Source organism: Procambarus clarkii, chromosome 78 (genome assembly GCF_040958095.1).
Source record: "Procambarus clarkii isolate CNS0578487 chromosome 78, FALCON_Pclarkii_2.0, whole genome shotgun sequence".
NCBI classification, from domain to species: domain Eukaryota; kingdom Metazoa; phylum Arthropoda; class Malacostraca; order Decapoda; family Cambaridae; genus Procambarus; species Procambarus clarkii.
The window spans coordinates 21,779,860-21,924,038 of record NC_091227.1 but is presented as its reverse complement, the minus strand read 5'-3'; the positions used below and the strand labels follow the sequence as shown (position 1 = coordinate 21,924,038).

Here is a 144,179-nt window from a genome sequence, read left to right as displayed (position 1 = left end):
CTGAGGGCAGTAATATTCCGGGAACATCAACTAAATTTCGGAGACTTGAGGCAAAGTGAAATTCACACCAGTTACTCCATCTATCATCATTCTATTATGCAGGAAGTACCGCACATCTATGGGTCATCTATAGACGTGCGGTACATAGACACCACTGCTAGGCTTAGGCTCGGCTACAAGTACCTCTGGGAATCTGTAACATCTGCTGATGTAGATTTGACTAAATGTAAACTCTGTCAGCAGAACTATTCACATACTTTACGTCATTATATAATGGAATGTGAAAAAATCGCGGAATTTAGAGATAACACCATCAATAGTGTCCAAGAAATGTGTAAGTACTTCATTCATAATCATGTGCTGCCCGAAATCTTATCGAAGTATCCAAAATTTGCTTACTGTAGGTAAAGCATGCACATGACTGTAAAGCTGCCGCCCAGTTGGGTGGGTGTGCAGTAAGAATAGTAACTGTGATTCATCACAGATGTAAACAAGTGCCTTGTATAGTGACTGTTGTGAGCCTCTTGTTGAATCACTTGTGACACAAAAGATTATTGATGTGTGTATTTGTGTGGGTGATTAAATATGTATGTGTATGTATATATGTATACGTATGTATATGTACATGTATGCATGAGTATGTGTACATGTATATATAACATTAATAATTGTGTAAAGATCGTCAAAAGATTGTTATTTGCTTAGCTAAACGAACTAGCCTGGCGTTCCGCGAGCGCTTTGTCATGGGTTCGTATCCTGGCCGGGGAGGATTTACTGGGCGCAAATCCTTAACTGCAGCCTGTGTTTAACTCTACAGTAAAATGTGTACTTGGTTGAAAAAACGATTCTTCGCGGCGTGGATCGTATTCCAGTGACCTGCCCGAAACGCTACGCGTACTAGTGGCTCTACAAGAATGTAACAACTCTTGTCTATATCTCAAAAAAAAAAAAAAAATAGAGGGTTCAGTTTCTGAACCGATTGTGTGCCTCTGTAATCCTTTACACCGCCGCACGGGATGGGTATGGGGTGCATAATAAAGAAAATTGAAATTGAGAACCTAAATACCGAACCTACTATACGCCTAATTAAACATAGAATATAAAATGAATTTATACACGATAAAAACTATTTTTAATACACAGTACATGGAAGTCGATAATAAATGCCTCTTGGGATGAGGGGGAGACGACCGCCGCGTTAACGAGCCTAGCCTGACGATGGAGTGGTTTAACACTGGGGAAGTGCATTCTACATAATATCCTACCTATATAATATTGGCAAATCATGATCCTCAAAATCTTCCACAATACCCTAGAGAGGACTGACTATCTGACTTGACTGACTTGACATTAGTGGAATACAAACATTTGAATACTATAGAACCCGGATGAAAAAAAAAAATACGGAAACAATGATTCTCGGAGACATTACAAAAACTCAGTATTATAATAGCGAACAAATGTATAATGCATTAAGCATTGTAGGTGGAGGTAGACTATATATTCATGCGTACCTCCCAACTGCTCAGATATTTGCAAACAACAAAAAATGTCAGCCTTACCTATACGGGAACGACGATGCTCACGCCGCCGCTGCTTCCTGTCGACTGGCGGGGTCGTGGTCGATGACCCGTAGCGACCAACCGACCCAGAGACCCTCTGCCTAAAATTATTTGAACACCATATTGAAATTCCTAGCGTATAGCACCAGGAATGTGTAAATTAATATTTATATGCATTATAGGCCTTTCCAAATATAATTTATAGATCTGAATATCATATATTGTCTAACAAGCGAATTATTTAAGTTAATATTGTAATTATGTCAGATACAATTAAGTCTCATCGCACACAAAAAGATTCGTCAGCGGATTTTTTTTATTATTGTTTTATTTATATATAAAAATAGTTCTTAAAGTCTTGTAAAGCCGCTAGCATACATAGCGTTTCGGGTAGGTCCTTAATCCTAAATTTTCCCCGGAATACGACCCGCCAAATCGTTTAACAACCTATTCTCTGCTGGGTGAACAGTTAAGGATTGGCGCCCGGTCAATTCTTCCCGGCCAGGTCAAAGCGCTGGGGAAGAGCCTGGCGCGTGCTTTACCACTGCGCCACAGAGATTGCTCCGTGCCGTAGTGGAATTTTGAATTTTGAAACCTGAGTAACCTAGCTCAACCCAACCTAACGTAACTCAAATCAAACCAGTCTAATCCAACCGAGCCCAATGCAGCCTAACCTTAATAACATAACCTAATACAGCCTAGCATAACAATACAGGAGGGTGGAGGCCTGGTCAAGGACCGGGCCGCGGGGACACTAAGCCCCGAAATCATCTCTCATCTCAAGATAACCAGTTGTGTAACCAGAGCCCGACCAGTTGTGTACCTACAGGCCTAGCAAACAAACACCTGCAGACGAGGAATAACGTGGCTGAAATATTCGACCATTCTCAAGTCGAGTGTGAGAATGCACAATTGACTTGAGAATGGTCCAGGACGGACTGAAACATCGTCATCAATTCACTTTCTAGTGTGTGGTCTGGTAAACAAACACCTCGTCTAACCAGACAAACACCCCCCCCCCCCCCTAACTCTACCAAGCACACTGAGAGCCCTACCAAAGTAGGGAGGGTCCACAGACGAGAACGTGGTTGTAAGTATAGGTCCACAGACATGGGCCCCAGTGCCCATCATCTGGGTTGGAGGGCAACAGTGCATTGCTTTGCTCAGAGAGTATAAGGCTGCTAACACAGCCCTGCCTTCAATAAGCAAACTTTTCAGGATTATTTAATTAACTAAGATTTACTTGAATTTACCAGAAGGTCACTATCTCTCAGTGAGGATAAGAAGCCGGCGGCTTGTCAAATGTCTCCCTATTTGCCCTGGTGATTTTATCGAGCAATGTTTTGGCATTTACGGCTTCGGCGGGTATGCGTTTCCACAATTATATCATTCTATAGGTGAAAACAAATGTTTTCCATCCTTCAGTGTGGCTTGTTGAGTTCGAAACCGTTGCTCCTTGTTCGTCTGGGTCAATATCTTCCAAGTTGTTCAGTAATTGAAAAGTTTTGCTGAGAGCAGTCCTGTCATGTCTGCTGGTCTCTGTGGCCCTCAACCGTTCCTGGTATGAAAGTCGACTTAGTTCGGAAAATATTTTAGTCGCCCGGTGTTGAACTTTCTCCAAAGCAGATATGTCTTTCTGAAGATGAGGTGTAACGTACGATTATGTTACGTTGTTGGGTAGATTAGATACACAGTGTTTGGTGAGTTTCATATTTATTTAGTAGTCTTGATTACAGTAGTCGGTTGGTGGCATTATCGTAGACGTTCAGACGGAGCTTAGAGCAGAGCAGAGAGCTGAGTGAGGCCGCAGTCGCAGAGCTCTATGCGGGAGAGCGAGCGATAATAATCCAAGTGGAAGCACACCAGAGATTTATACAGTTGTATAAATGGGCCCTGCTTGCCTCGGAAAGCGGGGGAATTTCTGGAAGGGAGAAAAACATGCGCAAGTGGGCGCTGCGCGCTAAGTATGTGAGGCATACTTAAACGAGGGTAAGTGGGGTCGCGTCCTCCATTTTGCTGCAGCTTCGGTCCGCTATGTACCATTCTTCTGCTCTTAGTATTTACTGTATTAACTCCCCTAGGTTATAGCACTATGTCTTATACTTATTACATATGGCTATTAAAATTAAGCATACCTTTTATTAATTGTTACTGCAGGTTATTCATCTCTATAAATTTAACTACTTTACCTGTATTTACTGTAACTACTCACCTATGTTACAGCGTTCCGTCATATACTTTTACTTATAGCTATTAAGCATACTTTTATTATGTTACTGCAGATAATTATTCATCTTTATACTTTAATAAATAAGTCCCCCCATACTAGGCATGCGTTTTTCTCCCCGAACAGAAACTACATTTTCCTTCGTCAAAATTTCGTTTGACTATTCCTAGGATTGGGTTTGCTTTTATAACTGCAGCTTCAGATGCTTTTTCGTCATCGGTTTTCACTTGGTCTCATTTTTCAATTCCCTATGGACATTGTTGTTTTGATTTTACTCCTTATATAAGCATAGTGGGCCTTGGGGTCATTCCTTATGTTTAGAGCAAGTTTTCCTTTTTTGTGGGGAGGCTGATCTGATTTCCTAGATAGCTGCATTCGACACCCTTTTTTGTATGCCTGTCAATTTAATTGTTGATAGACTGATATTTCCAGCAATTGAACTGTAGTTTCCAGGGCACTCTACTCCCAATTAAGAGGAAATGGTAAATATACTTGTCTCCACATAGGGAAAAAATATACATTGGACAATCAGATAATTTTTGTCTCCTCTCTTTTCACCTCAGGGAAGAGGAGGAGCTTCATAAACCAACCTTAACTGACCCTGCAGATCATTGAAGCCTCCTTACACATCAAAATATATTTGTACACCACAATACTGATGCTGACATTGATTTACATTTAGGCTTTCATTTAAAACTAACATGCAGTCAAAATTGGCCGAGATGTTAAATTGTTGATTTTTGACTGGTGTACTGGGGCAACCTATGATGAGTAAAACCAAAATAATGTTTTGGGGTTATAATCGACCACTGAACAGCCTTTCTAGTTTCAAGTGACATAAGTTTCAACATTATAAAAGTACATTGTATCATTTCTCTTAACCATCAATGGAAGAATCAAGATTTAAAATTGTGTGAAAGTACTGTGGCAGTATAAAATACCCACTCTTCATTCATTCCCAGTAACTTACTATAGAGGCAGCCACTCCATCTATATTCTCTCTTACAGCTTTTACCAATTTCCTTCCAACTCAGTTTTGACCATATCCAACATACATTGTTTAACGAAATATTAAAGCAATCACTGCCATAAATGTAGTATTGTGGTACTTAGGTTGAAGACAGGACAATGGTGCTCTCAACCTATTTTCCATGTACCTTTTATACATTTCCCTCATTCAACATGGAAAAACATTTCACAATACTCTAACACTTCTGTATGTGTATTTACAAAATTATCTGGTTGAAATCAAGGAATGTTAGGCCACTTGTAACCCACTGCCTTTTCCATCGTAAGAGAATTGGATGCCATTAACATTTTTACAATGGCAAATATAAAATGCTTTAGTAAACAACTCTTCTGCATTTAATCCTCCTCATTGTGATTTATTTCATCCTATACTTTGCATTACCAGTCCTGCATTAAAGGTACCAATTTATACTACGTAGCACTATTTTTAGCAGCAAGTACCATCTACAAAAGTTTGACTATTATAAGGATGCATATACTAGGGGTTCCAGTTAACAAAAATGCCATTTTTTGCTGTATACAATTTTCTATTTAATTTAATAATCTGTTAATTGAAAAATACCTTAATTTTTTATGTTGACATTTTGGTTATTATAGTGCCATATTTTCCCTACATGATTCAATCATTTTACATCCACATACCTTATTATTGCACAGTACACTAAATTAATGAATGGTACCAAACTGGCCACGATTCAAACCAGTTTGTCCTCTTATATCAGTGTCCTAACAACTAAAACATGGATCTCAATGTTATGCCAAAGATATGGTAATGTAACTGCAATATTACTCTCCCTGATAGTATAAATATAGTAGCTGTATATTTTCCAAATACTTTTATTAATTTAGATGATTGTGCTGTGTACTTTATCTATATAAAAAAATGCCCTTTTGGTTAGAAGACATCCTTAACTCTATGTGTGCATCCTGCTTTTAGGTTGATTTTATGTTGTGAATAAAAAAATCTAAATATTCTTTTTCCTTTCTATTCTGTAAAGCATTCATTTCTATTATAAGTACACTATTTGTAATAGATTCTCCTTATCACAAATCTACTTGACCCAATTTAAAATTTAGCATAACATCTATCATAGGGATCAGTAAATGGATGGTGCTGCACCTGACATTGTGCCAATATTTTTACTAATTCCCAGGAAGGAAAATAAGGATTTCTTAATTTTTCATCGAAATGGCAAACAACTGCAACAGATTTTGAGTGTCAAACAACATCCACAGAAAATCTTAGTTATTAATATTACAAGGCATGTTAACTCTGCCACAGGTGAATAGAGCACTGTCGATTTCTTCACGGTGACAGCAGTTTAAGGGTAAAGTATTTCTAGCAAGTTATTATTTGAAAGAGGTCAAACATTCCCTCTCACATCAATCCATCACTACCCATGGACTGTTCTCACATCCAAATTTTCTTGCCATTTGTTTAATTATGACTACTCAGCCTTCCTCTATCCCTCCTTTCAAATGCATTTTCTCACTATTATCTATTTGCTCATTACAGTATGACTAAAAATTCTTTATACAGCTTTTCCAATCTTCGTACTGTATTTCCCTCTCACGAAGATAGAAGGCATTTAACCGATTATAGCAGTGCAATACACCTTTGGAAAAGGTCAAATATAAAATGACACCAGCATAAAACTAAGTTTTTTAAGTATTCATTCATGAATTTCAGTCAAAGCAATTCTAGGGCAAATATTTATTGGACCTTTGTTTACATAACATTTTATTCTACATAGGACACTGAATATGCAAACACTTAGTACATTATAAAATGCATTACAAATAATTCTCTTCCCCCCCCCCCCCATTATGCTGAGGTCCACAATCGAAACCTGATTGCCCCCAAAGTTGTCTTCAGTCATCATGACTAATAATAATAAATACAAAAAATTACTTATTAATTTCCAACATAGAAGTCACCAAACCTGAAGATAACTTTGGGGGCACTGATGTATAGTGAGTTTGAGACTTAAGAATTGAATATGATAAATTGCCTGAAACAAATTTGAGAATATACACACACTAGTGCATTTCCATGAGCAAATAAAAATGTTCATTAGTATGAGACATGTTTTTTCATGCCAAGCAATCAAGTGGAAAAAACCTTCTTCATTAATGTTCCCTACTGTAGGCAACCTCAGTAGTTTTTTTCTATTTCCACAATCTTGCAGCTTACAATGATTGTTATGTTGACAGTTGTCATCTGTAACAACTAACTGAACATCTTCAGAGGTAGCATCAGATGGTTTACTTAGAACTAGCATCACGGTTGACCTTCCGTTGCCTAGGTGACTGACGTGGAGTTTTCTCTGGAAGACACAAAAAGTAAATTTAGAATAGGTAGTTGGATCATACAGGAACAATCAAGAAATATCACTGAGATGAGATACCAACAGTATTGCAACCAAGTACATGCTGAAATAAAGAGCATTAGCAATGTGATGGCAGTGATGCTTACTTATTAACATCCATGGAGAGTGAAATCAAATGCTTTAGGTCACAATCTCATAGCTACACAAGGAAATCACAATGTGATATATCTGAGAAAATCACTGGAGCAGGACAGGGGGTCAAACCAGCGCCCTGAGTAACCCCAGACACGTGCCTTAACCCAGTGACCTTTTACAATGACTTTGCAGCTCGCTTCACCAGCCAGCTCATCTATCATTGAACATGTCCAAAATAGAATGCTCTTCTTAACTCTGCACTTAACAGCTATATTTTAATTCTTTAACTAACATAGTTCCTAAACCACTACACATGTCAGAGATATTTCAACTACGATAACAGTTTCACAATCATACCACACTATGATACAACATATGTTAGCTCTACCATTACTTCATGTAGACTTTTGCATGCATCTATTCCAATTCTCTTAACTGCAGCTTTCATTGCAGCAACCACTGCTTACCTGACTGACACTGCTCTCAACTACAATCGTAAAAATACCTCTTAGAAATAATATATCCCCCATTATTTCAACTGATTACCCACTTACATTCACATTCAACATTTCCTTATCTATCTACCACCATAACTTTAAATTTGTCCACATTATCCATTATCCTCTCATCTCAATAAAATTTGCAACTAGTCTACACAACTCTCTTTATTGCTATTAAATGAACTATCATTTACATACATCAAATTTGACTATGCCCATAACTCTTATTAGGCTTATACAAGTTTACACCCCACTAGCATTCTTACTTCGACCTCCCTCAAGACCCACATCATGTATATATACAGTATTCAATAACCAGAGTGATATCACACAACCCAGATGTATACCTACATTAATATCAAATCATTTATTCGTTACATGATTCACTTTTGCATAAACACTTGACAAAAATCTTTCATATTTAACTGCACTGTTAATGCCATTCATACTTATCACTTTCTGAAGTTCATCTTTAATTTTATTTTCATATTCTTTTTCAAGAAGACCGTTATGCATACAGTATATCCTTTAAATCCCATTCAAGGTCCAAGTGTTAAAATGGTTCCAATTATCTAATCAGGACGTTACATGCCCAATAACACTTCCATACACCCCCCACATATAAGCACTGACGTGTTAAAGCCAGAACTTCATGGCATTCTACAGATCCTGCATGAACATTTACGAATTATAATCCTTGTTAAAACATAAGATATTCTTACAGGTAATACCAAATTATCAATATGCACAATATATTAAAGGCTAGGATACTACAATGTTTAAAAACTCACTGATTTCATTAAGGACTTCCTTGGGAAGCCAATCATAGTCCACATCGTCACGTTTGCTGGTGCCCACCTCCACGACAGCTTTCTTGCCTCCCTTCTTGCGGCCGAATGAGGAGAGAAAGTGATGCCCTGCTACAAGCAGCAGCACGCTGAAAGCTAGCATGAACAGGTAGAGGAAAAATGTTTCTCCATCCATTCCCTCATCAAGCTCGACTATGCTGACTGTTTGATTGAAGACTGCCTCCAGGAATGCATTTCCATCCTAAAGATGGGGAGATCAAATGTTTGTTAAATGTTAATAACCAGGTTGTTTGAATCAGCCAATCAAAAGGTCCCCTATATCTCAGGATAAGAAAAAGCACAATAATTCAAGGGTTGAGTGGTGGTGGTGGTAGTGCTTACCTATCAATAACTATCAAATTACTGTAGCTGTTTATGCCCAGTCTCCTGGCCTTTAATGCCAGGTGTGGTAATTAAAAGTATAATATGAAATGATGCCATAGAAATTCTATTGCCTATAACAAGAAACCCCAAATTGTACCAAACTGAACTCATTCTTAACATTCTCTTACTTTTTCCTTAGTCACATCCTGATCAATGAGATACCAATGTAGCCTCCATCCCTCAGCCTACTTTCTCTGCCAGTATATACAGTATTTCATACATGTAAAACCCAGACAATAATTGTTTAAATCACATGACGATGACTGCTTTCCCCTAGTAACATTCATGACAATAAAAATTCACCTAGCACGCAAACCACAGGATTTGTTCATGGATCAAGGTAAACTCCATTACATCCACATAAACCAATTATATCCTCATCTGCATCATACATGGAAAACTCGGACAATAATTGTTTAAATCGTTACTTCTATGATAACCACCGTGGCTCAGGTGATCAACAAATGACAAGTCACTGTCACTACATGATGAATGTTAATCATCTTTGCCTCAGGTCAAATCCAGGACCCCTGGTCACTTGATCAAATGCTCCTACTGAATCCTTAAAAAAAAAAAAACTGTTTATGCACATTTTTATCCTTGTGTGATCTGCATTCAACAATATTTAAGCACTTTTCAGCATTATGTGGTTTGTATATTCCACCCAAATCACAAAGAAATATTGCACATCCTAGTCCTCAACCCTTCCAGTTTGGTAATTTATGTCCAATATAAGTTGACAAAGCTGAGCATTACTGTAATAGACTTTCAATTACTCTATGAACAAAAAATAGCAAGAGCCTTTGAATACACTATACACCAGGCAACCAATTGACAGGAGGAGGTACAAAGAGAAGGAAGGCAGAGAGGAAGACGAGAGGCAAAGGGGAGGCAGAAAGGAAGACGAGATGCAAAGAGAAGGATGACAGAATGGAAGAGGTGGTGTGAAGGTAAAATGAAAGGTGGAGGTGGAAAGAATGGAAGAGGAGCATGCACAAGAAAAATTAAAAGTAGTTATTGTTGGGCTACACTTTCATTTCTATAAACAAGCACATTTTGCTTTCCTTTGCACAATAATTTAACTCGGTACAAAAAATTTAATACATTGAATAATACAGCACTAAGGGAGGAGGGGCAAACCCTCAAGATAACCCTACAAAGTTGCCTGATAAAGAAATAAAATTTAAGAACATTACTTACAGCATCATGATATGCAAGGTTGACAGTTAGTCCAAGAGGGCGTGCAGCAAATGCTTCAGCAGGATAGAATGAATACATAACTGTGGCCTCCTGCCGTGGCTTCACAGCACGGTTGTAAGGAATAGCAGTGAAATTCTGAATGTAGAAGTTAAAATCCATAGGATAGCGGAATGATGCATCAATGGCATCCAATATGAAGTCCTTGTCACCATTGTTTGTAAAGCCCACAAGGAATTCTACCAACTTTCCAGCAGGTAGTTCTGCAATTAGATAACCAACATACAGTAAATTGCACAAAAAAGGGGGAAGCTATTTGTTGAAAAATACATAATCAATGCCACTAAAAGGTGAAAAATGTAAAAGTATGAAATATATGAAGCAAACTTGCTTTAACAGAGGTAGCTGATGAATGGATAACAAAATTACATCCTAATTACAACAATGTAGCAAAGGATTTGTTTGGACCTAACTACAGTTTGTAGAACTGAGCTTCAGTCCCCAAGTACTGCTTTTCCAATTGTCAACCATCAAATACAAGCACTTCCAACTCCTTTGCTATTATCATACACATTTCTATAAATATAGATGTACATAACCTCTATTTCCCATTCTAATCCACTTCACTTGTTCATTGCAGTTAAACTGAAAAAAGGGTTTCCATCATCCATATTAATCATCTGTGTCTATATTCTCTGTATGTTACCCTCATTACATTTATTCTCAATATAAACATCCTCCCTCTGTTTAATCAATACCCTATGCTTGCTACATCTTTAAAATCCAACATCTCTGATTGTGACTCCTGTTTCCTGTATGTTGGTACTCCCATAAGCTATTTAATATATTTTGCAGTTACTGTATCCTATCTTGTCTCTCAATCTTACATAGTAACATTTTGTGAGGAACCATTTCAAATGCTTTCTGATAGTCTAGGAAAATTAAATCTTTCCAGCCTTCTTTATCCTGCTATATTATAATAACTGCCAGGCAAAACTTTTCCCTATTTGATATCCATGTTCTCTTCCAGGTTTTAGCCAATCCAGATACTCTCTCATTCCTTAATTATTTTCTACATGTTAATGATCAGCTAAGAATGTAGTCAAGGTAATGAACCGTGATACTTTTATGTAAAGTGACTAACCTGTCCCCGAGCCAACAGGCTTAGTGAAAAGAATAATAGTGTCTGCATCTGGTGACCCCTTGGCTGTTGCTTCCTCCTCCTCCTCTTCCTCTTCGCCGCCTCCTTCAGTTGTATCAACCTCTGCACCAGTGCCATCGTCAACATTTACTTCGTCGTCATCTGCGAGGTCCTCCTCTTCTCCCTCTACTTCATCTTCCTGAGCCCATGCTGACATTTGACCTAGAATAATATCAAACATTATATTCAAGAACAATAAATATTAGTATTTGTCAATCTTGGCCAATCCAGGAAGTCCTCTCTGCCAAGTACCTTACATTACAAACATACAATACTAATGCTCTCCCTTCACTCACTCTCTTATACAAACAATAGACCCTAACTTAATGAGGGCTCAAGCATAACTGTGTGAGGGTGGGATATAAGTTTTTTTATCATTACCTCTACTAAATCATTGATTCACAATGTGATGACCAAATACTAGTCTGACAGATTCCTTACAATTACACAGTACAGTACTTGCATTTGAACTGATTGGAACTTGCAGCATTTGACTTTTATTCAACTATGACCGCCTTTACCTGAATTTACTCAATGGGACACCATTGCTATTTTTATTTTTTGGGGGCAGGGATATTCCTGTGCAGGCCCTAAGCATGTGGCTGTTGCTCCTTAAATGTACAGTATTATATTTGACCCTTTGAAAAAATAGTCTGGATTAATATATTCCAATTTGTTCAGTCCAGTATTTCGAAGTATATATATTAGTTCTGTAGCTCTTAATCGTTCCTGGAATGAGAGTCGACAGTTTTGCAATAATTTTTTTTAGTGTTAAACTTTCTCCAACGTAGATGCATCTTTTGAAAGTGAGGTTGCAATACAGATAAAGCTGTCCAGATGGGGCACACCAGAAACTTATACAGTCTTTTTACCATCATCTTTTTCTTAAATTAAATAGTTTTAAATTTCAGGATCATGTTGATCACATTGCAAGACATATATAATGTTCACATCCTACTATACCATAAAACATTAACGCGATCTGCAAATTTCTTTGTGCGTTTTAATATTCTTGTATGTCATTGATGAATAACATATAGGGTTGGCGTCAAGATGAAACCTTGAGTTACTCCACTTGCTACGTTTTTCTAGTAATATTCATTTACATTTAGAACCCTTTGCTGTCTTTTAAATATTCTAGTACTGTATTTTACCTGTTATTCCGGCACTTGTAATATCCTTGGCAGTTTTCCATGTAGTATCTTATCAACAGCTTTAGAGCTACTGGGAGTCTTGTGTTGGAATTGTTGGTTATCGTCTCCAAATATGTGAGATTAGTAAATCAAGATTTTATGTTGTAAAAATCCATGTGTTGATTTAATAAGATTTTCCAAAATGTTTGTTTATCCAGTTTTAGTGTCTTTAGTGGTCCCCCCAAGACCGAGTGGAACCTTTTATGACAGCTTTCTTATTAAGAAGTTACATGAAGTTCCTACAGTTGTCTCAAGGATGCACAGGCCGGCCGATCTTGAAACCGAAATGCACTAAGGAAATAAAGTTAGTAATCCGTCACCTGCCAATTAATCCACAGAAACCAAACTCGCTTTACCTTCATTGGTTATGGAGATGATCACAGGAAGCACCAGCAATAACAGAAATAATAGTTTCTTCATCCCGGCGAACATGATGAGCGAGCGTGAGAGTAGTAAGAGAGCGGCCGCGAGTGTCACTTTCCACCTCCCGTGAGCCGTGTGTTGTGACGCTCGCCTCACTCTTCCCACCACTGCCACCCACACATTATTCTCGGATTTGTTTTACCCTTAGGAACTATCTATCATTAATAAAACCTTAACTGTTTTCATTTTAATAGTATATGAAATAGAAATCAATTATGTGTGAGGACAAAAACTCAAGCAAATTCAGAGTACAATATAAAGTAAAAGTTGTCATTGACTATTGGCCCTCTGTGACGTGCCGGCACTTGGAACAAAGAAACGTGGAATGAACCGACCGTGGAACCACGGCTGCCAACCGATCACCTTCTTATGTCTAAGAAAACCATGATAATTGCAAGTTAGGGAAATCAATTTCTCCATCAGCTAATAACTAACAATATATTTCCATATGTGAAGTAAATAAATTTAATTGTTAGCTTAAATAAAGTATATTATTAGTATTCATATTATTATTAGATTGGTAAATCTGGATCTGTGTTGACGTTTCACATCCCCTCAGCACACATGGCTGTCTTCTGGGAACGGACTGAAGTGTGTAGTCAGGTGTAGCATCAGGTACATTACAGCTCAAGGTCCGTGTTGTAAAGCACGCTGCTACGCTACTCTACGGTTACATTCATCTCGCATCTAGACATTAGGTGAACATATATAGTTAGCTTTTGACAAAACTATAGTCTTTCTTGGAGATTACATATATATATAGGGTATCGTCAATTAATTAATGCTTTAATTGTAGAAGTATAGTCGCAGATGCATATGGTAAAATACAAGTTGTATTCCAACACAGTTGAAAGTGAAAATAATACATTTGGTCATTAAATATACATTAACTTAACCGTTAAAACATACCCAAAAACTTATAATCGGGACTCTCGGGCAGGAGATAAACGATTTGGTACATGAGATAATCCTTTCCCTTAAAACCAAGTCTGGTGCCCTTGAGGAGATACCAACTTTAATTTACAAAAAAGCCTCCAGATCTTTAGCCCCTGCTATTGCTTTGCTCTTCAACAAGTCACTTGAACTCCAAACCTTTCCAGATATTCTAAAAAAAGCGAGAGTAACGCCTGTCCACAAATGTGGTGACCCCACAGATGTTAACAACTACAGACCTATATCAATCCTGCCAAACTTGTCAAAAATTTTTGAAAAACTTATATACAAGCAGCTTTACTCATATCTAGCCAAACTCAATATACTTAGCCCTTGCCAATATGGCTTCAGACCCAAAAAAAGCACTAACGATGCACTTATTAGTATGCTTAACTCGATTCATACAGCTCTTGATAAAAAGGAGCTCCCTGTTGGGTTATTTGTGGACCTGCGTAAAGCTTTTGATACTGTCAACCACCAAAACCTTCTTCTTAAACTACATCATTATGGAGTCAGAGGACACTCCCTACAATACCTCGAGTCCTACCTTACTGACAGGCTCCAATATGTTTCTGTGAATAATACAATTTCTCCCACCCTACCCATCAACATTGGTGTTCCTCAGGGCAGCATACTTGGCCCTCTCCTCTTTCTCATCTACATTAATGACCTTCCAAATGCCTCCCAACACCTCAAACCAATTCTATTTGCTGACGACACAACCTTCATTTACTCCAGTCCTGACCCTCTTGCTCTAAATGCCACAGTAAATACTGAGCTAAATAAAGTCCATCTTTGGCTAACTGCCAACAAACTCACCCTTAACATTGACAAAACCTTCTATATTCTGTTTGGCAATAAATCCTCTAGTCTTATAAATCTCAAAATAAACAATACCCAAATTTGTAACAAATTAGATGGCAAATTCCTTGGCATTCTCATTGACCACAAGCTGAATTTCCAGGGACACATTCTAAATATATCAAAAAAAGTTTCAAAAACTGTGGGCATTCTTTCTAAGATCAGATATTATGTACCACGCCCTGCTCTGGTGACTCTCTATTACTCCCTTATCTATCCTTATCTCAACTATGGTATTTGTGCTTGGGGTTCTACTACCCAAAATCACTTACGTCCTCTAATTACCCAACACAAAGCCGCTATTAGAACAATATCCAACTCTGGCCCCAGACATCACTCGGTACCCCTACTCAAATCTCTTAATATGTTAGATATTAAGTCACTGCACATTCTCTCATGTGTATTATACATATATAAAACGCTAAACTATAATGCCAATCCTGATCTTAAAAGCTTCATAGAAGGTTGTAACAGAACCCATGAGCACCACACCAGAAATAAATACAGTTTTGATATTCCTAGAGTACGTCTTAATCAAACTAGAAATGCTCTGCAAATCAAGGGGCCCAGAATGTGGAATGACCTTCCCAACCATGTTAAAGACTGTACCTCTCTCAACCAGTTTAAGATAAAAACTAAACACTACCTAATAAATTCCCTGTAATCTACCTCACTCCTCTATTGTCAACCCATGTCTGTTATTTTCTTTTTTTTTTCTTTTTTTTAATCAACACTGTTTGTCAACCTATTGTATTTGTGCTGCTTTTTCAGTCATGTTCCCCCTTTTTTTTTATCTTTATTTGTATTTGTTCTCAACATCTTTTATTCTTTATGCTCAATTAGTATTAAGTTCTAGATATTAATGTTTTTTCTTGCCCGAAACGCATTGCGTAATAGTGGCTTTAGGCATTGTATGTACTAGCTCTATCTATATATCAATCCATTAATGTAACATCACTTGTATGTATATACCTTACCTGAATAAACATCTGAATCTGAAACATCTAATCAAACTAGAAATGCTCTACAAATCAAGGGGCCCAGAATGTGGAATGACCTTCCCAACCATGTTAAAGACTGTACCTCTCTCAACCAGTTTAAGTTAAAAGCGAAGCTATACCTAATAAATTCCCTGTAACCTACCTTACCCTTCTATTGTCAACCAATGTCTGTTTTTTTCTTTAAAGAGCGCTGTTTGTCGACATAATTGTATTTGTGCTGCTTTTTCATCTATGTTTTCATTTCTTGTTTTCATTCTACTCATTATGCTCAATTAGTATTAAGCTTGTCATTTAAGTTTATCATGCCCGAAACGCTTTGCGTAATAGTGGCTTTAGGCATTGTATGTACTAGCTATACCTATAAGTTAAACAATCCTTGTAAATATTTATTGTATGTATGTACCTTACCTAAATAAAATTGTATTGTTGTTGTATTGTATGTCCATTCCCTAATGCGTCTGTTCACCTAGTTGTTCAATACAAGAAAATTTAAGAATACAATAATTGTGCTACTTTCTAATTACATTATTTGTGTGGATAGGCAGGCAGGAGGGTTTCTCAATGGACAAAATACTGAAATTCTTGCGAGGCAGGATCAAGTACAACTTCCGGGTTTAAGGCGCATGTTCTGGATGATACATTGGTTTATTTAGAATTATATAAACTATATGGGGGCCTCGTAGCCTGGTGGATAGCGCGCAGGACTCGTAATTCTGTGGCGCGGGTTTGATTCCCGCACGAGGCAGAAACAAATGGGCAAAGTGTCTTTCACCCTGAATGCCCCTGTTACCTAGCAGTAAATAGGTACCTAGGTGTTAGTCAGCTGTCACGGGCTGCTTCCTGGGGGTGGAGGCCTGGTCGAGGACCGGGCCGCGGGGACACTAAAGCCCCGAAATCATCTCAAGATAACCTCAAGATATGTAATGTAGCATTTTCCTTGTAAATTTATATATATACCCTTTATATTGTATATTATTTAATAAAGATAAAAAAAAACATTAAGTATTGTGGGATTGCATCCTGGTGTAGCCTAGTTTGTTACACTGGGAAGGGTCAGAAGTTCGACCTAACTTGTGGAGGCAAGGGCTAGACATAAGCTTTTCACCCTCAGGGTTATAAACCCATGGAATCCCCTACCTGCCGAAGAAATAGGATACTATAGAGGGAGCAGAAGCACTATATATCGGCATCATGTCCAACCTACGCCTTATTCAAAAATAAAACCAAAAAGTACCTAATTTTATCCTCATAGTTTCCCACCTCGCACTGTATCTTGTGCTACCCACTCCCCCAATATATGTGCCTAAGCCATTCAACTTCACCATTGTAATAACTGCTATTTAGCCAAATATCCCCAGTTTGCTGACTGTAGGTAGTAACTAAGTGATTGTAACCTATCCACCACTGCCCACTGGATGGGGGGCGGTGTGCAGGACAAACATATCAATTGTGTCACTAGCTCTTCACATATGTCAGTTGCTTAATTTAGAAACTGTACCTGTGGTCGATCTCGAACCCATTGATGATGTGACGACTTATACTGAATTTTGTAACTAGCTCATCAAGATTGTAACTTGCTTAGCTAAATGAATTGTGGGGTTCAGTCCCTGAGCCCATTATGTGCCTCTGTAACCCTTTCCCATTACCGCCCACAAGATGGGTATGGGGTGCATAATAAATGAACTAAACTAAACTAACTGCAATCATCTTATATCATTGTTGTTATATTGAATGCATATTTTACTATATTATACCTAGAAATAATCTTCAAATTATGTTACAATGTACTTGTTGATAATCCTCAAATTTTACTATAATGTACCTCCTAATCTTCGTCAAATTTTCTTACAATGTAAGAAAATTTTAACATTTCTCAATTTTGCAAGAAATTACCTACTTAAAATTATCTGTTAGATTAAGTACCTGCCCGAAACACTATGCGTGTTAGTGGCTTCACAAGAATGTAAAAACATCAATGCTATGTACTATTATAAACCCAATGCACCTTCTTGTATATATATGTATATATATTATATGTATGTAATTTATTCTCAAGAAGATACAATGGGTTGGGGAGATTGCATGAGATTGGTATATGTACATTCTTGCAAAGCCACTAATACGCACGCATAGCGTTTCGGGCATAATATATCAGGTAAGATGAAAAGGTGCAGTTTTATATTAACGAATCACAACAATATAAATTTTCAGAGGTGATAACATTGATAAGAATAACTACAATATAGTGTGAGTTTGAAGCACAAGGTAGGAAACTATGAGGCTGAAATGAATTACTTTTTGGTTTTACTTTTGAATAGAGCATAGATTGGATATCTTTTTAATTCATCAGGGAGTGAGTTCCAAGGACTGGGTCCTTTTATTTGCATGGATTATTTGCACAAATGTTTGACTGGGGATATCAAAGATATATTTATTTCTGGTGTGGTGCTCATGGGTTCTATTACACCTTATCATTGTGTTCATTGCTGTCTTCTTTTATGTGCTAGCCATATGCTGTATTGTGACTACCAATTTTTGTCAACTACCATTCAAGCTGTCATTGCAATCAATCTTATATTGTTTCTGCTGTATTGTGCCTACCAATTTTTGTCAACTACCATTCAAGCTGTCATTGCAATCAATCTTAGCTACCTATGTGCTTTAATATACTGTACCTACAATTTTCTCTCATCTTGTTTTTTTCATTTCATGTAACTGTTATCAATTTTTTGTCTATAAATTTTGCAAGTATTTACCTCCTCAAAATTTTCTTAGATTAAGGACCTGCCCGAAACGCTGCGCGTGCTAGTGGCTTTACAAGACTATAATTACCATATTTGTATCCTCACATTCCTTATGTACATTCTTGTATATGCATAAATAAATATAATAAATAAATAAATCAAGGAAAAGCTTCAGATCAAGATTAGCATTTAGGAACAGTACGTACAATGTACCTTTTCATCTTACCTGAAATTGTTAGATTAAGGACCTCCCCGAAACGCCATGTGTGTTAGTGGCTTTGCAAGAATGTAAACATACCAATCATATATAATGTCACAAACCCATTCTTCTTGTTAATATTATTATTATTATATAAGTTACAGCAGTAGGGTATCGTTTTCTGTGTATTTAGCATAGAGAAAATTAAACAGTTCTAAAAAATGAAGCATAAACTAAAGTATTTTAGCCAAATTTAGTTCACTTCAATGTTTATTTAAAAGAATGTGTATACGAAGAAGATAAGAGTAATGTACAATTGTAGGGACAGGAGTTACACATACTTAGAATCTTGTGCTTCTTAGAATAAGTACCTGCCCGAAACACTGCGCATACTAGTGGCTTTACAAAAACGTAATTACTATGCTATGTATCCTCACAATCCCAATGTACCTTCTTGTATATAAATAAATACATAAATAAATAAATAAATAAATAAATACTATTTATTTAAAGCCAATATTACGCAAAGCATTTCGCGTAACTACAGTCCCCGTGGCGCAGTGGTAGGCAGTCCCCATGGCTGTTGGTAAGATTTTTGTCCCTCGCATCGCGAGCGATTTGGCGTGGGTTCGTATCCTAACCGGTAAGGATTAACTACGGGCAAATCCTTAACTGTACGCCTCCGTTCACCCAGCAGTGAATGGGTACCTGGTTGTTAAACGATTTAGTGGGTCATATTCCAGGGAAAATTAGGATTAAGGACCTGCCCGTAATATTGTGCGTGCTAGTGACTTTACAAGAATGTAAGAATTGTATGTTTAAATAAAACAAATTGAAATGAAAATGAGCATTTACTTTGTATTTACGAGGCCACCACCTAAAAAATTATATTTTGTCCCCCTCTCTGCTCTTCTCCACACTATACTACTCACTAATATTTCTAGCACAGATATATTTATAGTTCAAGCACAAATGACAGAGTGGATTGTAGTGGAAAAAGTTCAGAGGAATGCCACGAGGCTAGTCCCAGAACTAAGAGGCATGAGTTACGAGGAAAGGATGCGTGAACTGCACCTCACGTCGCTGGAAGACAGAAGAGCACGGAAAGACATGATCACCAAATACAAAATCCTCAGGGGAATTGACACAGGTGGAAGCTGAGTACTTACTCAAATGAGCCACAGATACGTTAGAAAGAACTTTTTCAGTGTCAGAGTTAAAGTTAAAGCAGAATTCCATAAGCAGGACTGGTGGGTTGAACTAAGATGATTTACTAAGTGGATGGCACCTATATATAATCCCTTCCAGAGATTGGCTGTTGTGTAAATGTCAACAAAGAGTTTCTACTAATGATATGCCACCATTTTATTTATTATGCACCCCATACCCATCTTGTGGGCGGAGCTTGGAACCTCTTACCCGAGCACAACAACCTGCCTTATGGGTTGCTGTTTGGCTATTGATAGTGTGTTGGAAAAGCAACAGATGGCGTTAGTTGTATTTTGTAGGGTAATTTGTTATAAGTGTAATTTGATGTCAAAAGCTGTATCTTATGGCTACTGTTGACCAGCCAGTTGATAGTGCTCTTTTCTGCCGACAGATGGCATCAGCTGTATTATTATTATTTTAATAATATTACTACATTAATAATAATGTATTATTATTACTTTAAACACTGATCTATAAGTCTGGTAGCTTATAATAAGGTTTTATACCATGCTGGTATTAGGTAACTAGAAATCTGCAATTACTTTTTTTTATCTACTGTTGAGGATATGTAAGACAAACGTAAGGTTTTGAGGCTAAGTAACGAAGATAGTTACAAGATACGAGCCAGATGGTGTTGAGATTGCGAAAGGGATTATGATAAGAACTTAAACCAAAAAAATAAATGCATAAATGTTCGTAAATATGAGACTGGGATTTATTTATCGAAAAGTTAGCAATAAAATACGTTTTCTAGTTCTTTATTTTTAAAATTAAGACCAGGGATTCTGTCCAACGAAGCTAGTTTTAGTTTAGTTCATTTATTATGCACCCCATACCCATCCTGTGGGCGGTAGTGGAAAGGGTTACAGAGGCACATAATGGGCTCAGGGACTGAACCCCACAATTCATTTAGCTAAGCAAGTTACAATCTTGATGAGCTAGTTACAAAATTCAATATAAGTCATCACATCAACAATGGGTTCGAGATCGACCTCAAGTACAGGTTCTAAATTAAGCAACTGACATATGTGGAGAGCTAGTGTCAAAATTTATATGTTTGTCCTGCACACCGCCCCCCATCCAGTGGGCAGCGGTGGATAGGTTACAATCACTTAGTTACTACCTACAGTTAGCAAACTGGGGATATTTGGCTAAAATTTCTGGTAGCAGATCATTTTGAATGAAATATTGACACATCGCCGGAACATTGGTTATAGAATTGTCTCTAAATTCACGTATCTTTTCGCACTCCATCACATAGTGACGGAGGGTGAGCAACGAAGCTGCAAGCTAAAACACCGTTATCATATAATCTTCATCTGTAGCTTAACCCTAAATACTCGTTTATTACAAAAATTTATTGTTAGAGTTCATTAGGAATAAACTTTGTTGAAGGCAGAGCTTCCGGCAAATACTTTCCTGTGATTGGCTGTTGCGGAGAATGCCAACGCTTATATGAATAAAATGCAAAATAAGAAATACGTCCTTTTAATCAATAACCTTGGTGTTGTTGTACAAAAGAACAACAATTTCTGTTTTATACAAGACAGCAATTTCAATCTAACTGAATAATGTAGACCAATAAGAGGGCGGAGGCATTGTATCGCCGATATTATTTGTGTGAGGCAACACCCACTGATGACGTCACAAGTTAGGTAGCCAGCCCATGTTTCTGTAACACTCGTTACATCTTGCAGTATTTAATTATCACTATATTAATACTTTTAAATACTTAACATTTCACTTTTTAGGTAGATTCAAGTTGAAACAGAATATCATAAGCAAGAATGGTGTGCTGAATTAAAATGATTTATTAAGTGCATGGAGCCTTTAGCTGATCCCTTCCTGTGATTGGCTGTTGTGTGAATGTCAACATTATGCACCCTATACCATCTGTGGGCGGAGCTTGGAACCTCCTACCCGAGCACAACAACCTGCCTTATGGGTTGCTGTTTGGCTATTTATAGTGCGTTGGAAAAAAAAGAGATGGCGCTAGTTGTATTTTGTAGGGTAATTTGTTATAAGTGTAATTTGATGTCAACAGATGGCGTAAGCTGTATCTTATGGCTACTATTGACCAGCCAGTTGATAGTGTTCTCTTTTGCCGACAGATGGCATCAGCTGTATTATTATTACTTCCAAATTCCTTTTAAACACTGATCTACAAAAATCCCTTGGCTTATGATAAGGTTTTATACCATTTATAATAAGTATTAGATAACTGGAGTTCCGCAATTACTTTTATTTATCAACTGTTCAGGATATCATCATGTAACGTCTGGTTAGGACGTACTGCTCTCGATTGATGAAGAATAAGCCACCCAAGAGGTGGCACGGGCATGAATAGCCCGTAAATACTGCTCTCGTAATATTATTCAGGGGGAACTATCAAGTGAAAGCGCCAAGCCATTACGATTATATAGCACTCGGAAGGGATCAGGATACGCACGGGCGTCGCACCTCCACAGATCTCCAGTATCAGCTCTTGATACTGGTAATGGCTCAAAAGGGCTACTACTTACGGGCTATTCATGCCCGTGCCACTTTTTGGGTGGCTTAATCTTCATCAATCAATCAATCAATCAATCAATCAGGATACGGATCGTGACCGGACCGCGGTTGTGTGCGGTCGCCAGTGTTGGCGGTCTTGGCGTCCGCTGCTTGGTGGGAGGTGGAGTATTGCCCCACAATCTTAGTTTTTGCATGTGGCTGCTACAGCTGGATATTGTGAATTTGTTCTCGATTGTTGACAGTGCCTTTGAGTGTCGAGGAAATGGCTGAGGCGGTATCTCTAAGCGATAGTGAGGAGGGCAGACAAGATAATAACAGGCCGTTTGAAGTAGTAATGAGCAGAAATAAACGGCGAAATATTCACAGACAGAGAGACAGTGAGAGTGAAGATGATGTAACGTACGTTTATGTTACGTTGTTGGGTTGATTAGATACACAGTGTTTAGTGAGTTTCATATTTATTTAGTAGTCCTGGATACAGCAGTGTCGTAGATGTTTGAGACGAAGCCTGGAGCAGAGCAGAGAGCTGAGTGAGGCCAGAGTCGCAGAGCTCTATGTGGGAGAGCGTTGTAGCTGGATGAGGTCGTAGACACACACAACACCACAATCCACTACCGGCCATAGTAATGGGTGGTGGTACGTGTTCCTGAGAGAGCACTGCACCATAGGGTGGGCAAAGACAAACTCTTCAGCACGGGTGGAACACGAACAAGGGGACACAGGTGGAAACTTAGTACCCAAATGAGCCAGACACATTAGAAAGAATTTCTTCAGTGTCAGAGTAGTTAGTAAATGGAATGCATTAAACAGTGATGTAGTGGAGGCTGACTCCATACACAGTTTCAAATGTAGATATGATAGAGCCCAGTAGGCTCAGGAATCTGTAGACCAGTTGCCTGACAGTCGAGAGGCGGGACCAAAGAGCCAAAGCTCAATTGGACTCCTAAATCTAACTGCGCCAAGGCAAACGCAGCTAGATGAGTACACACACATACAAGGAGCAGGTTGTAGAGGCCACACACACACACACACACACACATGACTTAAAGGAGTAAGTTATAGAGGTAAACTCCATTCATAACTTTAAAAGCAGGTATGTTAGGCAGATGGTCAGGAGTTATTAATAAAACAACCAACGGCTAGAAAAGCGGGGTTCAACAGCTAGAACTCGATCCTGCGGGCACAAATAGGTGAATACAAATAGATCAGTACACACACAGAGAGGCGATATTTTGTCATCCTCGGTGTGTTCATTGTAACAAGTCATTGTAGTGCCTGTCGTCCTCACAATGAGAGTAGATCAGCATTTGTAAATCCTCGGAGTCGCCAACGCATGTCTGTTATGAATAAACATGTCCTTGGGGCGGAGGGAAGACTATGATCTAGTTCTTAGAATTATTTTGCTTGTGTTATAAGATTATCTCAGTGCAGCTTTCCTTGTATTTACAGCTGCAAGGAGTGGTTGAAAGAGAAAATGTGTAGAGTGTAGCTGACGGCACTGAGTGAGGAAGCCTGAGCTACTAGCCCCATCCGGGCACTCTCTTCACTCTCACTCTCACTGGGGATGTTGCACACCCTTATGGCTCCTCACTCTAGCTTCTTAAATAATAGTTATTACACCAACTGAACAGACGACTTTAACTTTTCTTTATGAATTTAAAGGATCTGGAATTGAATATGTTGTCATTCAAGTTCAAGTATGTTTACTGAGATAAGCAATACATACATCTCAAAGGGATAGAGTAGCTTAGGTTATTTCTACCCCCCACCCCCTCTACTTCAAGTCCTTCAAGGGGCGCACAAATTCAGTGAATACAAATACAAGATGTTCTAAGGTGTGGGCGTGCGGCATACTACATAATTTACACTCCTTATCTTTTTCACAGACATCAACACCGTATTGCCAGATATATTTGTATCCTAATCTTAATCTCATGTAAATTGAATCCTTCCAAGTAGACTTTCCTTTACCATAAATGAAGGACGAATTTGTATTTATTATTGAATAATTCTTAAGTGTGTTACTACTGTCCACCATTGCCATTCTCTTTACCATTTCTTCTCCCTCTTGGATCATCTTGATTCTTGTTTCAAAGTTAACTGACATACAACATCAACAAGAGTTTTTCAGTGGCTCTCTTCGCTATGTCATCAACTACCTCATTCAACAGTATTCCCACTTGTGAAGGGATCCACATGAATCTTACTTTCTACCCAGTTTTTTCTAATTTCTTAACATTCTACACTCTATCACAATATTCTGATATACTGGGCGTCTGCTATTTAAAGACTCTAACGCTCCTCTGCTGTCAATAAAGAAGCAAGAATTTTTACCACATTTGACTACTTCCTGTAATCCTGCTAATACTCCTTGGAGTTCAGCCTGCGTTGAAGAGACATTGTCAGTTAAGCGGCGTCCAATAACAGTATCTACAGTGCCGATGTCAGTGTACTCCCTGATCAAAACTCCACATCCTGCCTTCCCATCCCTAGCTACTGACCCATCACAATATACATGTAGAGTGTTTTCTGTAGGCAGTTTTCTAATTATACAATCATATGTTGCCCTCAGCTCTCCTATTTCATACATACTCTTTTCTTTTGCAAGGGAGTAATTATTACATCTACGTTACAATCCTCCCATGGTGGTGTGAATTTTCTCTTGGGCACAACAATACACTCTGTAATAACATCATACTTTATAACATTAGTACATAAGTTATTCATATATACAGTACTCTCTTCTTCAACATACACTGTTCACTACTTCCCACCTTTTGAACCGAGAGGATTAATTCATTAGCTCCCCTACCTCTCATTAATCTAATGGCAGAGGCTACATTTATCTCTACAATTCTATCCCCAATACTCTGCAGATTCAACTCCATCCTCATTATCTCAATCATAGCATTTCTTGGGCATCCTAAGATAATTCTCATGGCTTCATTTTGTACCTTCTCCAACTTGCCCATCCTACCTTTACCAAAACAAGAAATGACAGGTGCACCATAATCAATAAGAGATCTTACAGTACTCAAGTATAACATTCGTAGCACAGGGACTCCCACTCCCTTTCCACAGCATGCCAAGGCCTTCAGAGGTTGTAATCTCTTCCGACATTGACCCAACAGTCTGCTCATCTCAGCTTCCAAACTCTCATGGGTATATCCAACATATATGCCTAAATATTTATATATATTAACTCTCTCTATATTTTTACCGTTTATTTTCAATATAATGGGCCCCCGACTTCTACATTCAAACTTAGTTTTGTTTTCATTAACCACCAGTCCCATATGGTGACACAGGTTTCCGAAATTGTCCAACACCTTTGAAATATCCTTGCCCTGAAACAAAATATCATCGGCATATATGATCGGAGTTACCCCATTTGAGTATCTCTCAGATGCTATCTTATTCATTAGTACATTAAACAGGGTGGGACTCAACACTCCTCCCTGAGGTGTACCGAGTTCAAAAGACCTTACACCTGACATACAACCTTGATACCACACCTGAGCCTTCCTTTCGTAAAGATAATCCCCTATCCAGCGCAATAATCTCCCTTTAACACCAAGACCAGCTAATTCATATAAAATAACCTCTTTGTTGGCTTTATCAAAAGCTCCTTGTAAATCAATAAAAATTCTATAATAATCATTTTCATTAGCTAGACATTTAATAATACAATCAGAGGTACTTTTTCCTTTGAGGAACCCAAACAAATTACTAGACAGCTGATCACCTATTATATATAAAAGTCTATTTAAAATGATCCTCTCCATCATTTTACAAAAACACAAGGTTAAAGACACAGGTCTGTACTCTTCATTGGCTTTAGGGATAGGGATGATCATAGCTTTTTTCCATTTACTGGGAATACTGCCCTCTTTATAACTAATATTAAAGAGGTCTAAAAGTGGGCTTTTCGTCATAATGGCAAGTTCATTAAGTATTTCATAAGTTACTCCATCCTCCCCAGGGGCGGTAGATTTCCCAACTTTAATCGCCGTTATTAGTTCTTCTCTGGTAATACCTGTGCAAGTGACATCACCACTGTTACCTGCTGTAAGAATAAAATCCTTTCTTAGATCTTTCCAAGAATCTAATGACTCGTTACAGCAGGTAATGAACTAAGTTTGGCAGCTTCCGCCCATAGTGTTTACACTTAGTGGGGTTCACCTCATTCTACTATTCACCTAACATTAATCGTAGGTAGCGTCGAAGGACAGGATGAGGTGATTGTTGCCTGACTCCAGCTTTAGGTGTCTGCCAGGTCTGCCATTTTCCCTCATGATCAGTGGAGGACCATTGAACAGCTGCATGCTCGAAGTCAAATGCATCCGGATTTTGATTACTGGTGTTAGCTCCCGAATGAACACAGCCTCGTGTGTTGAGGTTGTATCTAGTCCTCTGTTTATATCTTTGTATTTTGCTTGTCTTCCTGCCTCTCTCATTTTGCTTTGACCTACCTGGTCTCTCTCTGTGTCTGTCTCTGTGTGTCTGTCTTTGTATCTGACTGTCTTTCTCATTCTGTCTTTTTGCTGACTATCTCTGTCTCTCTTTCTCTCTCTCTTACTAATAAAAATAATATAATAGTCTTTCATTGGTGTGTGGATGGTCCACTGGCGGGTAGAGCGTAGTGGTGTGAATTATTAATATATAATAGATACCTGTTTGTTTTGAGATAGAGGCAGAGGCTTAAGAAAGTCTGTGAGAGGATCATCTGTTTTATGCTACTGTGAGCAAAATATGATGATTAGAAAATTTCCAACCTTGAAGTGACATATATTTGCATTTCTGGGCAATAAAAATAATTCCAGAACTAAGTCAACTCTCATACCAGGTCAAGTTGAGGGCCACAGAGCCCTCAACACTGAAAACCAGACATGATTAGGCTGATCTCAAAGAAGCGTTCAAAATACTGAACAATTTAGAGGATGTTGATCCATATAACTTCTTCAAAAGGTCAAATGTAACGTAGACAAAGAGTAACGGTTTCAAGCCCAACAAGGATTGAAAACAGAGGCCTTTTCACCCACAGGGTAATAAACCCTTGGTACCGGCTACCTGCCGAAGCCGAAAATGCCAAAACTCTGCTAAACTTTAAAATCCAGGTTGAACAAATTCAAGACAAATGGTGGACCTTTGACAAGTCGCTTGCTTCCTGCCCTCATCGAGGCCACTAGAGTGCTAGTGGCCCTCAGGTAAATTCAGGCAAATTAATGCGTGTTTAATAAATCTATGGATTGGGTCCGCCATCGTTCATTTTTTGTGCAAGGGTGAAGGGGAAGATCCATTATTGATTCCAGTCACCTGGACTTAATTTGATCCATTATTGAGTGTTTTACCATCTCTTAGTAGGACCAATAGTACCAACCCCGTCCTATGTTCGTTCCTCAGACCATTTACCCACCAAAGTTGGGTGAGGGTACCTACCCCCAGGCATTTGGCCTACATTTATATTGTAGCTGCGACAATACTGGGGGTAGCCAATATTCACATTTTAGACAAAATTTATAATTGTAATCAGAAATACTTCATATTTAGAGTGCTGTCTAGACAGCGAAAATTTGTCTGGGAAGACCGTCAGAGGTGACTGAGAGACGGGACATGTGCAATATGTGATTGCTTCTCCAGCCTGTCGAATTCTTTGCATTCCTGTTTCTCATCTTCTCATCTTCATTCTGGTTAATCGATGACCTTCCAGGTGATCTGAATATTTTATCGAAACTGTATTAAGTACTAGTAAGGCCTATGTATTTAACTTAATTATGTATAATTATACATAAATATATATATATTTGCTGAAGTCAACGCCCTACTCTTATTAAGAGTTTGCATAATTATATCATCTCGAATATTTGTCTTACAATTTGTGCCTTATGCCCTATTGTGATAAAGAAGAGTGATGCGATTACAGTTTGCCCTCATATAATACGAGGATAAATGTGTAACGCATCAGATATTACTCTTCCGGTCCTCTGATAGCCTTTACACACACCCAGCTGATTGTGTATAGGTTTTAGCCATTGGTGGAGCACCGCCAGCTAGACCAATCACTGAGCTCTCTTGTATGACTTTTGACGCCCAGTGCGTTTCATAAGGCGAACTGTGATTGGTGTGAGGGACAAGATTTAACCAATGACGGGCGCGGTTCCTCATCCTGTTATGGTTGAGGTAAGATGCTGTGATGGTGTTCTGTACGGAATGATCAGGGTTACTTCCTCTATTACTGGTATGTAAAATCCACTTGCCGTGGTGATTGTCCCTGTCCTAACCCTTTGAAGTGCTGCTCTGTCTACCTGACGGGCTCCTCCGCCCGCCAGGACGGTATTTGTTGTCCAGGAACCACAAAGATTAAAGCACCGGAGCATGTTTATATTGTTCATTGTTCATAATTGACCAATATATTTCATTGTTGTGACATGTGGTTGCTGTAGGACATGGAGTAGGTGTGTGGTGGGTGTGTTGCATGAAGTATATGTAGAAGGGTGGGGCTGAAGGGTGAGGGGGGCGCCAGGAGGGTGAGAGAGAGGGAGTGTTGCATGTGCGCTCACTGCACCCTTGTGGACCGTGGCTACACATTACTCGTAAGATATTTGGTCGAGGGACTCTTTCATGGGGCGGGGAGTGAACAGGTGAAGTAGAGGCACACCCTGCTTGATACGGCACACACTGGTGTATGTCAGGGTACGTCAGTATAGGTGCTAGGGTGTATTGATCTGTACATACACAGCAGACAACAGGAAACTGTACCACAAGTGTGCTTGAAGTGGGTGTTTCACACCTCTTTATTTTGTAAACACGCCAAAACCTCGTGCTCTCTTATGACCAACATTCTACTACAGGTTTGGCCGATTTTATTAATTTAAAACATATTATCCTCATTATTCATTGTGTTGTCAAAATGTTTTTACAAACTTTGCTTCAGGACCTTGGTGGTGTTGCTGGGTAAGGAGTCATCAAACTCATAAGCTTCAAGTGGTAAAGCTATTTTGAGTAACGAGTATTTCTTCAAGTCGAACCTAATTAAATGACCATTCCTTTGACATTCGGGAACTAATATGTACATTGCTTCTTAATAAATAAAACAAAATTAACTGATTGGTATAAGGAAGGGGGTGAAGATTGTAGAATAAGAATAAGCTACTTATGATAACAAAGTATAAGATGCCTGCCTTGACGCCCAAACCTGTCTATTTTTTTATTTTCTTGGACAGTTTAGCAACAGGACACATTGTATATCCTTGGGCCACACCTGAAGGACTTGCAGCTTGTTTGTTCATGGACCCTCTTTTTGACTTTGGGTGTAAACCCCCCTTTTTTAGACTCCTGAGTCCTTCTGGCCCACTTGTTGCTGTGGCCTTGCGGCTTTAGTTTCTTTACCTTGCGGCATATTTCATGTGTAGCCTTCCGGCTATTTTCCCCGTGCTGTGCCTTGCGGTGTTTGTGGGGAAATTCAAGTATACCTCGGATATATGCAGCATTTGACCAGTCCCCATTCCACCAACAATAGTTTACTAACACCCAGGTTCCCAATCACTGCTAGGTAGGTGAACATGGGCAATGGGTGTAAGGAGACTTGCCCATACGTCTCGCCCTGCCTTGAATATACTTGTGTTTAATCCCCCGGGTCAGATAATTACAGTTTGGCAAGTTTCCGTTCACCTGATGCATCTGTTCACCTAGCAGAAAACTAGGAACTGGGAGTTGGGGAATTGTCGTCGGTTGCATCCTAGGAAAGGTTGTAGTTAGCCTATAGAGCCCTCGATAAGACTAAGTACAGGCTTCCTGTCCTCGACAACAGGGGACAATGAATTTATTTATTTATTTATTTATTTATTTATTTATGCATATACAAGAATGTACATAAGGAATGTGAGGATACAAATATGGTAATTACAGTCTTGTAAAGCCACTAGCACGCGCTGCGTTTCGGGCAGGTCCTTAATCTAAGAAAATTTTAAGGAGGTAAATACTTGCAAAGTTTATAGACAAAAAAATGAAAACAGATTACATGGAATGAAAAAAAAAGATGAGAGAAAATTATAGGTACAGTATATTAAAGCACATAGGTAGCTATGATTGATTGCAATGACAGCTTAAAATGGTAGTTGACAACAAATTGGTAGGCACAATACAGCAGAAACAATATATGATTGATTGCAATGACAGCTTGAATGGTAGTTGACAAAAATTGGTATTTTATTGAATTGAATTATTTTGGATTCCCTTGTTTGGAGAAATTGATGGTAAAGAGATCGGCTAAGTTAATTGGTTTCTAGCAATTTATTGCTGTAGACAAAAAATAAATACTATATTGTCATAAGTAATGATAAACCTACGTAATTTGCTCTGGCTGAATAATGTGTTTGGTTTTTAAAGTTTTTTGTCCCATTAAAATAGCACCCGACATTGTTCTTGCAAGCCCAAGAGAATATTAACCAGGTGTAATACTTGGCTAATTATGCATTACTGAAATGGTAATCCTAAGGCTAAATACTTTGACCCATGCTGTGTTATTTAGATACAGAATTTTGTTTTGTTTTAAGGTAGAGAAATATCACTGGCTAGTTAACCATTTACACTTCACTAAACCTAATAAATATGTACCTAACTGATAGTTTGTGAGCCCAGAAAATGTAATTTTGTGTATGGTATGGTAGCCCTATCGAGTTTTTACAGTACGAGATGTTCTTTTAGGAATCGTCTGATTGTATGGAAATGAAGAGGGTAAAGTGTAGGCAATACAGTTACAAGACGAGAACTATGCTCGTGGTGTCCCCTCTTCCCGGTACTCGTCCTGTGACTCGTTGAAACTACTGACGATTTTGGCTTACACTACCATTCCATTTGTTACACTTGTCTGCCACTCTGCAAAAGAGAACTATATTTATTTATTCATTTATATATTTAAAAATTTTCACTATCATATCCTTACCTTGAATTTATGACCTCTTTTTTTTTGAAGTGGCAGGCTTCAAAATTCCTTGTCACTTATGTTGATCCCAGTTACTACTTTGTATGTAAAGATCATATTGCCTCTTCTTTTTTCTTCTAACTTCTTGCTTTCTCATATTTAACACTCCTAGCCTCTCCTTGTAGTTCTTCCTTTTCAGTTCTGGAAGCCACTTAGTAGCATGTCTTTGCATTTTTTGCAGTTTATTGATGTGCTTCTTAGAATAAACGGTGGTATAGTCTTGTGCTGTACCATGAACGTAGCAGCTGGGTAGTGCCATTACTGTATAAAAAACATAGCATCCCCCGTATAAATTTTAAATGCTTACTTGTAGTCCTTCTGTTTTCATTCGTGTCTCTTTAGTGTTGTGAAATTCTGAACTATAATATATACAGTACTGTAGTATATAATTAATATTTTATAAAGTTATAATTTAAGAGAGGGTCATTCCATGCTCTCTATTTTTATATTTGGTTAATTAGTAGAAATTTGAAAAACTAAAATCCTAAAGTTTTGAAGTTGGGATCATGGGGTGTCAATGTTATAATTTTGTAAAGTTGTGATTTTTATTTATAAAAAAAACGGCTATAACTATTAAGGGTAATAATGGTTTCGTTCACATTTGAATTTTTATGAATAACCCATTACACAAACCCATGTTCCATGCTTTTAAGTTACTCTGAATATGAATAGCTCTTGGTTAACAGAATACAAAGTACCGTACAGTACTTAGAACTTTTATAATAATTAATTTTATAGGGGGCATCAGGAATAGTAAACGTGCCCAACCATTTGTCCCATATGAGATTCAAACTCGGGAATTCCTGACAGTCTAGGATGACGCCAACTGTGTGGCATGTGAAAACTACATAAGTTACATGGTACTGTAGTACAAATTAAGAACTTTCAACTGTATGTAACCTTGAATGCAAAAAAATTACTGTGCAGTATCTTTAAAAATAATTTAAATAATTTATACAGTATTTGGCCAATTGATAGTAACTTTCCTAGGGCGAGTCTATAGTTTAATTATCAGTCCCCCCCCCCCCCCCTCCTTTTCATTCTTGTCCATTCCACAAATATCTCCCCTCACCCTATCCAACTTAACTCCTACACATACCTGCTCTCCTTTCCAGCTTTGCCACCCTCTCAATACTCTCCCTCAGTCCTTTTCCATCTTGGCCCACACATTCCTCTTTACCCCCACACTTTAGCATCCACAAACTATACCGCTAACTACATCTCTACTTCAACCCTACCCATCCATCATTCTCGCTGTCAAATATAATATGACTAATCTTGCCCTTTCTTAAAACTCGACTATATGCCACCCCAAAAAATACCAAACATATCTTTGTATACCTGCCACCTTACCATTTTCAGATACCCAGACACCCACCTGCATCCCCGACCTACAACCATACCACAAAAGACCATCACCCATCCCCAACATTACTGCTATCCCACACCACCACCCCGCACCTTCTAGATAAAGTAGTCATAGAAGTATGTAGTCGTTCTTTTTTCTCTTCCCCTCTCCTACTGCCCTTCATCCCTTTCTCGAAACTATAAAATGTTCTTGCATTATTGTATAGCCCATGCATTCAGGACTTGACTACAGTATGTGCTGTATTTGTGGCTGGAAAGTGGAGAGAGCATTAAATAGTAATAATTTGAATTGTAGTACATGGGTGTTTTACTTAGTAAAGAATGATACTTTGTCTCTGAAATGTAGCTCTGTTTTTCCCCCATAGTCATTTTAAATTTTATTTGTATAGGATTTTTTTATACATTTTTTTAAAGAAATGTAAACTGTACAAGGCTACTTATACAACACTGCAATTTATTACAGTAAAATAGACTATAAGCAGAAATACACACTTCCTAAAGTGAAGAGGCAAACATTGCTTTAAGTGATGTAAATAACATAGTGAGGTATGCAGGCACATCTAGAGAACTTTAATTTGTATTGTGCAGTTTATCTCGGAAGTTATCATTTTGTCATTTACCTACTTGGGGAAAATTGACTGCTATTGTTGGTTACTTCTTTACTAGGCAACAATATTTCAACATGGGCCTTTAAATACAATACAGTAATTGTGTAACCATTCTGACCAGTAATCACATGTCATTTGTCTTTAAACAAAAAATCCACTTTTTGAATTTGCTGTGAGACAAGTTTCCATTTTGTAACACTTGTGTCACTACAGTTATCACTGAACAAGTCTCTTATGAGAAGCCTTTTATAAGAGCAAAGACACAGTTTCAATTTAATGCTAATGGTCACGACGACATCAGCTCGGGAGTAAACAATGGCGGACTGGAAGACTGGCCCTCGCACAGTACTGGAGAACATTGCTGCAGCACCAGGAAATAACCAACTGTTCCAGATTTCAGGTAATTTTGTGGCTTTAAAATCATTCTGGATTTTTGAGTTACTGGGTTTTGGAAGTCCCGATTTTCTGTGCTCAACTGTAGTGTCAGTTGTATGAAGGTTACTGTCCTTATCCTTCAATATGAAGGTTACTGTCCTTATCCTTAAATCAGTACAGTAATAGTATTGAGTTTGATACTATACAGTAGCTCACTTTGGTGAAATATATTGGCCCACAGTAGAGACAAGAGTTGCACTAGAAGTTTCAAAACTTAACCCAAGGCATAAAGTAAAAATACCACACTTGCTCATAAAACTTTTACATGCATCAAATGTTCTAACATCTAGATGTTACATGGTTTTCATACTCCAGCTCTTTATAAAAGTTAATTGGGAAAAGGGATAAGAGACTTGTTTGGATTCTTAAGGAATAATTGCAAAGTAACTACCTGAATATATATATTTTTTAATGTGGTTAAATTTGCAATTTGATCTAAAAGATCTTTACACTTAAAACCATCAAGATTACAATATTATTTATATTTTATGTTTACAAATTATCTTGTGGCAATGCATATTCCTGTTAATGGAAGATCAGTGGAAGTGTGTGCTCATCTTGGGTAAAGTTTTCAGGTTTTCAACCTCCTGAGTACATTGCACTGTAGTATAAATGTTAATGAATAAACACACTTTAGCACAATGTTTGACATTTGTTTAACTTCGGCTCTACTTATAAGTACATCGCAGTATTATATAAAAATGTACAGTACATGAAAGCTGTGGATATTCAAAATACTGTACCATCAGTCTTGGAGCAGACAGATATACAGTACCCTGCTCTATTCATAAAATTACTGTGTTTAATTTGGGGTGTCAGATGTATGCTTCTGTTAGAGAGGTGCTATTATGAATTCTAGGTTCTGTCCAGAACTAGAGTACAGCATATATTTTGATACTAGAGCACTTAAATTCTTGCCAACAAATGGCTTGTATGCTAGAAGTGGCAAACTTCCTAAAGCTACTGTTACAGAAGAAAATCCCTCTCTTGAACTATAAATTAAGATGTGAGGCTACTTAGATCCTCAACGTACGAATCTTTGATTGCACCTAGGGAATTGGGATCCTTAAAAATATTCTTTAATATGTTTGTGGTTTTTTGGAGAAAGAGCCAAGTGGCAGATTCACTCGGTGCACAGTTGCAATATGACTAGTTCAATTATCATATTTATATATTAAAGATAGAACTTTAGAGGATATCCATACAAGAAAAGTTGTGCTCGCCTTTGAAACTACTTTTTGGATGATGCTGAATGTTCTACTGACATTCAAATGTGTACTTATCGAACAAAATCCCTTGAGCATTGGATGGATTGAGTCATTAGGATCGTCTTGCAAAATAATCTACATGCATCCCCCATTTGACATAAAGCTTATTTTTCTGTAAATGGGAGTGCTAAATGACTAGTTTTTTTCATAACAACATAGTTCCAGTGGAAGTATATTCTTGGAAAACTGTGTTAGGGGTTTACTGGGTTACTTTAACATTGATACATAACAACATTGACAAGCATTTTATAAACTGTTCTGTATTATCTGCATATTGAGCATTTGTACTTGATAGCATTGTTAGAGATGAAGTTAGGTACTGCTAGGAAGAGCCAGGTTGTGACAAATCCTCCTTGAAGAGGGCATAACAAATTGTCTTGCCCAGAGCAGCTCTTTATAGCAGGAGATAGTCGACATCAATTCTCTTCACTACAAGTCTTCCACTAAAATCTGCATCTTTTTCATTGAAAAGCTGCAGTGTAGCAATTATGTTATTGATGCCCTATATTTTAACTCCTGTGATGAGGTTTCTTTCTGGTACATATTCATGAGCAGTTATCAGTTGAATACTGTACTGCTGTTCCTGACCTGCTAATTTATTTACTTTTTATTTTTGCTGGTGAGACTGAAGTAGTTAATGCACATAGTGTCAATCTCTCTTATTCCTGTCTGGTTGGCAAGCTGAACAATGTCATTGGCAACTGCCACTATTGAATTCATGAAGTGTTGACATGCCCTGGGGTATAGTTTCTTTCAGGTACTGTTTGTAACACAGGTTGTTGCTTTCTCCCAAGTTGCATTGACATTTTTAATATCCTCTGTTATGTCATAGGACCTCGTATGATTCTATCTGTCTCTCTGGCTGTGTCTGTCTGTCAGTTTAGTTTTTAAGTGATATTCCTTTGTATACCTTGAACCTCTGGTTGGTCCACTGGAATCCATTTCAGTACTATGTAGTGTTAATTAGGCAGTGGATTAGCATTTTACTAATTTGTTGGTTTCAGTGATGATGTGTCCAATTTATTTTTCAACAGAAATATAAATAAGTCCTATAGGATTTGAACCAAGGCCACCAGGGTAACAGTCAAGTACTAGACCTACATTTGACCATCGATAGCTTAAGTGTTGGAAAGTTGAGACCTATATGTATCAAATATCCTACTACACTAGTGGAGAATAGGCACTATTATTCCAAGAGTTCCTTGAACATGCTAAGATCACACTGAGTATTAATTAAAAGTTGTGTAAAACTTGAATGGTCCCCAGTCATCAGTTTTTTAGCAAACCTTCAAATGAGTCCTTCAGGGTCGAAACTTGGTGTGATCCTTACATGTTCGAGGAATTGATGAAGTAACGATGCCCATTCTCCATGAATGTATTGGTGTTGGATGCATATAGGTCTCATGACTTTCAAACACTTGTGATGCTATTGTTTGTTGAGTTAGTAGTCTGTAGTGCTGGGCTGCTCCTATTGTGGCCCATGTTCAAATATTTGAGGGATCATTTGGAGTTTTTAAAACACTTATGCCTGGAGACCATTCAGACTTTACATATCCAATCTATTGTGTAACTTCTACATTGTTAAATCTCAGCACTAGGGGTATTGTCAAGTAATGACAAAGCACTGGGCTACTGGTCATTATCTTCATAACTGCACTGTTGGAGAGACTGGGGATGAGCCACTACAGAAATGTGCATCTTGTTGCCAGGCTTTTTTGTTATGCTTCAAGACAGCCAAATAATTACTATCAGTGCTGGATAATCATGGGATCTGAGCATTCCTGCCCAATAAAAGGCAGTCCATGGTAGCATGGACTGCCTTTTGTTGGGCAAAAGTATGCATGATGCATAATTCTCTTCTTGGGAGATTAAAAGAGTAATAAAATGTGCTTTCAATAAAGGCTGTTTGTATCTACATAAAAGGCAAGTAGGGTTAGGGTTTGATGAATGCTTTGAGTGAGTCGTAGAACTTAAATGAACCTTGGTGATCAGTACTTGCTTCTTTATCACTCGCTTTTATACTGTGCAAGTACAGTAATGTGACGTTAAACCTGTTGAACAAGCAGTGCTTGTCACCTGGGGTTTCTTATTGGGCTTTCACTTTTGCAGAGCGTTTAAAATGCTTTTCTCTTGTCCATGATGATGAATTGGCTCAAGCCAATTTTGATATACGGTTCACCCATGTTTCCTCCACTCTCCCCATCTTCAACAAATTATTCCTTGAATATGTCAGACCTCTTGCAATTGGTACAGTTGTGGACTTTACTATTGTTTTTCATCTAAATTATATTCTGTAAAATTGTGATGGTTGTGTCAAGGTTGGCCTCAGGTCGAGCTTTGTGAGTAGAAGAAACTCAAAACTCCATCAAGCAGGTATCAAGTGGATGTTGGGCATAGAACATGATCACACATCATGAATTATTACACCTACTCCTCCCCCCTTTTTTTTTCTTGATCAGCTTCAGCGTGGCAAATGCTACTGTTAGACGATCAAGTAAAAATAATGGCAAGCACTTTTTATGTCCAGTTTGTGTTACCAGATTTTAGCACAGATCATTGGATAATTTAAAGTCTACTGCATTTAGATTATTAATATTATGTACATAAGCACTTTAATTTTTATTATTATTAAGATTTATGAAGAGAATAGGAAAAATGCCAAGTATTCTCCTTGTCATAGTGTTGGTCATGCTCACAAAAGTCGTGCTCTGAAACTAATTTTACCATGACGTGTAATATTCATGTGCTCTACCTGTGTACCATACCGTAATTGGCTGTCGGGTTCCCTGCACAGTTCAGTACTTAGTCATGTTAACCTTTTTGGTAACATGTTGGTCCATTGGTGGATCATACTCATATTACATTACAGACTACAAAAATGACAATCCTTAATATTGTATATTAAGAGGATTGTAGGATGTTGAATGGAGACCTTAACTAACTTTTAGAGCAGACAAATGGCTGCATGTAAGAAAGATAGTAGACCTGCAGGTAAACTACATCATTAGGGGAAGGCAATTACAGGAAGCAATGCAAGAGAAAGATGTGGGAGTAGATATTATCCCAACACTAACACCAGAAGCTCATGTTAACAAGGTAACCTCAGCATTGGTGGAAGGTGAACATGCAAATGAGTCAGAGATGTAAGGAAGTTCTCGTTCCCTGTATGGATGGTTGGTAAGTGGAATGCATTGCAGGAAGTCCATCTACAACTTTTAAGAAAAAAGATAAAATTGTAATGTGAGGTAATTTGTGTGTTGGGTATAATTGGCTAGGTGGCTAGTCTAGTGTGCTAGATAATGCGCTACATTTCACTCCCCCTGTAATCACCAATAGGTAAGCACACAAACAGCTAAATTACAAGGCCGTTGTGTACCTTCATGTTTTTTCAATTCGTTGGTCATGCTGTCTCATTGACTTTTGAAGTGGATAGTCATTTATGTTTCTTTGTTGCAATTTTTTTACCAGATGTTATGTATGTACTGTATTTAAAAATACGGAGTCTCGGGATAGTATCGTATTGTATAACAACAATTTGGCATGTAATCTTTATTATTAAAAAATGTGTAAACAAATGTTTATTCAGGGGTATAATTTACATTGAATAATATTTTTTCCTCCTAAGCAGAAATGGCCGCAACAGGTGACTCGACGACAAGTGCAACGACTCCTCGCCAGCTGCAACATATTAATAACTTAACACCTATGCATATGGTAGAACTGGATCAGAAACCACCAAAAATGCAAACAGATTTAGCCCCTTCAAGAATAAAAGACGTACACACGAGTGATCTCCCACAAGAAATCAAAGAAGAAGTTGTCAAGGTGAGACACTTTAGGGCATCTTCCTGTAAATAGTGACATGTCAACTTTATTTTATTTTCATTTTAGATAACCTCCACACTTTTCTAAATGATTAAATTGTAGATTTAATTAACTTTTTGTGAGGGTCTTCTTATGTTGTGATGGTTCTAGAGATTATCATTAACCAGTTTTAACTTTTAACTAAACCTCCCAATGATGGCCCGAGTGGTTCAGCTGTTAAAAAATATAGACCTCTGGCAGCATAAATACTCTCAATGGCTTCATTGTAATCCAGTAGTTAGGATAAGGTATCCAGTCACTCCCTGGTGTCCTGTCACATGGGAATAAATAAATATAAATAAATTAAATTAAATAATATAATTAATTAAATATAAATAAAATAAATTAAATTTCATTTAATTTATTTAATTTAATTTATTTAATTTAAATAAAATAAATTTTTATTAAATTTATTTTATTTAATTTTTTATTATTTTATTTAATTTTTTATTATTTTAATTTTTTATTTAATTTATTTAATTAATTTTATTTAATTAATTTTATTTAATTAATTTTATTTAATAAATTTTATTTAATCAATTTTATTTAATTAATTTTATTTAATCAATTTTATTTAATTAAATTTTATTTAATTAAATTTTATTTTATTTTATTTAATTTTATTTAATAATTTTATTTAATTAAATTTTATTTTATTTATTTAATTTTATTTAATTAAATTTTATTTAATTAAATTTTATTTAATTAAATTTTATTTAATTAAATTAATAAAATAAAATAAATTTATAAATAAATACTCCCAGAGACGGTTCGTAACCCGAAAATTTGTAAACCGAAGCAAATTTTCCCATAAGAAATAATGTATGTTGAATTAATCTGTTGCATACTCCCAAAAATATTAACTTCAAAGTAAATTTTATATCTAATTCAGCCAAATCTCTAATGCCTAATGCTAAAGTATGTACACGTTATTGCATACCTTTATTGACAACTCTCGTTGGCATATGGAAGACGGTGAGGGGGGGGGAGGAGAGGTGTTAGTGTTTTGGAAAGGGAGTCCCCTTCCATTATAACATTGGGCAGTGATGACTTCTCTGGGGTACTCTCTCCTACATTTTGCAGGAGTACCACTTGGATCTGGTTGTGGCTCACCACTTCCTTCTGTTACTAAGAATCTGTCTAGACACTTATTTTTCCCTACATTTAACACTTGTCTATAGTGAGACATCACATTGTCATTTAAAAGGTCAATGCATTATCCTGCTACAGCTATATTTGGGTGAGTTTTTTCAACAACTTTGCTTTTTTTTTTCAACAAAGATAAATAACTCTACATATGTCCAGTGGGGATGCATGTTGCGTTCAAAATTAAAATAGTGGTGCCTCCATTTATGAACGCCCAATTACGAACTTTTCGGGTTACGAGCCCGATTTGTTCAGAAAATTTGAATTGGGATATGAGTTTGATACGCGTACAGCCAACCTAGCGCATGATGGCACAGCGATAGCGCCTCAGTTTACCAGTGCCTCGTGCTCAGGGACTATCCCGCCTGAATTCTTCCCAAGGATTTGGTTTCTTTTCGGATTTTTGACCATTTGACCATAAGTTATTGTATATCTCGCCATGGGTCCCAAGAAAGCCAGTGGTCAGATTCAAGGCAAGAAATCACATGTGAGAGTGACCATAGAGGCCAAAATAAAAGATCATTCGTAAGCATGAAAATGGTACTAGTGTTGTTGAACTAGCTAGGCAGTACTGTACAACAAATCTGTGAAAGACATGCACTGTACTTGCCAAAAAAAGGACATTTTGAGTGCTAAAGTGACAAAGTGGTGTAAGATGTGGGAAGAAATGCAAACTTTTATTGGAACGACTCGCCCAGAGAAAGCTGTAGTAGGCTGTTGCATTAATCTTTTCAATGACAATGTGATGCCTCGCTACAGACAAGCGTTGCAAAGAAGGGAAAAACGATCTTCAATGGAACGTCTCCTTGTGAGAAAATAAAACAGTGAGCCACAACCAGGACCTAGTGGTATGCAGGCAAAACGTGCCAGAGATGTGCACTCCAGAGAAATCTTCACTGCCTGATGTTATAATGGAAGGGAACTCCCCTTCCAAACGGTAACACCTCTCTCCTCCCCTCCTCACCATCTTCTATATGCCAACAGGAGTCATCAGCTAGGGTAAGTAATAACTTTACATTTGTAGTGAAGATTTGGGGTGAATTAGGCATAAAATTTACTTTGAAGTGAAGTTTGAATTTCCCACTATTTCTTATGGGAGATATTCGCTTCAGGTTTACAAATTTTCGGGTTACGAATCCGTCTCCAGAAACGGATTAAATTTTTAAACCTGAGGTACCCCTGTATTTGTTATAATTCCATTTATTCTTCTTAGAGCTTCTGGTGTTAGTGTTGGGATAATATCTACTTCCCACTCCCATTGCTTCCTGTAATTGCATTCCGCTAATGATGTAGTTTACCTGCAGGTCTACTATCTTCCTTACACTGAATTCCAGCAGCCATTTGCCTGCTCATTTAAAGTTAGTCAAGGTCTCCATTTGGCATCCTACAGTCCTTTTAATATACAATATTAAGGATTGTCATTTTTGTACAGTCTGTGATGTAATACTCATCTTGAGTATGATTCAGCAATGGGACCAACATATTGATCAAAAAGGTTAACATAAGTACTGAAATGTGCAGGGAACAAATATATGGAACGAACAAGGGTGTGGAATGGAGGAGGATTATACGGAAACGTGTGCATGTTACTAAATTCAAAGCTAATGATCAGTGGGTGCTGAACCCAATGGTTGCTGAACCCATTGGGTTCATCCATGGCAAAAACAGTTAGGGGAGAACCTCCCATTATTCTCTCCACACTACCCCTACTGGCAGGCACCCTTCACATCTCCCCACCCCCCAACTAACAGGCACCCCTTCAACCCTCTCTCCCCCCCCCTCCCCCCAACTAACAGGCACCCCTTCAACCCTCTCTCCCCCCCCCTCCCCCCAACTAACAGGCACCCCTTCAACCCTCTCTCCCCCCCCCCCCTCCCTCCCTCCCTCCTCACTACCACCACCACTTCTCTCCTCTTTTCTTGACCGTATAACATGTATGTTCAGAGGGGAAGTAGTGGCTTTTAAGGATATTCATAATATTATTTTTTTTTAGTTTTGTGAGATATGCCTGTCATAGGGACTAGAGATACTGTCATAAACTGGTTGCTCTTGTAATACAGTACTTGATGTACTGTGTTTTTTTTTTCTGGCAAAGAGTGATTTTTAAGAATATTTTTTATAATAATTGCTAAAGGGGAAGTTGACAATGAGGATAATGGGTTTCATTTAATCTTGACAGGTTGAGGAAGACATTTCAGATGAAGTTACAGATGTTGATCCTGTTATAGACATTATGATTAATAATGTTGTAAGTTCCTTCTCCGTTAGTTGCCACCTTGATCTAAGGAATATTGCCAGAACAGGAAATAATGTGGAATTTCGACGGGAAAATGGAGTAAGTAATAAAATTGCTAAAAGTTTGACTTTTGTGTATGTCATTTTTCAATTACTTTTATTGTAAAGTTTGTGTACCACTATAGTGACAGCATTGTCTGGTCAATAATTAATCATGTATACTTTGAAATGTTACAATACTTCACAATGACTAGAAGAGACCTATTTTAGTTATTTTCTACAAGTGTCTTAGGCAAAAAACTGACAGCAAAAATCTCTAACTATTCAGATGGTCACAATGAAAATTCGGAGGCCGCCCACCACTGCATCTATATGGTCATCAGGGAAGATTACGTGTACAGGTAAGGCCAGAAGCTACTGGGAAAATTTGTTTACTTCATTTGTATAATTGCTAGATTTCCATGTTGTAGGTAGGTACAGTGCTGTTCAGTTTACTTTCGTAGCCTCGTCTTTCTATTTAACAGTACTTCAGTAATGCTGAATTTTCATGGCAAACCTAATATGAAACTATCAGGCTGAAGAGTACATAGTGGAGTCCTTCAGTTCTATGTCTTGGGACTAATGCTCTTTCTAATTAATGTTTACTGCTTGAGAGGGGTATATTGTACGTGTTAATTTTTGCAAATTCAAGGCTAATGAGGACTGTAGTTCTGCAGGGAGACTGTGACTAACTTCAAAAATGGTCACATGAATGGCCATTGAGGGAATTAAGGAAATTGAATCCAAAACAGTGCAAGGTAATGAAGATGACAAAGGAAGATAGGAGACGGGTGGGGAAACTACAAGGAAATGATAAAAAATTATCTCTGAGGATTTAAATCGAACATCGACACCAGAACCTCTTGTGAACAATATTGTCATTAGCATATTGGAAGTTGACAAGCAAAATGGCATTTACAAATATAAACTAAGAGGCTTTAAAGTTCACATAGTGGTTAAAATTTCTATACAAGATCATTATTGGAGTATGCTGCATTGGCTTGGAATGGTCATCTTATGAAGCACATAAGAAAAATTAGAATACAAATTTACAGTCTCCGTGGTGTAGTGGTAAGACACTCGCCTGGCGTTCCGCGAGCGCTATGTCATGGGTTCGTATCCTGGCCGGGGAGGATTTACTGGGCGCAATTCCTTAACTGTAGCCTCTGTTTAACGCAACAGTAAAATGTGTACTTGGATGAAAAAACGATTCTTCGCGGCAGGGGATCGTATTCCAGGGACCTGCCCGAAACGCTACGCGTACTAGTGGCTGTACATGAATGTAACAACTCTTGTATATATCTCAAAAAAAAAAAATACAGAGGTTAGCAACTAGTACCAGAATTTTTTAGGGGTAAAGTTTAAGGACTGGTTAAGGTAGCTCAGTCCATTTCTTCAGGTGCTGCTTACTCGGTGTCCAAACCCGGTGCGTTTCCTGCAGCTCCGCCTCTTTCAGCAGATCTGGCCGGTGAGGTACCTTGCTGGTTTACTCAACTTTCCGCGCTTCGTGTCTGGAGTTTTGACATGGGTGTATCACCATCTATATGGCGACCCAGTGGCTTCTCTAATGGTGTCCCACGTGTGGTCTTTTTCTCGGCAACAGTATGAAGTCTCTTGGTGGTCTTTTCGCCCTTCCCTTTCTCTGTATAGGTTGTTCTCGGTCTCGAATCACGTTGTTGACTTTTCTTTCTTGGCTCTTTCAGGACAAACATCTTATGACGAATGCTGTCGCCTCGTATCGTGCTGCACTGGCGGTGCAGCTCCAGCTTGCATTCGGGGTAGATGTCACTTCACATCCATTTTGCAAGCTTTCTCATGCCTTTTCTCACCTCCAGCTTGCTCAGTGCCGCCTGAACCGTCCTGGTCTTTGGACCGGGTGCTCTCCTTTCTCTTTTCTCTTTGGTTTGTGGTGGCCCATTGGTCCAAGACTGTTTCCAGAAAGCTTCTTATTGGCTTTGGCTTCTGGGGGGTCGGGTTGGGGAGCTTCATGCTCTCTTCAGGCGCAGAGACTTGTTCTTTTGGTTCGGGGTGGACGTTTTGTTTGTTTGCAGCCGTCTCCTCCTTTTCTGGTGAACGAAACGGCGGGCTTCCGGAGGGGTCCGTAGGTTATTGGTGCTTGGTTGGTCAGGTGCATCATGTTTTGTGTCCGGTTGCAGCTTTACGCCGTTACCTACGTGTCTCGGCCTCTGTGTCCAGGAACACACTTTGGGTTGACCCTGTTTCTCTTGTTCCCTGTTCCAGGGCTCGTGTTTCTCGGGTCATCCACAGGGTTATTAACACTTTGTGCAGCCTAGCGTGCGCGTCCCAGCCCATCCCAAGGTCAGCCTGGCGTTTCCTATAAGCGCACACCCACGCTAAAATGTGTATACTCTTTCCAGTGTGTTGACCTTAATTTTCGTGCTACGTCCATTTTTGTTTCAAATTGTTAGTAATAGATTTCTCTAAAGGGATATAAGGTTAAAAAACCCTGGCGTGTCCCCCACAGCAGACCAGAAAATCGGCCAGGCGTTACCCGTGAGTGCGTAACTGCACTAAAATGTACGTGCTCTTTACAGTTTTATGACCTCACTTTCCATGCTACATCGTTCATTTTGGTGTCAAATTGTTCGCTATAGATTTCTCTAAAAGGATATATGCATATAATGTAAAAGAAAAAGCAGTCGCACTAGCTGCAGCAAACCAGAAAATCCACCAGGCGTTACCCATGAGCACTCGCCCATCCAAACACCCGCACTAAAATGTATATACCGTTTACAGTTTTTTTTACCTCGATTTTCACGTTACATCAGTCATTTTTGTATCAAATGGTTCGCAATCTAAAGGTGCGCATTTTAAAACTAGTTGCATAATAATCGAACAATACCCCCCCAGGAAGCAGCCTATAGCAGCTGTCTACCTCCCAGGTACCTATTTACTGCTAGGTGAATAGGGCATCAGGATGAAAGAAACTGCCCATATGTTTCTGCCTCCACCGGGGATCGAACCCAGAACCTCAGGACTACGAATCCCGAGCGATGTCCACTCGGCTGTCAGGCCCCTGTACAGGCGTCTTTATGGATGCAGTTTCTGTCCCCGCCTGCCAAAAGTGTTATGTCTAGCCAGCCCGCTGTCTACCCTCGCCCACGATGTTCGTAAGTTCGCAGCTTTGGCTGCTGTGTTTGACAATATGTCTTAGGCGGACATTCGGGCACGTGGGTTTTGAAGATCGAACAGGGTCCTGGCTGCCAGATATCGTGTTAATGTGCCAGGCCCTCACCGGTCTTCTGCTGCCTTGGGTCAGCAGTTGCAGCCAATTGTCTTGTCTTCATTACGAGTGGTGCGGTGTAGCTGCCTCCTGGGTAAGTACCTCTTTTTCTGCTCGTTGGGTGGTTGGCTCCAGGGAGCCGATGGGGCTCCCTCACAGAAAACCAGCGTTGAATGTAATGAAACGCCACGTTTTATGGGTATAGACCTGGAGGCTCCCTGGCACCCTTCTTTTCCCTGGTCGGCGGGTTTTGTTTCCAAATTGACGGTCTGGCTAAGTGGGCTGGTGCCCTCTTTCCCTCCGGGAGGGGGGTGGTGTTCGGCATAAACAAGCTGTGCATGGCGTGATAACCTGTTGCTTGTTAGCTTGTTTTTTCTTTGGGGGAGTTTCTAGCCTCTGTTCGGTCTCGGGTTGCAATTTTCTACCAGGAGGGGTCTGTTCTTCAAGCGAAAATTTTCTTTTCTTAGTATGAAATACTTCCATACGTGTTTCACAGGCCTTTGCTCCCTGTGCCTCTGAGGGGGACCATGTTCTAGCTAGTGGTCCTCAGTAGGTGTGACAGCTCCATATAACTGAAGCCCCGTACTAATATTAGCTAATATCAGTCCAATAGCTCCAGGGAGCCTCTGGGGCTCTATCCAGAAAAAGGTGTTTCAATACATTCAACAGTGGTTTTTAGGTCCAGATAGACAGTCAACTTAACCATCTCTTTCCTGTGGAATCTCTGTGGCTCTAAGTTGATTTCTTATCAGGGTCTTCCTGTTCAAAAACCATACTGTCTGTCCGTTATTATGCCATTACTCTCCAGATGTTCTATCCATTTGGTTTTAACTACTAGCTTTTTTTTTTTTTTTTGTGTGTGTGCGCGCGTGTGTGTGTGTGTGTGTGTGTTTTTTGACTGCCAAAGTATGTACCAAGTTTGACTACCAGTTGAAATTAAAGTCCCCCGTGTGTGTATGTACACATTTGTGTATTCACACACATCATTTTTTTATAATTATATAAATAAATTGTTCCTTAATTATCTCATTTCCTCTTCAGGCTCCACTTCAGAAATCCAGGCTAAAACAGCAGCGAGGCGTGTTGCACGAGCTATCCAAAAATTAGGATACAATGCCAAGTTCAAAAATTTTAGAATTGTTAATGTATTAGGGACTTGCACCATGCCATTTGCTGTGAAGATTACTCCGTTTTCTCAAAAATTCAGAAATAGAGCCAGGTAAGTGTAACTGATATTTTAAATTTCCACTATGTTTATCTAAAGTGTTACTGTTGTATTAAAAATATCCAAACGTGTCAGCATTTCCGTTTTTTCTTGGCATTGAACTTTTGACCCAAATGGTAAAAAAATTATTTTTATAAACTGATAAATATGTTGGAAAAGTTTACTTGGAGCAGAGATGTAGAGCCTGCTACCTTTTCCTTCTTTTCTGACAGAGATGGAAGTGGTTAGCTTCCAGAGAGAGGTTCATTGGTGTTTGCAGCTTGGTTTATCCAGTTCGGGATTGTACCTTCTGTTTTGGTTACAATGGTCAATCACTGTCGGCAAGCCACCCATTCTGCTTCGGTGGATGTACTGTTTGTCATTTCGGTTTCATTGGTCCCATGTTCCATGGTGTATTCCTGGTCATCTGCTACGTCCTTATCACTAGCCAATTGGGGTCTTCTCTTGGGGCCTTCATTGTTCGTCATTTCATAGCTTTGACCAGTCTTGACTTTAATATATGGGCTGCCATTCAGACTTGGATCTTGGAGACTTAACTGGGTCTTCCCAACATGGTTTCTAGTCAATATTATTACTGTTCCCAGTCAGGTTTGTGTTCTTCACCCAAGCCATGTTTCCTGGCTCGGTGTTTTTTCTAAGACTGGCAAGTCCCGTGCTTTCCTTATTTTCTGTTAGTTATCATCAGGGAACCACCAAGAGGATCCTCCAGAAAACCAATATAGAATGTAATGAATTTGGCCCCCTTTCTGGGTGAACCCCTATTGGCTTCTTGACCTCTTCCCCCCCCCCCCCCTTCCTTTACCATTTACATCAGTTCAGGAATTGTCAACTCCAGGTTGACCAGCCACTTGCCAGGTGTCTGCCCACTTGGGAGTGCTGTACATGTGTACTATGGGGTATTTAATACCCTGGTTTGAATAAACCATTTTGTTTTGAGATATTCTTTTGCAGAGACTCATAGCTGTTTTAGTGCATCGTTTTCATGAACAGTGCAGTTCTTTATTGTCTTGCCTGTGCAGGCGATGAGTCACAATAACGTGGCTGAAGTATATTGACCAGACCACACACAAAAGTCTTGCCTGTTTTCTGGGCGCTTTCCTGTGTAGGGTGATTATAACAATTTCCTGCTCTGTGCCTTTGTGAAGCCATATTCTGGCTCTAGGTCCCTGGACTAAAACTAACAAACTAATGTGACTGTACGGAAAGCTGTCTTGGCGAGTTAACTTCAGGGAGTCACCAGAGCTAGGTTAGAAAAGGGCATTTCATTACATTCAATGCTGGTCTTCTGTATTATAAAGAATCATATGCATAAACACTGAGGTAGTTTCAAAGAATATTATGTTATGCTTTTCAACAGTTATGAACCAGAGCTGCATCCTGGCGTCACGTATAAGATTGATCACCCAAAGGCAACGCTGAAAATATTTTCAACTGGAAGTATTACTGTGACAGGTTAGTTTTCTCATTCCTGCTTAGTTTCTTGTTTTGTTAAATTAAATTTCATCTTGATTATGGAAATGATATTCTGTTGACTACAGGACTTGCATATTTTTAATTTGCTTGTGATCATTGCAAAGACCAGAGGAATCACAATCAAAGCTGAATGGATGTACAGTATAAGTTTAATAAGCTGGATATGTATAAAGTGCTGAAATGTCACCCTAATAGATTAAAAAACATTTAAGATTTAGAAAATAGGCAATTACTGGTTTAGAAAGTTGGCTTTAGTTCAAGGGAATGAATTGCCAAGTAACTATAGGAAGCATCTGTTGGACAAACATGAGTGGAGGTAGTTGGGTGTAAATAGGAAATGCCTCTTATAAGCCTTCTGCAGAACCCTATATTCTTAGGTTTTGTCCACTCTTGATGGCTTACAATGCGTTAGGTGCAAATGTGTATGAACACACTATTTTGTAGCACTGTAACCTCGCCACATATACTTCCTGATATTTATGTGAAACTTGCTTTCTAAATTTAATATTTTATTGGCATAATTGTTAGTTTTTGAAAGTTATTAGGTATAATGTGAAGGACAGAGGTTTTGTTATTTAAGGGAAAAATTTAATAGCACCAATTCATGTAGTGCATATTAAAGTTATATTAAGATGTACAAAATGGTTTAGGGAGTTCAATCAAGAGCTTTCCTCACTTTTTTCAAAATATTGTATGTTCAGAATTTGGCCTTATTGCTGTGATTTTACAAAGAAATGCCCATATCATACATTGTAAAAAATACATTTGACTTCACAAAAATATAAATCTAAATTTCAAGGATGTATAACTGTTTTATTTTGATCAGTTGGTGAATCTTTATTCTTCTTTTTTCAGCTCCCAGTGTAAACAATGTACAGAGTGCCATAGAGCACATATATCCCTTAGTAAATGAATTTGGAAAGGCACGCACTGAAGAAGAAATGGCCGAATACTGGCACCTCAAGGCTAGACGGCAGTTATTACATGACGATGGGCACGATTCGGATTCTGATATTCCAGCCGACCTTTGGAACTAAGATCTGTAGTTTTGTATGATAGGTGTTGAATACTGTTAATCACCAAATAAGAAAACTCATCTGCAATCATCAAGCATATCACAGCAGTATATATGGTGTTAATTGAGTTTTGTATATCACATCATTCATATTTTTACATTCACTCAGCCTTCTGTAACATAATATTAGGTTGGTGCCAACCAAGGTTACTTTAGCTAGTCATAAGGCCAAACAAAAATATTTTTGTGTTTCCGGTAAAGAGCAAAAAATGAGGAGGCTAGCACATGAAAATTTTAGAAGTTTGGCTGCAAAGACATTTTATTGTAAAATTATTCACCTGTTGCTTTTTATTTTGTTCATTGTTATAAAATTAAAATGAATAACAAGTTTGATGAGTAGATGATTAATGGATTTTTGTATCTATTTGTTATATTTAATTGACTATCTTTCTCAAGAGCTGTTATCTGCAGTGTGAAAATTTTCTTTAAAAGAAGGAAATTTAGAGCTGTTTGCAACTGAACTAAAGAACTGAAAAAAGGCATTAATAATTTAACCTATATTTTAAAAGGAGTTAACATTATCAGTAAAGCACATTTAAAGCAGTTGACAAGTGCATGCTGCTGTAAAAGCAGTCACAGTTTGAATTATGAAAATAATCCCAGTATGTACTATAGTGTGGTTACTGGAGTAAAGTAGGGTAAGGCAGTGGGTGTTCGTGCTCCACTACTTCTGTCTTCCTTGTACCAGCTTTCTTATTATTACTTTTTTTTTTCTGTTAATATTTCCTTGTCAACTGCTTTATTTGTAATCTAACCAGCATGCAAAATAGGTTTGAGCTTTGCCATTGGGTCCTGCAGCACTCATCACCTTGCCCAAAAGACGTAAACATTGTGTTGGTAACCACACTGTCAAGTTTGACATCTAGGCAGGTTAACTTGCTTGTCAAACTTTAATAGGCCCCAGACATTTCATTTGATGTAAATAGTTTGCTCTCATGCCTTACCCACTGTAGTGGTGTCCAACTATTGAGAAGGGTATGCAAATTCAAATCATAACAAATTTAATACAAACACAATGCATGAGACATTAGGATTAAGGATTAAAATTCCTTGCATCAAAGCACCCTAATTTCAGTCTTCTCTCGGTTCCTTCATCATAGTTCCTCCCACATGATAAAATGAACTTGGCTGTATTTGTTTTTACTCCTGAAATTATTTCACAACTATCTAGCTTAGTAATATCCTGTATCAGGATGTTACTATGCACCAAAGAGTAGGAGTTTTATACAGTTGACGTGGGAAACATTTACACCCATTAACTAAATTCACACAAGTTGAACATTCCAAATGAATGGTTAACCCCCCAGAGAATCTCGAGTATATTCTCTTCATACATTAAGAATAAACTGTAAAACTGCATTTGTGTAAATGACTAACTCCTTACGATGAGGGTTTGCACCCAACATAATAAACTCGTGACAATACAGCAGTTTCATAGTGTATAATTTGTAAATCTCGTGCAGATTTCTATAAATGTAGTCTGAATGCATTATAGACTTGTACTAATGGACTACATAACTACTTCATTAGTGACAAATTAAACCTACCACTTTCCCTTCCAGCTAGCCTTTATTAGCACATGTCTTGCAGATTGACTAATACTTGTCTGCAAAAGCTCCTCAAATATAGTTTAAAGAGAAGGCCATGTTCAGTAAGTGACACTGAGAAAGTAAAAACATATAACCGAGATGAGTACGCATTTTGTGTACAGTATATATTATACTACGGTTTATATATTATGTAATATATATATATATATAATAATATAATATGTTGCATATCTTGTATTATTATATAAACTGTACATGCTGTGTATACATATGGAATATAGGCAAATTACATGGCAAATGCAGATACACAATGAGTATGACCCAAGTTTGTATAAAGAACATTATTTTATTTCGGTTCTCTTTGTCATAAACAGAATCTAAAATTCGCAACAAGGCAGAAATAGACGTATAATACAGTCATGATAAAAAGGAACATTGTACAATTAATTCCAAATCGGTATAAAAAGATATAAAATGAATCCTGTATCAATCTGCAGCTGGAAAATTTTATATTAATCAGACCTACAAACACATTCTAATTGGCCTAATATCAGGATGTAAATAAATGAATCGGTGTTTAGTCTTATCTGGACCCAGTAGCTTCTACATGGAACTATTAGGATTAAGGTCATCTGATTTTGGTTTAAATTCATAAGCACTCATTTGATCGAAGGAGGATGTGAGTTTTATCTTATTTCATGGCTATCAAAATTCTTAACACCTCAAAAAAAAAAAATGATCTGTTTCAGTATTGCTAATTTGTTAGTTTCTTGCTTAGACAAGCCCCAAATCATCACTTTAATCATGGAATCGCAATTCATCCAGCACACCTGTGTGAAATTTCAAAATATAGATTTGCATTATAAAATATGACTGACTAATAATGAAGATGTCACTGCCTCATTGTATAATTTTCACAACTTGTCACAAACAAAAAAAAGACAACTTTTAAGTCTTGGTTTGTGATCCAAAGGTGCTGTTGCCTCGTAAGTGTAACTAATGCAAGGCGAAATACTTTGATAGCATGTACATAGCTAGAGCTAACATTGAGAGATTAAGGGTTCAAAGGAACAGCAATTGACCTAGGTCTTGACTGAAAAATGTAAACTTAACAAGAATGCTTTAACCAAATTATTTGGAATATGGCACTAAATAAATGGTTTGTTTGTATATTGTAATGCACTCAAGTTGAAACAATACAATTTTATTTTTAATGCCGCCTTCATTCACTTTCTCACCTGTGAGTCCATAATCCCAGAGCGAATTCAAATCCTGGCAAAATACTCTTTAGTTATTGAGTGAACCTGCAATAAATATTGTATAGGCTTTGATAAATCTATAACATGTTGCCATCTATATAACACCATTGCTGTTTATACATGATGCCATCACAAGTGGTCTTTTCTGTGTGACCAGGCATGAAGTTTGGATTTGTCACTTGCGATCATGTGTAATTATAATGAGTACTGTACTGTATACGTGACTTGCAAAACTAGGCTGTAACTACTTTGTTACAAAACACAAATGTGCACAAATGATTTAGTATTTTAGAACATTATTTTCTTCTTCATGACTTGACTTCTGAATGAGGAGTGTTTTTTCTATTGTTTAGTTGTTTTTGGAATTGTGGCTACTTCATGATACGTCTGCAGTCTACTGCTTGGGGTAGCATTTTCTAATTTTCTTTAAATTGTTTTAGTTCAACAGTGTTACTGTCGGCACATAACATTAAGTAATCTCTTGAAGGCTATATTTTGTCAATTAATGCTATTATACTGTTCTCTTTGTTACTTGTCCATGTCAGTGTATCTATGCCACAGTTTTTTCTCATAGGGTCATGTGCTCTATAAAAAAAATTACTGTGGACTGTCTTGGTGACTAAATTATTGAATTACTACCTGATGGCTAGCTGGTAGGTTCTTTCTACATAAACTTCAGTGGGCCAGTTTTATGGCTTGCCACTTATGGATTTCGGCCCATAATTGCCTTTTTTAGTACATTCTTTTTTCCTATTTCTACAGTATTATTTATAAAAAAAAGTCCTGTATGAAATATACTTTGTGATTCTTTAGCTTTTATCTCGATCACATCTGTTGGATTATCATGTTTCTCATCACCATTATGTGCCTTTTACTCCATGGAGTATCTTAGTCACTCTTTCTTAAACAACTTGTATTAATTCTGCTGACATAATACTCAAATTGATTGTAAATTTTTAAGAGGCTTTCTCATCCATGACTAGGTTCAGTAACCTGGACCTGCCTCTGTGCACCCTGCTGCAGCCACTAGCTCTATCCCTGTCAGAGTGCCTGTATATCTCATACCCTTCAAGACCTTATTGAACATGCCTTCCACTCATCATTATCAACTTATTGTTGAATGAAGGCTGTTATTATTGTGGTATATCACTTGTAAAGATACTTGGTACAACTGCAGCTTAATGATCTATTGAGATCTAGTAGCTGTGACTTTTGTTTTGATGTGCTTTGGATCCCCTTTGTTGCATGATTTAATAGTTGCTTGCTTAGTGGCTAGTTATCTTGAAGGTTTGTCTTATTGCCAGACTTCTCTTAAGTCTTGTTGTAAAGTTTACTGCTTGCTTTTGAAATTTAAATTATTTCCGATTTTTCATCATGACAACGGAAGCATAATTGCAGTATGCAATCTTGTCACGCCTCTTCTGTAATTCACTGGCACTTCCACCTAAAGAATTTTTTTAGAACATTTAATCAGTCCATAAATCATAGCACTACAAATTCCTGGTAATTTCAAATTTTATATTACATATTTCTCGCTTCCTACCTTCTATTAGAATTAACAGTTTTTACTGAATATTATTTACTGGTAAATATTATATTGGCTGCAAACTGTGCTACAGATAGCTGTTGAGTTTCTTGCTCCTTTAATATCTTTTTCTACTTCTGCACTTTCTATCCTCTCAGATCTCTATCCAAGGCCTTGTCTCCCTCCTCCCATCTCTCCTCTGTGTTCTTCACGTCTGAACTCGCTTGCTCCTCTCTCGTCTCTATTTCCTTCCTTCAATTTCTTATTCCCTTCTTCAGTCTGTCACCCTTGACTATTTTAGTTTGCATTCTTTAGTAAATGGATATATTTTGTTCCCATTCCTTAAAATTTGGCCATGTAACACAGCTAAACTTTGTGGAGATTATGGCTGAACTCTCAAATTGCAGCCTTTCACTTGTACACCTCACCTCAATAGCTGGACAAACTATGGCTTGTGGTAGTGATACTGATATACAGTGTGTCCAAACTGGCACTGCAGTTACCATTCAAAACAACTGGCATTGACTAATAATAATAATCAGTACTGATTAATAATTTGTGAACATAAGACTGTGGCAGGTAGTGCTTGAGTATGAGCATTATTAAAGTAATCATCAGTTGGAAACTGGAAGGACAACGTAATTATTTAAAGTTAGGTCTTGAAGGTACATGTGAGACTGTTATGACCATCATGGCATAGCTTCTGGTTCTTTGATGTGTGGAAGCGAATAAAATGTTACGTGTGAGGAAGACAAAAGCAGCATTAGCACTAGATTGTTTTTATTGTAATTGAATAATGAATGAGTTGTACAAGACTAAGAGTAAAGTAGTTTTTGGAATGATGACTACTGTTGTGTGACACTGAAAGGATGGAAGTGACAGTTGTCAGGCAAAAAAGCTACTCGAGTTTGTAGCATTTATTAAAAGTTAGGTGTATTTACATGACTTGACATTTGATGCTACTGAAAAATGTGTCTTAGTGTTGGTATGTGAATGTATGATAACTGCAAAATATTGAGTGTAAATACTATAAGAAATAACCATGTGTGAGAGGACAAATTACGTTTAATTTCTTTACTTTGTTTTTTGCTGGGGCTTAAAACTTTATGAAGATTACCGGAAACACATTTGTATGGGAAAATGGCCTGAAGTGAAAGTTAAGCAGTCACTAAGGTGCACTGTTCCAAATACGAACAAAATCTTACTTCTTAGAATTGAACTTAATAATAACTTGGCCACAAAATTTGTTTAACTTTTATTCCGGGATGGCATTGTACTTTGTACATCATTTACATAATGCATGAAGATATTTGTCTGTTGTGCACCATTCATGAAACATTAAGACTGCATGAGAGTTCATGTTTAATACCTTGGTTTCCTACAGCAATATTTCAGACCCAAATTCACTAGTCTCCACAGAGGTGGCCCATGCTTGAACCTTTAAATCTATTATATTCATCCAGTCTCCTTTGTGTATTTTTTTCTGTGTATATAAATATGTATGTATGAATGTTATTTTCTTAGGTCTTGCACAATCTTTAGTTTTACTCTGTAAAAAGAGATGTGGGGCAGAACTAGTGACCACAAGGCTTGACAAGTGGCATTATTAAGGAGAAATATTTAAGCATGGGTTTTAAGTAAGCCATTGTGAATGTGTGGTGTAGCTAGAGGGGGGGAGCATCATGGGAACATTATACATTTCATCCTCATATTTTTTTACCTATGATGATTTGAAAGGATTTATTGTTAACATTTATTTCTGAAGTAAGACCTATGTTACTACAAAAGCAGCTTTATTTATTAAGGTTTTGAGTCACCAAAGCATCTTTTTGAATTGTTCACTTGATTTTCTCAGAATCATGTTTAGGTTTAGCTGAAACATTTGATATAGTAGTGATGGGTCGTGGTATTGACATTTGAACAGATATGGCAGTGGTGGTGAATGATCCGTCATACGGAACTTTTAATGCATCACCACATATATTGATATTTACTTATTATCTGTGTAGTCTCTGCCATAGTTTCCCATCACAATTACTGTGGTAATATTTAATATTTGAATATTTCTTAGTTGTATGAATTTCAATTTTGGCTTAAGCAAAGATTATTTAACCATATGTACTATTTAGACACTATACTAAATTTTGCAATGACAGACCTTGTTTATGTCGCCAAATTGTTTTCCTCTCTGCAAGGAAGCATTTTCGAAGTTAATGTTATGTCACTTCTGAATCTAAACCCTCTAGAAAAAGAGCAATACAAAAATGGCCTTCAATATGCTTGTTTCCCTTGGTGACCTTATTTGTATCTCGCATTATGAATTTGCCGTGCAATACGTACTGGTAACTGTGTTCTTGTGGGTTGCTACTCATTTCATAGCAAAGTTATCTAATGTCAAAGAAAAGAAAGTAAGTTACCTTAATCAGTTGTGCCATTAGTATGGCAGTATCATTGCCCAAAGTTTTCCATGTACGATTCTGTATCGCATCTAAAATTTCAGAAGATATAATAGACAGACATATCTGAAAAGTGAAGGAGTTTGCAGTAGATATATATATATATATAATGCTTGATCTGTTCATGCTCCAATGTGTGTTCATGTATTTCTTTTGTATTCTTCGATTTATTGTACTGTATCCATTCTGTTAAAAAAACACAGAGTGCAGATTAGGGACCTTAACATATTCCAACATTTTGGCTGGTTTAGGAACAACACATAGTAGGTCGTGTATAGTACCAACCAGTTGGTCAAAGACGTATCAATGAATGGGCTTATTAACCAGTGGTTGAACAAATAATTAAGCTAATATAAAGTAAGTTATTTGCATTGAGCACCGAGTTGAAAGATCCTTCATTCATAAAATTAAAAATAGATTTGCTATTCATGATAATTTAAACAGGGAAATACATAATAAGATAGTGCTACAGATTGGTTCATTAGCTGACAATGTCCCATGCATGTTAACAGCAGCTGGTGAGAGTATTATTTGGACTAGTTCAATCACTGCCAGTGATGCAGTACTTCTGACATGTATGAATATCTATTCATTTCCTATTTCCATTCGTCTGGAAATAGAGTACAGTTTCTTGGAGAGCTACGTGCTTCTTTGACGGGATAAAATGAATTACAGTACACCAACTATTTCACATTTAGAAATTACCCCTAGTTATTTGTAAATCTGACCCTGGCTTCCTATCTTTGATCATGAACCCTAAACCGTTCCCCGATACTCCTCTAGAGCTTGCTTTCCATTGCATGTTTAACTCATGGGCACGTATTGGAGCACTGCCTTGCTCCTTACTGTCCGAATTGCATTGTACCTCTTACAGTTCAGCATGTCCTTGTTGAATATCCTGACTTCCAGGACGTGCGAGAGTCTTGCTTCCCAACTGTCCATCAGTCATGTGTCCCTCGATAGAATCCTTGGTAAATCATATACCTATGATAATGCTCATCTTGTGCGTATTTGTATCCTTAGTACAGTAATATTTATCACCTTTGATGGTACTACATAGTCTCCCCTGCTTAGTGCCTTCTTTTGATAATTACTGTATTTGCTTTTCATTGCCACATCTGTGGTGGTATCCTCATATAATTCACCGTGACAATAAATATTAAAAATATTTCTCTGGCTCTAGCAAAAAATCAGATTCTGTGAGAACCTTATTGTCACGGATATCCAGGTAGATAGGATACAATTCATTTTTTTATGGAAGCTCCTATACACACAAGAAGGTACTGTATTTCAAATTTGATTATTCAGAGAAAGCAGTGATTATTTACAATTTGAAATTGTAAAATATAAAGAAATGGTGCTAGCAATAAGCTCAAGCATCGAGTTGCGATATCAGCGTACCAAGATGCATGTTTTACAAGTGCTGTCAGAAAAACAAGCAAATAGGCAAATTACTGCACGAAGCTCAACATGTTAATAATCCACTTATCTCTTTAGAGACAGATTACTAGACTATCAAAAATATTCCTTTTGAATGAATACAAATGTCTTTCAACCTCAGAATAGTACTGTAGTTCTATTTGTACTTGAATTATGTTAGAATAAGAATCAAACTCTAGCAGTAAAATACTTGTTGGAAATTTGGTCATAGTGTTTCAGCAATGCTTTGTCCATAAATATTTGACTTTATTTGCAGCAGATCTGACCCCTTGAAAAATTTAATGTGAAGATCAACCGTTTGAGCCAGATACAGGAAGCCTGCTAGGTTTTACTGAAATGCCCCAACCCAATTACAAAATTAACCTGCAGCAGATGCCAAATACCTTGGTATCTATTTACTCTGCGAACAAAGGCATTGGATGAGAGAAAATGTTGCAAAATGATTGTTTTCTTCTGATGGAATATATTCAGGGGCACCTCAGTAGTAACCTGAACTGACCACTGTGCCACAAAGTGCCTTTATGCCACTTGTAAAGGAAATAGCTCAGCATATTATACTTAAAATTTTGCCATTTATTATGCACCCTGTACCCATCATGTGGGTAGAGTAGCGGAAAATGTTACACACACACACTGGGCTTAGACAACCTCCAAATTCATTTAGCTGTGCAAGTTACAATCTTGACAAGCTAGTTACACACTTTAATATATACAATATATCTGTAGTCTTTTATAATATAATATATATTATATATATATATATATATATATATATATATATATATATATATATATATATATATATATATATATATATATATATATATATATATATATATATATAATTATGTGTGTGTAGTAATAGTTAAATGTGCTAATTCAAGTTCGTTTATTGAGACAAGAAAAAATACATCTCAAAGGGATAGAGTAGCTTAGGTTATTTCTACCCCCCACCCCCTCTACTTCAAGTCCTTCAAGGGGCGCACAAATTCAGTGAATACAAATACAAGATGTTCTAAGGTGTGGGCGTGCGGCATACTACATAATTTACACTCCTTATCTTTTTCACAGACATCAACACCGTATTGCCAGATATATTTGTATCCTAATCTTAATCTCATGTAAATTGAATCCTTCCAAGTAGACTTTCCTCTACCATAGGTGAAGGACGAGTTTGTATTTATTATTGGATAATTCTTAAGTGTGTTACTACTGTCCACCATTGCCATTCTCTTTACCATTTCGTCACCCCCTTGGATCATCTCGATTCTTGTTTTTATTTGTTTCAAAGTTATCTGACATATAACATCAACAAGAGTTTTTTCCGTGGCTTTCTTCGCTGTCTCATCAACTACCTCATTCAACAGTATTCCCACATGTGAAGGGATCCACATGAATCTTACTTTATACCCAGTTTTTTTTATAATTTCTTAACATTCTCTCTACACTCTATCACAATATTCTGGTATACTGGGCGTCTGCTATTTTAAGACTAACGCCCCTTTACTATCAATAAAGAAGCAAGCATTTTTACCACATTTGACTACTTCCTGTAATCCTGCTAATACACCTTGGAGTTCAGCCTGTGTTGAAGAGACATGTCAGTTAAGCGACGTCCAATAACAGTATCTACAGTACCGATGTATACAGGCAATAGTATACGATGTATACTATTATAAGTTCTTTGAACATTGAAAATAGAACTATCCATGGTTTAACATTTAATTGTCTATTAAAAAAAAACGTTCTTTATTAAGTAATTATTATTACTTTAATCTTATTCCCTAGTTAACATACGCCCATAGATACCAATAGGCTCAGGAATCTGTACACCAGTTGAGAGGCGGGACCCAAGAGCCGACGCACAACTAGGTGAGTACACAACTCCCTCGGCTTCCTCCTCGTTTTCTCTGCCTTAGAACCATGTTCTTTATGTAGTCCCATTTGTTACACAGTTCTTGCAACAATGAACTTGTGATCTAAATCAGTGCTTACACCAATTGTCAATACAAGGTGAGTAACAATAAACCAAAAGACCTAAGTTGCTGCCCGCCAAACACGTTCGAACAAGGTTTAACACCTAAAAAGCTGTGACAACCAATATAGCAAGATGTAACAACGTTCTAATACGTCATAAAATGTTGTAACAAGATGTAACAACTTTATTACACGATGTAACAAGCAGAAACTAGGGGCAGTTACGTTATATGTGTCTGTGTGTGTCTATGTGCAGGTTACGGGAGACATCTCCCGTCACGCAGGGTGCAGTCGCACCTCCACAGATCTCCAGTATCATCTATTGATACTGGTAATGGCTCAAAAGGACCACCACTTACGGGCTATTCATGCCCGTGCCACCTCTTCGGTGGCTTAATCTTCATCAATCAATCTTGTGCAGGTTGGTGGGCGTCCCCCTGCAGACGTGGTGAAGCCGTCCTCTGGGAGGGGTGCAGGATACACCACGGATCCCACCCACAGTGTTACCGTCCTTAACTGAAATTATCGGTCAATACTGAAACAAACAAAAAATATAATGCTCAATAAGCCTCCATTAGCACACTCTGGGTACAGCACAAGAATATCTTGCAATATTCCTGAGTGTATGAAGTAACTACAGAGCTCAAAGTACCTCATACCATTTGGCCTGAGATCAAATCAAATAAAAAATCAAATATTTATTTAGGTAAGGTACATACATACAAGAGGTTTTACAAAGAGTGATGGATTTATAGATAGGGCTAGTACATACAATGCCTAAAGCCACTATTACGCCTGTAGATATACATATATGTGGCTACAAAGATATAGCTATATACATATGCCTGTATATATACATATATGTGACTACAAAGATATAGCTATATACATATGCCTGTAGATATACATATATGTGGCTACAAAGATATAGCTATATACATATGCCTGTAGATATACATATATGTGGCTACAAAGATATAGCTATATACATATGCCTGTAGATATACATATATATGGCTACAAAGATATAGCTATATACATATGCCTGTATATGTACATATATGTGGCTACAAAGAGTGTAGCAGATGTGTGTGGCGCCTGGCGAGCGTCACCGGGGTTTGAACTTCCCGCCACATGTTCTCGCCATTTAAAATCATCACAACAATACACACGAAACTCCGGGAGACACGTGGGTATTTTCGCAGCAAAGTGGACGCTCCCCAGGTCTTGCCCTACTGCTGTTCTCAAGTATATTGAACCGGCGAATCGGCTGTAAGTATGGGAGTGGTTAGTGAGGTAGTTGGGATAGTATGAGGGACGGTAAGGTGGTGTGTACTGTGAGCTATGGGGAGGTACTAGCCCTCATCCTCCTTAGCACTGCCCGGGGGCTCTGGAGGCTGGGATCTGACCTCCTAGCCCTCATCCCCAGCACTGCTCGGGATTCTGGAGGCTGGGATCTGACCTTCTAGCCCTCATCCCCAGCATTGCCCGGGGTTCTGGAGGCTGGGATCTGACCTCCTAGCCCCCATCCCCAGCATTGCCCGAGGTTCTGGAGGCTGGGATCTGACCTCCTAGCCCTCATCCCCAGCGCTGCCCGGGGCTCTGGAGGCTGGGACCTGACCTCCTAGCCCTCATCCCCAGCAATGCCCGGGGCTCTGGAGGCTGGGACCTGACCTCCTAGCCCTCATCCCCAGCACTGCCCGGGGCTCTGGAGGCTGGGATCTGACCTTCTAGCCCTCATCCCCAGCACTGCCCGGGGCTCTGGAGGCTGGGATCTGACCGTCTAGCCCTCATCCCCAGCACTGCCTGGGGCTCTGGAGGCTGGGACCTGACCTCCTAGCCCCCATCCCCAGCACTGCCTGGGGCTCCGAAGGCTGGGATCTGACCTCCTGGCCTACACCTATCCCCCTTAATCCATTGCTTTCTTTTATAATTACTCACTCTAAGCTGTTGTGGGCAGAATAGGTTCCATAGATTTAGGCCTTCCCCATCAGTGTAGGCTAGACCAGCATTTTTTTAAACATTTTTTTTTTACTGCAAGCCACAGCAAGAACTGCATTTTGTGTATGTTATTGTATTTATTTATATATTTATTTATCATGTGAACTCGCATGATAAATGTGAGTTCACATGATTAATGCATATATATGGATAAAATCTTGAACAGGTTCCATCCATAAATATGCATTTATCATGTGTTAATAGTAAATAAAGGAACATAATTCACAGAAGTATAATTACATATTTATATTTTTAGGAAGAATATATACAAAATAAAAAAGCATTTTTGCATGAAATTCTTGCAAAACAAGACACCATAAACAATGTTTTTTAAAAGTTGTTATTTAATGAGAATGATGTACTTGTTAAATGATAAATTTGTGAATCTAGGTTTTGGGCCGTACTGCTTAGTTTAGCGAGGTTTTATGTCAACAAATAACTACAATACAAAATTTACAGAGGTGATTACACTGGTAAGGATATATTGTATGTCCACTCATGGATGTCAACCAACAAACTCTCACTAAACATAAAAGAGACCTACTATATTTTATTTGGTAGTAAATCTTCAAATTCAAATTCTGATAGACAATGTTAACATTATCAATAAATATGAAGGAAAGTTTCTTGGCCTTTACATAGACTAGAGACTGAATTTCAGCACCCACATACATCACAGCCAAAAAAGTATAAAAATTGGTCAGTATACTCTCTAAAATCAGATATTCAGATATTATGTTTCCTACTCTGCTCTCCTCTCATTATACTATGCTCTAATCTATGCCTATCTTACATACTGTATCTGTGCATGGGGTTCAACCACTGCAAATTACTTCAAGCCTATCATCACTCGGCAAAAATCTGCTATCATAACTATAACAAACACCTGTTTTCAGACACCCCCCCCCCCATTGTTTAAGTCCCTTAACATGCTAAACATACACTCATTCCACACACATTCTTCATGTGCTATTTACATGTACAAGACCTTGTTCCTAAATGCTAATCTTGACCTGAAACTTTTCCTTGATAGGTGTAATAGAACCCATGAGCACCACACCAGAAATAAAGATATATTTATTTTTGGGTATCTTTTTGGGTGCCTAACTTGGTCGATGGCAGACATAGAATGCTTCCAACCACAGGGTGGTTTCTATAAGCCATTGCTCCTTGTGCCTCTCTGCTGGTGCCAGGTTCTGGCTTGTGGTCCCCGGTAGGCATTAGAACTCCATTCGAAGGACTGTTGCCATGGTCTAATACTGTACATGCATATCAGCCCGGTAAGCTCCGGGGGAGCCTCTGGGACTCGCCCAGAAAATGGAGTTTCATTACATTCTACACTGGTTTTTTATGGAATTTAAGAAAAGTTGCTAATGCCTGCTAGGTTTATTAATGTCTTCTTCCAAGTCAGTAGCTGGTCATTCCCAAGGATGCACCATACTGCAGTTGACTAACTCCCATTCATCTGTTTACTGCTAGGTAAACAAATGCATCAGGTATAACGACATACCTGTATACCCAAATATGTGTACAGCATACATATACTGTACAGCAAACAAATTTTTGTGCCCAGACATCTAACTTAAACATCTGTTAACTCTTGGTCAGCTATAAGGACTTACTTTTCAGGCTATAGAAAAATGGTTCGAGGAAGAGCAGCTTCAAAAGTTGAAGCTAAAGAAGTTAAAGTAAATGGAGAAGTATCCAAAGTACCCAAAGGAAGAGGGCGGAAACGCACACTCACATCCAAGGCTCCACTTGAAGTAAAAAAGGTCAAAGGTAATCATTATCAACTAAAGAAATTTGTTTTGTTTGTCCTAAGTGTTATATATTGGTGCTTAAGTAGTAACAAAACTGAAGCGAAGATGTATGAATCTGAATTATACAGTTAGCTCTTGCTATATGTGTGTTTGATATTCACAAATTTACTATCCAGGAGATAAGTACTAAAAAATAAACTTCACTAAATGCAAGCACTGTTTGCTATATTGAATTTGTGATTGTTTTGTGTGTTCAATTTTTTTTGGAGTGCCATCCTGCATCTTGGCACCTTCCAAATGTTCAGTGCACCCTAAAATGAACCCGTGAATAAATATATGTCATTGGCAAATTTGTATATAATCTATTTAGTAGATTTATGGCTGGAAAATGGCTATCACTTGCACCTAAGTTTTTGTTCTATATGGGTAAAGTCATTGGCTGGTGCAATTCACTGGCCACCTGTGGAAGGAAAACTGGATAATGTTTATATCAGTGGCAAAAACTTAATACCAAAATTTCAGAGACTTCTCAAATACAGTATATCATTACATGTTAAAATATGAAGATAAATAAAACGAATGGAAATACAGATTGAAATCACAGTAACATGATGTATCTATGACAAAATATTGAGTCAAATGTGATGGGATCAAACCTGTATCTGGGCTTACCAGACACACATGCTGCCAACTGAACAAAGCTCTAAAGTATCTTGACCAGAAGTTCTACCTTCTAAAGTGAATCAGGCAAACTTTCTAATCCCAGTACTTTTGAGCCCATCCTGGTTGAGTCAGCAGTGTGTGTGTGTCTGCAGAGTCCAGGTATGATAGTTTGATCCTGTTACATTGCCTCCAATATTGTTTTCAGAATAGAAATGCATTTACTATAATTAAGTTTTAATTAGACTGTTTTCTTAAGCATAAAATTGGATAATTTTTCTTGATTGCAGTTCAGTGTTTTTGTGTCTGAAATTATAGTTTTGAAAAGTGCAGGTGGGATGACCAACCCACACATCAGAAGATAAAGAAACGACATTGCAATCCATCCTGGACCATGTGATCACACGAATTGATAATAGTCCAGGATGGACTGAAATTGTCTTCTCTTCTTTCTTCTGATGTATAGACAATTTGTTTTAATATGTATAATATTCTATCACTTTTCATCTTTTTATTCTGGGTTGATACCTTTCCTCTCTTTGAGACTGGAAAATGGGGTATTGCTTATGTATGTATGGTATTTATGTACTGTACCTATGATTAAGGACATTATGTATGTTTTTTTTTATAAAAACATTTTACTATGCATTTGGAATACAGCATTTAGTTACAGTACTGTATTTGTAAGTTGCACATATAAATGTTAACTTGACTAGGATCATGAATATGTAGTTTGTAATCATTGGCTAATAATTATATCTTCGATGAAATCAATTTAAATTTTGCACGGCTATCTTCAGTTATACTGCCCTTGAATGTAAAAGCAAAGAGGTAAGCATTTTTTTATCTTGTCTCTCTCCAAGTATATAAATCTATTTTCTTTTTCTTTTTTTACATAGTGAAATTAGAAGCCCCAAAGGTAGAAAATGGTGTGTTGCTAACAGTGGGAATGGGTGACATTGGTCAGCTTGGTTTGGGACCAGACGTCGAAGAGAAGACTCGACCAGCCGTTGTGACCTCTCTGAGCGATATTGTTGCTATTGCAGCAGGTGGCCTCCATTCAGTGTGTTTGGATAAAACTGGCAAGGTGTGACACTCGGCACTAATGTTTAATGCCATTTATTCTATATACAGAATGTTTATGTAAAATGTTGGTGTATGTGTAGATTTGGCAAAGTATTCAGATCTACAGAGTATTTTCAGTCACTGTTTTCCTAAATACACTTCATTAAAACCAATAAATTGGTTAAAGTAGAAATAACAAATCACAACTGATCCTTTGCATATTAGCCAATTCAAGATGAATTTGACAGGTCTATCTGTAAACTAGTGGGGTATTTTGCTACTCTCTTAGTCAGTCTAGTTGAGTTATGTGAGTATTTCACTGAATTATTTTTAATTTGTTGTCACCAGTTTCTGTACTGTAAGTGTTTTATACATTCAATGTCATTCGAGTCCTATGAAATTATTGAACTACAAAACCTTATTCAACCAGAGGCTATGATCTTTGTGCATTTAAATGTGTTAGAAATCCATACAAGATCGCCATAATTTAATTATTTCTATACTTCCAGTACATTTTAATGTGTTTATAAATATAAATTAAGTAATGAGGCAAAATATTGATGTGAAAGCTCCGCTTCCCACAACCTTTCTGAAATCAAACAGGATTTTCCAGAGATTCATCTCAGTTGTGTGAAACCTCTAGGAATACAACTAAAATTCAGATTTTAAAAAAGTATTTATTAGTGGTTATTTAATTTGCAAAGTTGGTTTAGTCATTATTAACTGTTGATGATTTTGATATATAAAAATTGCTGTTGATTTTATTTTTTATAAATTTATAAATTAAATCCATCATATGACTTCAGGTTTATACATGGGGCTGTAATGATGAAGGAGCCTTGGGTCGCCATACAGACAATGATGAAGACACCTACACCAGTGGCGTTGTGAACATCGATGGAAAAGTGGTTCAAATTAGTGCTGGAGACTGTCACACAGCAGCGCTTCTTGAAGATGGCCGAGTGTATGCTTGGGGATGCTTCAGAGTATGTCTTATTGTTTCTGTTACCAGATATAATTTCTATCTTTTTTTTACTGGAGCTGTCTGTGTTTTGCACATGAATCTTGAATGCTATAGTTATCTACCATGCCTCATTAAAGGGAGTCATCCCCCAACCACAAACAAATACAGATAGGTGTTAGTTCTGGAAAGGTGGTGTTTGTGAACCATTTGTTTGGAATGTGGAATGAGATTCCCCATAAGGTATGCATTCCTGGATCATTAAAAATATCACAAAACCATCATTTTGGGGGATATATAATATAAAAATGCAGCATATTATTTACTTTGAATGATGGAGTTGTCCTACTTGTCAATGTTGGCTATTTTTGAGTAGAGAAGAGATCTAGTTGCTGGATGAGGCAGCAAGAGGTGGAGGTTGGCTGGTCATCAGTGTCACTGGTTCAGTTTGATGTGGGAGATGATACATGGGTGGCAAACATGGATAGGTCCTTTAGGATAGTTTCGCTTCTTGAGTGGTTCATGCCATAAATGTTTGCAATGTGTTGAGTTTTCACCCTTCTCAGAATGCTTGGTAATCTCTAGCCTTGTTTCTAAGGTAATGGGTTGCTTCTTAGTTGGCACTGGTGCATTACCAACACTTCCTGTTTACAATTGTTAATGATATTTTCCTCAATAAACAGCTGATAGTCCAAAGAATATTCACTTATTATTTTTATTATGAAACATTTCTATGTTCACTCATATTGTTACTTTGTCTCTACCTTTTTGTTTTTAATTTTTCCACTTTTTTTTTCCTCAGGATAACAATGGCCCATTAGGTTTCTTGGATAAAGGGAATTTACAAAAAACACCTAGACAAATTTTAAGTGATGTTCCTGTTATAAAGATCTCCTCTGGCAATAATCATCTGGCATTACTGTCTCAAGATGGCCGGGTGTTCACATGTGGCTGTGGAGAGTCTGGACAATTAGGCAGGATTGCTGAAGTTTTCGCCTCCAGAGATTCTAGAAACCGAAAAGGCATAGGTAAGGCTCTAAGGTTTGTAATGCATGAGGAAGTTTCACTGCTAATTTTGGCAGTTTAGAGATTGTTCATTAAGTTTCCAAAAGTGATTCTCAAGGATTTTATCATCGATAGTGTTATGGGTGATTTTATGTCTTTTGGTTGTCGAATAATTAAGTATCTATGGCAGGAATACAGCATACAAGGTTTACACATACCCTAATGTCAGGGGAATTTGTCATTATTCTCTATTGTTATTTCATTTGAATTTAGATTTTTACTATATCCATTTATTTGTCTTATATATAACAGCATCACTATTACAAGTTTCAATTTTTATGGGGTAAGGAGACACCAACCTGGAGAAGAAAAAGGAAGTGCAGGGGGAGGGATCCTTAACTTACAAATGCAATTAGTTATGGAGAACTGTTAGCAAGGCATTTGTTCGGCTCTCAGAACTATAATTCCCATTGTTATAATGCTGTGAATGAGTTAGATTCCTGGCCACTAAAATCATTTATCTTGTACAGTGGAACCTAGAGTGACGAGCGGCTCCAGTTACGAGCATTTCGAGTAATGAGCAAGCTACTTGTAGAAAATATGTCTCAACTGACGAGCTTTCACTCGAGTAACGAGCGTTCCCACTGTTTCTCAGACATCTCCGATGACAGTTTTGTTGTTATTTCACAAGACGAGTTTTCCACATGACGAGCTTGGTGCCGAAACAGATTAATTTCATTAATCGAGGCGCCATTGTATTCTGGACTTGTTCTGCATATTGGAATAATTTATTTAAATCAATAATACCATGATACCTCTGGATGAGAGTAAGGCTGATCAGGATTTGGTGTTAATTGTGATCTTCAATCCATAGGTTTAACCCCTCAGAATGCAGTCATTGTCGTTTGTTGCTCTCCTTGGCCACTGTGGTCATTGTCATTTCTTGATTTTGTTATTTCTGCCTGGGTTTTGTATCAGCGATATAATCTACTACATATGGATGTAGTAGAGTTAACCAAGACCCATGAACAAATTGTCTTATTGTTTTATAATGGCTTATTATGCGATGAGGTTGTCAAGTGGGATTTCATCTTTGCCCCAGTGTTTGAATCTGTGCCTGGACGACATTCATAGTCACAATCACAGGACAGGAGTTTCAATACATGTTCTCTATTTAAGCTGTGTAATTATCTCAGAGGCCAGGAGATGGTAGTATGGGATATTTTGCTATGGGGCCCCAACATGGTTAAAGGGTTTATGGAAAATAGTTAGTTAAAATAATAAATATAGGGGGTTGCTGGATTATTTCAAGTGTAGGTTATGAATGTAAATAGGAATTGCCTCATATATACCAATAGGCTTTCTGCAGTTTCCTGTATTCTTATGTTCTAGGATATTTATTTGGAAGTTAGCATGACATGTCAGTATGTTTTGTTATGTTCAGTGCACTTAAAGGTTCAGTAGTTTGTCTGATCAACCACTGAGTATTTGACAAGTATGGCCCTTCCATATCTTCTTTGATTGCTAGCTGAGAGAAAAGACAAATAATGCAAACTTGCAGTGTTTAAAGGTTAGATTATATTCAGCTCCTTAAGTCAATTTCTTTAAATTATCACCCTATTTGTATGTTTCATATGCTAGCATTTTTTACCATTACTTTTACTCTTAATTTCAGAAACTTTACTAGATCCACAGCCCATTAAAGTGTTCAAGAGTCGCAAAGCTGTTCTCTTCGATGATGTGTGGGCTGGAGGCGTTGGCACTTTTGCCAGGGCAAGAGAGACTGGAAATATTTATGCATTTGGTCTCAACAATTACAACCAACTAGGTAAGTATTTAGATTTTCTGTTCTTAATCCCTTATATTTGTTAGTTACAGCGACCTTTCCTTGTGGTTACCTTGCGTTGATTTCAGGGCTCAACGTCCCGCGGTCCGGTCTTCGACCAGAAAAAAATTGAAAGAAAATTAGGCAGTTTTGCTTGGAGTTTATGCACATTGCAATGTCATGTGTAATTACATGTAAACAAAGGTGTGTTTACATGTAATTACATTAATTGTTTTAATTAATTACATTAATTATTTTATCAACTAGCTAATAAAATATTTTTTTATATCATTCATTTATTCTGATAAAGCAAAATTTTTGAATGCATAATTATCTTGTAAATTTGACGTTTAATTTTCCTGCACCCGAGATCGCTCCTGCTTTTAATTTTCTGTAGAGTTGAACAGCTTTGTCATATATAGATTTAATTTGATGAGAAAGAGGAAGAAGGGGGATTAGAGGAAAGGAGAGGGGGTGGGAAGGGGAAGAGAGGTGAGGGAGGAGAGATTCAGGCACAACCAGGTAACCTCCCCCTAGAGGTGAGATGTATTACAAAATACAGTAGACTAAATTTTATTAAAAATTTTTCTTTTTAACACTTTGCCTGGCCTGGTATAAACCACCCACAGCACACTGCAAGGTAGGCTGGGCATTGGCCATAAGCACACAAACGAATATTACACTTTGACTTGCAGTGTTTATACTTAATAATAAGAATAAGCAACATATAATTGATGACGGCATTAACGTCATCACCCGAACTGCGTGTATTGTTTTAATGACCTAGTGAACGTCATCATGATGCCAAAGTGTTAAATGGCTCAGCTGATAAGACCAGGATTTCTTACTAGACATGTAATTAAAATTGGGATTTTCAGATTTTTTTTTTTTTTTTTTGGGGGGGGGGGGCTTTGTGACTGAGGATAAAAGCTGAAAAATAAGTGCTGCAGCTAAAGGGTTAAACTAAACATTTCATTCATGGCAGTAAAGTTGTTAATAATTTGAGTTTACTGTATTCATTTCATGTTGTATTGGAATTAATTCATAAGCATGTTATGGTCTTTGGTATGCTTTTTCAAATCTCAATATTTTCTTCTTGCACTTACAAATTTAACCTCTGTTTCAGGTGATGAAGATACCAACCTTAAGTTCCAGCCAGTTTTGTTGAAGAGTTTTGTAGGTAAAACCTGGAAACAAATCTCAGGTGGACAGCATCATAGGTATGGACTTATATATTTTGACAATCAGTATTATAATTGCTCAGAATTTCATATTAACATCCATCTTAGTAGATATCTCCTGGAGGGAATATCTTAGATATATCTATAAAATAAAATGTCTGTTCATCTGTTTGAGGTTGTATTCCAGATGCTTGGGGCCTCCTTAAACTCTGCAGACTTTTTTGGGGAGTGTCATAAAGGGGTCAGGGTCAGCCCATTGCTTCCCTGAAAGAGGGCGTGGCCCCAATGACGCTGCTTCACAAAGTCTGTGGATGTGAAATAATTCAGATACGGTATTGATTTTCAAAACCTATGTTCAGATAACAGATGTGCATTCTAGGTGCAATCATTTGGTTAGATTGATAGGGTAAGGAAGTGGCAGGGAGTGAGGAGATAGGGAAGGGGTGTATGCGTTTAGGTAGGGAAGAGAGTCAGGGAGGGAGGAGACAGGGAGTGTATATGACAGGACATAGGAAGGTTTTGTGGGAGGTGGGGGGGGTGGATATGGGTAGGGTTTGTGGGGAAAGAATGTAGATGGTGTGAAAATGTTTAGTGATGAAAAAAGTCTACAGTATAATGAAGATTATTACAGTGATGTGGGGAGATTGGGAGGATGTGATGGAGACATGGGACTGGATCAACTCAGGAACTGCCAGGTACCCCATCTAGTGATTTTATATACAGGGTATACTGTATATTTTTTCTGCTGAAAGATTTTCGTTCAGTATCCTGAGAATGCTTCACTGTATCGATGTGAAAATACAGTACAGTACTTTGAGTAAAAATTATGCTAGCTATTGGAACTGAGATTTGTAGCCCTAGAGCAACCTTTTCTTTTATATTTTATTTCCATGCAGTATTAGAAAGCTTCTGCTTATTACTTGTAAATCAACTGTACTTACAGATACTGTAATCATAAAACTAAGAAAGAAGTACACTATATGTAACTCCTTTATATATGAGTCTATGAGATAGTGGGAATATGTAACATTTTCCATTAAAATAGAGTTGCAGTGTAGTATTAATGATGTTTATTCATCACTTTCAGTTTGGCTCTTACTGATGATGGCACAGCATACTGTATGGGACGTCGAGAATATGGACGTCTGGGTTTAGGAGAATTGCAACACGACATCAAGAAACCAACAGCAATAACAACTTTAGAAGGACAGAAGGCCATTAGTGTGTCAGCTGGTGAATGTGTATCCCTAGTGGTCATGGAATCTGGTAGGGCTTAAATTCTTTTATTTTCATTGTATTTGTCATAACAATTTTTAATCATGTTAGATTGAACTGCTCTTACCAGCAAATTCTATTGTATTCACCTAGTTGTGCTTGCAGGGTTTGAGCTTTGCTCTTTCGGCCCGCCTCTCAACTGTCATATGATGTTACTAACTACTTACTATTTTTTTTTTTCCCCGCACACACACACCTCCAGGAAGCAGCTATGTAACAGCTGTCTAACTCCCAGGTACCTATTTACTGCTAGGTAACAGGGGGCATTCAGAGTGAAAGAAACTTTGCCCATTTGTTTCTGCCTGGTCCAGCAATTGAACCCGGGTCACAGAATTATGGCCAGTTTTTTTACGAGTCCTGCGCGCTATCTACTCAGCTACCAGACCCCTAACCAGACCCTCTAATTCCATTGTGTTAACTATCTTAAACTAGTATAGATGCGTCTCATTAAATTACAAGAATCGATTCTTCCTGTAATTAATCTTGGAAATCTTGTAACCATTAGATATTTAAACAAATTTGATTTAAAATGTTGTGATTTGACTTTAAACAGTGTCAAGACCACATTTTATTGTAAAATTGGAAGTCTGTTGTACAAGTATCATATATAACAATAATACTGTTGTTAATACAGTTATCATTAATACTTTGTTTCCCACGTTTATGGGATGCGGAGGTATCAGCCAAAAAGAAATACTGTAGTTAAGCAATATAGGAAAAAAAGATATAAAATACTCTACTGCTTGTGCCATGCTTCACAGTTCAAAATTGTTTAAAATCTGCCCCATTACATCCCAGCAAAATTTCACCTGCTTCTTACAAATAGTTGTAAAGTTGAATGAAGTGGTGGGGTGCAAATGTGGCTGTACATATATGTACATGTATGTTTTGCTGGAGTGTGATGGTGGAAAGTACTCAGGGCCCTGCCAAATAGGAACCTGATAGGAACAAATAGGAATACTTCAAGAGAAAACTTGACTGTTTTCTAAGAGAAGTGCCGGACCAACCGGGCTGTGGTGGGTATGTGGGCCTGCGGGCCGCTCCAAGCAACAGCCTGGTGGACCAAACTGTTGAACACTCAAAAAGTTCACATCTTATTTTATTAAATTAGTATAAATTCCATTCTAGAAAACGGAAATGTGCGGAACTAAGGAACCTAACTTAAAATGTCCAAGTTGTGATATATATATGCTAGGCCTAATATTTGTTATTTTAGACCTAATATAGTACAGTACATATATGCTATACTAGGCCTAGGAATGTTTAAGTTTGGATTTTAGCATTTTGTAGGGGAGGGGCTCTATATAAGTAATAGCACAAAACATGAGATTTTGGGGGGGAGGGGGGGGGTTAGCAGTACATATTAGTACTGTATGTTCAACACAATAGTTGCTATAAGTATTGTCATTTTAGGAAGATGGGTTGTCTAAATCTGTTCCTGGCACAGCTGCACACCTTTGCAAGAAATTGTCTTGTAAGCCCACTCCTTTGCTGCTATTCTGTATGGGAATATTGTCCAGAAATAAATTCAAATGCCTGTGGGACAGATCAAATTGTGATTTGATGATGATTGCAGGCCACTAGTGCACAATAAGCTCATCACTTAGTAAGCAATTAAAAATTATAATAATTTGTTCATAGGTCTTGGTTAACTCCAATACATCATATACATATATAAAAAAAATTGCATCGTTTGTATAAACACTGGGTGATTTAATGGTTAATGGTATCACAATACAATGAAAATTCCACAGTGCAGAGCATTCTCAGTGTAACACAACATTGACTGGACAGTGTTGATCAGTTTTCTAGTAAGTCACTGTCTTTGGACAAAATTGTAGCAAGGACATGACATATGCAACAGCAGGCGGCCACATGGCAATACCCAGCCTGTTAATATTGAGAACATTAGATTGGATATTTGGAGTATGGATGACGCTCTCATGTTTACACACACAAATATTCCAACCTCGGGGACCCACTTTTTTACTGTACTGGTAATTAACATTCATTAGAGATGTTTCTGTGTTACTGTATGGTGGTTCAGATTTCCTATGCCATGTGTGGTGAATGGATATTAAAAAAGATTGGTTTTACCTCAAATCTAGTGCCCATTTTCTAATTACTGGTAATTATTTAAGCTTATTTTCTCATCTGATTTCATTTTGTGCCTCCTTGGCTGCAAAATATATGGTTTCTATCTTTTGAAGATCACTTTTATAAATTGAGATCATAATACTGTAACTACTTGTTTTGATAATTTAATTTATGATTATATTTTGCATTTGCTTTCAGAATGTTGTACAGTATTTCATACTGAATCTGCTCTTTGCTGAACTGTTCATGGACTAATGTACTGTACGGTATTAAACTTACAGGTGATCGACCAAACCACACACTAGAAAGTGAAGGGACGACGTTTCACAATCGACTTGTGAATGGTCCAGGACGGACCAAAATGCCGTCGTCCCTTCACTTTTTAGTGTGTGGTTTGGTCAACATATTTCAGCCACGTTATTGTGACTCCTTGTCTGCTTACAGGTGATGTGTATGGTTTTGGGATGGGCACGAACAACCAGCTGGCCCAGGGAGACGAGGATGACCAGTTGGTTCCTGTGAAGTTGACTGGTAAGCAACTGGTCGATCGAAGAGTTGTGGATGCTGTAGCTGGAGGACAACATACAATTATTCTTGCTGTTCCCAAATGATATTTGTAATTTTAGGGTGTACTATTTTTTGTTGTAATAATGTAATTTGCTCAGTGGCACAGCAAAAGAAGTGTCCACATGCTTGTTTTGATAACTTATTTGTACAAATTTGTGTGGCTGAATGCATGGGAAACCTGTGTGTGATTTACATTAAATCATTTACATTTTGAATCTGAATGTGTATTTGGTTAATAATGTCGTAAATGTACTGTTGATGACTAAGAACAGTATGCTACAAACTAGATCTATAAGTAGAATATTTAATAAAAAACAAAAAGCAGTTTTTATTGCTATTTATCTTTGGTAAAGATGTTTTGCTGTGTTTTCATCTCTCTTTGGTTTTTTGTTTTCTCTATTGGGGGGGGAGGGGGTTAACATTTTTAGTAAAATTTGGGATCTTGCCATATTTTTTCTTTGAATTTTGAAATACAATACAGTTAGCTTTAGAAGCTTAATCCTTGCTTGTTACATAGTTGAGACTAAGGTTTAAAGTATTTATTTTCATGCTTTTCTCATGAAAGAGTTTTGACGGATTCCAAAGAAAGTGTTTTAATTAATTTTAAAGACAGGCCACTTACATTTACTTTTATTCATAAGTTTTCAGAAATATTTTTTATGTTAAAAGAAACTTTTACTTGATGGTCCAGTAATATGTTAAGAAACAATTTAATTGTATTTTGGATGAGCAATTCGGTGACGTGAATTTCTTGGCTCCTGTGATTAAAATAAAGGTTTCGCAGATAAATTCATTAATTTTTGCCTTTTATACCGTACTTGTGTCTGGTTAGTCTGCAACTCATTGACAGACAAAAGGTGTAATCCGTTTTCATGCATCTGCTTTTAGGATCTTATCTAAAACTTTTGTGCATGTATCTGGAGGTTTGTCTGTCATATGATAGTGCTATGTAAGAATAAGATCTATTGATAAATGAAGGATGGAGCCTCACAAAAATACAAAATGTGAATTAAGTAATAGTTGAGAAAATGCAAACTGGTTTGTGAGTACAAGAAGAGAATTGATGTGTATGTTGGAATGTGTCCAAATGTTAGATGATATGAATATTGAAAACTGGTGATATAATGGCCTATGTAAGACATTCAATCTATCCAATCACATCTTCATATAGTTATTTATCCTGCACTTGAAACAATCGAGCAACATTACCTACATATATTGTCCAACATGTTCCATAAATATATAAATACATTTCCAAACCTCTAGTATTTCCAGGGTCTTTTCTGAATATAAAATTTAATTTGAAAATAATTGATCATGCAGTGCTGTAAAGCACCTGGAAGAGCTAGTACTGTACCAAAAAATCATTCCAAATGTCAGCTGGCTGGCTAGCTGAATATTTTTTTTTAAGACCCAGGTACCCAGATTAAGAACTAATTATATTCCAAGTACTGTATATTTACTTCCGGTGAGCAACCTAGACTGTTGAGTAAAAAAATGCCGAATTGTCTACCCCCCCTAGATCCTTGACCTGTTAATACCGATTAGTAGCTGTCAGCCTGACACACGCATACGAATCATAGTACATTAAAATGCAGAGCAGTAATGCAATAAATGCAGAGCAGCAACTGAACAGAATATACCAATATTACCAGTGATGCAACAGACAAGGCAAGGAGTCCAAAAAGTGGAGCAAAAATGCTTGGAAGAGCTAGAAAGGACCAGAAATAAGTAGAGATTTCTCAGTAACTCAGGGCAGCTGGAATATATGTAGAAGTGACTGCACACGATAGTACATATGGCTCTAGGTCAGCTGTAGCTTTCACAACATAGTGCTGCCGCTAAGGAAGCTATCCGCACTTGTCCCATCTGTAAAGGTATTCCTTATTCCGACTTTTACCCAGTTATTCAGTCCTCCATCAATGCGCGTTGGCAGGGTTGTTGGTTACACAAATTTCTGAAGGAGAAATTTGCGTAATTTCTATCCTATTTGAATATGGACCAGCTACATCGTATTGAAGGGTCGTAGTTTAGTTTTGAGAAATCTTGGTAGTTCTCAGTAAATTATAATAATTATTTTATGAGTTATTATTATCTAAATATTTCAATTGACGCCAAATTATAATATATACAATGCGATATGCTCTATACAAATTTAAAAAAATGATTGTATATTGTGTGTTATAGAAAACGTATATGGTAGAGGTCTACTACCAACTGTTGGATGATCCAACAGTTGGGGTATCCTCTGGATGGATATAGGGTTCACTAGTCACTCGATGTATATAGGGTCCACTACCACCCGTAGGATGGGTATGGGGTCCACTAACACCTGTAGGATGTTAATGGGGTCTACTACCAGCTGTTGGATGAGTATGGGTCCACAACCGCCCACAGGATGAGTATGGGGTCCACTACCGCCCACAGGATGAGTATGGGGTCCCACTACCACCCACAGGATGAGTATGGGGTCCACTACCACCCACAGGATGAGTATGGGGTCCGCTACCACCCACAGGATGAGTATGGGGTCCATTACCGCACACCCAACATGTGAACTATAATGAACCCCATGCCCATCCTGTGGGCGGTAATGAACCCCATACCCACCCCCATACTCATCTAACAGTTGGTAGTAGACCCCATTAACATCCTTCAAGTGGTAGTGGACCCCATACCCATCCTACGGGTGGTAGTGGACCCTATATACATCGAGTGACTAGTTGTGGACCATATATCCATCCTGAGGATATACTGGCAGTGTTGAATGTAGCAATGTTCAGTGTACAGGTTCCCAAGTAGGAAGACAAGAGAGGCATCAACATCAGAGGCTGGTGTCACGTGACAGACTTGACGTGGTGAGAGGTAATGTTATGTTATATCCCGTTGTTGTTGATGTTCTTTAGTATCACAGACGGTCTTCGTTGCCTTCCTTACTGTCTGAGGTGAAGGTTACGTTAAAAGGTTACGACAGTTAAAAGCGTATAAATCTCAAGGTAAACATACAGCTCTAACAGGCAGAACTGAAGAGGTTGGAGCTGTAAAGGGCGTGTAAGAAGGAGCTGCATGGGACCCGCCTGACATCAAATAAGACTCGTCTTGAGATTTATACTCAAGGTGCTCGAGGAGTAGCTTGGGGAGACGAAGACAGGAAGAGCGAGGAAGGTGATTGAAAGTATTGTTTTGAAGACGAGAGGAGCACCGAGGACCCACTCGGCATCACGTGGTGATCGTTGAGGATGCCACTTGAGCACAATAATATTCTGAACAATGTCATCCTGGACGTTAATAGTTATTATAAAGCATAAATGTCCACACTTCAATAAGTTAAAATCACTTAGTTTGTCATTAACGAGCAATATCTTAAGTCAGTTGAAAGCAAATATTTAACATCATCCAATGTTGTGTCAGGAACTTAGGGTTGTTGGGTTTGTTAGTTTGTTATTGTATATATTGTATATTGTAGTTGTAGAGCGGCCATTAACAGTTCTTGACTGACAGACGATTGGTACTTCACTAACGATTATATTGCAAATGTTGCTCTGTTGTACCTGTTGTTCTGTTGCAACATTTACAATAGATTGTTGTATTTGGTTTGTGAACTAGATTTTGAAATTAACAACTTCAAACATTCAAGCTGGGGATCATTATTGGTTTATTAGAGACTCGTTCGTATTTGGGGAAGTGCAGGTGTGGCTGTTGACCATTGTTAACTGACACTTCAGACTCGCGTACAAGACTCGTGTGTACAAGAACACTACTGTAGTAACAAAAGAAACATCAAGCAACCCTATATTCCTCGGGCCCATGTATTTACACTGGGATGGTGAATACGAGACTTACTTATCATTTTTCTCCCACCTAAGAGGCAAACTCGATAACTGTATTAACAACTCGAATGTAATGATTGGTAGTGGTCAGGAAATCGCGTTAAGAAAGGCACTTATGTGTTGTTTTCCGAAGGCAACATTGTTATTGTGTAGTAACCATCTGAAGGAAAATGTTCGCCACTATTTAACTGATAACATTGGTTGTACAAACACCGAGAGGATTTGTATCCAAAAGAAAATATTTGGTACAAATGGGTTAGTTAGAAGTGTTTGTGAGGATCAGTTTGAAAGGGGAATCAACAATCTCATATTTTACTTTTACAAATACCCAAAGTTCAAAGATTATTTTGATAGCCGTTTGAAATCTTCTCTATGGAATTATGTGTGTGTACCTCACGCAAAAGCCAAAATGGACACGTTATGGACTAGTAACAATTTTTTTTATTTTTTTTTTATTTATTTATTTTTTTTTTTTGAGATATATACAAGAGTTGTTACATTCTTGTACAGCCACTAGTACGCGTAGCGTTTCGGGCAAGTCCTTAATCCTATGGTCCCTGGAATACGATCCCCGCCGCGAAGAATCGTTTTTTCATCCAAGTACACATTTTACTGTTGCGTTAGACAGAGGCTACAGTTAAGGAATTGCGCCCAGAATTGTGAGTCACTAAACTATATCCTTTAACTGACTATTGATTGGAAACCCCAAAAACTGCCAGAATTAATTTAAAAAATTTGCAATGTTTCAACGCTCCAAATGTATATATATATATATATATATATATATATATATATATATATATATATATATATATATATATATATATATATATATATATATATATATATATATATGTCGTACCTAGTAGCCAGAACTCACTTTTTGGCCTACTATTCAAGGCCCGATTTGCCTAATAAGCCAAGTTTTCCTGAATTAATATATTTTTTCAAATTTTTTTCTTATGAAATGATAAAGCTACCCATTTCATTATGTATGAGGTAAATTTTTTTTTATTGGAGTTAAAATTAACGTAGATATATGACCGAACCTAACCAACCCTACCTAACCTAACCTAACCTATCTTTATAGGTTAGGTTTGGTTAGGTAGCCGAAAAAGTTAGGTTAGGTTAGGTTAGGTAGGTTAGGTAGTCGAAAAACAATTAATTCATGAAAACTTGGCTTATTAGGCAAATTGGGCCTTACATAGTAGGCTGAGAAGTGCGTTCTGGCTACTAGGTACGACATATATATATATATATATATATATATATATATATATATATATATATATATATATATATATATATATATATATATATATATATATATATAATATATATATATATATGTGTGTGTGTGTGTGTGTACATGTGTATACAACATTAATAATTTTGTAACTAGCGTCAAACACTGTTACTTGCTTAGCTAACCGAACTAGAGGGTTCAGTTCCTGAACCGATTATGTGCCTCTGTAATCCTTTACACCACCGCCCACGGGATGGGTATGGGGTGCATAATAAAGAAAGAAATAGAAGAAATTGAAATTGCATAATACGGTTATTGACATTCAATAATAGTAAGATAAGTTTTGATATTAAGTTTTTAAGTAAGATAAGTTAAGATAAGTTTTAAGTAAGACAGTTTTGATATTCCTAGAGTACGACTTAATCAAACTAGAAATGCTCTACAAATCAAGGGGCCCAGAATGTGGAATGACCTTCCCAACCATGTTAAAGACTGTACCTCTCTCAACCAGTTTAAGTTAAAAACGAAGCTATACCTAATAAATTCCCTGTAACCTACCTTACCCTTCTATTGTCAACCAATGTCTTTTTTTTTTTTTTTTTTTTTAAAGAGCGCTGTTTGTCGACATAATTGTATTTGTGCTGCTTTTTCATCTATGTTTTCATATCTTGTTTTCATTCTACTCATTATCCTCAATTAGTATTAAGCTTGTCATTTAAGTTTATCATGCCCGAAACGCTTTGCGTAATAGTGGCTTTAGGCATTGTATGTACTAGCTCTACCTATAAGTCAACCAATCTTTGTAAAAATTTATTGTATGTATGTACCTTACCTAAATAAACATTTTATTTTTTATTTTTTTTTATTTTATAAATCAATGAGGACCAAATGGGAGACCAGTGATCAGATGAATATTACAGACTCAAGAGTAGCCTTCTCTTCTTGTATATATAGCCTTCTCTTCTTGTATATAAATGAAAAAATAAATTCGTTTGTTTAATTCTAATGCTTGTAGGCGAGAACAGTTGTGAACGCCAGGTAGCGCACAAGTACATTAGCGCCCAAAATACTTTTACACAAAAGACATGTACAGACAGGCGTGTGGCTTCTGACTTCTTTTTTATTGATTAATATTAAATATTAGGCGCTTACCTATAATAGTTATCATTTTATGCAAGTATAACTATCACATAATAAATATAAAAGGAGTTTATCAAAAAACTGACAGAAGTGTTGTGTTTTGTGCGTTGTATCGTGTTTGTGGGCATTCGGGTGTGTTGTGTTTACGCTGGCGGGCGGCGTCCTTACCAACTCCGGATTATGTCTATTACATCACTAAACTTCGTTTAATAACTATATGCCTGTTAAATAGAAGATTTTAATTGTTAATAGCATTATATTGTCGTTTTAATATGGAACACGTACACATATGCGAAACGTCTAAAGCGGTGTCCGAAGTGGTAAAAATATTAGTGTGCGATGTTATCAATGTACGGAGTGTCTTGTATCCGAGTCCATAGGAATTACCGTTTGTCCTGGCGCCATCTATGTTTTGACAGCAGTACTACTAATGTTCCCACGTTATGTGATAATCGCTATACGGCTGTTACGGTCAGTTGCTCTTCTATATATGTTTATGGACAACGTAGGTGATTTGAGGCAATTTGCGGCCGGAGTGAAATAGTATCCAAGCGGTGAGTGATGGAGGAGGATATATACTGCTGTGTACTCGACCAGCGGGTGAGAGGTAAGTTATATCGAACAATTATGGGGAATAGATGGGTTATTTTAAGCGAAGAATGTCAGGTAACTACACAGATGGGGTAGTGTTTTTTTAAGTCTTTATTTACTAAAGTGGAACATTGCATTATGCCTTTAGCTGAACAAGTCTACTGGTGGGGGAAGTAGACGGGTTTTATGAAAGTATTTTACCTAAATATTTGTATTTGGTTAACTAGTTCAGCCGTTACCAGGGATGGTGTTCCTTTAATCTAATCTAAAAATTCTAGCCGGACAAAGTGATTAAATAAAGAAATTGAATAGAACGAAGTGGTTTGCCAGGGTGCTTAACATTTAGTTTAGTTCACTTACTATGCAGCCCATGCTTAAAGAATGCAAGTTTATGATATTGAATTTACCGTAGTTTTATTGCATTTAATATACCGTTTTTACCCTATTTAATTGTCGGGTAAAGGCCGGTCGTGGAAAGTTCCTAATATAGCAAGTTTTAAAGGAAAAGTTTGAGTTAACTTTAACGCTTAAGTTAGTGACCAATTAGCTTAGTCTATTGTGAGGAAAGTTACTAGAATCTAACATTGCAAGTGCCATTTCTCTACTCTTTTTGAGAAACATGACTAGATACATGAATCGCATAGTTTTATTACTAACTGTTCATGGATTAGGTTGCATAGTTGAGGAAATGGTGATAAGGTTTGAGATTTTGTGTACCTTGACTTCAGCAGAGATTTTGATAGTGGCGCAAAATTGATAGGGGCTCGGATCATTGGGAATGCTGACTGAAGTTGATTAGGTCATGGCTATACCAAAGGAAATTGGTATAAATGGGGTTAAGTTGGGAGAAGTGTTGTAAGTAGTGCCTAAAAGCTCTCCTTGGACCTCGGTTATTCGCAAGATTATGGTTTAGACTGCAATAGTTGCAGAATTGGCAAATAAAAAAAAAATAGATGCCCTATATAGTTTTGAAATGGTTAAGGCTACCAGATGCAGTTTAATGCTGACAAATGTAAGGTTTGGGGGCTAGGTAAAGATGAGATAGATGGTGTAGATTGTTAAGAGTATTAAATTTTTTGCAGGTGGTAAATTCTCCCCGAGCTGGCACTGCTCTCCAGCCTGGGATGTTGATTGGTTAGTCTTCAACTGCCTCCCAACATGGTAGTGAGGTCCTGAGCTGACATGCAGTGAGGAACGTGGAAAGCTTCCTGAATTAGCACATGGTATGCCTCCCTTTCAAACCAGCAGCTGGCACAAATGTTCCAGCTAACATCAGAATAGTGGATGAATCCCACACTAAAATGTAAGTAGTACAGTAAATGGACACCCCCCCCCCTCCCTTTTGACACTGAACAGTTGGGAGGAAAGGGGGGGGGGGAGAAAGTGTGGCTTATAGTTCTATTGCTACAGAATCTTTTGCCATAAGTCAGTGGCAGTGCCTATTGGCACTTGCTATTCAGAATCTCCCCCTTACATAGTTAATTGCAAACAAAATGCTGTAGACAAGCTTAACTTTTGAAGGGGGCAACATTTTCGTTGCCATCAAAGATGCTCAGAGCTAACTTCCCCTAGTCATTAGTATCCATGCAGAAAGTGTGCACTTCTGCTGTATCTGCCAGTTTGCTGGAAATTGAAATTGGCATACTTGCTCAGCAACTACTTGCCCTCTTGTACCATGTTACTCAACCATAACATAACTACCACACCACCCAATCTTCTAAAATAACATCCCATATGATAAAAACTTATTTTAATAAATATTTCTAACTTTAATATTAGTCGGCTTGCATGGTATGTTAATCATTCCTTTGGCAGAACTGTAGCTAAATTGTCTAGGCTTAGGCTAGTGGGTACCATATCTGCAAGTTTAGTCTTTTCAGGAATGTATTGAATAGAATGGTATGTTGAAATTGTGAAAATTGTAATGTGGGGCATTAGGTCTTAAACAGCATAGTTGAGGGTGTTTTATTAATAATTTTAATGAAATATAAATCTTGTTTAGTTAACATTAAATGTTTGTTAAATAAGCTTTAATCTATAAATGTATAACACTCTTAAGGGTAATCATGAGTCAAATAAAGTTAATGGCAGGAAAAGTTTTGTTCTAAGTGATAGTATTTTTCCCTTGAAAGTAAAAAAAAAATATTTAATGTTTACTTTAGCTTGGTTTTAAATTTATAGTTTTCCAGAATGTGGTTTGGAAAGTCCAGAAGTCCCTCTGTCAGTTGGAAGAGTAAATTGCAGTAAAGGTTTATCTGAATAGATTTGCATAAAAGTAAAAAAATAGTAATAACTTAAACAATATAGCATTGGCTAAAGATAAATGTAAATTGCCATTGAAGTGCAGTTGTGGATAGTTTCTCAAATGACATTTACTGAAACTTGGCAAATTGATGCCATATATATTTATATTGATAAATTAGATCTTTACTACTGCTACTAGAATATGTAGGAAAGGTAAATTTCTTAAAGAAATTTTTCCATCTGAATTTGTAAAGTACTGAATGTTAATTTGAAAAGTAAAGCAAGATTGCCTTTAAATTTGAACTTAATTTGTTGAAATTTTTCAGGTGAAAGTGATTATGATTCCTGGACTGGCTTGAAATGAGGCTCCTTTACTCTGCAAAAGTGGGTGAGTTTGAATTTGGTGTTTTAGCTATATCAATGACCTAATCTTAATTCTCTTATCTAGTCCATTTATAGGTGTGTAACCATGTCCTACTGTTACAACCCACAGGGAATGATGCAGTTTGTACTGAACCTACCCCATTTCATAAAAGGGGACCAGGCAGTCTTGCAGATTTCCCTGGCTTGGCTTTTTCAGAGCTTTGCTTGACTACCCATCTAATAGATGGACTAGATTTGCATAGGTTAAGGGACCCTTAACAATGGTTACATTGTTAATTCTCACAGGGCTTGTTTGCTGAATGGGTGGATGCATCTAAAACTTTAGTGCCTGGCATGCATTGTACAGTGCTTTCAGTAAAGCATATGAACAATGTTGATGGCACTAAAGTGGTGGATGTAATGCACCCATTCAGGGAACAAGCTCTGCACTAAAATCAGAGGAAGGGATAGGCCTTGCCGAGCCTATCTTAAAAGATAGGATGTTAGGATTTTTTTGCTTATTATTAGGCATTGGTGATAATAAAAGTAGTGTCCCTATTTAATGTTTATTTTTCTTTTACAGGTGATTGTCTCTGGAGTTGTCTTGGCCTTTTGGATCTTCTGTTCATCTAGGAGCATGTCCCACACCCTGAAACAGTAATAAATATTAGATTTATTATAAATATATGTAAAACTTGTTAAATAAAACAATTTTAATGAAACTACTTTATATACCTTATCCTGAAATTATGCTGGAAATTGTTTATGACTATTGATGCAATGTTTAAACATCTGAAATTTTTTTACTTTGAAAATAAATACTTGGTAAAATTTACACCTATTTGTAACTTAAGTGCATGCAAAATGCACTAAAAAGATGTAAGTGGACTACCTATTCAATTTACATAAACTAACAAATATTGCAAATTAGTCAGAAATATTAAAGTGGAAGAAACTTGTCAATATTTTAGTTCTCATATTTGAAAGTAAATTTAAAGCTATACAACACCTATGCTTTGTACAAATTATGATTAAATTAACTAAAGATCACTGTTAAATTTACAAAACATTAGAAAAGTTATACTGAAGCATCTATACAACATGGTTTTCACAGTCTTTGGTAACTTAAATTTAATCAAAGCTCTTAAATGATTTGTCTGCCAAACTTCAGATATTCTGAAATATTTTGCCTAGATAATATTTTAACCATTGTTTGAAAGGGCAAAACAGATTACTGTCAATTAGTTTGACCTAACATCTGCAAGGTCCTGAAGGAATGGAATTTTTTTTGTAAAACTTTGTTTGCTAAAAACAGACCCTGCCTAATGAACCTGCTCTTTTTTAGAAATGGTAATTGCAACATTACCAAAGTACCAAATGAAAGACCAAGAAGCAACAAATGGGTAGAAAGGACAAAAGAATGGTTACGAGGACCCTTTCATTTGTTAAAGAAATGACTGGGAAAAATGCTGTCATACCACAAGGGGTCTTAACCCTTGTCATATACATCACTGACATTAATAAGCAATTTTTGTGGTTGGTAATATTTTGATAACATGTTATAAAAAAAAAAAGAATATAATATTGAGGCCTTAATGCAGATCTCTAACTCTACAAATAGTAACAAGACTGGCAATTTCTTAATATAAAAAAAAATCTTAAGACCTTGCACGTGAGCCAGAACAATCCATATCACAACTACCACATTAAAATGAAACAACAATGAAGGTAAGGTAATTACCAAAAGAAGGCACCAAACCGGGAAGGCCATGTAGCACCATCAAAGTGCGAAATAATCAGAGGGCGCTAAATATCACCAAGAATGCCAATACGAGAACAAAAACGCATAAGGCGAACGATATCAAAAGTATCCGATTCACCTAGAATTCTATCGAGGGACAAGTGACTGCGAAGGACGGTCGGAAAGCTAGACACACGCTCGTCCTGGAAGTCAGGACATTGAACAAGGATATGCACAACTGTAAGAGGGACAACGCAATTCGGACAATAAGGAGCAGGGCGGCGCTCCATTAAGTGACCGTGGGTTAAGCGGGTATGACCAACCCACAGCCGTGCCAAAGCAGTGTCCCACCGCCGGTTACGGTGGTAGGAGGAAGGCCACGGGGACACACTAAGTTTGAGAGTACGCAGCTTGTTACCAACCACAGAGGACCAACAACCCTGCCAACGGGGAAGAATGAATAACAGGATAAAAGTCGGAATAAGGAATACCTTTACGGGAGATGGGACAAGAACGGATAGCTTCCTTAGCGGCAGCATCCGCACGCTCATTGAAACACCAATATGGCTGGGAACCCAGCAAAACTCTACTGATTTAAATTTACTAGAAATAAGAAACAGCCAATGTTGAATCTCAATGACCACCGGATGGACAGGATTAAAGGACCCTAGAGCCATGAGGGCACTACGAGAATCAACTACAACCACAAACGAGGAATGAGAAAGCAAGAGACGAAGAGCATAAAGTTCTGCCGTAAAGACGCTAGCCTCCGAAGGGAGGCGACACATGTAAGTACGGTCAGGAAAAACAACAGAGTAACCCACACCATCCGCAGACTTAGACCCATCAGGGAAGATGGAAATAGAGTGGGAGTGCGAAGAAAAGTGCTCAAGGAAGAGGCTTTTCAGAATTGTAGGAGGGGTAAAGGCTTTAGTAATACAAGTCAAGGACGTAGAAAACTTACGAAGGGGGACTCTCCACGGAGGTAATGAAGGAACAATACGAGGAGAAACATTAGAAATATGAACAGAAAGAGAATCCTGTAAGCGAGATAACTGGACAGAAAGTGGGAGACAATGAAGAGGAACAGGAACCACAGGAGGAGGAAAAGTCAATGCACAACAGAGGTGAGAGGAAGGATGTTGGAAGGATCGCGCAAGATAGCGAAGACAGTAGCGATCACGGCAGTCCTGAAGAGAGAGAAAGCCAGTGTCAACATACAAACTAAGGGCGGGAGTCGAACGAAAGCCACCAGAGCCGAGACGCAACCCAGTATGGTGCAAAGCATCAAGATGGCGAAGAGTAGAAGGAGAAGCAGAAGAGTATGCAGGGCAACCATAATTGAGTTTAGACAGGACGAGAGAGGAGTGCAAATAGAGGAGCATGCGCCTATCCTCTCCCCAAGAAGTATGGGACAAAACCTTAAGGAGGTTAAGGGCCTTAGAGCATTCAACTCGGAGGCAAGAGATATGGGCTGACCAAGACAAACGAGTGTCAAAGACTAACCCCAAAAGCTTCGCGGAATCCCTGTACACAATGAGATGACCATAAAGCAACAACAATGAAGTAAAGGTCCTTTCAGTAAGAATCTATCATTCACTGAAAGTTGCTGCAGTTAAAAATAAAAGAAAATACAAGTCCCTAGAAATAAACAAGCAACCTTTTTAACTAAGGAAAAGAAGGTAGTTATTCTACTGTATAAATCTAAGTATTCACTTAGATAACTGTATCCAAGCATAGAGGTTCCCCCCCCCCCTTCCCTTTCAGAAAAACATCTACTTTCGAAAAAGTTTAACATTGGCCAACAAAAATGATTCCAGAACTAAATTGCCTAATACCAGGAACAACTGAGAGCCATGACAAACACTGCAACCCTCTCCTACCCCCAAGTCTTATGCTATTTATGATCCAAGGTAATTTGACATACTATACTGTACTTCCTACAGACGAGTCTAGTAAGAGGGTGATCTCCTGGCGATTAAATTGAAGCACAATACAGGTGTCAACGAACATCAGTCAGCCCACTTGTCAGCACAGTGGATAACTAATGACATCATAATCTGCAGTGTTGTATGCCTCCCTGTGGCCATTTAAATCAATAAAACACAGGGTTGTGGCAATGTTTACAGCATAAGGCAAGGTATAGAGGAATCCTGGAATGCCATGTAATGTGTAGTCCTTGAATGTGCTTTAGGCAACCAAATTGAATAACAACATTTCTGGTGTTCGGCTATATACCTGGTTGATACCTGGTTGATGGGGTTCTGGGAGTTCTTCTACTCCCCAAGCCCGGCCTGAGGCCAGGCTCAACTTGTGAGAGTTTGGTCCACCAGGCTGTTGCTTGGAGCGGCCCGCAGGCCCACATACCCAACACAGTTGGTCCGGCACTCCTTGGAGGAATAAATCTAGTTTCCTCTTGAAAATGAGGAAATATATAATCCGAGTTTTTCATTCGGTATAATGTTTTAAACCTAAATAGGAATTCACTTTAAAGGTCAATTTATTTGGAAAGTGCTAACCAGATTCCAAATTACTGAGCTCTGAAAGTACTACAAGGCAAGTTTAACCGAATGAGTGTTTGCCTATCCATACCCCCATGAGGTATGTGACAACGCTGAATAAAGAAAGGGTCTTTGAGCATTCACCGTGCAGGTATTTGACATGACCAATATAGCCAAGTGTTAAAGATCATTCTAAGCAGTTCTGCACAATCCATATACTATCAATTAATATAATTGTACAATGGTGCTTGATGGATGATATTTCCTATTAAAACTCATTGGACAACTGTTTGTATTAGACATTTTAAACCTACAAATGGTAGCCCTAGATATCGTACTACAGTATTAATTACAAGATGAACAATGTAAAATCAATACCACAACAGCAAAGGATGACGGCTTTTCAACAACCGACAAACACACAGGTCTAACACCAGCCATCCCGAGAGAGGACGTCCCAAGCATGTACACCCCACAACTTTACATCACCTTTGCTACCTCACGCGAGCACGCAACAGCATGAGGATGCCATACTCCCAAACCAACTCCATGCACTTTGAGGCTTTAACAACTCAACATTTAAAAAGTTGATTTAAAAAATCAAACACCTGAATTTTTCCCTAATTAAATTTACTAGGGAAATGCACACCAAGCCATGAAACTTACAATGAAGATGAACAAACTACACACAACTGTCACCAAACTTCCACATACCACCCCCCTCTCACTCCTGCCCTCCCTCCTTAGGTGCTCTGATTGGCTGAGCACCTGAGCCACCACCGCTCACCTCTTGTTGTGAGAGCCTAAAGCATGTTTGGTTGCACTTTAAAAGTTCCCGAGTGTACTCGCCTAATTGTGAGTACCGCCTGCCCGGTTCACCATTTTGTTTTTCAATCTACCTCAATTTACCCCTTTACAGTCAAATATTATGCAAAATTCTGTTTAAGACTTGTCCCTTCTTAACTTAAATAACTGCTTTGGCCATCTGCAATCTTTCTAGGTGGGTAAAAATGACTCTTGAGGCCAGAAAGGACTTATCAGACGGCGATCATAACAATACGGTACACACACAAAATCACAACCTGATATACACCAAGCAGAAAATCCACTGGAGCTGTGAGGCGACGTAAACCCTTGCCCAAGGCACTGGCAGCTGCATACTCTACCACAGTATATTACTGACTTTGTAAAAGTCTTACAACCGGATTTCCCCATAAATCACAGCAAGTTTTGAGGCCCCTCCTTGAGTCAACGTCTTACGTAAGACCTACAAGCACTCAGGTGAAGGCTGAAGCAGTTCAACACCATACGCCCCAACTTCAAATACACAGTTGAGAGGCGGGACCAAAACGTGATTTTCTGTGTGTGCCTGAAGTTGGGGCATACGGTCTTGCTTCACCCTTCACTTTACCCTTCACCGGCGTACTTCAGGGGTTTTATTTAATACTTGGACTGGCTTCAGTAGGGCCTCCAGACTTTCTGTGGCTTCACAAGTGTCACGTGAATCCCCTGCATAGCAGTGGAACTGCCTTTTCCCTTCACTTTCAATGCCTCTGCACTGGAAGTATACATCTACACCAGCCCAGAAGAGTCATCAGTCCTGCCACCTCTCCATACCCCCCAGGGCCTGGCACGGCCTGGTACGACTCAGAGGCAAGCCGGGCGCCACTGCTAACTGGCAGTTTGACCCCACAAACAAGCAGTTAGCCGCCTTCAACTGACAGTGGTACAGCTCAACACAAAGGCACCGCCAGCCACAACGAGCAGTTTGCTAGTTGACCAGATGTCCACCTCGTGTTGACACTGGATGAGTCATCACCGCCGGACTATATAAAGAGCGCTGCCTCCCTGGAGAGGCAATCTCTCCCTTAGTGCTCTAGGATCACCTTCGTGTCTCTAACCCGTCGTCCACTTCCAGCCAACATCATGTGACTGATGCCATGGTGGTATGGTAGCTGTCTTCAGAACACCAGTATATCTTCATACTTTTATTCATTGCTTATAGTTTATTTTTTGCATTTAAGGTCATACTAACTTGTTCACCTTTGCATTACATGATTGTCAAGTATTGTCATGTGTTATTTTTGTTCATTACTATTTCAGTAAATTGTTTAATTATTTATTTGATAATTTTCATTTGTTTCCACCTGCAACTTACACACTGCAAGGCCAATAGCAGCATTTCTTTCATTTATGTGAGGGAGAGCCATACCATCTTGTTTCAGTATAGCTGTGATACCATAACCCGTCACACAAGATATCCAGTTGTAAGACTTTTACCATCAGTGGTGGTAGAGTATGCAACTGGCAATGCCTTTGTTACAGGTTCGCTTCATCTCACAGCCCCAGTGGATTTTCTCACACATTTGAATACATGAAACAACTTTATTTGATACATTCCAAACCAAAGTACTGTACAGTACAGTAATTATCAAACCATCAAATGTGTGGGATAATCATAGTGCGCTAAATATCACTAACGTCGCCAATACAAGAACAAAAACGCATACGGCGAACAATATCAAAGTTATTGAATTTACCAAGAATTTTATCGAGGGACAATTGACAGTGAGGGATGGTCGGGAAGCAAGACACGTAAGTCCGGGAAGTCTGGACATGTAGAGACAACGGTTTGGACAATAAGAAGCAGGGCAGCGCTCCATTAAGTGCCCGTGAGTTAAACGTGTATGACCAATATACAACCTCGCCAGAGCCGTTTCCCACCACCGGTTACGGTGGTAGGAGGAAGGCCACGGAAACACACTACTCTTAAGAGCACGCAATTTGTTACCAGTAACAGAAGACCAACAACCCTGACAACGGGCAAGAATGGGGAAATGAATAACTGGGTAAAAGTCATAATAAGGAATACCTTTACGGGAGATGGGACAGGTGCGGATAGCTTCCTTAGCGGCAGTGTCCGCACGCTCATTTAAGAACACACCAATATGGGTGGGAATCCAGCGAAATTCCACTGTCTTAAATCTACTGGAGATAAGAAACAGCCAATGTTGAATTTCAACTACCAAAGGATGGACTGGATTAAAGGATTCTAGAGCCATGAGGGCACTGCAAGTGTCAACTACAAACACAGAGGAGGATTGACAGCGAGAAAAGAGTTGATGAAGAGCATAGAGAATAGCATAAAGTTCTGCCATGAAGATGCTAGTCTCCGGAGGCAGGAGACACAAAGGTGCAGTCAGGAAAAACAACAGAGTAGCCTACACCGTCTGCAGACTTAAGACCCATTGGTGAAGACGGAAATAGAGTGGAAGTGTGAAGAAAAGTGTTCAAGGAAAAGGTGATTTAGAACTGTAGGAGGGGTAAAAGTTTTAGTCATGTGGGTCAAGGCTTACAGAATTTAGGAACGGGGACCCCTCCATAGGGGCAAAGACGGAATGACACGAGGGGAAATATTGGTAACACAAACTGAAAGAGCATTTTGTAAGAGAGACAACCGTACAGAAAGAGATAGGTGGTAAAGGGGAACAGGAACCACAGGATGGGTAAAGGTCAAGGCAGGACATAAGCAAGAGTGAGGGTGCTGTAAGGACCGTGCAAGGTGGAGAAGACAGTAGCGATCATGGCGATCCTGTAGAAACAGGACGCCAGTTTCAACATACAGGCTTAGGGTAGGTATCGAAGGAAAGGTACCAGAGCTGAGCTGTAACCCAGTATGATGCAGTGTGTCCAGATGGTGAAGGGTAGAAGGAGAAGCAGACGAGTAAACAGGGCCATAATCGAGTTTAGACAGAACGAGAGAGGAATGTAAAGAGAGGAGCAGTGTCGATTAGCTCCCCAAGAAGTATGGGACATGACCTAAAGTTAGTTAAGGGCCTTAGAGCATTCAACTCGGACGTAAAAAATATGGGGCGACAAAGACAAACGAGTGTCAAAGATTAGCCCTAAAAGCTTTAGCAGATTCTTTGTACAAAAGGGGATGACCCCTGTTACCTAACAGTAAATAGGTATCTGGGAGTTAGCTGTTACAGGCTGCTTCCTAGGGGGGTGCGTGTGTGGGAGAAAAAAAAATTTAGTAGTTAACCACTGAACTGCTCTGTCTCCAAATAACACCCTGGTGCACAAGAAATAAATTCTTTCCAAAAAAATTTTTTCTCTTCTTATATTGTTAAAATGCAGAGTCTGATCACGAGGAAACTAAAAAAAAATATTGTATGTGACTTACTTTAGCTGCGATGGAGCTGGGAAGTTGAGCAAATTATGGGCGCTGAGCGTTGGAGCGATGGGGGTCTGTCGGCCCCGCCACCCCGTGTGACGGCAGTTGCTGCGAATAAAATGTTGCGCAATTATTTTGAAGTTTCTCATTCATTTCTTCTTTTTTTTTGCTGTAATATTATTTAAAAGTGTGTAATTTGTGGAATTTATATAATTCAAAGTATAGAACATCGCTATGCTCAAAATTATGGGCCTCATATATGCGACATATTCTACAATCAAACAGTGTTTTTGCTGTTATTACACTATATACACACATTGTATATACCCATCTACGTATGTATTCACCATAACGATCCACTATGTTGGTATGGTGAGCCCAAAAAACATGAGTGAGCTGCCACACCCTGCCAGTCCTCCCTCCCTCCTCCAACACATTACTCGCCAACATTCCTCCTCCCAAAATACTGTTATTGTGTTTATTACACTATTTACACACGTTATGTATAAGTATGTACATGTTTTATTCATGTACATACGTACATACTTGCCATCTACTCACCTCTCTCTCTTGCTTACTTAATGCTCTTGCTTCCCTCATCTCATCACAATCGACTTTATAATGGTCCAGGACGGATCGAAATGTCGTCGTCTATTCAATTTCCAGTGTGTGGTTTGGTCAACAATGAAATCTTCATGCAAGATCTTATAAAGAAAACCCCTAGAACGAGTTTTGCAGATACGAAAGAGTTTAAGGTGAGTAGGGGATGGTTTGAGAAATTTTGAAAAAAGACGTGGTATTCATAGTGTTGTGAGGCATGGTGAGGGTGCCAGCTCAGACAAAGTAGGGGCTGAAAGATTTGTTCGTGATTTTAAAGATTTTGTAGATACTGTATTGATGGATATATTCCACAACAAGTGTTTAATTGTGAGGAGACATGGCTATTCTGGAAAAAATTGCCGAAGAGGACATACATTACCCAAGAGGAGACGTCACTGCCCGGACACAAGCTAACTTGGGCTAACTTGTGTCAGGATAGGCTAACTCTTGTGCTGTGTGGCGATTTGAAAATTAAACCCTTGCTCGTGTATCATTCCGAAAATCCAAGAGTTTTAAAAAATATATAACGTGCAGAAAAACTGTGATGTAGAGTGGTTTGCCCTGCCATCAAAAAATATCTGCAAGAGAAAAGTTTGACACTAAAGGGCCTGCTTCTCGACAATGCTCCTGCTCATCCTCCAGACTTGGAGGATGCATTGTTGGGGCCACTTTTTTTTTTTTAGGGATATTCCTGCATGGGCCCTAAGTTTCTGGCTAATGAACCAATGACATGAAGGAGGAGTTTTCAACCTACCTTGTGTTAGGTGTGCAGGGATCAATAGGCTGAACATAATGTCAGGAGCAAAGGGGGGCGTTTGCCTCTTCAAACACAATTGTGAACATCTTCATCTCTTCGAACTATCCTAAATGCTCTCTTCACCTGTCTGACCAAATTGGGTGTCCAGACCACCTTTGAATCTGAAATTGTAAAATTAATAGTGATTTCAGAATATTCAGTCCATTTATACTAACAAAATTATATACAGTATACTGTAATTGAAATTTTACAGAATGATAAAGGCAATTTAGTAACTTTGTTAAAATGCACATGGGGGAAATACATGAAAATAGGTTAATATGGTTTGTAAGGTTGATGGGAAATGTTTATTACTTTTATGATTTAAAAGATGTATAGCCCTAATACTCCATCCTGGGTGCATTCCACCAGGTAATGACCACAGCAAAAGTTTTCCACAAGGCTCTATTGTCACACAAACTTTTCACATTTTCAAACTTGATTCATCTTTTTCCCCCTCGTTCCAGGGGTTTTCTTTAAAAGGTCTTCATGCAAATGCCTTGGTTTCTCACAAATGATGGCCTCTGAAATGCTATCACCTGCTAACTCTTTGTTGTGTATCCAAATTAATAAAAACTTTTCAACATCCTCAAGTGTTTGTGTTCTTTGTTTCGGGATTGTTGATATGCCTTTTGCCACTTTAACGCTCATAATGTCCTTTTTCTTAGCAAGTATAGTGCATATTGTTGACATAGATTTGTTGTACTGCCTAGCTAGTTCAACAACCTGTGCACCGTTTTGACGTTTATGAATGCTCTCTTGTTTTTCCTCTATGGTCATTCTCACATGTGTTTTCTTCGCTTGAACCTTACCACTGGCTTTCTTGGGACTCATGGCAAGATATATAATAACAAATTTTATGTTCAAATAGCCAAAAATCCCAAAACAAATGTAATGCTTTATAAAGAATTCAGGCGCGATAGTTACTAGGCAGGAGACACTGGTAAACTGAGGTGCGATCACCATGCCACCACGCGCTAGGTCAGCCCATACGCATATCAACAAACTCCGTGGTGTAGTGGTAAGACACTCGCCTGGCGTTCCGCGAGCGCTATGTCATGGGTTCGTATCCTGGCCGGGGAGGATTTACTGGGCGCAATTCCTTAACTGTAGCCTCTGTTTAATGCAACAGTAAAATGTGTACTTGGATGAAAAAACGATTCTTCGCGGCAGGGGATCGTATTCCAGGGACCATAGGATTAAGGACTTGCCCGAAACGCTACGCGTACTAGTGGCTGTACAAGAATGTAACAACTCTTGTATATATCTCAAAAAAAAAAAAAACTCATTTCCCGAGGCAAAGTTTGTAACTCGATTCAAATTTTTCAAAGAAATTAGGCTTGTAACCCGAAAAGTTCATAAATATTCATTCGTAAGCCGAGGTGTCACTATATATAACTAAAAAATTAAACTCGGGATTACTTTCAACCCCCACCCCTTTTGCTCTACTCCATCGCCACCTACCTTCACCCCCCTCCATGATGTACTCTTCCATAGACACCTACCTTTGCCCCCCTCCTCCCCTCTACTCCTCCATCATCACCTACCTTCACACCCCCTCCCTTCTCCTCCTCCATCGTCACCTTCCTTTCACCCTCCTCTATGATGTACTCTTCCATAGACACCTACATTCACTGCATATAATGCTCCCCTCTACTCCTCCATCGTCACCTACTTTCACCCCCCCCCTCCGCTCTACTCCTCCAGGGTCGCAGACAATTTCACGAGCGTGAGAACTACGAGTTCTCTAACCACTCTCACACTCCTACTCTCTCACCAGTGAGGGGGAGGGAAGGAGGGAGGAAATGAAGGAAGAAAGGTGGGGGAGAGAGAATAGGCAGAGGGGAGGAGGGCCTAGATACATTTCTTCCATATAGATAGGTAGACTGAGGGAGAGCTGCTTGCCAAGAGCCCTATCAGACAGGCTTCCTATTCCTCAACCCTCCCTAATATGCCACATCCTGGTCAGGACAACTTGCTCGATTGTTATTCTTGGTGTGACTCGAGAACTGACCTCGAGGCGGGGCATGGGCATGGATTATCTCCCTGGGGCACGCACCTCCCTGCCCCAGCTCTCTCTCTCTCTCTCACATAATCTATCAAGGGTCTAACATGAGGTCATTGTGCCTACCAGAAGTGTATATGTCCAAGGCTGGCCACCTGTCTGGACCATTCAAATGTATAAACATGTAATTAGCACTTGGAAAACTATCTCTAGTATCCTAGGAACTAAACAACACTCACATAACCAAATAAAACTCTACAAGGATGGGGATATACCGTCAACTGATTTAGAAATGGCAAATGAATTTAATAGTTTCTTTTCATCGGTTGGTGCTAATCTTGCCAGTAAAATCCCACAGACTCAGACACATATTAACACATATCTCTCAGGCAGCTATCCAAACTCTCTTCTCCTTTCACCAATCAGCCCGGCAGATGTTGTGTCCATCATACACTCTCTAAAAACCAAGGCAGGGAACACCAGTGAAATTCCGTCCATTGTGTACAAGAGAGCCTCCCATGCCCTTGCCTCACCCATAGCACTACTGTTCAACAAATCTATAGAGTGTCACACCTTCCCTGATATCCTCAAAAAAGCAAGAGTAACACCAGTCCATAAAGGAGGCAATCCGGTGGACATAAACAATTATAGACCAATATCAAATCTACCCATTCTATCAAAAATATTTGAAAAAATTATTTACAAACAGCTCTATTCCTACCTCGTAAAATTCGACATACTCAGCCCTTACCAGTTTGGCTTTCGGTCCCAAAAGAGCACCAACGATGCAATCATTAGTCTCCTTGACGTTATCTACTCATCCCTTGACAAAAATGAGTTTCCGATTGGACTCTTCATTGACCTAAGAAAAGCCTTTGATACTGTTAATCACAACTACCTCTTACTTAAACTCCAGCATTATGGAATCCGAGGCCTTGCCCTTGACTACATCCGATCCTATCTTAGTGACAGACACCAATATGTAACCATCAATGATACAACTTCTTCCACTCTACCAATTACCATTGGAGTGCCACAGGGCAGCATCTTAGGACCTCTTCTATTTCTTATATATATAAACGATCTGCCTAATGTCTCTAATATTCTCAAACCTATATTGTTTGCTGACGATACTACCCTTATCTATTCAAACCTCAACCCACATACACTAAATAATGTTGTGAATAATGAATTAAAAAAAGTCCACTTATGGATGTCAACGAACAAACTAACATTAAACATCAAAAAGACTTACTACATCTTATTTGGAAGCAAATCATCAAATGCAATTTAGCTACAGATAGACAACATTAGCATCAGTAATAAAAATGATGGCAAGTTTCTTGGCCTATTCCTAGACAAGAGACTCAACTTCAGCACCCACATTCAACACATAACTAAGAAAGTCTCTAAGACAGTTGGTATACTCTTCAAAATCAGATATTATGTTCCTAACTCTGCTCTCCTCTCACTATATTATGCACTAATCTACCCCTATCTTAATTATGGTATCTGTGCATGGGGGTCTACCACTGCAAACCACCTTAAGCCCATCATCACATAGCAAAAATCTGCTATCAGAATAATAACTAACTCTGCTTTCAGACAACACTCAGCTCCCTTGTTTAAATCCCTAAACTTGCTAAATATTAACTCCCTTCACACATTCTCTTATGTCAACTACATTTACAAAACCCTGTTCTTAAATGCAAACCATGCTCTGAAACTCTCCCTGGACAGATGTAATAGGACCCATTATCGCCACACCAGAAATAAATATATCTTTGATATCCCCAGGGTCAAACGTAATCTGTGTAAACACTCTATGCAAATTAAGGGACCTAGTCTATGGAACTCACTCCCTAGTGAATTGAAAAACTGTAAAACTTTTGCCTTATTTAAAAGCAAAACCAAAAAGTACCTAACTTCATCTTCTTAGTTTCCTACACTGAGCTTTAAATTTGCTCTGTACCTAGTGTTACCCAATCTCCTAATTTTTATGTAATATCAAACAACCTTATCATTGTGTTCATTGCTGTCTTCTTTTATGTGCTAGCCATATGCTGTATTGTGACTACCAATTTTTGTCAACTACCATTCAAGCTGTCATTGCAATCAATCTTATATTGTTTCTGCTGTATTGTGCCTACCAATTTTTGTCAACTACCATTCAAGCTGTCATTGCAATCAATCTTAGCTACCTATGTGCTTTAATATACTGTACCTACAATTTTCTCTCATCTTTTTTTCATTTCATGTAACTGTTATCAATTTTTTGTCTATAAATTTTGCAAGTATTTACCTCCTTAAAATTTTCTTAGATTAAGGACCTGCCCGAAACGCTGCGCGTGCTAGTGGCTTTACAAGACTGTAATTACCATATTTGTATCCTCACATTCCTTATGTACATTTTTGTATATGCATAAATAAATAAAATAAATAAATAAATAGTCTATTAAAATTATATATAATGCTACAATTATAAATTAATTTGTTCATGGTCATTCGTTTATCAGTATTTTAATATGAAGTATATATACGCATGTATGTATACGTTGACGTACACATATATGATTATGTGTATGGAATGATTATGATTATGTGTAATCATATATGATTATATCTAATGGAATGCATTAGTAAGTGATGTGGTGGAGGCTGACTCCATACATAGGTTCAAGTGTAGATATGATAGAGCCCAATAGGCTCAGGAACCTGTACACCTGTTGATTGACGGTTGAGAGGTGGAACTAAAGAGCCAGAGCTCAACTCCAGCAAGCACAATTAGGCGAGTATATGAACGAATGCACATGTACACTTTCAAATGAATTAAGATACCTTGAGATACACAATGACTTAGTTTAAATAGTTTAAACACATTATGGTACTGATTTTGACATGCTCATGTCTGGAAGGGAGAGGGGGTGTGGGGGGTTATTGTCTGAGGTGGAGGACCAGAGGAGGGGGTCAGTGGAAGGATGGTGGCTGGAGGGATGCCATTGTTCTAATGGTTATGAAAACAATTATTGATGGCAGGAATTCAGTGGGTGTGTACTTCACCCGCACTATCACCATACTGTGCCCTGCTACAACACCCCCCCCCCCTCCACCCATGCTGTGCGGGGCGTATTACACATTATGGGATAACCGACTGTCTGTCCATTCCTGTTTGCTCGTTATGCTGCCCTTCCTTTTGAAAATTGTCTGCTTTATCGACTTCCTTCAAGACCACACGTTAGCCTCTTATCACGCCCTCTTACCACTCTCAGGGAGCCGGCTCTTCTATACAATAGTTACCACTCAGTCCCCAAGGTGAAAGAGTGTCCGGGCATATGACTTGTTACGTGTACTTATTTGCGATTCGTTTGGGCTGTCACGTGTGGTGATTAGTGTTGGGTAAGGCTAGGCCAGGTCAGGTCAGACTAGGCCAGGTCAGACTAGGCTAGGTAAGGCTAGGTCAGGTCAGGTCTGGTCAGGTCTGGCTAGGCCAGGTCAGGCCAGGCTAGGCAGGGTGAGAGAAGTAAAGCGGCAGGTACTTACGTTTCCGAGAAAGTAGCGGCGGTAGTATATTGTTGATTAAGATTCGACGACATCCTGAAGCTAGTATGTGGCGGCCTCATCGCTCTCGAACTTCTTGTTGTTGTAGGGGATACGAGGCACACCCAATATCCCCCTTACATTGATCACATCGCACACTAATATTTTTACTATTTCGGACACCAGATTTGTCTGTTTCGTATATGTATAATTGTTCAATATTAAAACCACAATAGAATGCTCTAAGTACTTTCGTATATTAATACATCTTCAGAAGGAATGGTTCGCTCTGAACATGTATTAATATAAGAAAGTACTAAAGGAAATTCCTGTTTCAATTCTTCCTCCGTGGTCTGACACTCTTATTATATATTGTATATACTGAATTATATATACTATGCTTATATAATATATACTGAAATATTGTTACATTTAACGTATGAAACAAAGTATATATCTGTATTTTTAATAAAATATAAAACATTAATATTTATCAACGTATCTTTTTTTTTTTGAGATATATACAAGAGTTGTTACATTCTTGTACAGCCACTAGTACGCGTAGCGTTTCGGGCAAGTCCTTAATCCTATGGTCCCTGGAATACGATCCCCTGCCGCGAAGAATCGTTTTTTCATCCAAGTACACATTTTACTGTTGCGTTAAACAGAGGCTACAGTTAAGGATTTGCGCCCAGTAAATCCTCCCCGGCCAGGATACGAACCCATGACTATCTCTGTGAATTACATAATTTATCAGTATTGTACAGCCTGTGATCTCCACCTGGCTGGCCACTGATACCTAAGTAGCTTTCATGTGTCCGGACACCGGCGATAGGATTGTATTATTTAACTTTAAAGAGAGAGATATTTCTTGAAATGTTGTCACATTAACGTCTACATCTTCCTTCCTTCTGACATATAGATTTTAAGGTTAATTAGCATATATGGAAATAAATTACACAATTTATAGGCTGGTGTGAAGGGCTTCACACTCTTAGAGCAAGCCATCAAGAAACTGTACAGTATCAAATGCATATATCTTCGCTTTCACTTCAGTTATATTTATGACAAGTATTTAAAGTGTAGCTTATATTTCTGCCTTTCTGTTGACATAGAAAACTTTCGTTTATTACATTATCTAGATAAAATTAGCATTGATCTTCAAAAGGTTGTAGTTGTAACTTCTATTATAAACAATTTTTTTTTTTTTTTTTTTTTTAAATATATACAAGAGTTGTTACATTCTTGTACAGCCACTAGTACGCGTAGCGTTCCGGGCAAGTCCCTGGAATACGATCCACGCCGCGAAGAATCGTTTTTTCATCCAAGTACACATTTTACTGTTGCGTTAAACAGAGGCTGCAGTTAAGGAATTGCGCCCAGTAAATCCTCCCCGGCCAGGATACGAACCCATGACAAAGGAGCGCTCGCGGAACGCCAGGCGAGTGTCTTACCACTACACCACGGAGACTGTAAACATTATTATTGCAAACAGTAGGAGTTTCAAAGTCTCATTTGTATTGATACCTTCTCATATAGGTGTTGTCCAGCATGATGACACAAACAAGGCAGCTAAAACTGAATGTGATAAGCCTGAAGTTGAGTGGGATATGGGCATTCCAATCTCTTCTGTCAAAGCCGCAATATTTTAGGAAATTAGGGAAGACAGAAGAGCAGTCACTGACACACAAAAGCCAGAAAGCAAGAGTATAAAGAGCTATGACATGTTTATGTGCCTCTGTAACCTTTTCCACTACCGCCCACAAGATGATATATGGGGTGCATAATTAATGAACTAAACTAAGTAAACATGTTTAGAATCGAGAATTATATGAACGGACAGCATAAAACTTCCACTAGTGTCACAATGACAGTGTGACATTGTAATTGCCAGAATTAGGCTAGGATATCGATATGTATCGCAGGTGGCTGCAGGTAATGAATAGCCCCAATGGTGAATATTCCAATTGTAAACTATGTGAACAAGAGCTGGGACATACTCACCAACACTATATCTGTGATTGCCCTGTTATAAGTGACTTCAGACCAAATGGTATAAGGTACTTTGAACTCTGTAATTACTTCATACACTTAGGAATATTGGAAGATATTCTTATGCTGTACCCGGATTTTGCTAACGGAGGCTAATAGATCAGCCTTATATTTTATGTTCTCACCTGATTGTTACCTTGAGGTAGGCCCGTAAGTGGTAGTCCTCTTGAACCATTAACAGTATCAATAGATGATACTGGAGATCTGTGGAGGTGCGACTGGACCCTGCGTGACGGGAGATGTATCCCTTGTTTCTTGTGATTGATTGATGAGGATTAAGCCACCCAAAAGGTAGCACGGGCATGAATAGCCCGTAAGTGGTGTTCTTGTTAGTCACAGTTGATTTTTTTTTATTGAGGCTGGTATTTTATCCCCTGATTCCATGTATAACTAACCATCCTGTGAGATGGGAATATTTAATGAACTTATAGCTAGTTTTTGATATACACTGTAATCTTTCATATAGAATAGGGTAGCAGCACATTACTGTGTATACCTAAGCTTGTTAATAATAACAAAAAAAAAAAGTTAGTTTCTATCAATAGGGAGAGCGATGGTTCAAAAATCCTTCTTTAAAATATGAATATCTTTCCTATCTCACTAAGATCTAATCTCTGTGATTAAAATGCAAAATTGACTTTGTCACTGCCTTTTTGATAACGTATACAATCATAAGCTTATTTGTGAATCTCTATTAAACAGTAAATCAGAGAGCGTGTAAGGTTCCGTGTTCCATGTCCGAAGAAACAGGGAGATTTTACATAAATACAGTATATGATAGTTTAAGTAGCGAACGCATACCAACAAATAACGATTAGTATCTATAACAAAAATATTGTTCTATGGAGTTGATTTAACTTCCAACCATGTATTTTTAAATAATCTTTAACGTTTTCTGGCTAGTTATGTTAGATTTGATTAAAAATACGCATTCTACTTGTTAATATGTTAGATCTGATTAAAAATACGCATTCTACTTGTTAACATCATAAATTAAATTTGCGATAATTTGAGCAGAGAAGTTCGACGACTGGATCACTGTGTACAGAAGGTTGATATGCCAGCAAACACTTTCCAGAGAGCAATATATCTTGGATAAGTCGCTCCACGATATTGTTGCTTGGACCATCGACTTCCTTTGATATTACATATTTACATCTTATTTTGTTATGAAATGATATTTTTTCAGAGTAAAATTATGTTTTCTCATTTTGTGCATCCAGCATCCACATTATAGTGAGTAAATATATCATTACTTCATTGCTTACGTAATGCTAGGAAGGTTTGAGTAGCTTTGGGTCTTTAGTGGACAGAATCTCCAATAGATGGGGCAAGAGTCGCCCCATCTCTCTCGACCGGGCGGGACTCGAAACTTAAATTAAAATTGCTATATCATTGGTCTCCAACATGATATATTTCCTTTGATGCACTCACAATAACGATTATAGCTCTGTCTTTCTGGAGGCATGTAATATTTTAGGCTTTATTAGCGTATCTTTGTTAATTACACAACATATTGGCAAGTGCTAGGCTTCTGCACTTTATGACCGAAAAGCTACTGAACGCCACTATAAAAACATATATATCTTCACTTGAGCTTTAAATATGTCTAATGTAATGTATTTAAAATAAAGCTTATATTTCTATCTTTCTTAAGACGTGTAAAACATTTGTGTTTATTAACGAATTTACGTAAAATAAACATTCTTCTGAGAGAGTTGCTCTGTCGCTCAGTCTATGCGGGGGTCGGAGCTCGGCGATTATTAAAATACATGAATCTTCATTAGAACTTTAATTATGTCTATGATAAAGTGTTTAAAATGAGCCTTATATTCCTATCTTTCTTGAGGCATATAAAAAATTTACGATTATTTACAAATTTACGTGAAATAAGCATTGTTCTGAGAGAGAGTTGCTCCGTCGATCGATCTGTCCGGAGTCGGAGCTCGGCTATTATAAAAGTACACGTATCTTCGCTTTAAATTTAAATATGCCCATGGTAAGGTATTTAGAACGAAGCTTATATATCTGTCTTTCTTGTGACATATAAAACTCTTACGTTTATTAAGGAATCTGCATGAAATAGGCATGGTTCTGAGATGAATGCTGCGGTTTTCGAGTTTGACGAGTGATGAAAACTGCCACTTTTATACAACTACAAATATCTTCGGTTTTGCTTAAAATATTTGTCTGGTAGAGGTTTTACATATAGATCGCGTTTCTGTCTTTCTTCTGACTAATAAATAATTTTGGTTTAATCAGTTATCAAGATGTTTTCAACAATATTCTTTCAGCGTTCGTCTTTTCCAACTTGGGCGACCCTTTTGGAAGCGCGATACTTGGGTTAACCCATCCTATAGTTGGGTCTGTTTCCAACTGGGGTTCGAATATCGGTAAGGAGAGCGTCAGCCATGAAGCCTTGTTTAAAGTATGAATATTTTTCCTCTCTAATAAGGTATAATCTCTGTGATGGATTCACAAAAACTATTTTATATCTGCCTTTCTGATAACATATACAAATATAATCTTTATTTGTGAATATTTGTTAATTAAGCAATATATCAGAGGGCGTGTAGGGTTCGGTGTTCAATGAACGAAAAGGACTGGATCACTGTGTACAGAAGGCTGATATGGCAGCAAACACTCTCCTGGTGACCATATATCTTGGATAAGTCGCTCCACACAATTGTCGCTTGGACCGTCGACTTCCTATGGCGTCACCTCTGACATATTTACGTCTAATTTCGTTATGAAATTAGATTATTTCAGAGTAAAAATAGGTTTGATCATGTTCTATGTTCTATGTTGATCATGTTCTTGGACCAAATCGACCCAAAAGTACCCAAATCGTCCTAGCATTACGTAAGTAATGAAGAAATATGGTATATTTACTTACTAAAATGTTGGTGCTACACGTAGAACATGATCAAACCTATTTTTACTCTGAAATAATCTAATTTCATAACGAAATTAGACGTAAATATGTCAGAGGTGACGCCATAGGAAGTCGACGGTCCAAGCGACAATTGTGTGGAGCGACTTATCCAAGATATATGGTCGCCAGGAGTGTTTAGGTTGGAGTAGGAGTGGGTTACTGGAGATGAGAAATAGAGCAGGAGTGGGCTTCATCTTAAATGTGAGGTATTAAACATAGTGGTTAAATGCTTTGTGAATTAAAGCCTGCATTTGTGTTTCATTTTATTTGGTTTATAAATACAAATGTGATATATTTGGTCTGTCAGTAAAATTGTGATGGCAGCAGTTTGGCATCCACATCTGAATTCTTTATAGCAAATATCTGGCTGCCATCTTAACATTCAAACCACTGACTCAGACATCACAGTACTTCCATAGGAGATACAGAAAATGGGATGACTCAAATAGGCACACATCATTCACACTCACCAGGGTCTTGCATCAACCACATATATTGATCTTTGTCAAAACAAACCTCAACTTGAATAACATGAAAACCAGTTCAACATGCATTCAAAACTTTTTATTAGAAGTCTTCAGAAGCCACCAACCTTACTCCAATTGCCATGTATTAACTGAAATTCTACTTGTCCACTTGATTTGCACTTTTAAATAGAAAAACTATTTCCTAAATCTATCCTATCCTGATTGACCAATGAAAATCAATATACAGTATTATAAATTCGGGCACCATTTGTCAGTTCTTGTAGTCTATATCATACAACTTTTTATGGTGCATGCATAAACTACAAAAGATATTGCTGCCACTTACCATTTCTATAATTGCATAAATAAAATAAAGTGGTTTTTAACACTTAATATAGAATCTTGCATATATTTGGCTGCCGCACGAGTGAAACAGTTGTTATTTACAACAAAGAATTGGCATGAAAAAACAGGCTGACTGAACTTGTATAAAAAAAAAATTATTATAGTAACTTGGAGACTGTGAAGGTGAAGGAATTCTGGTAACTCTGAGAATGGTGTTACAAATGGAACAATATTTAGGAAAAAAAAATGTTTCCTCTTAGTAAGGTGTTTAGGTATGACAGTTCAACTGTTCATTCAGCAAAGTGTTGATTATAGTAATTTTAATGTAGTTATTGCTTCAGCAATATCTCCATTACTTGGTCTGGTACTTCAGACCAAGTAATGGAGCCATGGTGGCCCGAGACCAAGCACTGGAGCCGTGGTGGCCGGAGACCAAGCACTGGAGCCGTGGTGGCCCGAGACCAAGCGCTGGAGCTGTGGTGGCCCCAGACCAAGCACTGGAGCCGTGGTGGCCCGAGACCAAGCACTGGAGCCGTGGTGGCCCGAGACCAAGCGCTGGAGCTGTGGTGGCCCCAGACCAAGCACTGGAGCCGTGGTGGCCCAAGACCAAGCACTGGAACCGTGGTGGCCCGAGACCAAGCGCTGGAGCCGTGGTGGCCCGAGACCAAGCACTGGAGCCGTGGTGGCCCGAGACCAAGCACTGGAGCCGTGGTGGCCTGAGACCAAGCGCTGGAGCCGTGGTGGCCCCAGACCAAGCACTGGAGCCGTGGTGGCCCGAGACCAAGCGCTGGAGCCGTGGTGGCCTGAGACCAAGCGCTGGAGCCGTGGTGGCCCGAGACCAAGCGCTGGAGCCATGGTGGCCCGAGACCAAGCACTGGAGCCGTGGTGGCCCGAGACCAAGCACAGGAACCATGGTGGCCCGAGACCAAGCGCTGGAGCCGTGGTGGCCCGAGACCAAGCACTGGAGCCATGGTGGCCCCAGACCAAGCACTGGAACCATGGTGGCCCCAGACCAAGCACTGGAGCCGTGGTGGCCCCAGACCAAGCACTGGAACCATGGTGGCCCGAGACCAAGCACTGGAGCCATGGTGGCCCCAGACCAAGCACTGGAACCATGGTGGCCCCAGACCAAGCACTGGAGCCGTGGTGGCCCCAGACCAAGCACTGGAACCATGGTGGCCCCAGACCAAGCACTGGAACCATGGTGGCCCCAGACCAAGCACTGGAACCATGGTGGCCCCAGACCAAGCACTGGAGCCGTGGTGGCCGGAGACCAAGCACTGGAGCCGTGGTGGCCCGAGACCAAGCACTGGAGCCATGGTGGCCCCAGACCAAGCACTGGAGCCGTGGTGGCCCCAGACCAAGCACTGGAGCCGTGGTGGCCCCAGACCAAGCGCTGGAGCCGTGGTGGCCCCAGACCAAGCGCTGGAGCCATGGTGGCCCGAGACCAAGCACTGGAGCCGTGGTGGCCCCAGACCAAGCACTGGAGCCGTGGTGGCCCCAGACCAAGCGCTGGAGCCGTGGTGGCCCGAGACCAAGCGCTGGAGCCATGGTGGCTCGAGACCAAACGCTGGAGCCGTGGTGGCCCGAGACCATGCACTGGAGCCATGGTGGCCCGAGACCAAGCACTGGAGCCGTGGTGGCCCCAGACCAAGCACTGGAGCCGTGGTGGCCCGAGACCAAGCACTGGAGCCATGGTGGCCCGAGACCAAGCACTGGAGCCGTGGTGGCCCCAGACCAAGCACTGGAGCCGTGGTGGCCCCAGACCAAGCACTGGAGCCGTGGTGGCCCCAGACCAAGCGCTGGAGCCGTGGTGGCCCGAGACCAAGCGCTGGAGCCGCGGTGGCCCGAGACCAAGCGCTGGAGCCATGGTGGCTCGAGACCAAACGCTGGAGCCGTGGTGGCCCGAGACCATGCACTGGAACCATGGTGGCCCGAGACCAAGCACTGGAGCCGTGGTGGCCCGAGACCAAGCACTGGAGCCGTGGTGGCCCCAGACCAAGCGCTGGAGCCATGGTGGCCCGAGACCAAGCACTGGAGCCATGGTGGCCCGAGACCAAGCGCTGGAGCCATGGTGGCCCGAGACCAAGCGCTGGAGCCGTGGTGGCCGGAGATCAAGCGCTGGAGCCGTGGTGGCCGGAGATCAAGCGCTGGAGCCATGGTGGCCCGAGACCAAGCGCTGGAGCCGTGGTGGCCCGAGACCAAGCGCTGGAGCCGGGGTGGCTATCCAGTGCAGCATTTTTAATGATGTCAATAAAGAAGTTGCCAAAATTACAAAAATTTAAAATTACAATACAACAAATTTCTTAGAAATCAAACTACAGTACTGACATTTGCAGGTGTCTGAAATAATAAGATACAATGATCTGTGCTAAGTCTGACACTATAAAAGTATATACAAAATATAAATAATAATATAAAATGTGCTTTTTTGTGTAATTAGGACAGGATACATTAAGGATATACTTTTTGTGCATTAAGGATATTTCATATAGAGAAGTGTTGGCTGGTTAACAAATGTTGTTAGATTGTACCTTTTGCCATTATATTCTCAGGAGAGAAATCACCTTTCTTAAAGGACAAATATTAGAATATTTACTGAATTCCTTATCTACACAAAAAAATATTTCTTTGTTTTATTTGGAGTGTTTTCAGAATCTTTTCAAGTGCTGTTTAAAAATACTGCCTCCAAAGATCTCCATGTGGTCTATAATAGGAATATACCTGACTAGTGAGATCTTTTACATTATGCTACAACCATCACAAGCATCCACACTAGTAGCTGGATTTCCCATGAGGATGAAATTCTTTGGCAGAGCTAAAACATGAATACTGTATGAGACACATCTCTCAAGCAAATATTCACAAAGTTCTATTAATGTCTGTAAAAGACACCTGTGATGGAAAGAGGTTTTAATCTACAAAATGATATATCTAAATATAATACAAGATTTTAAATTTCAATTTGATATCCATGATTGTGTTACTTTGGTGGGAGAAGTTTTTGAATATGGAGTAAAGCCAATCTGAGGTTTGTTTGTTCTGCCATTCTTGCTGACAGAATTGTGAATTATTGGTAGTGGCACTAAACCATTTTGGCTTGTTGTGGTTGGGGACACAAGAGCTACAGATGGTTGTGGAAGTCCTGTTACATTACAAGGCTGAGAATAATTCACTGTTTTAGAGGATTTTTTGTTTGCATTTGTAGTGGTATTGGTATTTGGCCCACTGAGTTGAAGGGGTTTGAAAATGTGTTTAGGAAGATTTGTGGGTATTCCATTATATTTTATTGGAGAACTGTTGGTTGTCTCAACCGAGACATGTTTGTGGCTCTTGCTAGAGTGCCGATTACTGGAGGAATTTTTATTGTTTCCATGAGGTATCGATATTCTGTTGTTTGGTTTTGAGGCATTTGCACTCGATACAACACTTTTTGTATCTTTAACATTGTCTTTAGTGGTTAAATGAGAATAATATACTCCATCTTTACCTTCCAAAGAGAGAGCAATGTTTGTACTACCAAGAAAGGGAGAAGCCAGTCCAGCCCAAGACATAACAGATGCAGTTGGCACAAGTGACTGTAAACTCCTGTTTATAACAGCAGTAACTGGGTGACCAGCCACCAGGGTTGGTGCGGTGGTGGTGAGAGGGATGGGATGACACAGTCCTGGGGTAGTGCTAGTGGCAGTGGTGGCTGTGTTAGTTGTACAGTTCCCTGTGGACAATGTGTAGGTACCAGTAGTTACACCCAGCTGAGTAGCTGCCAAAGGAGCTCCCACAGAGAGTGATGTGCCATTAGACATTGTGGTGTGAGAACTTCCTATTGGAGCAGAGGCAGTTGTGGTGGTGGCAGTGGAAGAGTGATTTGTGCTGCTTGCTATGAGGGACGTAACTGCTGCCAAGTGGTGATGTAGGGTTGATCGATGAGCCTCTAACTGTGCACGGGATGCAACAAGTTGAGCTACTTGTTCCTGCACTAGCTGAGCAGTTTGACAAACAGCCAGCTGACTTCTCCTAACCTCTTCTATGTGCTCTAAGAGAGCAGAGTTGTTGCTGCCTCCTTGAGCTGTGAAAATTAATTTTGTATTGGAATATTGAAACATTTAAAATATAATTTGACAACATTAACACGGGAAGTCTTGCAAATTCTTGGAGTAACAATTATTATAATTCATGATGAACTGAAAACTAAATTTGAAGTAAATGATAGATCTGAAAAACAAGATGAAGATAATGTTCTTATAAACTCTCAATCCTAAACTGTCATTTTACAGCTGTGCCATTGTAGGTAAACAAAACAGATGCTCGACTCAAGTGATATTTTTCTTAATACATACCTTGTGCGTTTTTTATGAAATGTTCAATGACAGTATCTACCCCGTGTAGGCTTGCCATGAGTGGGTCATCTTCTGGTGGTAATGAGGACATAATAATGGCATCTTTGATGGGAGCTTTGCTGCTGCCTCTGCTCATCACCAACTGCACAATCAAAATGTAAAGTTAGGAAAATACAAAATTTCATTTTGGTATTTTATGTTTAGTAATTAAAATGATCTCTGCTGTGTGAACTAAATAGCAAATTTTTCCATTAAATGTAAGAAAATGAATTACATACAGAAGATATGTGGCTTAGAGGACAAGTGAACCAGCAATTAAACAAAAAATAGGATATAACAAAATTGAAGAAAATGTGGAATAAAATTTTACTTAAAATTACAGTACCGAATAAAATTTCCACCTTGAATGGATAATACAACACTCACTTTTGTATTTAAGCTGCTAACGGTATTATGACCAGTTGTTGCTACAGCGACAGGCATGGTGGTTACCATCAATGGTGTGGATGTTGCTACTGTTGCTGTTGTAGGTGCTGTCGTAGTTGTTGACATCGCTCTAGTGCTAGATATTGAAGAACTGGTAGTGGTAGTAGTAGTAGTAGCAGTGGTGGTGGAGGTGGTGGCAGTGGTCAATGGAGCCACAGTAGTGGAAGTAGTGGTAGTGGAGGTAGTAGTAGTTGTTGTAGCTGCAGTAGCAGCAGTAGTGGTGGTGGTGGTAGTGGTACCCACTGCTGTTGTGGCTGCGGCTGTAGTAACAACAGTGGTTGGGGGTTGAGAAACTGAAGTGAGAGATGCTGCTGAAGCAACCTTGAGCAAGGGAACCGAGAGAGAGTTATTGGGAGGTGTTGGAGATTGATGGTTTATATTGGCTGCCAGCAGCTGCTCTAGGGCCTCACACACACGCACTGCCAGTGGATCTGAACTCTCCTGGCGGTAACGGCGCAGTCGCTCCTGCACAACTAGTTGCCATACTGCTTCTACTTCTGTCAGTGTAAAAAATATCACATTTTATTAGAAGAGAAAAGTTTTTATTTAGAGTAAAGAATAAAATAAATTTTCTCTTTTTAGAAAAAACTACCATTTAATGTAATAAAATGCCTCTTTCTGGAGGGTGGCCTCAGTGGCTCCCTGTTGCTAGTTGCACCGAGATAGTTCCACATATGACAAAGAGTGCTGGGGAGATGGGACACCACGAGCATAGCTCTCATCCTGTAACTACACTTAGGTAATTACACACAACTGTCATATTCCATCACCAAAGTTGGAATATGTAGTGGTTGTATGGTGCCCATATCTTAAGAAGCACATCAACAAACTAGAAAAGGTGCAAAGACATGCAACAAAATGGCTCCCAGAACTGAAGGACAAGAGCTACGAGGTGAGGTTAGAGGCATTAAATCATTCTATCTTCTAGCCAAAACTAGAAGATAGAAAAAGAGGCGATATGATCACTACATACAAAACAGTAATGGGAATTGATAAAATTGATATGGCAGAATTCCTGAGACCTGGAGCTTCAAGAGGTTATAGATTTAAACTAGGTAAACAAAGCTGCTAAAGAAATATAGGAAAATTCACTTTCGCAAACAGAGTGGTAGACAGTTGGAACAAGTTAGGCAAGGTGGTGGTGGTCGCCAAAACCGTCAGTAATTTCAAAGTGTTACATGACAAAGAGTGCTGGGAAGATGGGACACCATGAGTGTAGTTCTCATCCTGCAACTAAACTTAGGTAATTACACACAAGTCACATCAGCTTCAGGAGTTCTTAATAGACTACTGGAGACCAGAGGCCAAAACCTGCCCCCCCCCCCCCTTCACAGATATGCAAAGAGCAGGGGATTCTTGATCATTCTCACTAAAGAAACAACCTCCAGAAGTGAAGCCAAATAGGCAACTGTATGGTTCACAGAAAGTAAATAAACATCTCTGCAAGCAATCTACCCAATGGGTACGGTACACCCTCCTTCCTCTCCAGTTACTACTGGTAGCTGCCGCTTCCACATAAACATTTCTGTCTGGAGCTGAAGAAAATCCTCAAAGGTAGTGAGGGATCCGGGATGCCACTGAAGCCCTGCCCCCTCCCCCCCACAGAAAGAGGCATTTCGTTACATTTAAAACTAGTTTTCTGGAGGAGTCAAATATTGGCTTCCTGTTTCAAACCACAGAGAAATTAAAAAATGGCACACACCAGAGGAGAGCCAAAATCAAACCCCCAAAAGGGAAAGATCAGGACAGGAAACCCCTAGCAAAGGCAACACAAGCCAGATGAGGACCTTGGACACTGACCAGATAACCAGCTGCCCTATCTTGAGGTAATCTTGAGATGATTTTGGGGCTTAGCATCCCCGCGGCCCGGTCCTTGACCAGGCCGCCTTTTTGTTATACATCCTCAGGAAGCAGTCCGTAGCAGCTTAATGCTAGGTGAACAGGGGGCATCAGGGTGAAAGAAACTGCCCATTTGTTTCTGCCTCCACTGGGGATCGAACCAGGAACCTCAGGACTACGAATCCCAAGTGCTGTCCACTCTGTTGTCAGGCCCCTAAGTTAGCCCCTAGCTCATTACCTGGTCTAACCCTGTTAGACCTCCAAAACCCTCAAGCCCAGATATCAGCCAAAGACAATTAGAAAAGACAGTGGCAAAGGCCATAAATTTCCAAACATCCTGAGCTTGAGGACAGATTGCAGACTTGATGACACTGCAGATGACTGGAGACAAGCTTTGGAACAAAGAACCAAGGAGACTGTTTCAAACAACATGTTCCCCTCAGCTCAGATCGTAAACAGGTAGTGATGAAAGGCTGCAACGTGACAACAAATTATGCATCCTAGCTAAATTAACCAAGAATCAATGAAGAAAGGACCCCATCAGAAGCCAACAGTCTTATATTTTTGCTAAAATAGGAGAGGACCGCAGAAGAGGTGATGTAGACCACAAGTTAGGTGGTTGACCATCTATCTATAAGGGTGTGAACATTGGGTGAAGGTGTAGACCATGGATGAGAGTGTAGTGAAAACCATATAAACATAATGTCTATGGGTGTCGGGATGAGTGATGACATAGGCCCTAATTGGCACCATATTTATACACGTAACTATCTACATTTTCTTGTAGCATTATGAACCACTAAGCATTTCTGGGGAGTGTAATAATCTTATACAGTAACTGGTTATCAGAATTCAGCCTAGTCAGACATTTTGCAACAAAATTCTAACAGCATGCATTTGAATATATAAGATTTTCTTTGTATTTTAAATGTGTTTACAGTGGATTTTCAAGTGCAATGTTGTATTGGACTGTCAATAATAATATTTGTGTCATAGAATGTGAAGAATATTGATACACAAAGATATATTTGGTTAACTATATAAGTTAAATATTATATTCTTTGAACAATAAAACATACAGCTTTTACTGTATATATTGTTAGGCACCTGCTTCCCTGGTGAGAAACCCCCTATTATGATGAGTACTGTCTCTGAAACCTAACTCAGAGACGTCCAAAGGTAACGACAAGGTAGAGGTGTGGAGATCACATAAAATAATAATAATAATAATAATAATAATAATAATAATAATAATTCTTTACATTGGGGCACAGGCAGCCAGTTTATACAGATAGAACATGTTAGGCTTGTATCAAGGTCCTCCCCCTCCCTCCCACAGGATCAAATTTCTGACCCTCCCCAGGATGCAACCCCATAACAAGCTGACTCTTGGGGTATTTACTCCTATTGGGTATTTACTGCTAGGTGGACAGGGGCATTAGGTGATAGGAAATGCACCAAACCATTTCTATCCTGCCTGGGATTCGAACTCGCAATTCTCGATTCCGAGTTGAGAACGAACCCAACTGTACTACCAGGACCCTACTTTTGTAGAGGAGGGGGGGGGGGGGGGATGGGGAAATAGCTACTCTCTCTGCACCTGCAGGAAAGTTCTATGGTAGCTGCTTCAGTCAGATTGTGCGAAGATCTTTATCCAATGGCCTGTGGCAGATACTCACTGTTGCCTTTGCCCTGCTGTTTTTGGACACTCCTTATAGTTATCAGCATCTCCCACCCAGTCTCCTTTTGCTTCCTTAGTATCTTTACCATATTAATATTGGCACCTGGCTTGGGCTAGCTAAAGTATCATAACCTTTGGTCAAATCCAACCTCTTCCCAAGGACACCAAGGAAGGAGTAATGATAACTTATCAAGCTTCAAAACATTTACTGAAATGATTAATCATACACCACAGTCATCAGAATCACAAAAATAAATATTATCATATACTGTATATAATTGAAGTAGGAGGTCTACCTTAAATTAAATTTTCCATAGCTTCATCCGGCTTGCCTCCTGACAGCCTCGTCTGCAAAATTTGCACACAATTTCTCTGTCCTTCACACAATAAATAAGTATAATTCTTCTCGGCCAATATCTCATTTCGTCACAACTTAAGGTACATCTATTTAATCACATTCATAGTAAATAATAATTCCAACGAAGACATAAGAATCGATATCATAATTCAAAACCACAGTCTAGTCCCTACACTGCACCATTCACTCACTGGACAAATAAATCTACAAGTGCATAAATCTACACAAACTGTAAATATCTTATGAGGTAATATCCACCTTTGACATCCCTAGTCTAGGCTATTTTCTACATGCTGTTCTGCTCAAGTAATTATAAAATATAGGCTTGTATGGTGTCTACAGAATTATCTCATCAAACTATGCACAAATAAAATTCTTTTATCCCTCCAAATCTAATGTACTGTAGCTCAGCCACACTAAAAAAAAAAAAATCACACATCTATACCAAAGTTAATTCCTTAGCTCTCACACCTGGGTGGTGGCTTCTGGCATCTCCTCGGGTTGCTGGCTCAGTCCCTGTCCAATTTTTAAAGTGGCAATGTGTAGCTTTCCTAGTTGCTATTAGCCAGCTTTCAACAGCATAGACAACTGCATGACTGCCAATACGTATATATTACAATAAGCCCTGGAATTCGTATACAGAACCCTGTGCCCTGGACTTCAGCTCATGGGATGCACCTCATTCATGATCCCTCAGAATACTGAATATATCTCTTAAAACCACTGTCACTGTTACTTCATATAGGCTAGCCCTTAGCTGGCTGCCTGAGGCTTCAAGCACAATCCCCCCAAACTGATGCTCTACCTGGGCCAATCTTCTCACAATTGCCTGGGGCTCTAACTCTTGGCCCCTAAATTCTGCTTCTCAGGTTCTGAGAGATTGGTTCTCACAGGCTGTGCCATCTCAGTTACCATAGCAACTGGAGCCTCTAGCACACATAATCTATGGGATTTCCCCACATCTTGGCAGAAGAGAGTCTTTGTCTTCCTGAGGCCTCCTCACCACACAAGTCCCTCATTAACATCACAAAACACTTTCATACTTAACTCTGTTGACTGTTTATCTGGACCGAAAAAAGGCTTTTGATAACAAGTCCCACACAAGAGGCTGTTCTGGAAACTGGAAGATGCTGAAGGAGTGACAGGGAGACTTCTGACATTGATGAAAAATTTTCTAATGGACAGACAGATGAGGGCAGTAATCAGAGACAATGTATCTGAGTGGAGGAGTGTTACTAGTGGAGTACCATAGGGTTCAGTTCTTGTACCAGTAATGTTCATCGCCTACATAAACGACCTACCAGAAGGAATACAGAATTATATGAACATGTTTGCTGATGATGCAAAGATACTAGGAAAGGTTAGAAACTTAGACAATTGTCATGCCCTTCAAGAAGACCTGGATAAAATAAGTGTGTGGAGCACCACTTGGCAAATTGAATTTAATGTGAATAAATGCTATATTATGGAATGTGGAATAGGAGAATATAGACAACCTACAAATTGTGACTTTTTTTTTTAAATTCTGATAAAGAGATGTAGTGGTGGTTCTAGAGAGAAAACTATCACCTGAGGATCACATAAAGAACACTGTGCGAGGAGCCTATGTTATGTTTTCCAATTTCAGAATTGCTTTTAAACACTGACCATAGATGGTAAAATACTGAAGAAATTTTTCACGACCTTTGTGAGACCAAAGCTGGAATATGCATCAGTTGTATGGTGCTCATATCTTAAGAAGCACATCAACAAACTGGTAAAGGTGCAAAGACATGCAACTAAATGGCTCTTTGAATTGAAAGACAAGAGCTACGAGGAGAGGTTAGAGGCAATAAATGTGCCAAAACTAGAAGATAGAAGAAAAATTGGTGATATGACCACTATGTACAAAAAAGTAACGCGAATCGACAAAATAATAATTTTGATAGAGAATAATTCCAGAGACCTGGAACTTCAAGAACAAGAGGTCATTGATTTAAGCTAACTAAACAAAGCTGCTGAAGAAATGTGAGAAAATTCACTTTCGCAAACAGAGTGGTAGACGACAGGTAGAACAAATTGAGTGAGGTAGTCGTGGATGCCAAATCTATCAGTACAGTACTGTAGTTTCAAAACATTATATAACAGAGTGCTGGAAAGACAAGACAACATGAGCGTGGCTCTCGTCCTGTAATTATACTTAAATAATTACAGAGTAATTGGCAGTTTGCCACTCCAGTGGGAAAGTATCCAGAAAGTCAGCATAGCTTTACAGATTATTGGAGGGCTCACAGAAAATGAAGCCTCAAAACTGGCAAACAATGCAACAAATGATTCAAATGAAACAATGGATTCACTCAAAACTAGCTCGAACTCCTGCCATAGCATGCCTGTGAGGCATGCCACACCTGCAAACTTGTGCACCTAAGTGTGCACCTAAAGGAACAGACCTGACCATGAACTCGACTTGCCTGGCGAGCGCAGGACATGAAACCCCAACCCAGGACTGAGGCATCTATGATCATACCAAGTGATAGGAGGATGGTGCTGCAGAACCAAACCCTGAAAAACCCAACTAGCAAGCCAGTGAAGCAAGAGCTGACAAAGGGAAGGCAGTGCCAGGAATGGCATAACTGGAGAAACTAGTATGTACAATAATAAGAATGAAACCCTGCCCAGCATGAAAACCATGCAGGCAGAGTTCTAGCTCTTTTGTGCAACCGCTCAACCAACCAATGAGTCATTTAAGGTCAATCCAACTTCCTGACTGATGAAGCTGTAGGCAGAGCAAAAACACCAGGGGTAGGGACAGCAACACCAACTGTGAGTCTCAAACAAGGCCCAGCCAAGTCTAAACCTAGGATGTAACCAAATGGGACTTCTGTCAGTTAACCAGGAACTGTTAACCAGTGAGTTGGGAAAGAACTAGATCCCTGGCCAACTGATGCACAGACTAACTTGGAACCCAAACCAGCCAGTCATTGAGGTAGGCGAACACATGGACCCCCATGAAACGTAGCTAGACCACAGTGACCCACACTTACCTGATAAAGAGATAGGGAGCCAGATTCAATCTGAAGGGAAGAACCCTAAAGTGATAAGCCTGATGCTTCACAATGAAACCTAACCATTCCCAAACCCTAGATGAGTAGGGTTTGGGGAATACGTATGCGTATTGGAATACATTCCAATAAGAGCTTCCAATAAGATTCCAAAATAGGGATACTCAGTATCCCTATTTTGGAATATTGGGGGCCAGTGAAGCTTTAAATCACACTGGCCAGAAAACTGACAATATTTTAAATGCTAGATATTTGATAGATCACAATCATTAGACTAGGTAATTGTCACTCGCTATTTGCACAGCCAATCCCCACTTGTCAAACTATTGCATAGGACAGTCAGGATGTATGTGAGGAGGGTATGAATCAGGAGCCCTGTAATAAATCAGGTGCTGTTGCCTGTATGGCTTTAATGAAATTATGCATCTTGTTTGTAAATGGTGAATTACATTTATCTAAGTTTCCAACTGGCCATCACAAATTCTGATAGGGATTGTGCTTGTGAATACATTTTCAGTATCAGTCTATTTTGGCTGGATGACAATGTTACAAGTGACTCCTTAAGCCCCATATATGACCCTGCAGGGATGCTATACCTGCTGTGGTGCAGATGCAGATATATTGCTTGTCTAATATAACCTTTGGGAGTAACAGAATGACAGCTCAGAAACAATTTGGTTGAAATTAAAAGATATGCCTATGAAGTATATCTAACAAACACGATAAAACTGTAAAGTATTCCTACCAGGGACACCTAATACTTAGGTGGAGTTTAAAATTTAAATGCATTACCTATCAATATATGATGATCTTATGGCACGCAGAAAATATTTAGTCTTCAGAAAACTAAAATCAATAAAAGTACCCAGCCATCAATGTTAAATTACTACAAACTACTGTATAAGGATTGGGGTGGTGCACTAAACTTCTAATAAGTGACAAAATAAAACATAAAACCTAGTGAACATATGAAAATCATCATATTCTCTGTGTGCTAAAACTTAATTTAAACAAATGTTTCAAACGGAACAAGTACCATGCTGGCGATGTAGAGAATGTTGAGGCTGAAGCTCAAGGTGATGAAGGAAGCGTGCCTTATGAGGGTATTCGTGACCTAGACACAACTCCTCAGAGGTGGTTATCACAGGCGGTAAACTGTGGCCTGGGGCCAACAGCTGCACTAGGTCCTCTGAGATGGAGTCAGTGTGTTTAGGGGAAGATGGAATAGATGAAGGTTCCAGAGCACTTAAGACACGTGCCCGACGCTCACACTGAGTCAGTTCAGTCTCTTGTGCACGGGCATGTGTTGTCAAACCCACTGTGTTCATGAATGTAATTTTCTGCAAGAAAAGTCTTAAATAAAATATGGAAAAATAAAAATGATACAGTATAATTTAATATTTAAATTTATAGAATACAGTAGAGTATTATTGAGATATGGGAAAATCTTCACTCATCTTCGTGACTAGCTTGTCGGTGTCACTTGATTAGACTCAAACATAACATCAAGTTAAATAGCCAAGTTACTATTATAATGAAATTAAATAATTGAAATAAGTCAGCTTCAACCCATAACTTAAGTACAGTACTTTCAAAGAGCAGCACTGAAAACTTGCTAAACTGTGCATTAAAAGTAATTAAATCATGCTGTTAGTAAGAGGCATTGAAATCATGTGATAATCTAAAGATGCTCATTTAAAGAAAGATATTAAATAATAAATATAAATTATTCTACAGTTATTCATATAAAAGCCAAATTCATGCATAACTAACCTCTTTTGAGGCATCTAGTGGAGCTGGAGGACCTTTTGTGCACACTAGCATGTTAGCTCTGGGTTTGGCCATTGCCTCTTCCTGAAGTACTTCCTCTGCTTCCTCAACCTCCAACCCGGCTTCTCTTAACTCTCTTAATCTACGTTCTTCTACATCCAAACGGCTAATTGAAGGCTCTGGTGGTGGTGGTGGTGGGGGAGGAGGAGGTGGAGGTGGAGGTGGTGGTGGTGGTGGTGGTGGGGGTGGTGGCGGTGGTGGTGGTGGAGATGGTGTTGAAGGTGGTTTGACAGATGCAGGTGAAGGGAGAATATGGTTGGGAATGGTTGTTGATACACTGTTACTGGACGCAACAGGTACAGGACTGCAGCTGGTCTTATCCAGCTGCACTGGTTGCCATACGCCTCGTGGTTCAACAACTTCTTTCTTAATCTCACTAGCAGGGATAAGTTCTCCATTTCCCACTATAACTCTGGTCTGCTGACTTATTATATTTTCACTAGTTTTTACAGTTTGAGGTACACTATTATTTTTTGTAATAGTCTGAGGTGTTTGAACAGATTCACTGGGTGTTGACTCAAAGGGCCTAACAATGGCTGGAGTGCGAGGCTTTCCTGAGGAACGAATAGTGTCTTTAGACATGTCCAGCTTATGTATAAGTGAGTCTTCTCTAGTACCAGTTGCTTGCGTATGAGTTTTGGTTTGTGTCTGAGCCTGAGCATGAACATGCCCCAAGAACGTCACATCGTTAATGGGTCTGAACATTACTGGGCTCCTTATGTTCAGGGGTTGTGCTATCTGCTGTGTTGCAACTCCTGAAAGTTTTTCATCAAAATATATATTGCACTTTTAAAAAACTTTATATGCATTACAGTTCTACAAGTTTGACTACTCTTTATGATGATAATATAGCCAAAAATTTAAGACATTGTTTAAATAAACATTCCTTCCTACCACTGATCATTTGTGTGTTTTTGCAAGTTAGCTTTGAATCATGTTTTTCCTGTTTTAAATACAGATACAGTACTATTGTTTGTTGTACACTCAGGGATATAATAGTGCCAAAGTGTACTGGCATCTGGAGCAGCAACCTGATCCTCCTTATTAATTAAGAATACTAAGCTTGTAGTGCTCTAGAATCTCTTGGATCCAGAAATATATCTTGGTTTTAACATTACAGGTACATGGAATAATTACTTTATTTGGTTGTTAAATCATCACCAAAATGAAGCTGTTACTTAGGTACAGTAATACTGTACCATATAATTACCTTGACACATTGAATGTTTCGTGCATGATAATGAACATGACATGGTTTAATTCTTCTCACATGCTTTAAACTAAGTTTTTTTTTTACAAACATGTAAGTCGACATTCCAACTGAAAAAACTTGTTAGGTATTTTGTGTATTATGTAATATTGGTGTAGTTATCTTAGTAGCTTAGCAAGCCAATAATCCATGTTTTAATTCTCCCTGAGAAGTGTTGCTTCTTATTCAATTCAACCCATTTTGTGGAGTACAGTATAACATATCTGACGAGGGAGATGTAATCTCCTATGTCACTTGGTCTGTAATTGACTTATAAATTGCTAAACTTTTAATACCATTCATGCCAATGCACTGAATGGGGGAATCTCCCATTACAGTATTGGGCATCTAGTTCATAAAAGAAACATACTTTTGTACATTACACTGAGTGTATGAATGTCCAGAATGACATGCACATAAACAGTTAAATGATCTATGGTTAATGAACTGTAAGTTTCAACAGTTTATTCATAACATATCTTGCAATAATTGAAATTGATCACAGATACAGAAAGAATGCCTACCAATCGGCTGATTCTTGCGGCTGTGAGCATTGCTGGTGACAGTGACACTACTGGTGCTGAGTGTGGTAATAGGCACTGGACCACTACTACCAACACACTGAGTTATGGGGCTTCGATCTCTACTTCTTTCATGGCTCTGACTTCGCTCTAAAAATTTGGATAAAAAAAAGACTAGATTTAAAATTAACGAATTAATCAATTCATTTCAAATAAGTACAGTATTTCAAAATTTAATACAGTAATCCACAAGACTAATTACAGTCAAAAAAGCTTTTAGACATAAAATTTATAATATTTAAATAAAACACAGCCCATAGGATTAAAGGGCTATTTACCATCTGGATTGGGTGTTTGAGTGTGTGAATAAAACACAGTACAGTACCTCAAAGATAAGCAGACCAATTTTACTGAAGATTAGCCAATGAAAATATAGCTGGCTATAAAAAAAAAAGTTGTTTAATTTTTGAGAACTTAAAATATAGATTAAAGTCAAAGTGAATAAAGAAAGTACTGGACTAGTTTCAGCATAACTGGGTCACTAAATTCTGGGGAAAATCATCGAAGGTTTAGGTCACAAGGTCAGGTGATACTGTACTGATCTCATAAGCAAGTTTACAGTTCCTCTACATGAATGTAAGAATAGTTCCAATATTAAGCACAGTACTGTAATCCATGAATCATGAGGCCTTACCTTCTTTGATTCGATCAGGTTCATGGTGCTCCCGTTGTCGTTGTCTCTCTCGTTCCTTTTCACGTAATCTCTCTCTCTCTCTCTCACGCTCTCGTTCTTTTTCCTTATCACGTTCTCTCTCTCTTTCTCGTTCCTTTTCTCGTTCTCTCTCCCTTTCTTTTTCTCTTTCCCTTTCACGGTCTCTCTCTCTTTGTTGTTCCCTTTCTCTCTCTCTTTCGAGTTCTCTTTCTCTTCTCAGTTCTAGTTCATATTCACGTTGACGCATGTCCTCCTCCAGCTTTAACCTAAACAATTTTTGTATTATTAATGTAAACCATTGGTACACATGTGCAAGTAAGTGTGACATCCACTACACCGTAAACCAAGACAAGTAAAATTCTATTGACAAAATCAATAGGTATGGGAGAGTGCTGTGGTTTTGGACAGAGAAAGAAAACAGAAAATACCCCACCTGAATAATCAATGGTTTATTCAGCCTTTAGACTGATTCTCATTGTGTTATAATCAAATAACAGCAGACTATTTTTTTTTTTGCAGGTTCAAAGCACAATTTTCTAGAGTTTTTTCTATGTGAAATTGGCATATGTCTTTAGCATTACAATCATAATTTAGTGTGCTTAATAAATATTGCTGGCCATATTTTGTACACATTTCACATGGTTAATATTCTGTATGAAAACTAGCATACAGCAGTGTACTCTTACCATATACCGAATATTGTACCATTAGTAATGTCAGACAAGAGTCTCTCGTTAATCTTACCATGTATATAATAATACTGGACTGTATGCAGGCAATGAGTCACAATAACGTATCTGGCCTCCTACCTCAGAAAGACAGACACATCCACTTTTATAGTTATACAGTACATCATTTTGTAATTATTAAGTAGGATAGGTTAGGTCTATAATCTAGTATTAGATTATCTGTGACAGGTTTACCAAAATATGACAAGACATGAGCAACAAGTGACATGACACAAGGTTATATTATAGGTCAATTCTTCTTACTTTTGGAAGTACCTTACAATAATGATGTACTATTCAATAAGTTTACATTTTTTGGGGCAAATAAATTTGTATTCTAACCTCATATAAATATAAACATCACAGTACAATACTTTTGGAAAACAGTATACCTGTAGATGTAGTCTTTATACAATGTGTTACCCTAGATAAATATTTAGTATAAATTGTTTAAAATATAAATAATGCTTTATTAATAATTGTGATATAATACCTTATAATCTCTTGTCCAAATTCTTCCACTCTCTTTTCCATTAAGACCCCACTAGTGTGAGCTAGGAGGGAATTATCAGGGGAAAGTGCCAAGCCATGACAACTAGCAGTTGGAAGGGGGGTCAGGAAAAGGATTTGGGACAGGACGGGGAAAGGAATGGTGTCCAGCCACCTGGATGGTTGGGAATATAATGCCAACCTGCATGAAGCGAGATAGTCGCTCTACCGTCCTACCCAAGTGGTTGGGGAAATTTGTTGGGAGATAATTTATATAAGCTCATTTAAACATTTCTACTGCAATGATTTACTAGCATTAAATGTCACCGATAAAAGTAACCAAGAAATATAGCTACAGTATACCACAGCACAAGTCAAATGAGGGCCTTCATGGGTGTCCCTGCAGGACCTTCATAGCCCTACAATCAGATTCCCTCTTCAATAATTATTTCCAATCTTATCTACAATGTATTAATAATAATAATACTATTCAAATCTTCACTGACCTTTCATGAAGCAATGCAGAGGATGGATGAAGAGCGGCCAAAGAAGTAGGCAAGAGGTCAGGTGGGAACCGTGATGAGAGGTATGGGGAGCTGGCCGCCCCAGGATACATGCCAGAGAGACCACCAACACTGTAGGGACTCAGTGGTGGCCGAAGTAACCCGTAACGTTCTAGGTACAACTGCTCCTCCAGTCTATCAACATATGAAGAAGCTTAATTAGTGGGTATATACATGCATATACTTACATGTACAATATAAATATAAATATACTGTATATATATATATAAAATCATACTAATGGATTTTTCCTTATGAAATTTAGCAGATGTGCATTTCCCTTACCAACATGAAGCTATATCTTAAACAAAAAGGTAAAGGATTTCACAAACATTTCACTTCAAATTTCTTTATCATTCTTATCAAAGTATCTTTTGATAAGAATGATACTTTCTCAAAGTATCATTCTTACTTTTAAACTTCAATTATACACGCTTTCTTTATAAGGTCTTTGACTCCTAATACAATTTTATATAATAAAAAATACAAGTTAAACTCAACAGGAAAATTATTACATCCACAATTATTTCGTCCAAATATATACTGTTCTCTTTGTACTCATCATAAGCCACACACTCTCCATCCTGTGACCCACCCATCCCACGTGAGTTCCCCATCCAGTGTTCCACCCTATCCACATAAGTTTCCCAACCAGTTCCCCACCCTACTTATGTAAGTTACCCACCCAATGGCCCACTCCAACTGTTTTTATTTTATGTAAGTGACCTTGCAGACGGAGTGCATTCATACATGTTAATGTTTGCAGATGATGCAAATACGGAGAGTAAGAACTGAAAAGGACTGTAGGGTGCTGCAAGGAACAAACTTCAAGAGTGGATAGATAAATGGCTGTTGGAGTTCAATGAAAAGACATGCAAAGTAATGAAAATGGATAAGGGAGACAGGAGATCTGTATTTAACTATACCATAAGGGGGAGTCAATTACAAGAAACAATAAGAGAAAAAGTCCTGGAAGTAGACGCAATCCCAACACTAACACCGGAAGCTCATATGAACAGGATAACATCAGCACCATATAGGAAATTAGCAAACATAGTAACATCATTTAAGAATCTAAACAATGAGGCTTTAAAGTTCATACATACTGCCTATGTGAGACCATTAGTTGAGTATGTAATTCCAGCATGAAACCCACACCTTGTGAAGCATAAACAAAACTTGTGAAAAATTCAGCAGCTTTCAACTCGATTAGTACCAGAATTGAAAGGCCTCGGCTATGAGGACAGGCTGAGAGAATTCAATCTCACAACCTAAGAGGAGAGAAGAAACAGGGGAGATATAATAACTACATACAAGATCTTGAGGGGAATGTATAAAATGGATAAAATAAGTAATTTAAATTATAAATTGGTGGGACAAGGGGACATCGTCCCCCCCTGTCTTGCATATGCAATCGAGTCAGAGATGTAAGAAAGTTCTTATTCCCTATACAGGTGGTAGGAAAGTGGAATTCATTGAAGGAAGATGAAGTTGAAACCAACTACATCCACAACTTTAAAATGAAATATGATTAAAATGTTAATACTGAGAGGTAATTAGCATGCCAGGTACAACCACCCAGGAGATAGGGCATAAAGAGCTAGATCTCAGTCACTTCCCCATAGTCACTGATACGAGTTCCACATCCAGTGCCCCATTCTACCCATGTGAGTTTTCCAGAGCAATGCCCCATGCTACCCATGTGAATTTCCCTAGAAATAGTCAAAACAAACTTTTGACTTCAAGGAAATGAAGGTAGTTATTCAACTTCATAAATCTCTGGTGCACCCTCTGTTATATTATTGTATAAATTTGAATGCAAGAATCATCTCAGAACTAAGTCGACTTTCATACCAGGAATGACTTAAGGCCACTGCTAACAATGCTGCAAACCATACATGACAGGGCTGATCTCATTGAAACTTTTAAAATATTGAACAATTTGGAGAATATTGCAGGCAAGGAGTCACAATAACGTGGCTGAAAAATGTTGACCAAACCACACACTAGAAAGTGAAGGGATGACGACGTTTTGGTCCGTCCTGGACCATTCTCAAGTCGATTGTGAATTCTCACAATAGACTTGAGAATGGTCCAGGACGGACCGAAACATCGTTGGAGAATGTTGATCAGTACAGTATTCAAAAAAAAAAAAAAAACTGTATGTCTTTAAAAGGTCAGATGTAACAAACAAGATCCAACAGTTTTAAGCTGAGCAAGCCACAATGTAGGACAGAAAAAAGGAAATGCTTTTTCACCCATAGTGTTAGAAACCAATTTAATTGCCTACCCGCCGAAGCCATAAATACTGAAACACTGCTGCAATCAAAATCCAGCTGGACAAAATCAAGACAAATGGGGAGGACCTTTGACAAGCTGCTGGTTTCCTATCCTCTTCAAGGCCACCAGTGAGATGATGCTCCTGAGGTAAATTCAGATAAATTCTGGTACAAGCAAATGTGAGAAGAGTCAAAGAAGCAGTGAATGAGTCTTTCATCCTCTGGGCTGTGGATTTTCAAAACAGCTAAGCTGTTCAAACTTACTGATTAACAGTTTAGATTATTGTACTTAGTGTTTTAACAAATAAAATAATTAAATCTAATCATTAAATTAAACAGGATTTAAATAAAACACTAGACAATTAATTTAAGATTAATCTAAACAATTGAATTACCCCCACTATGGAATTTTGTTACAGAAAATTTTAGTATACAGTCCATGTAATTCAATAAATAAAATAAATTAATGACAACCCCACAACAGTACTTTAACCATCTATGGACGTAAATATTAGGTCAATTTCCTGGTGTGCATAACAAATTATTTGTACTGTACATTATAAAGCATTGCCTGCTGATGTCAGGAAAAATACAAAAAGCATTCCGCTCATTTTAATTTGGCAGTAAAGTGGTGAAGAAATGTTAATGATGATATATACCAAGGGCTAATTTTCAGGTTAACTATTTGTATTAGATTTCTGCTCATCACTAAGATCTTTCAGATCTATAAAAGTCCTTGAAATTTTACATAGCATCAATAATGTCTAGCACTAGAATCAGTGAATGGGTGATGATGCACCTGACATAGTACTCCTCTCTTTACTAAGGCCCAGGAAAGAAACAAAGGTTTTCTGAATTTTGTTCAAAATGGCAAAAGACTGCCCGAGGTCTATAGTGTCGAATGACATCCACATATTTTTTATGGGTCTTTTGAATAAAATAAGGCACATCTAGTCTCCCACAACCGATAGGTGCACGAGTGCCCTATTGCTTGAGGGCGACAGTTTAACCTTAAACAGCTCAAATCACTACATGTATCTCCAAATACTTATTGTGCTTGAATCATTAAATGTAATTTTTGGCCCTTAGTTTCTTAACTATTTTTGTCATTGCACACCACAATGTAGGACTCAATTAGGTGATCCTTTTAAAGGTTAACGAAATACAGTACACATTTGTCATAAATGCGAGATGTTTCAGCTTGGGATAAAATTTGTTGTAATGTGAAATTATTCGTGTAACATACACATGAATGCAAATTTTAACACTACACTTTGAAAGACAAGTTCATTTTCGAATATGCAAGATAAACTCCTTAGGTATTACTGTTAATGGGGGCTTTTTGTACTATAACTGCCATGTCCTAAAGTTTGTACACCTTCTCCTCTCTCTCTGGGTCCTGCTTCCATCACCACCACCTGTCATCACCTACCACTGTTCATCTTTTCCTACCACCACATATCATTACCTACTACCACTCGTCACCTACCACCTCCACCTCTCAACGCTACCTACTATCAATATCATCACTTACCAACATTCATCAGCACCTATCACAACCCATAACCAACACCATTATCATTATACTGTAGTGTGTATCAAAAAACACAGATGTGATACGAACAGATGTAAGCACATTAAATAAAATGTTGTAGTAGTTTTTTTATTATCAGGGAAAAGCGCCAAGCAATTACGACTTTATAGCACTTGGAAGGGGTCAGGATAAGGATTTGGGATGGGACGGGGAGAAGGAATGGTGCCCAACCACTTGGACGGTCGGGTATTGAACGCCGACCTGCATGAAGCGAGACCGCTGCTCTACCATCCAAAGTGATTGGACCGTTGCAGTAGTAGTATAGTACTGTATTATTTCAACAAAATTATTCACAAAAATCTAGATATGAAGCTAAGAATGTAAATTATTATAAGGCTTATTTAAGAATATTATTATAGCTTAAAACAATAGAACTTAGAAAATGTTCAGCATTTCATATTAAACACTTTTCCTGCAACACAAGTACAATGCCAGATAGATTACAAACCTGTACTGGTGAGCTAAATGGTGAGGGTAGAGTGAAGGGTGGTATGCAGGGTATGAATGAGGAAGATCTAGTGGAGACATTGGAGGTCGTAGAGATGCTCCAGGTGTGGCCGAAGGAGGTGTGGCTTGGACATCTGGGGCACGGTAGGGTTGGAAACCCCTCACTAACTCTTCATTGACACCGGATCCACGTTCTGCCTCAGTGGTAGTAACATGGGAGTGGTTTGGTGCAATAGTAACAACAGGTGGTGCAGACCCCGCAGATAAACTTATATGTCCTGTCGTAGACGGTGTGAGGACTGAAACCTTAGGAGAGAGTCTCTGGGGCTCTCCTGATAATGAACCATCCTTCTCTGTGCCTGTAGTGGGTGAAATGTGTTGTGTACTACATCAGATTTGCATTGGCATTTTGTTTTATAATACAGTATACAATACTAAAACCTTGTATAAGATTATGACATAATTTATTTTCAATTACAATACAGCAGTATTTCCAGGACTGACAAAAGGTGGATATAGCATTCCAAAGGTACCACTGAAAGGCAAGCCTCAGTGATGTTATATCTGAGGCCAGGATATAGCCATATACCTTACCTAATTCATTAATTCATTCATTATCTCTAGGAAAAAGAGATTATCTCTCTAAGAAAAGAGATTGGGCCTATTCCTACATCGCCTATTCAACAACAACACGTTTGCATATTCAACGACAACATGTTCTCAGAAGCCATGTCTAGACGAGCCTCTACCACCCTACCTATCCCATACCTGTGACCCCGACACACCTGGGAGTCACCCCACTCGCTGGTTAACAAGCACATTGCTCGTTTATACCTGCCTGCTTCCAATTATCGGCACACCAGCACCACCTACGCAGCCAAACCCGTGTATATAAGGAGCCCACCAGCCACTAGTCCTTCAGAATACTCTCCAGTGCTCAACCTGCCTACATCTGCTCTCACACTACCCTGTGTGGTGGTAGATATATGCAGTATTGTACATAGTATTCCAGCACCAATTATTTTGATCTTTAACATAATGTTAACTTGTTTGTTTGCTTTTCATTTATGCACTGTATTATTAAGCCAAGTCATAGAGGAACTATTTTTATTTCATGTAAATTGTTAATCATTTTTTGTCATAGTAAAGTATTTAAATTTTTATTCTTTGTAATTTATCCTACAGCTACCACACAGTGAAGAGATCTACATAGCAGTTTTATTTACTTTGTTTTTACTTTTTTTTTGTTTAATGTGAGTGGCATTCCATCTGCCCTAATACACACACACACACACACACACTGTATATAAGTTCTTACATTCTTGTAAAGCCACTAGCGCACACAGCTTTTCAGGCAGGTCTTTAATCCTAATTTTCCCAGACTATGACCCACCAAATCGTTTAACAACCAGGTACCCATTCACTGCTGGGTGAACAGAGACTGCAGTCAAGAATTGGCACCCAGTCAATTGTCCCTGGCAAGGATACGAATCCAGGCCAAAGCACTTGTGAAGCGCCAGGCGAGTGCTTTACCACTGCACCATAGGGACTGATTGAATGTTCCTCAATAATATGATATTAACATGTACCAAATTCAGTTAACATGTGTTCACTTAAAATATTGTACAGCTTGCACTTAATATACTAAACTACTATAATGCTGTATAATGGTTACATTTGGGAATAGTATCTACAATGGATTTTACCACTATGTTTATTTACCTGAGAGGGCACCATCTAGTGGCCTTGACAGGTGCAGGACGACAGTAGCTTGTTAAAGGTCCCCCCCACCCCCCTTTTTTTACCGAGGATTTTTTCCAATTGGATTTTGAATTGCTGTAATATGCATAAACTATAAATGCACACAGATACAGTACACAATTTAATTATAGTCAACTAACCAGGGGGAGCTGTGGCTTGTTTGGCAAGGGATCGAAGTGCTGCTGCAAAGGAAGATGAGGATGTAGGTGAGGGAGCCCTTGCACCAGCTGTTGTTGTCAGAGGTGCCAGAGATGTGCTCAGTCCCAGAGGTGGCACTGTAGCAGTTGTTCTCACGCCCTTATTACTTAGTGCCACACCATCACTACTCATGACAATGCTGTTGCTGCAGCTACTGCTGCTAACACTGCTGGCACTGCTCACTCCAGCTGCTGCTGCCGCTGCTGCTACAGCAGCGGCAGCAGCAGAACCTGGTGGTAGAAGGTGAGGCGGAAGGCTGGGAGGTTTACCACCAACACCTGCAAAAAAAAAAAAGATAAACATAAATAAACTTCATCATCTAAATAAACTAGGAACACCTTGGGCTCACCAAAACTGTACTCAGCCATTCACAGAAAGTATAGGTAGTTTCAGTTCTAAACATTAATAGAGAAATTCTAGTACAGGTACATGTAGGTCTACCGTACTTGACAATCCCTCACAGAAATATGTGCACAATAGCCAAGGCAAATGGTTAGGTTGAGGGAAGCATAATTGGAACTTTGTGCCTGATCAACAGCTTGTAGTTACATTACAATGAGGATTTTTTTGCTTGATTGCGAATGGAATAAAAACAAGGCATTTCAAAGTTCACAACAGCTAAGCAGAACAATAACCTAGGACTACCATACATCCTTTTGAAAATACTGTACATCCATTTACCACACATCAAATGAAAATGTTATTACCGTATAATTTATTTTATCTAATCAGCCAACTGAAAAATATGTAACTATAAAAAATTGGATGGGGCACATTAATGTATCTCTAATTACTGTAAATGCAAAACTTTGTAAAAAAATAATCTTAACTCATTTAGGCTGAAAATTAACTGGTTTATCAGACTCATTGGCTGAAAATAAAAAATGACATTCTGGGACTGGTGGTATTTTATTGCTGGCAGACAATATCCATTTGTTGGTGAAATTTCTTAGCGGAACCTCTGGAAAAGGTATAAATCCACGAAGAATAACATAGATTATGAGATATACAGAAGGGCATTAAATTTAGCCTCCTAGGAAATCAGATCAGCCAAAAGAAACTATGAAAGAAAACTTGCTTAAACTGGGCTTATATAAGTAGTAAAACCAAAACAAAAGACATTGAATTAATACTTTACATCAGTGTTCACACCCGAGAGATCAGACAATATCACATTACCCACACAAATGTGTGAAGGAGGTGAAGAGAACGAATTATGGGGTACTGTATTTCCATAACGTATGACAATCAGGAAGAACAATGACAAACTAAAATACTGTACTCAAAAGCCCCAGGTGTTTACTTTATTTATTTATTTATATACATTTTGGGTATACAGTATTGGGTTGTGAGACTACATAACATTGGTGTTTGAGTGTTACAGTCTTGCAAAGCCACTAACACACACACAGCATTTCCAGCAGGTTCTTAATCTGTGTATGGTGCTTAATCTAAGGTGTGGACGGAATTCAATCCAAATTCGTGATGGAACTGGCAGATGCACTATGCCTACCACTGAAACTCCTTTTCAGAAAATCTTTCGATCAAGGGATAGTTCCCCTAGATTGGATATGTGCAAATGTCATAATCTATTTAAAAAAAAAGGCAGAAAGAGCTCAGCAGAAAACTACCATCTGATTAGCTTGATCTCTCACACTTGCAAGCTCACGGAGAGAAGAACACCCAGCGCATAGGTTCGAATCCTCATCACGCCTTCTGTGGATTTTCTTACAAATGCAAGACCTTGCATGTGGGACATAACAATGCATGTCACAATTACCAAATTAATATTACATTGCAGCAGATTGATGAAAAAGGACCTTGGAGTCAGAATCCACCATTCACTGAAACTTTCACAACAAGTGGGAGCTACAGTAAAAAAAAAAAACTAACCAAACCCTAAGAATAATCAAGTGAACCATTGACTTCAAGGAAAAGAAGGTAGTTATTCAACTGTATAAATCTCTGATGCATTCCCACTTGGATTATTTTATCTAAGCATGAAGATTATATCTTCAGAAAAACATAGCTGCTTTGGAAAAAGTTCAACACCGGGCAACAAAACACATTCCAGAGCCAAGTCAACTCTCATGCCATGAACAGTTATGGGGTTAACACTGTAAACTAGACTTGACAGGGCTGATCTCATTGAAACTTAAAATACTGAACAATTTGGAGGACACTGATCCAGACAACTTCTATAAAAGGTCACATGTAACAAACGATGAGCAACGGTTTCAAGCTGATCAAGCCACAATTTAGAACTGAGAACAGATGCTTTTTCACCCATAGGGTTATAAACCCATTGAATTACCTATCACCAAATCAGCGTAATTATGGTGTTATCAACGAATGATGACTCACAGTGACACAAAACTGATTGTATTGCTGTAGCTTCAACGAGGACGAGAAAGACAGTACTTTGTGGGACCAAGCTTCTTTTGTACAATTTAATATGATGGTTTTGGTGTCCATAATGGTGGATGGCCTTGGCAGTGGTGGTGCCAATAATGATACTGATGGTGTATGATGATGATTCAACCTGTCCTCTTACAAAGAACGTCGCATTTCGATCGTATGCGTTACAAAAATTGTCGTACTAGAAAATGGAAGCGGCTGGCGAAAGTGACGTACTGTCCCGTTTCCTGTTTTGGGTCCTCTGGTAGGTTAGAAGACACTTTAATTTATTTTCTTGACGTTGGGAAACTTTAGGAGGACGGGCTGGAAGATGATGGTAGACAAAACAAAGGTATTTTACCTAGCAATATAATATTTAACATTCCAGTAGTAACAACTGGTCAAAATGTGTATTAGTGTATTTATTTCAGTATCATAAATCTTAATGCTATATTTTATAGGCAACATAAAAGCACTCTTAATTAAATTACAGTACTTTGATTATGTTTTGTAATAACAATTATTAAATATTTTTAAGGTATATTGTGGAAAATGGAATTACCATATTAAATAAAATTAATTGTATTGAATTCTGAAAGTTAGGTATAGTATATGGAATGTGATGATAATTCTTTGCTGGAAATAGAATGACACAAAGAAAATATATGCAATAATTCCTATAAGGCTGTTGATGAATATTCTTCAGCAAACTTTTTCTACACAATATCCATCAACATCTACAGCAACTGAATCGTAGTGTCATTCAATTCAAATCATTATTCTTTTTTCGTAAATATTATAACATAATTACGATGTAATAGCATAGCTAACCTCTGCACAGGGTAATAAACCCATCAGAGAACACTGCATGAACATCAGAGGTCCACGGTTGTTCAACATCCTCCCAGTGAGCACAAGATATATTCCCGGAACAAAAGTGGAGGACTAAGAGAAAACTAAATAGTTTTCTTCAAGAAGTGCCAGACCAACCGGGCTGTGGTGGGTAAATGGGCCTGCAGGCTGCTCACGCAACAGCCTGTTGGACCAAGCTCTCACAAGTTGAGCCTGGCCTCGGGCCGGGCTTGGGGAGTAGAACTACTACGAGAACCTAAGCAAGGTATGAACAAAATAAATGCTTCTTCAAGATGTAAAGATGCCTACAGCATCTCTACTCTTAATTTAACTGACTTTATTCTGCAGTTCCTTCCGTATCTTTTACTCCAGTATGTTGTTATTCTACTGTGCAACTTTGGGACCTGGCCCTCCAGTATCTTCACCAGAAATACGCAGTTTTGGATGAACATAGTCCATACAACAAGCGAGACATAAATATACACAAACTGTGAATCAAATACGAAAATACTGAACAAATACACAAACGTCCCTCTGCCATACAAAGAACTGTGCCCAGAATGGCCAACTTTTATCTGAAAAACGGGATTCTGAGAGTACTGCAGCAGGAATGAGGAATGTTACAGCAAGTTTTATACAGTTATGCAGGGCCAATTGACTGGTGTGTTAAAGCTATGGTATCAAGGAGGACTGTATAATCCCCTGGTGATGCGCAGGTGAAATAACTAGTGAAATGCTTCATGATTGGATGGTTCCTTTGTTTTGGGCGTTCGGTCTCATTTTCTAGGCTTTGTTTACCATGCTGAATGTATGTTTTGGCTCGTAAATTTTTCTGGTGGGACTCCTGGTTCAACCTTGGTGGCGTGCGGACTTCTAAATACCTGCTCTGTCTGGGACTGCTTGAACAATTGACACGATTTTACCAACTGGGTCTCAGTACTGCCGTCAAGTTCAAGTATGTTTATTGAGACAAGAAAATACATCTCAAAGAGATAGAGTAGCTTAGACAGGCGTTTCACTTCAACGGCCTAGTTGGATATGAAACCTGGTCAGTCATCGCTTGGGAAGTTGATAGATTTTCTGTTTTCCTGTTGGTTCTTCAGTCGGAGAAACTGTGTCCGGAGCTAGGTGTGCTGAGAGGTGCTGGGAGTTGGAGGGTCTTGCTTAGCTCCTCATGTGCCCTTGGGGCTTGGTGGGCTCTTGCTCTGCTGGAGGTCACTTGCAGACATTTTTGCACATTAGCCCATTTAGATACAAGTTTAGGATGGGCCTTCGTGCTTGTTTCGCTACCCTGTGTTTTCTGTGTGGGCTTCAGGGCTGGTGCTTCCCTCCCTGCGGTTTTCTCGGCCTTCCCAAATACACTGGTTGGCTACATACACATTACAGGCTATATACACACTACTGACAGGCAATGTGTGTATATATAACCGTTTTATTTTACTCTTTACTAATGCATTTTACTCTTTAAGGCATGCCAGGGCACATCCAGCACTACTACCATCGTAACCCATAAATCAAACACCTTTCAGGTTTCCTTTTCTTGGTCAGGGTGTTGGTCGCTCATCTAATGGCCCCCGTTTCTTGTGCCTGCGTGAGGGGGAGGGGGGCAGGTTTTGACCTATAGTCCCTGGCAGGCTTATAGTGACTCGCAAAGGCCTGGTATGGATTGAGTTTGGTTGAGTTATCCAGATTGCTAGCTCAAGAGACCACCATAGGAGCCCCCCACTCCCAAAAAAGTGATATTTTAACTTTCAAGGTTGTATACTGTAAGCAAGTCTTCCTGGCTTGGTGCATTTTTTAAATAATTACTTCCAATACAAAATATAGAATGCGAAAATAATTGTCAGAGAAACTCAAGCTATTTTTGTATCAAAACGTTTATTGTTATGGTATTCATGTATCTTAAAAGGTGATTTGAAATGTTTGCCATACACTGAAATACATTTCACTGGTTTTCTTTGTTCATTAAAAACATAAAACCATAAACATTTTATTTAGGCAAAAGTACACACACACACACACACACACACACACACACACACACACACACACACACACACACACACACACACACACACACACACACACACACAGCAAACACGCAGATTGTTGGACTCGCAGGTAGGCACTTACGTCGCCTGAAGCCACTAATACCCACAATGTTTCCAGCATTAGATGTGAATATATTATTTCAATAAAATTATTGTCAGCCTTTATTCTGGCAAGGTTAGGCCATGACTCCTATTGGCTATGACGACATTAATAATATATAAACAGCTTCGAGAATCAGCAAGAAGTGCCTACACTGCAGAAACAGCAATGCCATTCAACTAGACATCTGCATCCTGGTTCTGCAGCACCCGACGTCACATCCAGCAGCACCCGACGTCACATCCAGCAGCACCCGACGTCACATCCAGCAGCACCCGACGTCACATACAGCAGCACCCGACGTCACATACAACACCCGACGTCACATCCAGCAGCACCAGACGTCACATACAGCACCCGACGTCACATCCAGCAGCACCAGACGTCACATACAGCACCCGACGTCACATCCAACAACACCTATCGAGTCTGCCTTTCACCAACCAATTAGGAGAAGATGATGCCACCAGCAGATCGATTGTCGCAGGAAGAAAACAAATGAGGTCTTTACTTTCCCGGGACAGGAATGTTGAGCCAGCGGTGACGCCGCTGCTGCAGCAGGAGGAAGAGGGGGATTTTGACGAAGTAGGGAAGCGGAGGGGAATTAACAGGAAGCCAAGAATGTGGGAGAAGACAATGATCAACAAAGAGAGAGGTAGTTACGTGAGCAGCTTGGCGAAGTGCTGCCCGCATATACGTGGTTGGTACCATCTTCCCTCGCCTGCAGGGGGCGAGGGTGGTGGTGGTGGTGTGTGTGGAGAGGCCCGCTCAGCAGCTCAACACCTCCATAACGAACGTCGGCCGGGGAGGTGGAGGAATGGCCCAGCAGGTGGAACAAGTGCTTCAGCACGTCAACAGACATCCCTACAAGCGTAAAAAACAAATGTCTTAAAAAGCTGAAGAACGTCTCAGCAGCTGAAAGGATAAATGGGCGAGAGAACACATCAATAAACAAGGAATAGCCTTTAAACGAGTCGATAACGCCCTCTCGAGTTAAGTTTGGGCAGCTGGTTATCTACATACACGAATTATTAAGGACAAGAACAGGGTAGAAAATTCAAGCACTCTTAACAATTCTTTCATACATATTAGTCGTGAGGTGCTATTCCCCCGCACATAAACACATAACTCCAAACTTGAAATCTGAACACATCTCACAGCCGTACTGGTCATAACAAAGGCTACCGATTCTAGTCCGCTCATCAAGCAACTTGTTATACATCATGAAGATATGATAGGGTGGTATGAGGGGCTTACCTAACACTTAGTTACTATGGGGGTGGTGAGGTCTAGCTCCTTATACCCCCGCGGCCCGCCTGCTCTCCTCCATGAACCTGTTGCATTTTAATTTAATTTTATTTGATTTTTTTGTTTTCAAATCTGGCCTTAAAGTTATGGATGGAGGTGGCTTTCACATCTTATTCCAGAACATTCCACTTGTTTATTATTAGTATTATTATTATTATCATCATCATCATTACTGACAAAGTTGTTGACCACCCGTACGGGGTACGAGTATTAACGTACATTTCTTGTCACATTTCCGTTTCCAGTTTCCACTTAAGTCCTCTTGTCTTTTTCTTAATTTAAAAAAATTACTTGTTCATACTGTCTATTTCCCTCTGCATCTTGCATTTAGTGATCAAATTCCATGTATTCCTTCTCTATTCTAGCGTTGTGAGGTTTTGCTCCCTTAAGCTAACTTCGTAGCCTAATCTTTTCAATTCTTGCACTAACTTTGTAGAAATCTCTGTACTTTTGTCTTTTTTTTATGCTACGCAAGGTGTGGATATCAGGCCGGTGCTGCACATTCTATCATAGGCTGTATAGAATGTATTTGTTGTTTAAATTCTGGTCTAATGTTTGCCAGGTTCGCATGTCAATGTTATTTTACTTGCATACGGCTCCTGGTGTTGGGCTCAGTGTTGGTATTATATAATTTCCGATTCCAGTAGTATTTCCCCGCTTGGTGTAGATCCAGAAAAACGATCTACACCAAACGGAGAAAGGAGATTATCTGGTGTTTCTCCTGTTCCCATCTTTATCACCTACCTTACTCTTGCTGGGGTTGAATAACCATTTGTCTGCCCACTCCGAGTTTATCAAGGTCTTCTTGTAATTTTCTGCAGTCCTCTCTCTGTACAGTCTTCATCAGCTTTGCGTCATCTGTAAACATTGACATGTACGAGTTCACTCACTCTGGGTAGATCATTTGCATTAACTAGGAAGAGCAGTGGTTCCAGTACCGCAACCCGTCCTAGACTCAAGTCCATTCCATCCAGCGGTCGACCCCCACAGGCGCATTCATAAATTTTAACATTTTTAATTCAAAAGAGGAATTTTTTGAAATATAAATTAATATTATAATATATTAGCATATTGCGCAAATATAGGCATAGGTTATGTTAGGTGTTTAGGTTCTGTTGGCGATTATTTGTATTTGTAGTACGTGAGTGAAGCATTTACAGAGTTGTGGTTCGAACAAAATTCGTCAGTGAAGCACTTGTTCCGGAAAAGTTCGAACGATATCAGTTGAGTCGTGTGTAAACCGTTTTTCATTCATAAACAGAAGGTTTGGCGGGTGCATGGAATCATTTTTGGGTCTTTGTTTGGAGGACGGGCTGTGTTACAATTATCCAGCTCGACAGACTGGAACTCTGCCTTTTGTCGGTCAAGAACTCCCTAACCCAGTTCAGAGTTTCTCAAGTTATTCCAGCATATTTCTCCATGCTGGAACAATGTTAAATGGTTCTTTGATAATCTAGGAAGATAGTCTACTCAGCCTTCTTTTTCCCTTGTATTTAGTAATCTTACCTGATTTACCTGGAGAGGGTCTCTGAAGTAGTTCTACTCCCCGAGCCCGGCTCGACTTGCGATAACTTGGTCCAACAGGTAATTGGTAGTCTTGTCACAGAACTTTATCAACTTCTTTTGACATGACTTTCCCTCTGAATTCCAGTTGCTATTCCGTTACAAAGTGTATCCTTTCCAGGGGTTCTATTATTCTCATCTTGAGGTTATCTTGAGATGATTTCGGGGCTTTAGTGTCCCTGCGGCCCGGTCCTCGACCAGGCCTCCACCCCCAGGAAGCAGCCCGTGACAGCTGACTAACACCCAGGTACCTATTTTACTGCTAGGTAACAGGGGCATGGGGTGAAAGAAACTCTGCCCATTGTTTCTCGCCGGCGCCCGGGATCGAACCTGGGACCACAGGATCACAAGTCCAGTGTGCTGTCCGCTCGGCCGACCGGCTCCCCCAGTCGCAGTCGCAGCTCCTCTCATCCTGACTACTTTTTGCAACACTACACAATAGTTGTCAGTGGCACGGGTCTATAATTTAGTACCTCATATCTGCCCTCTGTTTATATATTGGAACTTCACGTCTTTTTCCGAATTTCTGGGGGGGGGGGGGGAAGGGGACCTGTGTCAAGTGTTGTGCTGATAAGTTTATTTAGCAAATGCCAAACCACTTCTGCTGCCTCGTTCAGCAGCCACTGTGATATTAAATCTGGTCCTGTATATCATCAATAGTCATTACTATTTTACCTACTGTTTCTTCTAACCACTTTTCGTCTCGCAACCTTGAGTCCACAGTGCCTTTATGAAGACTCTTGAAACTCTAGTCAAGTTTCTCTTAACCATTTTTGTTTTCGAATTTCTTAAAGACTTCCTCCTTGTCTCCTCTCCTTGATTACATGGTCTCCTATTGTTCTTGATCTCCTAATATGGCTATACAACAGCACTCTTTGTTTCTTAGCTTCTTAGCACTATGTCGTTTTATAATTGGCCCTCAGCTACCCTGCTGACTTGGTGTACTCCCTAGTTCCTCTATAGTCCCCTGTGTTTGGTTCCATTGTTTTGTTTTCACTTGTTTTCTCTCCCATCATTGCCTATCGATCCAAGGGTTCTCTTCCTGTAGTCTCCACATACGTAATATTGAACCTTACATAATATGTTCGTGGTCTGACTTCCTCCTTTTGCTCCATTATGTATTTGAAGACAACTGGTACACAGAGGCGGCGGTGGGTGCCCTTGTTCTTGGTGGTGCTGAGGTGTCTTGCATCAAGATATGCTTGCTGGGTGGGTCCAAGAGTCCGTATTACGCCAGGCACGCGGGGTCTCTCTTTATACACCTAGCCCATTATTTTATTGGTAAGGTGTGAGGCAGTGGTGTGTTGTGGGTGGTGGTGTGAGGCAGTACTTGTGGGTGTTGTAGGTGGTGGTGTGAGGCAGTACTTGTGGGTGTTGTGGGTGGTGGTGTGAGGCAGTACTTGTGGGTGTTGTGGGTGGTGGTGTGAGGCAGTACTTGTGGGTGTTGTGGGTGGTGGTGTGAGGCAGTACTTGTGGGTGGTGGTGTGAGGCAGTACTTGTGGGTGGTGGTGTGAGGCAGTACTTGTGGGTGTTGTGGGTGGTGGTGTGAGGCAGTACTTGTGGGTGTTGTGGGTGGTGGTGTGAGGCAGTACTTGTGGGTGTTGTGGGTGGTGGTGTGAGGCAGTACTGCATTATAATTTAATTTAAATATTTTGACGTTCGAATTCTTTGTCGAATCTGGCCTTAAAGTTGTGGATGGAGGTGGCTTCCACAACTTCTTCCTTCAGTGCATTTCACTTACTGGATACTCTTATAGGGCATTTATATACATTTGCATGTAAGTGGGCGTAGTTAGGACGTGGTGGCAGGGTGCAGTAGCGTTGAGTGGCGCTGGTTGGCAGTCGGTGATGCAATTGTGTTGTAATGGTGGCGGGTGCTGAGGTCAACATGATCACTCGTACTCTCATCATTTCAATAGAAGCCTCATCATAATGTTCACCCACATAGTACCAGTGACACTGTCGAGCCCGCTCCCACCTCAACCAGTCCTCCCAACCCGTCCTCCCTACCCGTCCTCCCAACCCGTCCCCCCAACCCGTCCTCCCAACCCGTCCCCCCAACCCGTCCTCCCTACCCGTCCTCCCTATCCGTCCTCCCTACCCGTCCCCCCAACCAGTCCTCCCAACCCGTCCTCCCAACCCGTCCCCCCAACCCGTCCTCCCAACCCGTCCCCCCAACCCGTCCTCCCAACCCGTCCCCCCAACCCGTCCCCCCAACCAGTCCTCCCAACCCGTCCCCCCAACCCGTCCCCCCAACCCGTCCTCCCAACCCGTCCCCCCAACCCGTCCTCCCTACCCGTCCCCCCAACCCGTCCTCCCAACCCGTCCTCCCAACCCGTCCCCCCAACCCGTCCTCCCAACCCGTCCCCCCAACCCGTCCTCCCAACCCGTCCCCCCAACCCGTCCTCCCAACCCGTCCCCCCAACCCGTCCTCCCAACCCGTCCCCCCAACCCGTCCTCCCAACCCGTCCCCCAACCCGTCCTCCCAACCCGTCCCCCCAACCCGTCCTCCCAACCCGTCCTCCCAACCCGTCCCCCCAACCCGTCCTCCCAACCCGTCCTCCCAACCCGTCCCCCCAACCCGTCCCCCCAACCCGTCCCCCCAACCCGTCCTCCCAACCCGTCCTCCCAACCCGTCCCCCCAACCCGTCCCCCCAACCCGTCCTCCCAACCCGTCCTCCCAACCCGTCCCCCCAACCCGTCCCCCCAACCCGTCCCCCCAACCCGTCCTCCCAACCCGTCCCCCCAACCCGTCCCCCCAACCCGTCCCCCCAACCCGTCCTCCCAACCCGTCCTCCCATTTTGACGTGTTCTTTACCTAAGGCCAAAACTGTCGTACTGGAAAATGGCAGCGGCTCGCGAAATTGACAATATCCCGTTTTCTGTTGGTAGGTCCTGTGGTAGGTGCAACCCATCCTCCGAATTGACAGTACGATTTAATACTAAGTGTAATAAGTACACTTTCTTACTGTAATAAGCAGTGCATAATTGCACTTACGGGGCTGTTACATTGACCCAACTCCCTCCCCCGCTTTAATTTTTCTCGTTTTCTGTTAAGTCACTCAGAATTTTAGGATGACGTTTTCAATTTCGATTTGCAATACACAAGTTTTAAATATCAGGAATTTCTTTTTCAGGTTTATTAAACAACATAGATTTTATGCAAAATTTTAAAATATCCTGAGTTAATTTACAATTTATTGATATATTTTAGTTTTGTTTTATTAGTTTTATAAAACTGTAATATCAATATAGCTATAAGTTAAGTACTAATTGTAATTAGGAAGCAATAAAATTATTATCTTCAAAAACTAAGACGGTTAGGTGAGGTTGTGGTTTTCTATTCAGTTTTTCAGGTAAACTCAAATATTCACAATATATTTGACAGTACGATTTAATACTAAGTGAAAATAAGTACAATTCCTAACTGCTATGAATAGTACATAATTGCACTTAATTGTCTTCTTACATTTACCACCCCATTTTTGGAGGACGGGCTGGTAGGTTAAGACAAGGCACGTTCTCTGGCCTGGTCACAATTGTGTGCTGGTGGTGTCATACACGGGATCAGATTTGTTCAGAAATTGCAACTTTACCTTCACATTAATTAAATAATAGACACGAAAGGGAAGCAACAAATAATCTAGTCAAAAGAATCTTGAATGAGGGTTGAGAACATATATTTGTATTATGAACGAACACAACACAATCATTGACATAAAATATTGGGAAGTTAAATAGACAATTAAGATAAAATTTGCTTCATAGGAGGCCACAAAAAATATAATTGAAATACTGTTTCTTATACAATTTGTAAAATACACTTTTTTCGTTTTATTGATGGTAATATCGCAGAAAATCTTGAAACGAGAAGAAATTCAATAAATTATCACTTCAGTGCAAAATAATAAAGACAATTATATCTCCCACAAAAAACCTATTTAGCTCCAACTTCGCCAGTTAAATGAAAGAGAACAACAAGATATTAAAGCAAATAATAGTTTACCGTACAGGTGTGACGAGGGCGGCCCGTCACCGTACAGGTGTGACGAGGGCGGCCCGTCACCATACACGTGTGACGAGGGCGGCCCGTCACCGTACAGGTGTGACGAGGGCGGCCCGTCACCATACAGGTGTGACGAGGACGGCCCGTCACCATACAGGTGTGACGAGGACGGCCCGTCACCATACAGGTGTGACGAGGGCGGCCCGTCACCGTACAGGTGTGACGAGGACGGCCCGTCACCATACAGGTGTGACGAGGGCGGCCCGTCACCATACACGTGTGACGAGGGCGGCCCGTCACCGTACAGGTGTGACGAGGGCGGCCCGTCACCATACAGGTGTGACGAGGACGGCCCGTCACCATACAGGTGTGACGAGGGCGGCCCGTCACCATACACGTGTGACGAGGGCGGCCCGTCACCGTACAGGTGTGACGAGGGCGGCCCGTCACCATACAGGTGTGACGAGGGCGGCCCGTCACCATACAGGTGTGACGAGGACGGCCCGTCACCATACTGGTGTGACGAGGACGGCCCGTCACCATACAGGTGTGACGAGGGCGGCCCGTCACCATACAGGTGTGACGAGGGCGGCCCGTCACCATACAGGTGTGACGAGGGCGGCCCGTCACCATACAGGTGTGACGAGGACGGCCCGTCACCATACAGGTGTGACGAGGGCGGCCCGTCACCGCACTACAAAATATTCAACTCGACACAAACTATAAAGAAACTGAAGCCATTTACAATCCCAGTGACTTAACAATACTCACCTTGAGTGTCTACGAGGGAGCTTTTAGGTAATGGATGACAAAGTACTTCTGCAGCCTCCTTCAGCACGCGGCGTGAGACTGTCGGTGAATTGATTTTGTCACATGCAGTTCCTCCAGATGTTGTCTTGCCTCTTCTAGAGTGACTGTGTCACTCCTCTTCTAGAGTGACTGTGTCACTCCTCTTCTAGAGTGACTGTGTCACTCCTCTTCTAGAGTGACTGTGTCACTCCTCTTCTAGAGTGACTGTGTCACTCCTCTTCTAGAGTGACTGTGTCACTCCTCTTCTAGAGTGACTGTCACTCCTCTTCTAGAGTGACTGTGTCACTCCTCTTCGAGAGTGACTGTGTCACCCATTGTTCTGGCCCTTCACCTCTCACCCTTGGTCCCTCCGCTGGTTCTACTGTAAAGACCTTCTGAAAGCTTTTGTCAAGTTCCTCAATTACCTCATTATCATTTTCTGTAAGACTTCCCCTTGTGTTATCAATCTGATAACATGGTCTCAGACTACTGTTGTTCTCCTTACATGGCTATAGAAGAGCCTTCGTTAGTCCTTAGCTTTTGCAGTAATGTCATTTTAAAATTGCCTCTCAGCTTCTCTCCTAACTCAGGTGTATTCATTTCTGAATCACTTTAGTGCCTCTCTATTGTCATCTGTTCCCAGTTCTCTGTGCTCTTGCCAGTTTATTTTTTCCTTTCTTTAGCGTCCAACCACTTGGGGTGGACGGTAGAGCGACGGTCTCCCTTCATGCAGGTCGACGTTCAATCCCCGACCGTCCAAGTGGTTGGGCACCATTCCTTTCCCGCCCGCTCCATCCCAAATCCTTATCCTGATCCCTTCCCAGTGCTATATAGTCGTAATAGCTTGGCGCTTTCTTCTGATAGTCTGTCTGTAGCCTCCCTGCATTGCCTATTAAACCAGGGATTTAATTTACTTTTCTCGTTCACAGCCTTCTTGCAGCCCGTTCACCTAAGGTTTCCCAAGGTCAAGAAACCGTCACACTAGAGGGCCCTTACCCTAACCTACCAGAGGATCCAAAACAGAAAACGGGACAGTATGTCAATTTCACGAGCCGCTACCATTTTCTAGTACGACAATTTTTGGTCTTAGGTTGAGTATACGTCAAAATGCGACGTTCTATTAGGACGGGTTGCTCCTTGAGTGGTATAAACTGCTCCTTTATATTGGCGCATTATCCAGCAATGGATTCCGTCATCTCACTTGTTATCTTACCATCCATTTCTCTTCCCCACTGGATTCACGTGAAATGTCCCTCGTCTTACTGTAATAACTCGTCTGTACTCTTCGTGAACAGTTTTTTGGTGTAACCGACGCCTTCAGCTCCAGTATGGCGGTGGTGGACACAGCGACCAGCAGACTGGCGGGAACAAAGAACGTATCAACACAGGAAATGGCGCTGGGAGGGGGAGACTGAGGTAAACCTGGCCACCCACCACAATGCACCCTGGCCGTAAATCCTTATCTCCAGCCCATAACTTATCCTCACCACACCAATTACGGCCCGCACGCCCCCGTCCTCACCAACCCAACAAGAGGGCGCCGCCGCGCTACATATTAATATATACACTCTTCCTCACACCCATTCCTATATTTATACCAAGACTCGACACCTAATTTATGGAGGTAGGATTTCCTCGCTTATTAATGCCCATTATCGCTCAATTAGAGGAAACCTAAAGTATTCACTAATAGCCTATTATGGCATTAGACCTCTTCATAACTCAAGCACCGGGGATAAAATGCAACATAAAAATTCTGAATCTCAACATTAATTACGATTTGAGACTGGTCGTTAAATATCAATGAGTGAGCGAGCGCCTTTGCACATGGCCGCCCCGAGTCCCGTTTTCTCTTAATTTCCAGGCAAAGCTGACACCGGCGTCACATTTGTACAACGTGAGGTGTCCGGTCATACTGGAGGGTTCATACATGACATACCTGGCTCCAGGTCGGGCTAGGGGACTACTAGAACTCTCAGAACTGACTTCAGGTACACTCCTGGTAATATCCTCTCTCTTCCTTTACGTTACCACACCAAACATCTTAAGATCTAACTCACAGACACCAGCTCATCCAGATATGGAAGACCTTGGCTCTCAGTTCTTCGAGACGCCATTGAGCTTAACAAGTTCGCATCAATAATAGACCTTGCCAGAAACCATCGAGAGACCCAAACTAGCTACACACACAACAGTCAACTATCCCACCTACCCCCCCCCCTCTCTCTCTCTCTCTCTCTCTCTCTCTCTCTCTCTCTCTCTCTCTCTCTCTCTCTAGGTGGGTTCCAATGTCAAATTAATGTGATACGATGACCAGACCACACACTAGAAGGTGAAGGGACGACGACGTTTCGGTCCGTCCAGGACCATTCTCAAG

The 144,179-nt window shown here is 39.3% G+C and overlaps 4 protein-coding genes and 2 long non-coding RNA genes across 16 annotated transcripts; 3 read left to right on the top strand and 3 right to left on the bottom strand.

Annotated features, from left to right (window-relative positions):
- Positions 1 to 6,517: 6,517 nt before the first annotated feature.
- Positions 6,518 to 13,120, bottom strand: l(1)G0320 (signal sequence receptor subunit 1 l(1)G0320). Its single transcript, XM_045727241.2, has 5 exons — positions 12,963 to 13,120; positions 11,357 to 11,575; positions 10,216 to 10,475; positions 8,575 to 8,833; positions 6,518 to 7,145 (listed from the first exon to the last, which is right to left on the bottom strand). The coding sequence occupies exons 1-5, from the start codon at positions 13,036 to 13,038 to the stop codon at positions 7,084 to 7,086; spliced, it is 876 nt and encodes a 291-aa protein (XP_045583197.1). The 5' UTR covers positions 13,039 to 13,120; the 3' UTR covers positions 6,518 to 7,083.
- Positions 13,121 to 28,543: 15,423 nt separating this feature from the next.
- LOC123746057 (TATA box-binding protein-like 1) lies at positions 28,544 to 56,059 on the top strand. 6 transcript variants are annotated; one of them, XM_045727238.2, is made up of 8 exons: positions 28,613 to 28,725; positions 33,748 to 33,846; positions 38,778 to 38,974; positions 42,339 to 42,494; positions 42,723 to 42,795; positions 46,719 to 46,896; positions 48,260 to 48,354; positions 49,231 to 56,059. In XM_045727238.2, exons 2-8 carry the CDS (start codon positions 33,762 to 33,764, stop codon positions 49,410 to 49,412), a joined length of 966 nt encoding a protein of 321 aa, XP_045583194.1. In that variant the 5' UTR covers positions 28,613 to 28,725; positions 33,748 to 33,761; the 3' UTR covers positions 49,413 to 56,059. The 6 variants fall into 6 exon arrangements, with proteins under 6 accessions (XP_045583196.1, XP_045583193.1, XP_045583194.1 ...); XM_069314216.1 differs by having other exon boundaries at positions 28,659 to 28,725; positions 33,660 to 33,846; XM_069314217.1 differs by lacking the exon at positions 28,613 to 28,725 and adding an exon at positions 28,756 to 28,820 and having other exon boundaries at positions 33,660 to 33,846.
- Positions 56,060 to 60,791: 4,732 nt separating this feature from the next.
- Positions 60,792 to 74,843, top strand: LOC123746056 (regulator of chromosome condensation). The gene is made up of 9 exons (XM_045727236.2): positions 60,792 to 60,929; positions 63,288 to 63,437; positions 64,978 to 65,165; positions 65,950 to 66,129; positions 66,907 to 67,132; positions 68,785 to 68,937; positions 70,061 to 70,154; positions 71,203 to 71,381; positions 73,932 to 74,843. The coding sequence occupies exons 2-9, from the start codon at positions 63,299 to 63,301 to the stop codon at positions 74,096 to 74,098; spliced, it is 1,326 nt and encodes a 441-aa protein (XP_045583192.1). The 5' UTR covers positions 60,792 to 60,929; positions 63,288 to 63,298; the 3' UTR covers positions 74,099 to 74,843.
- Positions 74,844 to 80,490: 5,647 nt separating this feature from the next.
- Positions 80,491 to 84,190, top strand: LOC138357402 (uncharacterized). Its single transcript, XR_011225003.1, has 4 exons — positions 80,491 to 80,877; positions 81,944 to 82,164; positions 83,432 to 83,493; positions 84,052 to 84,190. It is a non-coding gene; the product is annotated as an uncharacterized lncRNA (long non-coding RNA).
- Positions 84,021 to 101,017, bottom strand: LOC138357401 (uncharacterized). Of its 2 annotated transcripts, XR_011225002.1 has the most exons (5): positions 101,003 to 101,017; positions 98,829 to 99,017; positions 93,242 to 93,405; positions 91,897 to 91,995; positions 84,021 to 84,117 (listed from the first exon to the last, which is right to left on the bottom strand). It is a non-coding gene; the product is annotated as an uncharacterized lncRNA (long non-coding RNA). The 2 variants fall into 2 exon arrangements; XR_011225001.1 differs by lacking the exon at positions 101,003 to 101,017 and having other exon boundaries at positions 98,829 to 99,164.
- A 6,419-nt stretch (positions 101,018 to 107,436) lies between these two features.
- Positions 107,437 to 136,303, bottom strand: LOC123746055 (mucin-2). Of its 5 annotated transcripts, none has more exons than XM_045727234.2 (13): positions 136,190 to 136,302; positions 134,801 to 135,001; positions 128,968 to 129,015; positions 128,680 to 128,928; positions 126,780 to 127,137; positions 122,402 to 122,593; positions 120,661 to 120,944; positions 119,970 to 120,140; positions 118,140 to 118,951; positions 117,403 to 117,706; positions 109,388 to 109,944; positions 108,962 to 109,103; positions 107,437 to 108,690 (listed from the first exon to the last, which is right to left on the bottom strand). In XM_045727234.2, the coding sequence occupies exons 2-13, from the start codon at positions 134,997 to 134,999 to the stop codon at positions 107,585 to 107,587; spliced, it is 4,422 nt and encodes a 1,473-aa protein (XP_045583190.1). In that variant the 5' UTR covers positions 135,000 to 135,001; positions 136,190 to 136,302; the 3' UTR covers positions 107,437 to 107,584. The 5 variants fall into 5 exon arrangements, with proteins under 5 accessions (XP_045583190.1, XP_069170316.1, XP_045583191.1 ...); XM_069314215.1 differs by having other exon boundaries at positions 119,970 to 120,116; positions 136,190 to 136,301; XM_045727235.2 differs by having other exon boundaries at positions 118,140 to 118,750; positions 128,680 to 129,015; positions 136,190 to 136,303.
- Positions 136,304 to 144,179: the final 7,876 nt, after the last annotated feature.

Excerpts from the sequence above, each read along its gene's own strand:
- LOC123746055 (XM_045727231.2), bottom strand. The coding sequence starts at position 134,999 with ATGTCTGTTGACGTGCTGAAGCACTTGTTCCACCTGCTGGGCCATTCC. Across the intron at positions 120,945-122,401 it reads TCTGCATTGCTTCATGAAAG|GTTAAAGCTGGAGGAGGACA; the intron begins GTCAGTGAAGAT and ends AAAATTGTTTAG. Across the intron at positions 109,945-117,402 it reads TTCTCTACATCGCCAGCATG|AAGTAGAAGCAGTATGGCAA; the intron begins GTACTTGTTCCG and ends TTACACTGACAG.
- LOC123746057 (XM_045727237.2), top strand. The coding sequence starts at position 28,632 with ATGACGGGCGCGGTTCCTCATCCTGTTATGGTTGAGGTAAGATGCTGT. Across the intron at positions 38,975-42,338 it reads TCAAAGAAGAAGTTGTCAAG|GTTGAGGAAGACATTTCAGA; the intron begins GTGAGACACTTT and ends TAATCTTGACAG. Across the intron at positions 46,897-48,259 it reads AAATTCAGAAATAGAGCCAG|TTATGAACCAGAGCTGCATC; the intron begins GTAAGTGTAACT and ends GCTTTTCAACAG.
- LOC123746056 (XM_045727236.2), top strand. The coding sequence starts at position 63,299 with ATGGTTCGAGGAAGAGCAGCTTCAAAAGTTGAAGCTAAAGAAGTTAAA. Across the intron at positions 66,130-66,906 it reads ATGCTTGGGGATGCTTCAGA|GATAACAATGGCCCATTAGG; the intron begins GTATGTCTTATT and ends TTTTTTCCTCAG. Across the intron at positions 70,155-71,202 it reads TCAGGTGGACAGCATCATAG|TTTGGCTCTTACTGATGATG; the intron begins GTATGGACTTAT and ends CATCACTTTCAG.